At 49.9% G+C, this 140499-nt stretch overlaps 4 protein-coding genes across 16 annotated transcripts in view; 2 read left to right on the top strand and 2 right to left on the bottom strand.

Annotated features, from left to right (window-relative positions):
• Window positions 1-44711, top strand: part of AMBRA1 (autophagy and beclin 1 regulator 1) — a 126074-nt gene extending 81363 nt beyond the window's left edge. For 3 of the 4 annotated variants that reach the window (XM_068193563.1, XM_068193561.1, XM_068193562.1), the window contains exons 13-17: window positions 3649-3837; window positions 4272-4426; window positions 17746-17885; window positions 32753-32848; window positions 34402-34522. In XM_068193563.1, coding sequence (XP_068049664.1) covers window positions 3649-3837; window positions 4272-4426; window positions 17746-17885; window positions 32753-32846 — 578 coding nt within the window. In that variant the 3' untranslated portion in view covers window positions 32847-32848; window positions 34402-34522. Of the gene's footprint in view, window positions 1-3648; window positions 3838-4271; window positions 4427-17745; window positions 17886-32752; window positions 32849-34398; window positions 34593-43123 lie in introns of those variants that run through there. The other variant, XM_068193564.1, reaches the window with a different exon arrangement.
• Window positions 44712-60465: 15754 nt separating this feature from the next.
• On the top strand, window positions 60466-75878 carry CHRM4 (cholinergic receptor muscarinic 4). Its single transcript, XM_068193537.1, has 3 exons — window positions 60466-60621; window positions 73404-73445; window positions 73972-75878. Exons 1-3 carry the CDS (start codon window positions 60564-60566, stop codon window positions 75447-75449), a joined length of 1578 nt encoding a protein of 525 aa, XP_068049638.1. The 5' UTR covers window positions 60466-60563; the 3' UTR covers window positions 75450-75878.
• Window positions 75879-77109: 1231 nt separating this feature from the next.
• Window positions 77110-82373, bottom strand: MDK (midkine). Of its 2 annotated transcripts, none has more exons than XM_068193540.1 (5): window positions 82318-82373; window positions 78924-79007; window positions 78662-78823; window positions 78393-78554; window positions 77110-77994 (listed from the first exon to the last, which is right to left on the bottom strand). In XM_068193540.1, the coding sequence occupies exons 2-5, from the start codon at window positions 79000-79002 to the stop codon at window positions 77969-77971; spliced, it is 429 nt and encodes a 142-aa protein (XP_068049641.1). In that variant the 5' UTR covers window positions 79003-79007; window positions 82318-82373; the 3' UTR covers window positions 77110-77968. The 2 variants fall into 2 exon arrangements, with proteins under 2 accessions (XP_068049641.1, XP_068049640.1); XM_068193539.1 differs by lacking the exon at window positions 82318-82373 and adding an exon at window positions 80155-80175.
• Window positions 82374-85795: 3422 nt separating this feature from the next.
• On the bottom strand, window positions 85796-140207 carry DGKZ (diacylglycerol kinase zeta). Of its 9 annotated transcripts, XM_068193551.1 has the most exons (34): window positions 131904-132318; window positions 124502-124600; window positions 111626-112426; window positions 110704-110812; window positions 109911-110006; window positions 109118-109195; window positions 108737-108793; window positions 106555-106623; window positions 106073-106144; window positions 105646-105762; window positions 105483-105554; window positions 105144-105239; window positions 104791-104873; window positions 104542-104602; window positions 104042-104155; window positions 103509-103649; window positions 102919-102997; window positions 102577-102632; window positions 101459-101521; window positions 101139-101212; window positions 100919-101030; window positions 100405-100604; window positions 100008-100108; window positions 99804-99883; window positions 98681-98725; window positions 98346-98415; window positions 94074-94114; window positions 93299-93489; window positions 92789-92820; window positions 91992-92035; window positions 91504-91624; window positions 90936-90972; window positions 90556-90655; window positions 85796-88201 (listed from the first exon to the last, which is right to left on the bottom strand). In XM_068193551.1, the coding sequence occupies exons 1-34, from the start codon at window positions 132092-132094 to the stop codon at window positions 88085-88087; spliced, it is 3819 nt and encodes a 1272-aa protein (XP_068049652.1). In that variant the 5' UTR covers window positions 132095-132318; the 3' UTR covers window positions 85796-88084. The 9 variants fall into 9 exon arrangements, with proteins under 9 accessions (XP_068049652.1, XP_068049660.1, XP_068049653.1 ...); XM_068193559.1 differs by lacking the exons at window positions 111626-112426; window positions 131904-132318 and adding an exon at window positions 133188-133386; XM_068193552.1 differs by lacking the exon at window positions 98681-98725 and having other exon boundaries at window positions 131904-132316.
• Between the last annotated feature and the right edge of the window lie 292 nt (window positions 140208-140499).

The following is a 140499-nucleotide window of genomic DNA, read 5'->3' as shown; positions in this document are numbered from 1 at the left end:
GGATCTTAGCAAAAAAGGTGGAGAGAGACTTCTTGTTTGGGCAGATAATGATAGGTCAAGGGAGAATGATTTTAACTAAAAGAGGGAAGATTTAGGTTGGATATTAGGAGAAAATTCTTTGCTTTGAGGGTGGTAAGATACTGAAACAAGTTGCCCAGAGAAGCGGTGGATGTTCCATCCCTGGAAATGTTCAAGGCAATGTGTGATGGGACCCTGAGCAGCTTGATCTCATCAATTGTGTCCCTTCCCCTGGCAGAAGGGTTGAAACTATGTGATCTTAAAGGTCCCTTCCAACTCAAACTATCCTATGATTTCATGACACCCATACATGTGCTCTGAGGAAGAAACTCTGTGATCTTGTGACTTCTAATATTGAGCATCAAATCACAGTATTTAAGAATATTGAGAAGCCTTGGCTATCTCATGGAAAATGCAACCAGACCCCAGAGGTGCAGGACAAACTTTTGTATCTTGCAGAATAGGAATAAGAACGGTTCTTAGACCCCCAAAAAATGGACTGGACTATGTTTTGGTTTTTTTTTTCCCAATAATCAAAGGTTTTTTTCAGGGTTGGTGGTGGGGATATTTCATAGCTGTATCTTTAGCAAATGCTCTGCATGTGTGCTATGTTTATTTGCTGTTTGTTGTCATTTTGCTTGGCTCTCTTTTAAGTAAAGTCTTGTGGCTGTGAGAATCCCAATACTTACCTTTTTAGTGTATTCCCATTCCCCCACTTTTTTCTCCCAATTTTTTAGATCACTGCTGATTAGAGTACCACTACAAAGGAATTGATGAGAAAAGGACCCCTTATCCAAGTAGACCAGCTCCCTGCTGCCTAAGGGAAGCACGTACTGTAGTTCCTAAAATTCTGTCTTCTAATTGGTTAATTTCTTTGCTCCTTCCATGTCTATTGAAAAGACTGTTCTAGAACCTTGCTATTTTTGTTGAAATCTTTCAATCTCCAAACTTAAAATGCTTCTTTTACCCACTTACTTGGATAGTAGTCGGTTTTCAGTGTTATTTGTCGAAACCTGATGGTTTTTGGGCACTTAATTTCTTTAGTTTTTGAAAATACGGTATACAATTCTATTTCCTCCTCTCCCTTTTTTTGGGAGGGTTGGTGTTGGTGTTTTGTGTTTGTTTGAACATAAAATTCATGTTTCACTTTCCCCAGTCATTTTCTTTGCTGGACATCTTATAATTTAGGGTTTAATTGCTCTTGAACATGGCTGTCCCAAACTGTGCCCAGGGGGTCCTGCATGTGGTCTCAGCAAAAGGCTGTGTATCAGCACTGATATTTCTTCTGGAATTGTGCTTCCTAGTGCAGTTTAGGATTGCTGTCACTTTCACTGTTACAGTGGGTAATGCCTCAGTTTTTGCTACAATAACCAAAATTTATTCTCTCATGTTTTCAAGTTCCTGGGTGAAGCAGAAGTATATAAATGTCAACACAACCTAGAGCTCCTAGAGTATAAATAGGACTGGTTTTGGAACGAGTTACTCGGCAGGAATCCTCCCAGTTTGACTGGGATTACAATGGTACAACCTGTTGTCATGTATCCATTAGCTGGTTCATAGCAAATACTGCAGTTCTTGTGTTGATGCTCATCTTCTCTTGTGGTGACATAATAAATATTTAAATAAAGCCTAGTTGTTTTTTTTTAAGAGTGCATTTTAATTCTATCCCTTTTTTTTTAATTATGCGGTATAGTCTTTAATCTTAATTCTCTTGTCTTTCTGTTCAACTAGCTTCAGACTAAGCACTCAGGAATTTTGTCATCTTTTGAACCAACTATTCTTTAAGGGCCATGTATATTTCATGTACTGGTATTGCAGCCTTGATAGTGACTACAATTATTTACCTTTTTCTGTTCAGCAGCTTTCTGTTTATACTAGGCTGAAAATTACTGTTTTTAGCAGCTTCAAGGCTGAAAAATTGGTGGAATAGATTTAGGGTACAGGTGTAGGTGGTTTGGTACATAATGTAATTACATAGTCCGCTTTTAATCCTCATCTTCTTTTTTGTCAGAGTTTCCTAAATGGAACAGTAGATAGAAGTAGATACTCAGCCACAGAGGAAAGCAGTTCCCAGGAGAAAGGTCTTTGAGACCAGAAGAATTAAAGATGAGGTTCAGTGAATGCTTTAAATCAGCAATGCTGTATGAAAGGCAGTCCTGTCTGCTTCCCTGTCATGAGTACTTTTTGTGCTGCTGCAAGTATCTATGCAGCCATAGGGTGTACTGGCTTGGGAAGCTGTTCTGGTTAAAAAATTACCTAGACAACTCATAGCAGTTCCCTGATGCAGCTTCCTTCTACACAGGTGTTGGAAGTAAAGGGTAGGATTTGTTGAAGTATTGAGTTACACCCTTAATTTTATTTACAAGTTTAGACTTTCAGAAATATGCACAAAGCATTCTTGGTACTGTTATTTGTTAAACTAATAAGGAATCTAGACTAAGAAGTGCCTTCATAAACTTGCTTGCAATTGTAGCTGAACATATGAAGGCCTCTTCTGGGCTAGGCATAGTCTTGATGGTTTTTTCAGAAATGAGTTGAAGATCATTTCTGGACTGTAGAAATCGACAGTGTTCTACATAGTGCTGTAGCTTCAAACATGTGAGACGGGGTGTTCCATCTTCTAGCATGCAAACTTTCTATATTGTAAACATGGACCTTATTTCTATTATTTTTTAATATCTCTATACTCTTGAGTTTGAAAATACTAGAACCTGAAATTTCCCTATCCCAGAAATAGTGTATGCAGGTTCAGCTTCAAAACTCCTGAAAAACTGAAGCACATTTAGGTGAAGCTGGTAGAGTGGACATCACTCCAGCCACGTCTCAACAAGATGCCACTGAACTGTTGGTGTAGGTGGTGCTTAGAGGCCTTGGAACCTAATTGTACTAGAGCTTGTAGTCTTCATATGCAAGGTACAAAGGGGAAAACACTTGGATGAGGTCACCCAGCAACTTACCAGCAGGGATTAAAATAAAACTATTGTTTTGTGGATTGCTACTCACTAGTCTGCTGTACAATTACTTCACTGGTATGCATGAGTCTCAAATACTGGAGTAATTAAATGGAGGACTGGCTGGAGAAGTCTCTGCCCTTTCTCAATGACTTTATCCAAGATGAGTGTAGAAATCAGCTGTCAGAAATTAATGTCTTTATCTGCAGGGAGGAGTTTTTCACTCATCTCCTGTTTATTGGAGATGAGAGGAGCGGGAACTAAGCGCTCCATGAGAGAAGGGGAAATGAATTAAGGTGTACTGTTTCTAATGAGAATGCTGCTGGAGTTTGTCAGTGTCATGATTTGAGACTTGTTTAAACTGTGCTGTCCTTTGCAAAGGATGCTGTTATGCTTAACAAAGGGAGAGGTTTGATAGAGAGCAATTGCTATTATTTCTTGGCTGAAGGTTTCAGGAGGTGAGTAAATTTAATTTCCTGGGCTCGTTGCAGTGTCTTATCTCCGTTTTGGAACAAGTTATGCATTAATCAGGGTATTAACATTTCATAAACTTTTGGAGGAAGCTAAATGTCTTGAGTGCCTTTTGCATGTACTGTCCATTGTACAACATTAGGTTTAAATCTTATTGTATTCTGTTCAACCTTAGTACTATAATCACTATTCATTTCTTTCTTTGCAGCCTCTGTGAATGTGCTTGTTCAAAACTGCAAGATTTACAATGATGCTAGCTGTGATATCTCTGCTGATGGGCAGCTGCTGGCAGCCTTCATTCCCAGCAGTCAGAGAGGCTTCCCTGATGAAGGAATACTGGCTGTATATTCTCTGGCACCCCACAACTTGGGCGAGATGCTTTACACAAAGCGATTTGGTAAGCATACATCAGGAAGTCAGGGTGGGTGAGGGTGTGAGAACCTCAGAACTTCAGCTATCAGTAAGAAGTGCAATAGCTTGAGCATCAGTAATTGCAGCAACAGGAAACACTGAATTGGCCATCTAGCCAGCCACAGACAGTACTGCTGGGGAGAGGCTTGTGATATGGTCTGGACAAGTATGGTGCTGGTATGGTGGAGCTGCTAAAGAATAGTTTTTAATTTCTTAAAGGACTTCATTGTCTTAGGGACAGAACACCTGCAACAAAGAAATGTCTTATAAAATTTCTAATTTGTGCAGTTCTCTTTATTCTCTACCCCTTGTAAGAATGAGATTAATATGGCATACATTATGTGAATGAAAAAGCTGTGAGGATGAAACATGGAACAGGATGTCAACCCATGAGAGAAATAACCCCTCTTCTATTCATAGGACCTAATGCCATTTCTGTGAGCCTGTCTCCAATGGGCAGATATGTTATGGTGGGACTGGCTTCCCGACGTATCCTGTTGCACCCTACTACAGAACACATGGTTGCTCAAGTTTTCAGGCTGCAACAGCCCCATGGTGGAGAAACCTCTATGAGGGTGAGTATATGTGTATTCTGCTTGTGTGTGTTTGGCTCCAGCCTAGTAGCTAGTAACAAAGAGATAGCATGCTCCAGACCCACTGAATAATGAACACATGAAGGAATTTATGGCAGAGGTATGCAAACATGTCAGGAGAATGTAAATACAACAGAACTGTGAGACTTTTTCTCTTGTTTCAAATATGATGATGAACAAATACATTCCATGTAGTGTAATACATTCCTAGGGCTAGACATCATTCAGAGTACCTAGTAGGTATTTTGTACCTTTTCAGGTGATATGAGGCTGAGGCTTTTATGTAGGATTATTTTCTATCATTCCTAAAAGCAACTAACCTCTAGGACAGCAGCCACCAGCAGTTTCAGGAAGTGTAGGGACCAAACTTCGGATTGTACCTGCAAACTGAAATTGACTATGCTTTTCCCAAACAGGCTTTGCTGGCTATTTATAAGTTAGTTCTTAATGTATATGTAAGGATATTTTGGCACTGGAATTATCTTCATGTTCTGCTTTGTGTGGCAGCTAAACTATGATCCACTCTGACTCATTTAGTACATGAAGGAAAACCTTCATCTTTTCACTAACTGGGCAGAGTTGAGAACATGTGTGTCTTGCTTTCTTAATGAGTGAAGCACAACAGCTGTTTAGTGATAGTTCTAGGTAGTAAAAGCCATGTCCACTTCATAATGCACAAAGAGAGTTAAGGAGTCAGAAATAAGTAATTTCTAAAGCTGAAATTTGGGTTGGATTCAAGTTCTAGACCATGTATTCAGGTGACTTGTTTTAGGAGATGAAAACTAAATCTTCACAATTTTCACTTTGAGGGATAACTTTACCGTAGTGGAACTCATTCAATGAGAAATCTTTTTTCCCTGTTGTTTTCTTTTCTAAAATACTTTTCTTTTTTTCTTAAAGGCCTCTCAGATTATTATTACTTTTGGCCATACGCTGTTTTCACAGTGTACAAGGGTTGCAGTGAGGCATTTGTCTACTGACCTGACACTGGGGACAGACTTGTCCCTGGGAGAAATTGCTTGATTCACCTTTGGATTCTGTAGTTGCTTTTCAGACAGTTCATGATTCAGAGAGAGTCACTTTATCAGCTGATCTGAAACTCTTGTTTATTGTCATCATCTGCTCCTTATCATAAGGCAAGGGAAGATAAATTATGAAGGTATTCTTTGGTGCACCATTCAGCACTTTTTCAGACGTGGTTCTGAGCCACCATTCTGGTACAAGCCTCTCAAAGTAAGAGACAGAAATTAAAATGCATTTAAGAAAAAAAAGTACAATTTGGCTTACAGGTACAGTTGGTGAAAGCTGCATGGATATAAGATCACAAAGTACATGGATTCACCATCCTGTAAGATCATTTTAAAATTCTAGTTTGCCCTAGTACTGTTTCTTTTTCATCTATTTTAAGATCCTAGTGAAATGCATATTTTTTTTCTGCCAGAAACTGGAGTAGCCCTTCCCACAGTCTTTTTACCATATCATAAGTTAAGACAGAGAAGTCCTATTAGCGAAAATCACATGTCTTCCTCACATCTCTCCTTTACATTTGCTCTAAACTCCAGTTGCTATGGCTCTAGCCCTTGTCTTCTGGAGACATTTTTCTATAGCCAGCTAAATCAGCAAGCTCACTGTCTAAATGTTTCATTTATATTTTTTCATCTCCATGTCTTCAAATGCTTGTACCCCTGCTCTTAGTCACCATTTAGTGAAGTAATGCTTTGTATTCTTTAATCTTCTCTTGTAATTTAATCTTCCAACTTTCATTTTTTTTCTTTTGAACTCTCTCCAAAAAAACCTTATTTTCTTTTTCTTTTTTCTCTTTTTCTTTTTTTTCTTTTTTTTCCCCCTTCGTTCTCGGATGTGTTTAAATCTACATAATGTGATAAGCACAGTTTTACCAGAAGCCCACAGGGGGTAGTTTTTTTCCTTTTGGACAACAGCCTTTATTTATGCAGTCAGAAACCATTGAGGGGTGGGCTAGGTTTCAGGGGGGTTTGCTGTTTTAGTGCACTGAAAATTTTGTACCATTTTTTCCTACTCTTGCTTCTCAGACTTGCTCCACATCACTGGACTTCTGTCTTTCTCATCTGCTGTAGTTCTGGATTTTTTTTTATCTCCAGATGGATTGCATGTATTCTAAAGGTTGCTTTTTTCATCTTTCTTGCACATTTATTTATAGCTTCTAAAAACCTTTCCCCCACGTTTTCAAATCCATCCAGTCTAGCAGGATTTGCTAACTGTATTGCTGTTTTCCCCTATTCCAAATCATGTTTTAAGATGCTAAAAATATCTTATTTCTGACAGCTTTGGACTTGGAGCTTTATGCATATGTGACAGGGTCACAGCTAGATCTGTTTGAATTAATTTGGTTAAAGAACCTTCCTGTTGAGTGATGTTGGGTATTGTTTCAACATTTTGGTGTGCTGCTGGTTGTCTTTGTACAGTCCTTAGGACCAAGCTTAGAAAGCATACATGTGTCAATTGCGCTAATACTGCTCCTCTGTCTAGCTGTAAAAATTGGTGCATCCGCCACAGGTATTTCTTCTGCCTTGAGTTTTGCAGTAAGTCTCCTTCGTAAGTTTGTAATACTTTTCAAGACATGCAAAATGAAAATAGAGTTTTAAGTAGGAAACTTCATCGTATTCTTAGCACACTGTTCTTACCATGGCTGATATATTCATATTCAGTTGAGTAAAAATCTGTTTATAGCTTGGCCAGCATGCAGTACAAAAAGGTTTAGGAAACCTGGTGAAACTGTATTCTTTAATATCTAATTAAATATGCACCTTAGAATCAGAAAGCATTTTTGCTGCCTCTCTGCCAACAGCTTGTAATACAAAGCACTTGTTACTCAAACTCTTAATTAAAAGTGAGTCAGAGCCATGTTTGAAGCAATATTTTGTGGATATTTTAATTATACCCTACTCCAAAACTCCCAAAAGAAATGCTACATTACATTCTTTGAGATTTCTCATAAGTTGTTTGACAGTTCTTCCACCTTCCTGCCTGCCTGCCTTCTTGCCTGCCTTCTGCCCACCTCCCTGCCTCCCTCTTGGCTTTGGATTTGCAGTCAATGAACTGTAAGAGTAGGGCTTGGCAACATGGCCTCTGAGCCACTGCTGACCAGTGCAATGCAGTGATTATTTCTGATTCAGATTAACCCTTCTTCCACATCCTTAACTAGCAGTCAATGGAATGCAGATTTCTATTGCTTGGAGAGTTTTTTCCATCTTGCTGTTAAAATAGAGGTTTGAAGATGCAATTAATTAATTTTATTACTTTAATACATTTAATTGTACTAGAAAGCCTCTGGCTATTGATGTAATTTTCTGAGAACTACAGCAATTTTGGATGGTACTAAGGAGCACCTTGGTTGTACAAGTGTACATTGTCTGTATGCATCTTGCTGCTGGTATTTCAGAGAGATTGGGTAGAGTTCACAACAGGTCAGGCCTGTCATGATTTGACAGTTACGAATTTTGTTCAGAAATAAAGTCATGAATTATCATCAAATGTGGTAGTTGTGAGGTAGAAGTTTATGCTTTTTCTGCTCACCCCCTTCAGATTGTCCTGGTGAGCATTTCACATGGAAACCTGGCTTTGCTAAAGAGCAATTTTTAAACTTCAGTCTGAAACACAAAAGCTTTCTAGGAGTGTTGACTTTTAACAGGAGGGGTATGCATGAACATCAAGTGTTTGTTGCTTGTGTTCTTGGGGGATTTTTTTGCAAATCTCTGAATTTTATCTGTAGCTGGAGAGAACAAGGAAAGATTGCTTTTAGCAGATATTAGCTTGGGGGTGGTACAGATAGCAGTGATGCTGGGAATTGTTTGCAATTTGAGTTTCAGAGAGATAGAAAGCTTGGAGACAGGACTCCAAATGTGGAGTAAGGTTTTCTAGCCTGTTTTGAAAACATAGGTGGAATTTGTCTCTAAATGAAATGTCTGTTTTCAAGCTGTTTGGCTGAGGGTGATTTTTGAATTCCATGTACTTCCAAGCGTTTATGGACATTAAAGGACTTAGAGGAACATTAAATTAGAATCTTGTATGGAGCTGAAGGTCCTTAAAAACATGGGAAAAGTAAGGATCATATTGCACTGGATCTTTTAGCAGTAGGTACTAGTGTGAAAGGCAGCCAGAAGGTAGTTTTATTTCTAGCATTCACGAATGCTGATGCCCTTGCAATGTTTAATATTTTTCATTCTACCCAGAGGACGATAACTTGGAAATACCAGCAAAACATGATTACTGGAATCCAAATTAAAATAAAACCTTGAAAGTAGCTTTCAAGCTGAGGATACAAAAAGTGAGGTAGGTGATAGAAAAATTTGATTGACATGAAGCTGAAGAGCAAATCATATAATTTGAGGGGAAAAAGAGACCTCACCAGTCCCCATCTCAAATGCTGCACTTGCTTTGAATGTGGAAAAATTCAGGCTGTGGAGATCCAGAATTAGTTCTTGACAAGACTGCTGCTATTTGGGAAACATTCTGATTAAATGGTCGGTCAATAGCCTGGATGGAACAGAGTATTTGTACATTTCCATTGTAAACAGATGGAGAATTCCAAATACCACAGGAAGAAGGGCCTGAAACAGAAAGACTTGCAGAGTTTTAGCACAAATCCAAGCTTTTTTTGTTCTAGCATGTTAACTCTTAATGAGTACAATGCATAGTGAAAAGATGCACAGTTTTCCTGAGTGCTGTTGCATTCTGAGCTTCATGCAAGTGTTGGTAAAATGTATCCAGTGTGGTCTGCAAAGGTCACTCACTGACTCTCTGGGTGAGCTGTGCAAGCTCCTGCAGCCATAAGCAATCAAGCTTTAATCTTGAAAGCAAATACCCTGCACATGTGTTTCCCTGGGGCACAAGTTTATCAGAATCCTTGGTAATGTGAAAATAAAATTGGTTAGGAGACTATGAGGAGATGACTTATTGCAACACAATGCCTCCAGTGAAAGAGTTCATGTGAACTACCATATTTCTGAGAACAAGAATAGTGTACAAGAAAGTACCAGCCTCTTGCTGTGTTGTTGACTAATGTGTTGGTGTGGTCCCTTAGGTCTTCTTTTAAGAAAGATTTGACATCTTCAGGTCAAGAGGGTGATCATCTGATGGCTCCAATTAGAACTGCAAATAATATGTCCAATTACTGCCCAAAGAAATTTTTCACTCTTGACAGAAGTCAAACCACATAGATGTTTTTTAGCTTTTCAAAAGGCCATGCAAAGTCACAGACTGCAGGCACTTGTTGATACTAGGAAGAAGACATGGAAACAGAAGCTTTGTTTGACTGAAATGGGAAATCCCTCCTTTTAGTAGAGTGAAGCATAATTGTCTGGTTGAGACCTAGTAGTTTTTATATTCTGTGCATTGGCAGATTCTGTCAGATATCTTTAGGAAAACAGATCATATCCAAAACCCATGTTGGTAAACACTGCTTATGTAGGGTGTTGTAAAAAAGAGCTGTATTCAACATCACTGGAAAATGCAGCACAACCTTGGGGGTGCAGGTGACATGAAGATTTGCACAGATGTGCACATTTGACTATGGATGCAGAAAAATGCAGGAATAGTGTGTTGTAAGAGTTAGTCATATTGCTGTCTTAACCAATTCAGCTGTGTCTGCTTGAAGTCTCATAAGACAGAGCTTAGAGAAAACTAAAAACTCATTAGAATCCTTCATAAGATACTGTGTTAATATCTCATGTGATGGTTAAACATGGGAGCAATGTCTGTTTTAGCAAACTGGTGTGAAGAAAAGGCAAATGACATCTCTTCAGGATGTTTTTACTTAATGTGATGTGAAAATGAGAGCCAAGACATTTTGTTTAATATGAGGTCCAGTATTTGGAGAGCAGAGCTCTTGCAGTTCAGATAAGGCCTTGAGCCTGTTTGTCCCACAGTAACTACTGTTAGCTTTGGTGCAGTTTGGTACATAGTTTTAACTAGATTTAAGAAATTATGGCAAACATGGTTCCGCATCTGAGATTATTTATGTGCAGTCATCTTGCCCAAGTCATTTAGTTGGAAGGGAGCCAAAGTGAATTCTTACCAATTTCTATTGAACTGGGCATGGGATGAGAAGAAATTGCTGTTTGCTATTTTTATGAAATTTTTTTCAGTACTTCTTCCTACCATCTTCCTTGAATTAAATTTGAACCAACTCTTTCCTCTTGTATTTATACCTTCCAGACCTGTAGGCAGCTGGATGTCAGCCTCTTTTCACCTAGATGAGGGTGCATGTAGCTCTGTCATCAACACATTGTTGACATTTGATCATGTATGCCATTCTACTGAGGCTCAGCAGACTGAGAACAGAGCGGAATGGCAGCTGTGCGCAAATCCTTTGCTCTTGTCGTTGGATTTTTAACATATTGTAGATGTTGCTGTTACAGTCTCAGCATGACATTTAATGAGGAATTCACAGATACTGGTTTTGGTTTGCAGTCTGAGTTAAGGGCAAAAATGAAAAAGGTTGCCATTCCTTTTGCCAGAGAAATGACCGTATCTCTATTAGATTGATGCAGCCTTGAGAGCTTTTGGTGATTTTTGGAAGAGAGAGTAGCAGTGGGCTGCAGTCCTGTTTGTTTGTGCATCTGCACTGAATATACATACACGTGTCTCTGTCTTCTTTCACTCCAATCCCTTTGGCATTCCTGTTTCTCTCCTTTCATCTTTTCCAACCATCTGCATGTGCAAATGAAAGGATAATTGTTTTGTTCAACAATTTCTTGCTTACTCAACCCTAGGTTTCAGATCCCAGTTTGGACCAGTCCCCTAAGGGGGTTTTTGGAGCTATTACCTTGGTTTTACAGCCTTTGAAAGACAGATAGTAAAATAATGAGCCACTGCACTGCAAGTGTGTTATTTTCCTGAGTGAGAGCTTTGTTACCTAAGATGATCCATTTCTTCTTAAGACCTTGTTCCCATTAGTTAATTTTAAATGTAGTAGTTGCATGACAGACTTGTGAAATAAAGTGCCAAGCTGATAATGCGAAGAAATCACCTAAAGAAAGAAAGGATTAGGTGTGCTTTAATGAGACGTCTCTGAATTTGAAATATCAGAAATAAATTATGTAAGGAAGAACCAACAATCTTTTCTGTTTGCAGAAAGTTTTGCAGTCCATCCAACAGGATTTTTTGGTGCTGGCCTGTTTTAGGAATTGGAACAACTATCCACAGTTAAGGTTTCAGTTGTTGAAAATTAAGAGTTCTCATTTAATTTTCTGTGGCTCAGAAAACAAAGCTAGGATTTTCTGCATGGACAGCAGGTACAGAAAAAGGCAGAAAGAGGTTTGTTATATTGGTAAAGACTGAAGAAAAATTTTATATATAATCCTATTGCATCTGAGGAAGATAAATGGAGTTGAAAGAAATTTTATTTGTGCTGAGCAGTGCACGATAAAATCCATTTGAGGATAGGACTGACAAATCCGAAAAGATAAGTGCCTTATTTTTCACTTCTTCCATTTTAACGGAGGTCTATTGGGAAGATGTGTATGTTGTTAGCAGGAATCAGCTGTGGGGGAGGGGTTGAGCAGCGTAGACCAACCTGCCTAATAGGGAGAGACTGGGAGCAAGAAAGCAAATCTTTTCCCCCCATCTCATCATGGAAAATAGGTGCCTTTTTCTTTGTATCTGCATATAGGCACAGAGACTTCTTCCAAACAAAGGGAAGACTTGCTATGTTTCAAAATGCTGGTATACATTGTCTTATGAATAAATATATTGAGCAATCAGTCAGTTATCCCAAGGAGTGTTTGTTTTGCTTTGCTTTGCTCTGCTTTAGACAAGGTAGTCTTGAATTTTGCTGTAGAGAGTTCTGGAGTTTGTGACAGTGCAAGGCTTAAACCTAATTTTCATAATATTTTGTGAAATTCATTAATAGGCAGCAAAGTAAAAAATGTAAGCAAAAATACTGTGCTATTCATTAAGGAGATCAGGTTAGAATGTCTTTTTCTTATTATACTTCTGGGCCTTCAAAAAACACGAACTAATTGAATGCATAATACAAGTCAGTGATGCAGGCTTACTGGCCAAGGACATGGTGTATTCAGTGGAGTGGTAGATGCTATATAGAAACTTACCTGATACCTTGGTGTCAGAGGTAAGCTAGTTAAGATGTTGGCATTATAAAAATGTCAGGTAAGATATTTCAGTGGTAACACAGTATTAGGAGGAGGCAAAAAAAAAGATAATTAATTGATTTAAATGCTCTCTTGACAAAGTCCTTGCAATCAAAAAAAATGAAGTCAAACTTGCTCTGCTTATGCCTTCATGCTGTCAATGCATCTTATCTGCTGCTCTGGCAAATACAATTGGAGTTCATAATTTTCTGCATTTGTTTTAATGGTCTTTGAGTAGTTTCAGACTGTATGTAGGCCTTGCTTGGAGATGTACTTCCAGTGAACTTAATAGAGTGTTGTGGATTGGCTGTGATTTTAGGGCTACATCGGTAGTATAACCTGTACTCATATGAAAAGCACTTTGTTTACCAATACAAATTCTGCATCTATGGAGGTGAGAATTGGCTGCCGTTTACAGTTATACTCATCCAGCAGAGATAAATGGTCTTTTCTGAAGTTCTTTCTCGGCAACCCAGGAAACGGTGTATTTTACCAGTCCTTCAAGAGGTTTCTTTAGCATTTAACGCACCAGATATTTAGTTCCCTATGTGTTTTCTTTGTCTCTCAGCCTTTGGTGACAGTGTTAATTCAGTTGAAAATTAATAATTATGTTTTAGGCTTTTTTTGTGATTTGAAAACCCACCTGATCTGCTTCAGGGATGGCAGGATCTCCCCATGTAAAGGAGACAACAGCTGCACTCCCACCCCCCCCAGCAGTCCTTATCAAGGCTGATCTAATAGCCAGCTTACTGCTTAGCCTAAGCAAAGGTAATGGCTTGAAATTTATTGGCATCTCGAAGGCAGATCTAGTCGAGAGCAGAAGCGTCTCTATTGAATTAAAAAAATATAAAAAACAAGAGTTCCTGCTGAGTTTTCCTACCTGCTTGTGCCAAAACTTTCTCTTCTCCAGCTTCAAAACATGTTTGTTCTTTCTTGAGTGCCAGAAAGAAGAAAGGTCTCACCCTGCCAAACAAGTAGTGTTCAGCCTTCCCCTGCTTTTCATTGCTCTCCTTAGAGGTGGGAAGGCCTTGAGCAAAGAGGTGGCTGTGCAGATGATGCCATGCCTCTGCTTTGGCCAGGCACGGTGCTACTTGGATCAGGCGAGTGCAGCACCATGGCCATCTGGCAACAGGAATACAGACTTGGGGCAGCCTGCTGCTGCTTTGATGACTGACAGGATCCTGGTGATTGCTCTGTCCAGCATTTTAGTGTTGCCACATCCCAGAAATGGGGGGGAAAGGTGGAATTTGAAGAGTGTTATTAAAAAGCAGCAGCTTCCCTAGTACAGAATGGGAGGGGAAGACAGAAGGACTAGCTCAATAATGAGGATGTAGCAGAGACTTCTAGCAAAAAGTTTTCTTACCTCTCCAGGGCACGTATAAATTAGCTAACTCTATGTCTACGTATTGTACCCTGGGCCTGTCAGCTTGACATTGAGGAAGAGATCATTGAGAAAGATTCCTTGAGGCTGTTGATTGTCATGCAGCCTCTCCTGGCACTCTGCCATAAGTGAATACCTGAGTTAGTGGCTGTGACAGTAGTGACAAGTTGGAGGGGAAGCAGCAGCAGTGGGCTTGAGGTGGCCTTTGCACTCCAAATGCAGCTTATTCTCTGAACAATTTGAGGGCCTATTTTTTCCTTATCTTCAAGCCTTATAGCCCTGCTTTCTTTGAGCCGTCTTTTCTTGTGGCTATGAAGCAATGAAAGTAGCTTTAGAGAGTTCAGTGCATGATGTACATGCCCACTTCTGTTGAGAGAGGATGGAAAAGGCGCACCAAAGAGATAAGTCGTTGCTTCTAGTACAGTTTTTGGAAACAGAAAAGTGCAGACAAAAATTGCTCAACCAAATCCCCCACACTTCATGATTACAGGGATGTAAAATGGAAGCAATCAACTTGTTTCTTTAGTGAGTATTGCTTTCCCTCGGTATGAATTGCCTTTTGTGTGGAAGTTTTGCTACCAAGACAGGTTTGGTTTTTCTAGAGGAAGACTTTTTACCTTTCTGACATCCCCTGAACTCAAGGAGAAATGGATTCCTTGAAATGACTGCTGGAATCCCTGGTGCAATGTGGAGAGATCACCAGAGACAGAGTTTTCTACAAGCATAACTACAGGTCAAGCAACTGCTCTGTGTAGTTCAGGCTGGATTATGGGGCCCTAAAGGGAAGGAGTAGGACCTGCCATGTGTACTGAAATGATATTTATATGTCATTGTTTGCAATAATAGAACAGTTTGCTAAATTTGTGTTACCTGTTAGGGCTTAAGCTTCCATAGGTACGTTCTGAAGCTCACACTCCTCAGACTTCACAGTGTTTGTAGTTGAAGAAACATGCCATTCAAAACTATTTCAGAAAAGCTTCTGGACATAAAGGCAGCTGCCAAGTTTGTAAAATGCTGAATTGCCATGTCTAATGGTGTGACCATGTATTATTGAATTGGTAGTATAATGATACTAAGAGCAAGAGTTATGGGGAAGAGCATGGAAGCTTTCTGTGACTGCTGATGGTGATTATGGGCTGATAACATGTGGTGCAATATGGTATCTTGTAACTGAAAGTGCCACACTATTAAAAATAAGCTCTCTGGAAACTCTGAGAGTATGATGGGCACCTTTAAAGATATTGATCACTGCATTTTTACAACAGCGTTTCTAAACTGATTCCTATAGCCTTGGCCATCAACATGGCTGTTACACATGGCCTGCAATTAATCTGTGGACCAGCCCTAATGAAAAGAAACTCTTGAATTATCAACTTTATGCATTTGTATTGTTAATTTTAAGAGTTTGAGGGTTGGTAGTAATCATTTGACCTAGAAGCTGGAGAGTTGTATTTATGTAGGATTCCTGTAGTAACCTGAGTATTATTCCTAGAAGTTCAGATTTACAAAACCTGAACAATCCACAGCAAAGAAGTGTAGTCAGTCTGTGGTCTGTTTTCAGGCTGGCTACTTTGGTTGAAATATCTCAGTAACTTTTTATAAGATTTAGCAATCAAAACAAGAAGACAGAAAAAAAAATCCAAAAGGAATTAGCTGTGATCTATAGCAAATAAGGCTTTCTGGCAGAGTTCTGACCTTCTTTGAAGAGAAGGACCTGCTGATGTTAAAGGAACTTGAAATTTTTTTTCCACTCTGTGTATAGAGTAGGGGGTCTTGCTAATGGATGCAATTGCAACAGACAGTCTGTGTGACTGCATCAGATTGATTAGCTGGGTCCTGGTTACTGCTGCGAGTGGTGATTATGCCAGTACAGCTGCTTTCTCTTTTTATGTACTAATTACCACACGCACGGATGTCATCACCCTTAACACTGCATGGAGTTGTCCCATTAGCGTGGGAGTGGGAAGCAGCAGGGGAGGGGAGCTCTTCAGTGTGACAAGCTGTTTAGAATTGAATGGAGTGGAATGATGAAGCAACTATTCTGATGCAGAATTTTAAAGCTATCTTGTCTTTGAGATTCAGCCCTCAGCCAGCACTTGCAGGTTGTCAAAACCAGACTCATGTCCTTGGAGGAGCATTTTCCATGGGGTGCTGTTTACTGCAGAGCAGTCAAAGCAGTAAAGCTCAGCTGTAGCCCGCAAGTCTCCTGCCTTGGTGTGGCTGGTAATGGAGCGTGTGGGAGGTCAGCTTGACCTGTCAGTTGGGAGAGCTTGCTGCTAGCCCAGGAAGGTGGTGGCTTCCTGAGATGTGACAAAGCCATTCTCAGTAGAAGAGAAACTGACTGCTTCTGACTTGCCAAAGAAGGATATGATGGAAGATCCTTGCAGTCTTGAGAGATTCAGAATGCTTATTTTATGAATTTATGCTCCTGGTTCTGGCAGACCCTTCCCTTTCCCCTCCTTCCTCCTCTTCCTCCTCCAAATCCAATCTTCCCATCTGAGAGTGCACCCTAATATCCATGGTAGTAGGTGTTAACCATCATACAGCTGATTCCACCCCCTTCTATTTCTCCCCTTGCCCTTCCCTCCCTGCTGTCCCAGCAAGCAAGGCAGGGCAGAGGAACGGGACTGACATGACAGAGATGGGTAAGACATAGCTAAACCCCTAAAGACCTGTTCCTTCTGCCCAAATGCTGAGCTTCTCTGAATACACTAACTGCTGAGTGATAGCCAAGGCAAAGAGTGGCCAGCTTCTGCCATACAGAGAAATTCTTTTTTCTCTCAGAGGAGCAGTTAAATTTATTGTTGGTGATGGGAAATAACATAGCTATATTGTTTTGTTCTGACTTACTCTGTGTGCATATAGGATGTTCAGGATGAAGGTTCTGGGTACTAGCTATTGGAGGGCACATAGTTAAGTAATCCCTGACTCATGCTTCTCAAGTTAAATTGTCCAACAGACAAAGATACGCAGTGGGCAACAGAGCTATGGAGTAAAATCGCCCCAGTTTATGATAGCTGATGAGTACCATCCTAATGGCTTCTAACTATTTACTTCAAGTCACCTCAGCAGTGCAGTAGTGGTTGATGTGCATTCCCATCAACATTCATCCTGTTGTTCCAGCATAACATCATTCCCTTCCCTGCTTACTGGTTCACCACCATCCCCTTTTCTGTGGAGTATGGAGGAAAGGTTTTGTGATGGTTGGATGCGTGCCCACTAGAGAATGTAATGAAAACCTGTCTTTCACCTTGGATTTATCCCATTGAAAATCCAGATTCAAAGTCTGCTAGTGATGACAGTGCACTAGCTAAATTTCTGCAGAAATTATCTTAATGATTTGGTCTTGGTCTTGTAAATGCAGTCTTCAGTCCTACCCTTCTGAAGTCCTGATACTTTAATGGCCCAGTACACCGAAGCATCTTGTTCCTCTCTATTCTAGGTAGCCAAACTGATTCATTACTGCTTTTTTTATTTCCCATAAAAGCCTTTGCTTTTATGATTTCTCTGTGTCATATTTTTGGGCTGAATGGATTGTTGTCAGTATACCCAGTTCTGGTTTCTGGATGCTTCACAGCTGTGTGCCAGTCAGCCTATTAAAGATTTAAGGGCACATGTATGTACATTTCTAGCAGCTGCTTACTCTCACTGCTGATTAAGTGATTGCTTGCAATCCTTTAACGTGACATATCTCTGTGGCCATCTGTGCTGCTGCGGGGAAATTTGTTTGAGCCTCCTTGGCTCTCCTGCCTTGTATTGTCCTGTCAAGTAATCTTCTGTTATTGTTCCAGAGAGTTTTCAACGTTCTGTACCCAATGCCTGCTGACCAGAGGAGACATGTCAGCATAAACTCTGCTCGCTGGCTGCCTGAGCCGGGCCTGGGATTGGCATATGGCACCAACAAAGGGGACCTGGTGATTTGCCGACCAGAGTAAGTGCTTGCTTTACATGCAGACTCTACACACAGCTCTAAGTCCTTTAGCCATTCTGTTCTCGGGGTAGTGGGGATAACATGGCTTTTCTTGTGCTTGAGGGATCCAAAAACCCCAATACCTAATACTTCTTTTGGACTGCCACAATGTTTACCTGAGTCTCTTAAAATCAGTATTTGTTTTGCTGATGGTAAACTTTGGAGAGTGTTTGAAGTGTATCTCATTAGTTCATGTTATTTCCCATGTCCTACTAGGATTTCTGGATCCTTTATTTCCTATATGACTAGTGCAGTGTCTTTCAGCCTCTGTGGATTTATAGATTTCTAAAGGTTTACAGTGACAGGAAATTTGAGTTAGTAATATGCTTGCTTTCCTCGGCTTTTAAGGACATCTTGAAGACCATCAACCAGGTTAAAAGTTGCTGACCTAGAATTATCAAATACTTTTTACAGTATTCAAGCAAGAGTTTTTATGAACTTCAAAGATTTTTGTCATGATTATGAGCAAGCCAATGAATTATTTTGGTGTCCTCACTTAAAGTCCAGTAGTGTGACATGTACATTTCAGTTCTCTTTAATTTGTATAGAGCTGTGAAAGGTGTAACCGCCCCTTTGTGAGCTTACAATTCAACACAAGTTAGTTTAGATGTGGTCTGACACAGATGATCGCAGTGACACATACTGCTTTCAGTGTTCTTGGAGAGTGTCTGCGTCCTACTTTGTTGAAACCCTTCTTTCCATTGTGTTGTCCAAGTGTTCTTTTGGAACCATATTTCTTTTATTCTGCAGGGACACTTCAGGAGTTTCTCTGCTTCAGTTATTTCCTGGCAGTAAACTACCTTAGTATTCTTTTGGGTTGTGCTTCACATGTTGAAGTTCCATGGAACTTAAAAGCTGGCAGCTAGAAACTTACAGCACTGCTGGTGATCGTACCACATGCATGTGGACTCCCTCTGTTGTGCCATGACATCAGGCATGTGGTGCTTGAGGAGAGTCGTAATGTCAGTTTAGAATCACTAGCTGAAATCAGAATAAATATATACAATTGTGACAGTGACTAATTCAGCACAGCCTTCTGGTGAAGTCTGGGGTTGGAATTCAGATTGGACCAGTTTTGGTAGTACATAATGGCAGTGCTTTTCAAATAGCCCTCTTGTTCTCTTGCACATAATCTTTCATCAAGACCTTATTTATACATGAAGTTCAGTTCTATAAGATACTGTTACAGAATTAAGCTCTAATCACTCTCAGCGTAAGTGGCTTTCTTTAAGAACAGTTGCTGTATTTTCTAAGCAGAATTAGTCAAGAATAATGGCTCTTTTCTTGAACTTGAGAATATTCTAAGTTATTATCAGTATAGAAAAATGGTTAAGATTTAGTTTGCTGATTATGGTTCATGAGATGAACTTGGATGAGGACCCAGGGAAATGAAATCTCCCTGAGGGTGGATTCTTTGATTGAATGCTGCAGAGTCCAGCTTGATCTGGCTGTCCTGGCTCCACACACTCCACATTACATTTCCACTCCAGTGCTTGCAGTACCCCAAAGCTGAGTGGCATGTCTCTTCTTGGCACCTCACTAATTAAAGAGTCAATATGAACACTTTTATGGTATGTTATGAAAGCATAATGAGCCCTTCTGCAACATCCATGTACAACCTTCTTATCTCACCATATTAGTTATGCACTATTCCAACAAAAATAGGTGTTTTGTATGTGAACATGAAACAAAGTGGCTGTATTAGGTGGGAGATTTATTGGGGGGGTTGACAAAAATGTTTCAGCTGGTTTCCTGCTGGTGGATTGGAGTGATTGATGCTTCTGCTAATAATTGTAAACATCACATGGACTGGTGGGTTCTTTCTGGAGCTGGACACCTCTTGTGTTCTGTTCTCAACTGCACCATTTTATAGACCGACAACAGTCAAGAGTGACTTGTAAACCTCAGCATGAAGGTGTAGATACTCACTGAGCTGTATAATTTGCATTGAGGCACTAACATAAGAACACAAAGGTGAGTGAGGCTTTATCAGAGTAGAAGTGGCTTGCAGCTGTGGTGTCTGTTCCAGATCTACTTGACAGATCCTTAGAGAAAGGAAAAATCCTGACTTGTCGATGCCATCTCAATAGTTCCTGGCTTAATAAACTTGGTTTGAGATTGGTACATTTATTGGCTTTAACTTGAGAAGTGAGGGAGAAAATGAAAAATATTTGAGTGGTTTCCATACACAGTAATACAGTGGAAGAAAAATACTAAATGCAGGATTCAGCAATTGATAGAGTCCTATCAATTGGAGGATAGTCAAGCAAACAGCAGGAAAACACTGTTCTACTGAAATCTTCCCAGTGTTCTAATTTGGCAAAGAAAACTGTGGTCAGTAGCAAACAACAGAGATTATTATAATTCCCTGGGTCTTAATTCCCATATGCAATCAATGCATTTGAAACCAAGTACTACAGGAATCATATCAACAGATTGGAATAGCAGCTGTTCCTCAAGTAGAGGATTTAAATGAGTAGACTGGAAGTACAAGCTGACCAAAAAAAAAATTAAATTAAAAAAAAAAAGCCGAACTTGAAGCTCCATGGATGCTATGCAAGTAGCCCTCCCAGTGTTCAAAAGAAACACTGGTTATAAAATGGAAATGGCAAGGTCATATTATGTTGGCAGTCCATAATTGTAATCTCAATACACAAATTTATAGGGTATATTTTGCAGGTAAGTAAAATAAAAACCATGGAAAGTGGGATCAAATGCATTGTGATTTGCCTGAAGTGGAGTACAGTAGGTTGTGTACCTGTCCCTGAGAATTTTATGGTTTTATTTCTAATCAAATGGTCAGCCGAGGATTTGCTCTAAGTCTGATATATCTGTGGTTTAGTAAGACAGTTCCTATATTGGAACTACAATAAATCTGGTTAATTCTAAAGAATTACAACAAGAGCAGGTAAAGAATGGGTGAAGTCCTGGCTAAAGGAAAGAATACATTATTGACATCTGGACTCTGTCAAAAAAGAGATCATTTGGCTTCTTTAAAAAAACAGTTCTGGAACTGGTTGATTAATACTATTTACACTAATGGCTGGTAAGGGTGCACTGAATAAATTTGCTGAGGATGTGACATTAGCTTTGTCATTGCAGAGAAAAATCAAAGTATTGCAAAGGAACCAGATTGCTGTGAAAATAACTGGAGCTATAGAAATGAGAACTTAACAGTACGAAGTGCACTTAGTGACTAATTACACTGAGTTCAGTAGATAAAATGACGGAGGAGGAGAAAGACCTGAGGTTTTGGTTGATTGTAGGTGATTAAGCCATCAATACATGAGGCTGTAAGAAAAAATTTTGTTCTAGGATGAGATACAAGATGCTTAACAGCAGAGGTGGCAAAATATTAATATGGGTGTAGAATAAGCTAGATATATAAGATGGAATAGTTTGTAATTTGCCTTTTAACTTGCACAGTAGCATAGAGCACTTGATAGTGGGATCAGGGGAACATTTTATCTAAGAAAATCTGCAGTGTGGAGTCTTTATCAGGGCTAAAAAGGAAAGATAAGGAGGGGATTATATAGCCTTCCATAAACATCCAAGAAGCAAGAACTATTTAAATGTATATCACAGAATGGTCAAGGTTGAAAGGAACCATTGGAAGTCATCTAGTCCAACCTCTGGTCAAGCAGCATCCCTTAGAGCACATAACTCAGGATAGTGACCATATGGCTTTTTAATATCTCCAGGGAAGGAAACAGTGAAATCTCACTGAGCAACTTGTTCCAGTGCTCAGTCACCTGGACAGTAAAGAAGTCCTTCCTCTTGTTTTGGTGGAACTTTGTGTTCCAGTTTCTGCCCATTGCTTCTTGGCCTGTTGGTCAGCACTGTCAAGAAGAGCCTGGCTCCATTCTCTTGACACCCTCTCTTCAGTCCCCTAGTCATCTGTGTAGCCCTCCACTGGACCTGTTCCAGGAGCTCCATGTCTGTCTTATCCTGAGAAGTTCAGAGCTGGACACAATGGTCCTGAGATGGCCTCACCAGGGCTGGGTAAAGGGGCAGGGTCATGTCCCTTGCCCTGTCCAAGAGCTGTTAAAGCTGTTCCTAGTACACCCCAGGATTCCATTGGCCTTCTTGGCCACAAGGGCACTGCTGGCTCATGGACGGGTTGTTGGTCTATAAAATGGTTCAGCTGAGAACAGAACTGAATTTGTGCTCAATCCAAAAGTGTGGTATTGAAAGGCTCTGAGGCTGCTGTGTTTTCAAGGGTGGGCACCACTGAGCTAAATCAAGACACTAAATTGATAACAGTGATATTCAGTGGAAGAGCCTTGTCAGATTCAAACAGGAATCCCTTTAGGCATACCACATGAGGTAGTGTGCTCCATTTCTACTATGTACCACTCAACTGTGGCCTGGAGGTCTGTCACAGGAAGTGATACAGAAGTATGAATTCCCCCCACTCCTCTGTTGTCAGGCTGCACACTGACTTTTCTGCACGGCTGCTAGTACTTTTTTAGCCTCCCCAGGGATGTTTTTCCCTTGCTACGTTCTACCTGACATCCTTTGTAACTGTCACCAGTAATAATGTTCAGTAATGTTTTGTGCATCTTTCTTGACTCTGCATACTTCAAGGTTTGATTCAGATTCTGAATCTTTGGGTTTGCATCATGGAATGAAATCCTCGGTGTCTATCTTGTATGGTAGAAACACCTCTACTGAATTAAAAAGGAATTTGATTCTTAATGCTCACAACCTTTCCTATCCCAACAAGAGCTTTCCCCTTCAGAAACGTTCTTGGTGGGGCATCTCAAATATGGACTGTCTTGCAAAACAGAAACAGGACACTGAAAGTGGAGAGGAGCAGACTGCTTGCTGCCCTTTGCTGTCTTTGCTTGTGGATGACCACCATGGGAGAAAGACAGGGGATCCAAGTATCAATTTTTGTTTCATATTGAGTGTCCTCTCCCCTGTGCTCAGAAGCAGGTTCTGGAAGGGCTCAGTGCTCACGTGCTTTTGCAAATACAATTCCAGAAACCTCACTGTTCTGAGAAAACTTAAAGCTCTTGAAACACTTTGTCTAAGGCTAGCTTTTTACTGCAGGCATCCACAAGAGAGGAAGGATTTCTTCAGCAGTCAGAGCCTCTGGTAATGGAATTAATATACTCCTGAAGATGCATCTGGTTCAGAGGCAGCATTCCTTAGATTTCTCTCATTGGGAAGTAGGTGTGGAGAGTCTCAAACTGATTCAGTGCTATTTAGTGTGCATATTTTAATTCTTTGGGGTAAGATCTGTCTCTAACATTAAATTATTCCAGGAAAATTATCTTTATGATAAATCCCTATGCTTTGCAAGCGATCACTGCATTTATCTGTCTGTGCCAATCTTTTTTTTTCCTCTGAGAATAGCATATTCTCCCATACTGATGGGGACAATGTGTCTACATCTAGTTATCAGCATTGGTAAGGAGATGGTAATCTATGCAGCTGCCTGGCACATCATGTCTCCCTGCTGGCTGGCTCTGTTCCTCAGGCTCTGTAGCCTCCAGCCATGGTGCCCCCAGCAGCATAAACGACATCTTTTTCCTTTTAAGAATAGCTTCAGGAGGATGGAGTAAACAAGGAGACAGATGGAGGAACTGTCTTCCTTCATGTGAAACCAAGGGATGTTAGCAACCCTGCATAGGAAATGTTCTCACAACTGTTAGCTGGGGTAGCTGGAGATACTACTCATGTCTGAGTCCTCCCAGCAAATGGCCTTTTGAAAGGCAGCATCTGCAGGGGATCTTTAACAAGGAAATGAATGCGTGTCCTGGACTTCTGCTGCCTGTTAACCACAAGATACATTGAATTGTCTAAATGAGGATAAAAGATGCTCTTGATTTATTAAAGCACTGAAAAGGAGGAAAGATGGCCCATTTTGCACTATAGATGCATCCTGCAAGTGTACATTTGGATTTTGTCATTCTTGCATTTAAGAAAAAAACTAAATTAATTATTTCCGAATTCTGCAGGGAAGCCTAGGTAACCTCAGTGCCAAGAGGCTTGGTCATTGCAGTTGCAGAAATAGAGTGCTAACGTGGAGGCATGAAACAGTATTTTCATTCTGATACCATTTTTTATTCTTTTTTCCCTTTTTGTATGTGAATGGGATATCCAGGATGACTGATGGCATTAAGTGAAAGTTTGCCTCATAAAATTCCACTTAGTATGTCTATGATTCCTAAAGATAAATGTTGAAAGCTGCTTTAAGTTTTCAGTTATTAGCAAGTTAATTTCCTTCACCCAATTCTTCAAGATATACTGTAGAACTGGCTACTTAGTGACATTTCTTTTCTACCATGAGAAATGGAACTTGGTACAGAGCTCTCTGTTAAGAAACCATAGCCTGGTATTTACCAGTTTGTGTTCTGCATCACTGGTCATCCGCAGGTCCTAACTAGTTCTCAGTTTCAGTAGCACACTTTGTAAGAGCACAGCCACGTGCTGTACAACAGTTACCAAATGCTTCACTTACATCTATTCAGATCATACCTGCCACCTTTTCTTCCTGTACTTTTTTCTAATTCTGTCTTCAAAAGCAGTTAAATTTCATGCAAGCAATTATTTTACTAACTGCCTACTGCATGTGGCTCACTCTTTCATTGTTTCAATATATCTTCTTTTTTCTATTTGTTATATTACTCTCTTTAAGGATAAAAGTTACACTTAAGACAATAATAGTCAGTTTTAAGTATGGCTTTCTTTCTAACAGTGCTGCTAAGTTGACTTTTTTGCCCTTTTGTCATTTCCTCTTTTTTTTTTTTTTTTTTGGTAAGGTATTAAAAAACAGGTGCAAATGACTCAAAAAAGTTAACTTTAAAAAAAAAATTCTAAATGAGTGCAACTAGCTGCTATGTCTGGCATATTTCTTACTCCCTAATTACACAAGTACCCTTAGATATTTTAGAAGTGGAGACTTCAGAGAAGAGAGTTCAATATCTTGTCCACTTTGAAACATCATTGATTTTTGTCGTTAGCCTCACAAACGAATAGTCCTTTTTTCATTCTAATGCCATTTTCCTCATGTTTATTTTTAGAATGTCTTCCCTCTCTTGCAGCACAAGTTCTCTGGCTGTCTTATAAACTTTCTTTTCTCCATGGATCTATACTAGACTTTCCTTGTTCACTTGTTTACTTCCTTGGCTTTCCAATAAGATTTTCTTTAATTTTCTGGTTTTTAATCCATATTATTTGTGGAATTTTATTTGGTGTCCCTTATGCCTGTTTTTTTTCCAGCAGGATTCTGCTAATGAATCCAGGTAGCAAATAAAACAACCAATATTTTTTTTTTTCATTTTTTTGCCCTATTTTAAATCCGTCTGCAAATGGTCGTAACTTCATGTCTACAAACTGTGAGTAGTTGGAGTAATGATTGCAATTTGGCATTCTTGATGATTTTTTTTCTTTTTTTCTTTTTTTTGGAGGCAGTTCAGTTTCCCCTGTATGCTAAACAGAATACTTTTTAGTTGGATAATTTCAAAGCTGCTGAAGATTAAAAATATAAAACTTTGCTTGCTCTGTGGATCTCATTGAGACTTGAGCAAACCAAGATCTTGGTTCTGGAGCTTGGCAACTTTGTGTATGCACATTCCAATGTTCTATTAAAAATAAGCATTTGCTATGCTTGCTAATTTTAAGTATTTATTTTGACGTTGCTTTCTCCCATTATAGATGTATTTTCCTGGTTTAGTTTGCTGGCTCAATATCTACAAAACAAGCCTACTTCATCAATGTTAGCTTCTGCTAAAACAGTTATGAAAGTTCAAATATGACTTAAGAGTGACTGGCTCTCTTGTAGCAGTTTAAGATGTTTTAAGGCCTTAGAAGGCATAAACAATTTTTATTCCCCCAAAGACTCCTAACATCCTAAATTGTCTAAGCCACTGGAAGAGCTGATAGATCATAAACAGCCTGAGATATTCTGGGGGTTCAAAGCTTATTTGGAGTATAGTCTGCCTGTAATCACTTTAAACAACTAACAGGTCTTTAGATTTTTAGGGGACTTAATCAAGTTGTCCGTCTTTGGAGCTGCATGGATGATAATATCAAGCTGAACTGTGCTTTTTTGAAGACCTTTAAACTCTGTGTTCTGGAATCTGTTATTTATCTTCCAGAGGTGTCCCTACCTAGTACTTGGTATGGTTGGAGCTAGATAACAAAGGATACTGTGGCATACTAGCAAGATTTCGGGAGAAGAAAATCAGTGAAAATTCACAAAATTCTTCTTTGGTCTATTTCTGCCTTGTTTGTTCTAGGCTATTTTGCTTGGGTGCTGTGCTCTTTTTCTCATGAACATTATACAAGTTACAACATCCTATGTCACACTGTGTGTACATGACGGTAGTGTAAAAAATTTCTGAGAAAATTGCTTTTAAAAACTGTTCTGGTGTTTTGGCAGAAGAACGAAGGCTGTCTGAGAGGTACTTGCCTTGTCCTTATTCTCAACACAGGTTTTTCTGTTCAACCTTGCATTCCTTAAGGAATGCAGCACTCTCAACCTCAATATTTTTCTTGAGTCCCAAGATAATGAAACATCCACACTTTCATACTAAACTCTATTCTATCTGCTCTGTCATTGTATTGTGCTTAATTTCAATTTGTTACTTCCTGTTGAATGTGTTGGAAGACTGATTCTTAGTTGAGGACTTCTCCCGTGGAATATAAGAAAAATTCCTCTTAATGCTTTTTGGTTGTATGTCATCCACCTCAAATTATTTTATGAGTCTGCTTATCTTCTACATGCAATCTGTAGGTAGGTTGCAAATGCTGACTCCTGGAAGTCACTTAGTTTTTAGCTATAGTGGTCCTGTGGATCAGAAGAAACTATTCTGTTTGGGTTCTTCTTATTGTATTAATCTCTGTTTTCTTTCACCCCCTCTTCTTTCTCTCTGAAGTATCTACCAGCTTAGCTGACTGAGGACTCTCTTCCTTAGCTGAGATAGCAAAGTTTTGCTGAGGGAAGATGGCTGTTAGGGGTGTGCCTTCTGTCTAAATCTTATCCACTGGCCACAAGATCATGAACTGGATCACTGGACACTTAAGTGTCCACTGGTAGGCAGAATAAACTTGTATGTGTTTACATTGTTGAGACAGAAGAGCTGCTGAATTAGCTACTGGTGCCACCAGCTTTATAAGGCTGACCTCATACAAATGGTGTGAGTTTGAATACAGCATCTTCAAAAATCCCAGCATTTAACTTAGGACTGCGCAATCAAATGAACAGGATTAGTTGTCTTGCAAAGTGTTCCAAGCTGAGTTGGCACCCTCCCTGAAGCAGGCACACAGCTACTAGCTGCACCAAGCTACTTGCTACCCTGCTTCTGCAGCACCTTGGACAATTCAGGTAGGTATCAGGGTGTGTTTCTGCATGGTTGCTGGTTTTCACACAGGCAAAACCTGCAGGATTCTGGAAAATTAGTGGGTTGTATCAGTGTGAGGAGTAAAAATGAGTCTGCTCTTAGATTCATCATTCATCTCAATGTGATGGACAGGATGATGTCATGCATCATTTAAATAACTGTGGTTGTCAATCATAAACTGTAGATTTTGTGTTCCTTGAATTCCTATACTTGATCTTGTGCCCTTCTCCTGGCTAGTTGCACATGAGCTGGCACCAATGGAGCTGCCACCTCTTCTTGGTCAAAAGGAGTTACTGCCCTGCAGAATTACTCCAGAAATCCCCTTTGCTGGTTCCATACAGTTTGCACGGCAGCCAGTTTCACTTGGATTTGTCTCTGCACGTGGTTCATCGCCTGCACAGAAAGCTAAATATTTATGAAGTAGGGTGTTAGAAATTATTGTTTTCCCATCCAGGCAGCTGCTGGGAGTGCCAAACTTCGCCTTGTACTAACAATACCGTTGCCTAGCTAATCATGGGAGCTAGGGATGGGCTTGCTGAGCTAATCATCACCACACTGGCAGAAGAGATAATGAGCTGCTGACAAGGATGCATCTGGAATGTGGCCAGCATTGCATTGCATTGCATTGCACGAGATACTGTGTGCTGCTTCTTCCTTCCCAAACCAGGACAATAGATTCCTCTTCCTTAGCATAGTGTCACCTTGTTCTCTTGTAGCTCACTTTATTTCCTTTATACAGTCTGAATGGCTTAAGAATGACAAGTTTACACAAAGGAAAGAAAGCATGTCTTGGGAAATTCAAATCCTTTGTAAACTAATCTGGTTTTGTATTCTTGCATTTAGTGATCTTGAATGGACAGTATATTTGAGAAATCAGCTTTAAGGAGTATTTCCTTTTGTGGAGGAAGCAAACTTGGCAGCATGAAAATCAGATGCATTGCATGGCATCAGAAAGGCAGCTTCCTTTCTGTGTTGAGCTTGCCACAGTCTTCATTCTGGTAATGAGGTTGTGCTGATATTTTTGGATGGGATTGCAGGCAGCAGTGTTGTAATCAAAATTGAATTCATTACTATAGCAAACAAGTGGGCTGCTGTTGGGCCTTTCCATGTGGCAGGATTTGAAGGAGGAGAGCAGTGCATTTTCTCATTGGTACTGTCTTCAGATTTCACTTAAATCATCCCCTGATGATGTAAGTGAAAAGGTAGTAAGTGCTATTTATGCCTTCCTGGACATGCATACACCACTTGCAAATTATGGGTTGTTTTGTCTTGCTCTCATACTCCTGAGCTGTATTGTTATGGTAGAGTTGGGGAAATTTCACCTTAATCCCTTCTTCTCTTCTACTCCCAGTTTTGGATATTCCAGCTGGAGGGGGTTACCCAGATGTCTGAGTTTGTTTGTGCTGACCTGTGCTTTGTCAGTTTACCCTTCAGATACTGGTTAAGCAAATGCACTAAATTGTGTTTCAGCTCTCTTGTAATTTGTTAATGATGTTATCATTAATTCATAGTATTTGGCCCTAATTTCTTCCTGGAGACATAACTGAAGCTGTGTAGGTAATACCTCTGTGTAGAGGGAGAGGCCTGCTAAGTTGTTGACTCTTAGTACTTAACAGGCTCCACTCTGAATCCTTATTTGACTTTCAGCAAAGCCTGCAAGTCTGTGCCCTTCATCCTCTCCAAGCTCGTTAATAATGTGAGCTGGACACAAGCGTGAAGGAAAAGTCCATCTTAGAACAGATCCCTGCTGGGAAATCCAGGCTCTGAGCAGCTCCGCATATAACAAAGCTAATGGAAATTTCCAGGGAGGGCTTAGAGAGCCTAGTGACAGCCATAAAAGGGAAGAAAGTAAGAACTTGACTAAGTGGACTTCACTGTCCATGACTGACACAGTGTGGAGAATTGCAATTTTTCACTCTGAAGCCCTGGGCAACAAATGTCCTTTTTACTGCATCCACATCCAAGTGGCTCCATGCTACACAGAGCTTCTACCTTATGCCTTGAAAAATGTAAAATGCTTCTAGCATTTCTATGTCTAGAGTTTGATGAAGCAAAAGTTAAATGCTTACATTACCTGAAAAATATTCATTTCTCCAGTGTAAGCTCTGCTTCTTTGGAATGAATCGTCAGGCCTTGATTTGCAAATCTCCTGGGAAACGTACTGTGAAAGGCTGCTCATTTACAAAATTCAAGCAGTATTTTGCAATGGGAGCTAAAAAACCTTTAGGCTTTATGAAAAGGGAGATTGCACTATTTTAAATAGGTGTGGCTAAACCAGAGCAAGTTGTAAGCTTAACTGAAAATCTGATTTAAACCAAGATAGTTGTGGTTGTCACACGCATTTTGTTGTGTACTGAAGTTGGTCTAAGGTGTGATTATGTGATCACGTTTCTAATGCAAACATGATGTTAAAACTGGCATTTAGCCCTCACAATAGCAGTATTTCTTTGAAATTTTGATTCATTAAGAAGAGACATTATGATCTTCATATAAAAGGTATATACCAGTGCCCTCTGTTAAGTTCAGGTGCATGCTCTCCTCACTGTGTCTTGATGCAGTCTGAAACATCTCTTCTATAGGCTCAATCAATCGTCTAAGGGCTGGAAAACCTAATCAGGAGCAATCTTGATACTGATCTTAGGGCTGTAAAGAGACCAGTGTGGATTCTAGCTCAGAGATACACAGATGCATACAAAAGAGGACAGAGATGGTGCTGAGGGCCTTATGGCTTTTGCAAGAGGTAGAGATGGGAAAGGGTAAGTTGTGTAGCTGGCCAAAGGAAGAGACTGCTGAAAGGCAGCAGTGAAGATACTTGCTGCTGCAGGGAGTGCCAGCTGTTTTTTCTGAGCCACTTCTTCTGCCCAGCAGGGGCAAAAGAACATCCAAGGAATAAAGGTAAAACTGAACCAAACTAAAAAGCCAGGTTAAAGTGGTGCTGCGAATGTTGAACTCCTGTCGTGGCCAAGTGTAGTGACCTTGGCCTAAGCCTGTTTATCAGTGTTCCCAGAGTCAGCATCCAGAGCATTGGCACCATCTGCTACAGGTCCTCCTTCTAGGGAAGGAAGGCAAAGCCCTTGATTCTATGGCAATAAAGGAATAGCTAATAGGACCCTGGCAGTGAAGCTCAGCTGATAAATGACAGTGTTTAAAATCAGTATGAAAAGTTATGCATTAAATTGAATGCCTGTTGATTTAACCGTGTGCAAACTGACAGCATGAAGTTAGAGTGGACTTTGCTGTCCAACAACCCAACTGTACAGTAGTGAAACTCTGCAGAATAGGTAGGAGCATGGTCAGGAGCTTTTCATGGGTGTACTGCATGTCAGCTTGGTACCATGATGCTTTTGTAGAAGTGCAATTGATCCACTCAAAGAAGCATGTGTGCAGGAGCTGCATTTTCTGTATATTACAGGAACATAGTGTTTGGGGAAGAGAGGAAATGTGGTATTGTCAGCACCCATCTTGGCCTGGGGGTAGCTTTGTGGTCTTGTGGTTTCTTGTCTTGAGAGCTGGCAAAGGCAAGTAAGGCACACATTGGCAAGGAATACCAATCCTTTACATTGCTGTGGGGGACCATGCCTGTTCTGTGGGAAACATGAAGACGTGTGGAAGAAGAGAGAAAAGAGCACAGGTCAGCTTAGCTCTGTTGTGTAATAGCTGTAGATACCAAGCACATTAGACTTTTTATGGAAATTTTGACTACGAGGTCAGAAAGTCTCTCTTGCCTAGGGACTGTGCTGCTTCACAGACAGCAAAGTGTGACAGCTAATTCTCAGCCAGTATATTAGGCAGTGGATGGAGCAGCCAGGGGGACTGGCACAGTTTTAGTGACAAGTTACCATCTGTCAGTAAACTCAGAAACCTTTGTAAATCGGCATCTCACTGGCAGCTGCTTTATGGGTTATAATGTAGCGCAGGACTAGCTCAGCACAAGAAAATAAAAAAGCAATGGCTGGTTACTTCTTGTAGCCTCCATGTGTGATTTTGTTGACCTGATTTTGTTCATCTCTCACCCTGGGTCCTAACCTGGGGTGCTGTCATCCTGGCAGCCTAGCCCCAGGCCTTCCATACACACTGCTTTCCCATTGCAGCATGTCTGACCTGCAGCATCTTCTAAGCTGGGGTTCTTGCCAATTCTGCTGAGGCATCTCTTTACAGGGACAACAGTTTTTATATGTACATAAAACGTCTTGTTTGTGCCTGAGCCATAACCAACTACCAATTATTTTCTGTGAATCCTTTCTTCAGATTATAGGACTGCCCCTAGTTCTGAGCCTGTCTGCAGGGTGATGGAAATCCAGCTCTTCAGACACAGTTCCCTTGTGTCTACACAGGTCTTATTTTGTTGGTTTTGGGTTTTTCCCCCCTACTTGCCTTGCTGTGACCACTGCACAGCACTGCTAACTCTCCACCCAGCACCATCAGGAGTGTGCAGTCCAGCAACCATGTGGTGGTACACAGCACCATTTCAAAACTCTTAGACAGCTCATATGAGCTGTCAGCATGGTGTGGCAAAACACTCCAGGAAGTGCCTTCCATGCTAATGCAGCCCAGAGTGCTTCTGAAGGTGGAACACAGCAGTAGGTGGGGGATCTCTATGCTGACTTGGACTGCATAGTGAGTGCCTGTCCTGTGACATTTCTGTATGGCACAGAGTAAGCTGGATTCGCTCTCACCCTCTTCTTGGTGGGATGTGTACTTGCAGCATTATAGTGGTTTCATTTCTGTGATTGCCTGTTGTCTTCAGCAGTGGTTGGTAACCTTGTCTGTTCCTGTAAGTAGTAAGCCCTGACTTGGTGTATCTTTTGGGGAAATGCTGTGTGGGAGGTTTCCAGAGCATTGGTGGTTCCGTTATACTTAGTGGCATTAGATGTAAAATTCAAATTTGGACTTATCAGACATGCATGCTATTGATGTAATATAAGCTCTTGTGTGGAAACTTGTTAAAATGTCCTCTACATCTGTCCTTGCCCCACAGTGATTGTCAGTGAGAGGGATGTATAAAGATTATTTATAGGTAGAATGAGAATAATTTGCAAAGAAATTAAATGTTGAATAAGGGCAGTATCTTACTGACCATTACCTAGTGTAGGAAATGCTTGCAGACACCACAGGGAGAATTGACCTTTCCATTCCAATTCTTTGTTTAGTTACTTGGAGTTAGGGTAACAGGATTTTATGCACACAATTGCATGTCTTCATTTCCTGAAAATCTCTCTGCTCCTGTTGCTGTGTCTTGGTGTTAATACTGAATTGAAATGAATGGAATATTCCAGGGTAATTGGTAATACAGCACTCTGTTTGCAAGGTGGTTTATGGTGATGAGCCCTTTTAATGAAAACGTGAACTGAGCTAGATCTGCAGTATCTGTAGGGCAGGAATCAACACTATTCTTCATGTTGTGGGGGTGTAATGTGTGCTGGCTTGAACAGTGTCCTGTCATGCTAATATTTTTTCCTTCTTTGGCATTTTAAGGGCCTTAAACTCTGGAGTTGAGTACCACTGGGACCAGCTGAATGAGAATGTCTTCACTGTGCATTCCAGCAGCAGGAGTGAGCGGCCTGGGTGAGTCTCCTGGGTGTCGGGTTAGAGAGACCTGACCCTTTCTGCTGTTTTTGTTAGCTCTGACATCACTTCTTTGTTCCCTTACCACTGGCAGCTTTAAATAAGCAGTTTTCTCCCCCTTTGGCATTGCCTGATTGGGTCACCTGGCCTTCTTCCAGCAAGTGACATTCATTGCCCAAGAGTGCCAGTGCTAGTAAAGTACATGTGTCATTCAGGGCCCCAGTAACAGCTGTGGGAGGAACATGTGGGGCTCGATGCATCAAAAACACCATGTAAAGCAAATGGCCTTTGGAAGGTAACTAAAGAACAGGGGAGTTGGCAGAGAAAAGGGCAAATACATGCTGACCTGGTGATTGATTTTCATCTTTTTAATTGCTCATCTTGGGACAGTTGTTTCTCAGTAATAAACTCTAAAAATAAAGCTAAATCCCTTGATGTCCCCATTGGCTGTTTGTCTGTCTAGTGATGCCCATGTTGTTCTGAACACAAGGGTGATGCTACAGTCCATTGCTTCTTGCCATAGTGACAAGTATTTCTCTGTAAGCCAGCTGTTCTCAGCAAGAGGGTGATAGTTGTGTTTCTGAGTTGTGAGCTTCAGCATACCAAGGAAGTTGTGAGCTTGTTTACAGGGCAAATGTCTGGGCTGTCCTACAGCCTTGGTCTGATTGTGGGTGAAAAATAAGCAGCAGAGATTCTTTACTCTGCTGTATGAGTGGAGATTCTTTACTCTGCTGTATGAGTGGATATTGCCACTACTTAAGTTTTTGACAGTACATACTCAGTCTGGTATAATGGCAGCTTGAAGACAGAAATACTGGTCCAGAATGAACTAGCTCAAGAGAGAGCAAAAAAAGTGTAGCAGGTTTCAAAGCCTTATGAAGAAAAGGTTGTAAATGAGGCAGTCTTTCCTTGATTGTCTTTACTATTCCCAGCACTTAGGGGTCAGTTTAGAAAAGAGCATCGTGGCATTGTCAAGATTCAGCTGTAGCATCATACACTTCAGCTGCTCGAGTCTGAGAAGCTAATGAGCCTTGAGGTGGTTCCTGTTGTTTGCTTTTGAGAACACAGGGTTTCCCTTGTCTGACTGGAATGGGCAGAAATGCCTGCTAGAGTGCATTCATGTGCGACGCTGACAAACCAGGAAGTCCAGAGCAGGGAAAGGATACAAGCCACATCCATGGGAGTTAAAACTGCCCTGCTGTGCAGAAGGTTTTGTGTGTGTTTGTGCTTCTGCACTGCACTTTGTGCTGCCTCCTCAACTCCAAGACGGTTGTTCTGCAGGCTTAATGATGCTGCAGGGATATCTCTCTGTGCCTGTAGGACACGCTGCTTCTCTGGAAGGGTGAGTGGACTCTAAGAATCCATTGGCTTGAAACTCAAGAGACCACTGTGTGTAAATAAGTGCAGGTCACAATTCCTTTCATCCCCATCCTCATAGTGGCAAGCAGGTGCCTAGTTGGAGTGGAGGCAAGAAGAGCTTCACGTTCCTTTTTCAGTCTTACTTGGGCATGTTGTCTCCAGTGATCCTGGTTTTACTTGTTTTTCTCTCTTTTCAGAACCAGCAGAGCTACATGGAGGACAGACAGGGACATGGGCCTGATGAATGCCATAGGCCTACAACCCCGAAATCCCCCCACCTCTGTGACATCACAGGGTACCCAGACCTTGGCTCCTCAGCTGCAGAATGCCGAGACTCAGACAGAGAGGGAGGTACAAGAGCAGGAATCCGCCTCTGCGGGGACTGGTGAAGGTAGGAGACCAATCAGTGGTTTATCTGACAGAGTTTACCTGGTGATTTAGGAGTTTCCACATATGTTCCACATTCTGTCAGTGCATTTGGATACTCCTTTTATCTCTTCAACAAATATTTCTCCAGCCTAATTTGCCTGTAGCCAGGCATAGGTGATCAGGAGAGTGAATCTCTGGCCATATGAATAGAAAAGTTGTCTTTTTCACATGCTTTGAGGAAGGAAATGTCATTCTTCTCCTGATCATTGTGTCTTTGTAGAATCAACTGTACTGCCTTCATTCCTCACACATCTCCTGATCTCCTAACCATCAGTAAGGCTGCAAGCTGCAGAGTTATCCTTTCTGCCTCTGTGTTAGAGTTCAGATTGATCCTCCCAACTTATTCAAAAGGTCTGCAGGCTTCACAAGCTGAACATTTTGATACAAAATAAAATACTGTAAATCACTTCTCACAAAACAGCTTTGATGATTCTGTTTAGTTTGATTGATGAGGTACGTGATGAGTGCCCAGTTCAGCTATACAAAAATGTCTCTAGTGATTAGCAGTCCGGGAAAACTTACCAACATGTAAGGAGCCGGAAGCAGCTACTGTGCAATTCCTGTACAAAGTCACTAATCTGTTGAAAACATTGATTCATCCAAGCTTCTTGTCTCATACTGTAACATTGTGCTTTCATTCAGCTCTGAAGGCTTGGCTAGGTAGGGGTTGGACAGTATATACACAGGAAAGACAAGAGAAAATCAAGGAGACAGTTTTGAAGTTGTTGGTTCATGATAAACCTCCTTGGCTTTGGGAAGCAGCCCACAACATGCCTGTGTGTGCCTTTATGCCTACTTGTTCTCTGTCATTCTGAAAGTTACATTTTGGTATGTGACTCTTCCACAGTTTCTGCTGTGTAGTATCCAGCATGTGTGATATGGCTTTCTGTTTCTCTGATCTCAGCTCTTCTGTACAAAGTTAAGTGGGAAAGTCCTGCCCACTGGGGTTTCCGTCTGCTTATCTCAGCAGAGCTGAGATTAACCTCTCTGGAAGGTTAGTGCAGTTGGTGGTGTGTGAATAAGACTGGAACGCAGACTATCTGGACAAATGTTGAACTCATGGGAACTGGTTCTTCCACTGACTGTGGTGCACAGACTGAGAACATGATAGAGCGCGGGACCTCCTTGCATCAAGGTCACGATGGCTGATGCTGCAGGCTTTTGGAGTCAGTTAAACCAGGAGAGTTCTCCAACACTGCTTCTCTCTCCTGCTGTTCTGCAATCATCTGACAGTTTCTTTATCTTGTTCTTTCCAACTTTTCAATTTCCAGATCTAGATCATGAGTTTTAACTAGGCTGTTAATGAGATGGGGAAAGGGTTGTTCTTTACCAGTACCTTGGCAGGATATCTCTACAAAGAAGAAAAACATGTAACATTTGGAATAAAAGGAGTGTAAATAACAAGCCTAGGACAGGTACTTCTCTTCATCTGTCTTTCTTGCTTGGAAGATCATCAGCAAGTTCCACATGTGGTGCAATTTCCATCTCAGACATTGACTTACCACATGTCCCCTTGCAAATGGCCACACCTGCAAAATGGGCAGTGACTCCTGCAGCTATATCAGGGCCTGTAGAACAAAGGAGTTACTGCAGTTTAAACACATGCATCAGAGATGAGCCAAGACCTTTTACCCTGTTGTTGGTCAGTTCCTATGCCAGTTGCATCCTCACTGGAAATTCCTCTGTAAGGGCTCAAGAGTAACTTGAAACAGGGAACTGTGAAGACTATAATGGTCAGGAGGATGAAGGATCAAAAAAATCTAGTAACACATGATAGAAGAATAGTACAAAGACCTGACATGAAGCAGAGAGACAAATTTTCTTCTGCTTTTACCAGCACTGTAGGCAGTTAGCCAGGTACTTGTGGCAGCGGTAGTCTGGCTCATCTAAGTCTTTGTGCTTCACATTACACATGAGTATTACTGGCTGCTTGTGATGGTAAGCCAGCCATTTTCCTAGCATTACCAACTCTGGTGATGCACATCCAGTGTGTTCCAGCAGGCAAGACTAGGTGCTGTGGTGCTTTCCTGATGGCTAATTTGCCCACTGTATCTATTGTAACTCTGCCTGTTAGAAGGGAAACTGTTTCCTAATAGCATGATCTAGATGCCAGGGGCAAAAAGAAAAAAAAAAGTGAGAAATGTGCTACCAGTAACTTGGAGTGTGACCCAAGGAAATTATTATTCATCTACTAAATGGGAATAAATCTTCCCATAGTAAAGCACATCAGGGGCTGTGGAGATTAATTAGTGTTTTGTATGGGGCTTTGAAGATGGAAATCACTATGTAAAGGCTTAGCAGCATTATCAGCAGCAGAATGGATAAATCAAGTGTGAGTCTGAGTAATGTAAAGGAAAGTGGTTTAGTTATCACCCTGCCACGAGGGGTGAAAAAGCCCCAACCAACCAACCGAAAAACCCCCTTGTATGTTAAAAAAAAAAGAAGAAAAAAAAAGAAAAGAAAAGGCTAATGCTACCCTGAGAATGGGTTTCTGTCCTCTGTCCTGTCAGCCCTGCTGTTGTGGGGAATTCTGGCTCAGGGCATTTCTTGCAGGTATGTGCTTACTGTACAAAAAAAGAAGACTGTATGCAGAATTGCATCAGAAATCTAATTAAGTTCTGTGAGGGTATAAATAGTTTTCTTTTCTCATGCAAAGCTCTGCAGGGACTTTGCTGCTCTGATTATCTTTCTACCTCCTTTGGAGGAATGAGTATATGATGACTTTATTAGAAGTGAATCCCTCTAATGTCTGAATCTTCCTGTTTTGCAGCAGTTAATAGCAGACTTGTGTACTCTGCTCCCGTGCCACACATAAAGGAAAGGTAGCTAGAGTTGAGAGAAAACTAGGAGAGGTACCAAGAAATGCTTAAAAGGGTGTTTGAGCTGTCTCTTGCATTCTTTTAAGCTGACAGACATAGTGGAAATAGTGATAGAGTTGTAACTTTGAGGCACCCTTAATTAGAAACAATCTGTTGGGCGTTGTTTTCCTTGCAAATAGACAGCCATGATGGGAGTGGGATCTGTATTCAGCTGGTAGATTGAATCTCACTTACAATCCAGCAAAAGCTTCTAATGAGATTTAGTGGCCCAAAGTTTTAACCTTTAGAAATTGTAACTCCTGGTCCAGACTGGGTCAGGCTGTGGCTGCCACTTGTTCAGGCTGTTGGATCTTTGGAGTACAGTGCAAGGGGCAGTAACAACAAATAACTGAAAAGCAATTGTCATCTGATTTCCTACCATCTGCATTGTCTTTTGGGCTTAAAATTCACGTAACTAGCTCAGTGCTTGTTGTGCAAGTAGGCACACGTTATGAGTTACTGAAATTGTAGCCATCAGAATATTTGCTGTCACTGGATTGCTACTTTGCCAGTCTTTGGGGGGGCAACATGTACTGTCATGCCATAAACAGTTTTTAACTTGTTGTGTTGAAGTGTTTATCACCAACCAGTATAAATTTCCCTTAGTTCCAACTGCTTTCAGAGGTTGCAGCAGATACATTTGAGAGGGAAGAAGGTTATAAAATGAAGGCTTGGGTTTGTGAGATTCAGTCTGTTCAAACTATTGGTAGTGAAAAGACAGCACATGCAAGCAAAACTTTCCTGATACAAGCAAAGCATCTTGAGGATGTCTGAGGAGCACTTAGAAGCAATCAGTGTGCCTGCATGTGATGTAACTTATTTAATCTGAGACATTAGGAACACGTGTGGAGGGGCTGCTTGGGCAGGAATACTTGGTCCCCTGCCGAGCCTCATGAATACTAACAAGAGGAAACATGTTGTTTTATGTTAGCTGAACACATTCTTGCAATGCTGTTGTCAGATGTGATGTGACTTTTGGGCAGTTAGCGTGGAAATGGGAACTGGGACACCGGGGATCAGCTTCCAGATCTGCCTCTCATTCTCCAAGTAGGAACGTGGGTAGATCCCTTAGCCTTTCATCTGCCCGTCCATCTGTAAAATCTGCGTCATATGTCCTATAGAACTGCAAATTTTGGTTTCTCTTTAAAATCCTCTGAAAACCACTACCTAAAAAATAGACTTAGGTTCTAGAAGTATGTACTATGCAAGCCTTTACAGCGTAATCTACTCCAAGTACTTGGGTCTCTTGGGATTAAATTATGTGGGCTACTTTTAAACTCTCATTACAAAAGTAAGTTTCACTCATATGAATAGCCAAGGTAAGATATTACTAAGAAAATTCTTACAAGTTAAAGCAGTTGTATTTTTTGCGAGTTCCGTGGAGTTGTTTGGATTAACTACCTCAGAAAGGAAGTGTGAACATGTTTCTGGGCTTGGTTGGAAGGAAAAGTAACTATTGGGGCATTTTAGGGAGATATAATTATTCATAGCTAGTTATACTGTGGTGTGCCCCTCCCTTTGCTATTCTTATGCAAGGGGTGAATTAATGTAAAAATGCTGATATTTTTATCTTTGAGCATCTGAATTAGTGGGGCAGCTACACACCTCAGAGATATTATTTCATGTTCTCTGAAGACTTAGATATCTCTGCAGTGCTTACTGTTAGTTCTAATTTTGAAGCTTTGTTTGCAAACATGGTTCCTAACTACTGCTGGTTTTAGAAAGAGCAATGTTGAAAACAGAAGAAAATTCAAGAGCAATGTCAGTATATTGCACAGATACAGGGGAGTCTGATCTCATCCTTGCTTCTGTGGACTTTGCATTTCATCATGAGTGTGCCATCCATGCTCAGAGATAAACAAGTTGTACTCCTTATAAGTACTTCAGAGTCTAGTTCATTTAGAAGTGGAAATACCCTGCCTTACGCCCAGCTCCATCAAAAGTTTGCAAGATGTTTTGCCTGTGTCAAATTCTCATCTTGCTGGAGTAGAATAGAGGACTTTTAAAAACAGATGCATTAGCTAGGGAATATTTAGTTAAACGTTTGAGACAGCTACATTGACAGAAATCCTCTGGTCTTTGGGATAATTGCCCTCAAGAGTAATGTTTTGTTCTGTATTTGGAATAGACGGGAGTTTGGACCTCTGGAAAGGTCACTTTGGTTACAGTAAAAAAACATTAGTAGGAGCACAGCACTGCAGCAAGCTGAAATGTGTGGTTTACAGCATTGCTGTTGTTTTGGGTAAGTGCCTGTGTGCCCACCCTGAACCTTCACCAAATGGAAGTCAGCTTATTTCACTTGCTCTGAATACTAATGTAGTCTGCATTGGCAGCCTGGTGAAAGAATATGTGTGGGAGTCACCAGGCAGTAGAAACGGGCTGTATGTGAATCTGTGCTGTAGCTCAGCTCAAGGCAAATGGCACAGCAAGCTTTGCTCTGAACTAGTCAGTCAAAGTCATTGTTGAAACCTGAGAGGAAAAGGCGAGGACAGTCCCTAAAGCAGAGATGTTTGATGGCTGCTTTAATGGTGAGGCTCACTTCTGGCTCTTGATGAACTGGGAATTTCCAACATTGCTGTGTCTCTGGGATTTGAAGGCTCACACCGTGCTGATTCCTGCTGTGGCATCAGCCCTTGCCTGTCTTCTGAGCAAGCGGATGCCTCAATTGGAAATTCAGCCGTGGCATATGGTAATTTAGGGGCAGGGAAGAGCAAGGGGTGCTGTGGTGAAGCACATGTTTGTAATGCTGAAGAGCATTGGCTGGCTGGGAGTCCTTGCTGTTTTGCTGTTCCAGTGCTTCTGTACTGGACTCATTTATAATAAGTGATCTATCAAGGGCACGGTACCTGCTGTTTCAGGAGTTGTGTAGATAGGCCTGTCTGGCATGTCTCTAGACCAGTTTGCAAATCTTGGCTTTCTTAAGCTTCCTCTCCAGCCTGGCCAGATGGTTGGTAATGAAGTACAACTATGCCCTCAGAAGGAAGTGATGACTGAATCCAAAACCATGCTTCTCAAACCTTCCACTTAGTTGTGCTCATGATTAATGTTTCAATATCCCTTAGCATGCATGTTTTTCACACTGGAGTTTTCCAGTATAATAGCTGCCTCTGTCCTCAGTCTTTGTACTGGTCAGCCAAGTTCCTAGTTCATGCATCAGCCACATACTAATTAATACATCAGCCACATCCTGAATAGGATTTCTCTGCTAGAGTTGTGGGTCAGGCTCTGTCCAGGGGGTATTCTTACTCACTCCTCTTAGGCTGTGCTGCAGATTGTCGTGTGGTTACAGGTGTCTCTGTGGCCCCACTGATGCTCTAATCAAGGGGCTAGGTATAGTGCATATAGCAGGTTTACTGCGCTCGTAGCAAGAACCTACTTAGACTACTGGTGAGATGTAAATTTGCTCTTAATGTCCATAGTATTTCTGCAGGAGGGCAATATGTCAGCAGGCTTACTTGAGGATGAAATTAACTGTGTTCTGTGGTGGGGGATGCTGGCAGTGCTTGATGCAAGTACCACTGAGCCCATGAGAAAAGGGAATAAGGTGTCACTGACTGCATGACGTCTCTCGAGTGGCATGGTGTGAACTTTGCTGAGTATCTTAGTTCTCGTGTTGGATACATGATCATCCAATCATTTAGGTTGGAGAACACCTCCAAGATCATCAAGTCCAACCTTTGACCGAACACTACTGTATAACTGAACTATAGCACTAATTGCCATGATCAGTCATTTCTTGAATAGTTCCAGGAATTGTGACTCCACCACTTCCCTAGGCAGTTAAAACGAGTAACCGCCATCTCAGTGAAAAAAATTATTCCTAATGTCCACCCTGAACCTCCCCTGGTGCATCTTGAGGCCAATTTCCTCTTATCCTGTTGCTGGTTAACTGGGAGAAGACATTGGCTGCACCTCCCTTCAGGTAGTTGTAGGGAGTGATAAGGTTTCCCCTGAGCCTGCTTTTCTCCAGGCTAAACAACCCCAGCTCCTTCAGTTGCTCTTCTTATGAGTTGTGCTTCAGATTCTTCACCAGCATCATTGCCCTTCTCTGGATGTGCTCCAGTACCTCAATGACCTTTCTTCTGAGGGGTCCAAAACTGGGCATGGAGTTCAAGGCATGGCCTCACTAGTGCTGAGTACAGGGAGACAGTCACTGCCCTGGTCCTGCTGGCCACACTGTTGCTGATACAGGCCATCATGCCACTGGCCTTCTTGGCCACCTGGGCACAGACTGGATCATGCTCAGCCACTGTTGACCAGCACCCCCAGGTCCTTTTCTGCTGGGCAGCTTTCCAGCCCCCCTTCCCCCAGCCTGTAGTGCCACCTGGGACTGTTGTGACTCAAGGGCATCTTGTTGAACCTCATGCAATTGGTCTTTGCCCTTGACCCAGCCTGTCCAGATCCCTCCTCAGACCCTTTCTACCTTCCAGCATATTAACACTCCCAACCAACTTACTGTGAACTTACTGAGGGTGCACTAGAATCCCCTCATCCAAATCATGGATAAAGATATTAAACTCCACAGCCCCAAGTGTTTTTGTTTTCCTAGTCAGTGTGGCATTTTGGTTATTATTGTGTTTTAACTCCTCCCTACATCTAGCCTTGTTGACATTTGTGTTCATTTCCTTGGTGCCAGGAGAGCTCACAGCTTTCTCCTCAAATCAGCACTGTGATAGCTTCATAGAGGTAGGAGTGAGATTTATTTCTTTAATAAGAATCAGCAAGATCCCACTGTGGAATGTTTCTAGCAGTTTATTATTACAGATTGTTCTCCCCAAATGCTCCGGATAGGGTTTGTAACAAAAGGAGCATGTTGAGAAACTGAACTGGGATGAACTTCCCTGTCATGGTGATTTAATCTCCTACATGGACAATACTTCGGTGAGATTTTGTTCTCCTGAAGTAATCTTGAGCAACCAAGGTATCTGACGATGGTTCTCTCAGAGCTCACTACAGTCTGACTATAAAGGGAAGCCTCAGAGATAAGAGTAGACAAAGACTGTAGGTCTTGAGATGTTTTTTTGTATTCCTCGAAAGATTCCAGTCAAGGGGAGCAGGAGCCTACACACTTGATCAAAGCTAATGTGGAAGGCCGTGTTGTGTAGCTGCTGTCTGCTGTTGGCCAGCTTCTTTTGTCCTCCCTAGATTGACACTGGGGACATTGGCAGTGTGCCATCTGCCTACTTCTCAAACAGGTGAAGTAGGAAAAGCCATGGGGTTCTTTAACACCATGGTGAAATGTTTGGTTTATTGCAGTGCAAACTGAGGTTTCTCTTCTGTCTCCATGGGGCTGGCAGGATTGTCTCTACAGCTGTGATAAAGCATCCTGCCTCTTTGACTACTACTTTTTCCCACATCTTTATGGCTAGATAAGAGCTGCTTTTCTAAGGCTTGGACATGCAAGTCTGTGAGGGTTACCTGTGGAAGTGACCAAGATTTTTTTGACAGAATTTGGTGCATTTGTCTGACACTTAACCAAGTGGAAAGTTATGGGAATAAAATACTGGACTCTGTCTGGAATAGAACCTATCTTCTGTCCCAGCACATGCACACTGCATGATGCAACTACTCAGCATGCTTTATTTTGTGTCGTAGTTTGCCTTGTGCACCAGAGTTGCCTCTGCTTTCTTTGCAGGTGAAGGTCCAGAATATGGGGCCAGTGGGGAGGATGCCCTGAGTAGGATTCAAAGGCTGATGGCAGAAGGTGGCATGACTGCCGTAGTTCAGCGGGAGCAGAGCACCACCATGGCATCCATGGGCGGCTTTGGCAACAACATCATTGTGAGCCACCGGATCCACCGCAGCTCTCAGACTGGCACAGAGCCCACTGGAGCTGAGGGCACGTCAGCACAGCAGTCCACCTCTCAGCAGCTGGGCACAGAGCTGGAGGGACGGATCCTGTCAGAGTCTGTGCAGCTGCCGGAGCGTGGCCTGAGCCTGCGGACAGCCCCTAGTGGGAGTGAAGGACAAAGCGCTGGTGACCTGGATCTGCCAGAGCAGGCCCAGTCCTCCATGGACACCGAGGGACCAACTGAATACAGTGACCTAACTAACAATAACCATCTTCCTGACAGTACCAACTTCTGTAGTAATGACAGCACCAGTGGGGAGTCGCGGAACAGGTAGAGGTTGAGTTGTGTGTTGGTGCTACCCTTGTACTGCTCAGCAGAGACCTGTACCTCACAGCTGGCCAGGAGCTGGAAGAGCAGGGATGGGTGGCTCTAACAGGATGCTGGTGGTTCAGAGGGCTTCTCTATCCTGGGTGATGGGGGAAGGGATAAGAATTGCAAGGGAAGCCATGGGGAAGAAAGCATACTTAATGTCCAGCATTCCCACTACTGAAGAGTTAACAGGAATACAAACCACACTTGCTGCACATCAGCCAAATTTTGAAGCCCCATGGCATCCCCTGAGCTAAGCCCTGCAACTTGGTGTGTCATCCTTTGTAAAGCCCTTTTCCTTTCCTTTTTCCTGCCCTTTTATACCCATGGAGCTGATCACTAGAGTGAAGAAAGGGAAGGGGGCCTGCAGCATTCTTCTGGAGACAGGCAGTACTGGGCAAACCCAGGCGTGATGCTCCAGCTCTGTTGCTGGAGTGGAGGAGTCTTCCAGGCCACAGTCCCTCTCCATAGTACAGCACTGCTCCCCCAGAGTGTGGTGTTCTGAGACCAATCCTGCCTATGCTGTGGTCTTTCCTGGGAAGAACTGGGCTTCACCAGAACATGCATGGCTCAGGATATGATCACAGGTGGAATCTTTCCTTTTTAGAGTTAGTTTAGAACTTGGCAGGAACCGAAGCAAAGATGCCGTATGGATGGGTAGAGGGACAAGGGCTACTGCTCTCTAGTCAGGATGCAGTTCACACAAGGATGTTCTAAGCTGTGCCAATATTAACATGAATGAGCCACCCCAGTGGTTTCATGGTGCCAGGATTGAGCTGCACCTCCTTGACAGGGGGCAGGAAGTCTCTTTTCAGCTCCAGGCCAGGGTGTGAGGTATGGATCTGTGATGTAAGGTGTTGCATGTGAAATCTTGACCTTGTACATGTAGTTTCTAGTGGAGAAGTCAAGGCTCTGATACTTTGTTTTTAGTCTCAAATGTGATTTTCCTTTTCGTTTGTAACTCTCCATCCCTAGCAGGCTTACGGAGGAAGTACGGGGAGAGTGCGAGTGCTAACGAGGGAAACACCAAAGATCAATGTCATTAAAATATGACAAACCCTTGCTTGACCTCCTGTCTTCATTTGTGTGATGTTTGTCTCTGTCTTTGGCCTTGGGGATAGATACTTCCATCTCAGAAGCTCTAGGCAGCATACAAATGTCAGATGATGACCACCCCCTTCCCCGGAGGAAAGCAGACTCAGCCTGTGAGTTGAAAGTCCAAAACTGGGAAACAAGGAGGTGCATTTGAGAGTCTTGCTTGCAAATCGCATTTTAACCAGTCTGGAGATGAGCAGGCACCTCTGCATTTCCCATCATTCAAGCACTGCAGTAAGGAGAGAGAAGAACATTTCACCTATCCTGCATAAAAAGGTATGTAGAGGCGCAGCACTGAACATCTTGGGCAAGCAGAGAGTGATCTGTCTTGCTGACCCCTTGATGCAGAAGAGGCTTGCAGTATCTGGCTGTTCTGGATAGAGGAATGCACACTCCTCTGTTACCACTGTGGTGTGAGGGATGTTTCCAGTGCTGTCTGAGCACCTGCCAGCAGCTGCTGTGCTCCTGCCCAGCTCCTCTAGATTCTGTGCTGCTAAGACATTACAATAAATAAGTCTGTCATTAGGCAGCACTCAAGCTCCCAGTCAGAAGAGTCTGTTAGAGAACATTAAGCAAATCTTCCCTTAAATCACAGCCTGGAGATGAACCTTAAATCAAATCAGCTGCTGCCAGGCCTCATTGCTGAGTGTTAATGAGGCTCTAAAACCTGCCCCAAGCCAACCACATCCCTGATCTGACAGGAGAGCAGCCTGATAAATGGGATTCCCTTGTGTGGCAAGGAAGATTTCATGCATCCCTGTATTGCCTTAGAGTGGAGGGGCCTGAGGATGTGCTGGCAGTTGGGAGCCAAAAGAGCTATGTCTCAGATGGACAGACAAGGCAGTGCAGGTCTAGACAGAGCTGTTTATTGCTCTGCTTGAAAACAAACTAAAACAGAACCTGGAAAAAAAACTGCTTCAGCTCAGCCTGACATCACTTCTTCCCTCTCCCTGCATGATTCCTAGAAGAATCTTGAGGCCCATTCTTGGTAGATGTGTTGCAGAGAATTTATAGATAACCATTTTCAGAATGAGCCAGGCTATCTACAGAAAAATTTCCATCTCAGTTGAAGAAATCTTCTGGGCTGCCTCACTCTGGTGTTGGCAGGTTCTCAAAGCCTGGCGTGCACTGTTGCTGGGCGCTCTGGCCAGGCTGCTGTGCAGAGGCCTGAAGCCTTCTCTGATGATGGCTTCCCCTCGGTCCAGACCTGCCCCCACTGGAGACTGTGGCAGAACAGGGGGTGAGCTCCAGTGGGAGCCAGAGCAAACCACAGCTGCTGTCTTTGCCATTGACATGGGACATCTCTGAAGCTCTAAAGCACTTTTCCATTCAAGACTTGAAGGGGATGTTTTTCCTCATCAGGTAAGAGTGGAGGCCTGGTCAGAGCAGGCAGCTTTGTAGCTCTGGGCAAAAGGCTGCTAACAGCTGAGGCTGACTGCAGCCTGTGTTCCTACAGGCTTTAAGCAGGAGCGGTGGGCACGGTGGGTGTGGACAGGCTTAATCTTCTAGTGCTTTGTAGATGACCTGCTGTTGCTACACAACTGAGCAGGTGCCCTCAGTGGTGATGGGGTTATGTGTACAGAGAGCACTGTTTGTCTTTGGAGTTTCAGACCTAGGAAAGCTCAGATTATCCCTGCCTGAGACCTGATGGAACTATGTGGGTAAATGGGTGAGAAGAGGAGGGGACAGAAGGGAAAATTGAGCCCACTTATGCAATGGGCTCACCACAACCAGCCCAATGCAGTTTATCTATTATACCTCCCATGCTTCTTGTGGGACAAAACTCTTTATCTGCTTTGGACTACCCTGCTCCAGCCCAGCAGTTTTCCTCAGTTGTTTCAGGCAGGTCTGATCTAATCCTCAAGCAACACCCCTGAATCTGCATGGTGACTTGAGGCCTGGAGCCCTGCGTAGAACAGCAGGCAGTGGGATTGCCCACACCGGGGACAGCACCACAGCAGCTCAGGGCTCCTTCCCCAAGCCTTGCAATTTTACCTGCTCACTGCGGTGTGACAATGCAGCGCTGAGGCAAATGGCAGTGCCAGGAGCAACATGGAAATTCAACAAGAGCAGGAAACCAAACCAGAGCTATGCGTACTTGCTGGCCCAATTTAGGAGGCAAAGTGAGAGCTTTGCTGCGTAGGAGCAGGAAATAATCTTTAAAAAGTGAAAGCTTTTCTCAGCCATGGACTGTCAGGAGCCTTTAAATGTGCTAACAAAATCCTGGGGAAAGGAGAAATACAGTGCAGAGAATTTTATTTAGCTTTCAAAAGGCTCTTTTGATAAAGTCCCTCACAAGAGGCTATTAAATAAATTTAGACACCTCAAGGGTGAGGGGTAGAGTCCTCCTGGAGATAGAAGGTGTGGGAATTGGAGTCAAAAGTAAGAGCCATTTCTTGGCATGAAATGAGGTTAATGGTGGGTTGGTTGGGTTCAGTAGGAGCCAGTGTTCTCTAAAAGCCCTAATGAGCTGAAAGAGGAGGGGAACAGCTGATGGTACAAGATTATTTCGGTTAGCTAGGAAGGGAGAATGTGCCAGAAACCTGGGGCAGTGGGAGGAGGGTAGTGGTTGAAGCTTCCATGCTGGAAGGAGACTTTTTGTATGAATCCTTCACAGATGGAAACCTGCATGGGTGCTGCTGTAGCCAGTGAATGCTCTGGCATTCCTGGGCCTGGGACCATACCAGAGGGTGAGCACTGCCTGGAGGAAGACCTGGGATCCCAGAGAAGGTTGCTGAAGCCCTGGCAGGTGGTACAGTGGAGTGGTGATACCTGCTTGTTCCTGTAAGTCCTGGGTTTTCTAGCCTCACTCCTTGGCTTATCTATTGCTCCATCTCCAAGTGCTTCTATTTGACCCCCGCCAGAAGGGCCACCCCACATGTGGCTGCTGTGGGGTGACCTTGTAACTGGGTGGTGCTGGAACCCCAGCTGTATGTGACCACCAGGAGATGTGCTGGGCAGGAAGGAGAGGCAGGGACCTGGTCACGGCTGGGTGCATGGAGAGACTGTTCCATTATTACTGATGCCAAAGCCAAGCCCCATAACTGGTTCCTCCAGGTGCTGCCCAGGCTCTGGCTAGGGAGCAGTTGCCCTCTTTGCTCAGTCCTAATCTGTCAGAGAAGTTATTCAACAGGAAAAGGCAAATTAATTCAAGTGTGCGGCATGTGAGCCATCCACCAGTAACTGGGATCTCGGTGTGCAGTGCATAGATGTCATGCCATTGCCACTTCTGCCCTCAGCACAGGAGGGAGCTGGAAGGCAAAGCAGTCTTTCCAGCTGCCACTCACTACCAGCCAATTAATGCCCGTGTCCTTCTCCCCTCATCCCCAGGAGCAGAGGCCTCTCCCCCCTCCCTGCCTGGCTCCTGCCGAGGTAACAGGCGGGAAGCCCATACAGCCCCTCCATGCATTCCGCCGAGCACGAGGATTTGTTTTCCCCACAGCATCTCGAGCAGAAGTGCCTCTCATCTGCTCCCAGTGAGCTCCCTCGGCTCCTCTTTGTTTTGCCTTTCAAGCAGTTGTTGATGGCATGTGGCACCGGTAGGAGCTGGCAGGGATCAAGCTGTCTTCCCCGGGATGCTGGCCCTGAGCATCAGCTCTTTCTGCCAGGAGCCAGCATCCCAGAGAGGACACTGTGAGGCTTCCCCTTTGCCTCTCGTCTGAAAATCAATATGCTGCTGCTTGGTCTCCAAGCATCCACCTTCTGTGCCAGGGTCTTGCCTGCTAATGGAGGCCAGCCTCCTTCAGCTCAGTGGTGCCACAGGGGAGGCACTAGGGGTCCCATGCAAGCAGGAAGACAGGCAAACTGTGAGCAGTGGGAGATGTGAGCACAGCAGGGAGCAAATGCCACCACTGGAAAAAGCAGCCAGTCTCCAGGAGGATCTGTTGCTGAAACTGGACCACTGTGTAGGTGGAGAGTTGCAGCTGGTCTCTGCCACCCCACTGAGCCTTCACTTCAGCTGTGGCTGGCCAGCCAGTGAGCTTCAGGCGGGCACATGGATTTTGGCAGCTGCTGAGGTTTGCCTTTCTGTCCTTGCATTCTGCCCTGCTTCCTTGCATTCTGCCCTGCTTCAGCTTGGCTGGTGGAGTTGGTCTTTGGAGTCCCTGTTCTTTTCAAGCTCAGGAAACACCCAAAGCTCCCTGGCCTTTCACCCTTACCCTCTGAGCTTCGTAGCTCTTCAGCTAGGAGCTCTTCAGCTTCACAGAGGCTGGGGTAAATAGCAGGCACTGCAAAAATATGAGATGTGGCAATTTAGGCTTGATTCTTTCTAATTCTTAGGCTCATCTTCATAGCCTTTTCCTGGAGTTTAATGCTGGACCCCTGATACCATCACAGCTATTAAAGCTTGTCCCTCAATCCCCAGTTCAATAATACAGTAATAGTCTGATAGGATCAGGAGCTGGCTCTGATGGCAGATGGACTCCAGTCCCTTCTCCAGCACAGCGTGGGGCACGGCCACCCCACTGCAGGGAAACTTTAATTTGCAGATTATCTGTTTTCACTGCAGACATTGGGGATGGGGGGATGAGTAAGTGGTGCTTGCTGGCTGCTGGCCAGGCACTGCTGAGAGCCCTTTGCTGGCTGGTACCCAAGCCCAGCTTCTCTCGTTCCCCTGGGTCCTTGTCAAACTCCCCCAGGCTGTTGTGGCTGTGGCTCTGCTCTTTCCCTGGGGGGCATTACCTCTGGGTTTGCTTGTCCAGCCAGACAGGGCCCCACCCAGGGGTCCACGCTTGGGCGGGGGCCATGAACTCCTTCCCCCTCCAGCCTCTGGCAAAATTAGAAAAGGCTCAGAGGGGCTAATGAAGACTGGCTGCCAGTGGGGAGGCTGATACTAAAACGATTGAGTGCTACAGCAGTACAGAGGGTTGTACTTATCTGCCTGCTCACTGCAAAAGTTCCCATGGAAAGCCTGCCAACAGCCCTCTGTTGATCACCTACATCAAAGGAAATGCTAATTAAAACAATTATTTAGGGAGGGACTGAGGCTGGTCCTGCTGCATTGCTGAGGGAGGGGACAAGCACAGCTATTAAACAGCAGCTTTAGGGCTCTGGTATCTAGTGTGACTGGCAAGGAGAAGTGATAACTGAGAAGGACAAGGTTTTTTCATGCATAGGGAGCACCTGGGCCATGGGTCCCAGTCAAGGAGGACAAGAGCTGAGCATGCAAAAGCAGCAGTAACCCAGCACAAGATGCTGCCCTGCACCCAACCTTTCCCACCCACAATGTGGGAGTAAAGATCTTGTTCCACGAACTCTTTATTTCGGTGTCACGCAAGCTCTGCTGGCTCTTGGTAGGGGGGTTGGGGCTGCTCCCCGCAGAGCTGCAGCCCCAGGCTGAGTGCTTGGCAGCTCGGGGTGCAGTGACCCAGGAGAAGCCCTGGAGATGGGTTTGCTCCGAAGGTGTTGAGGATGGCTAAGCCCAGCATTGCTTTTTTGATGAGGTCTCAGATTTGGTTGACAAAGGTAGCTGTGTTGGCATAATATGCTTAGGCTCCTGTAAGGTATTTGACATAATACTTCCTGACAGCCGGATCGGAAATCAGCCCTATGCAGCGCTCTGTGGGTTTAAAGCAGCTAAGTGCAAGGCCGTATGTGTGGGGAGGCAGAATGTAGGTCGCAGCAGTGAGACAGGGCTGCACGGCACCAGCAGCCAGGCGAAGGTCAGGGCACCCACAGCACCACATAGGGCCTGTCCTGCAGAGGGACTGAGCTCATTCCCTACTAGTTACTTTGGAAATTAAACTTGAGAAATTGCTCAGCTAAAACCCCACCAGGACTCCAAGGTGCCACAAAAGAGCCAGCTCGGAGATGGAGCCAGCTCAGCAGTCAAAAAACCACCAGTGAGCAGAATTCTCATCTGGGTCCCACGTGCTGCTCCCTGCTCCGTGCTTTCAGTTTCTGCAGGGTTCAGCAGGATGAGACACCACCTTTATCCTAGGTTTCTTCAGGCTCCTGTCCCCTGTTTCCTTCCCTGCCCTTTGGCTCTTACCCCTGCCTAGGTGGTTTTCTCTAGCAACTATCTCCTGCATTTTTTTCCTCCCCGTCTGGAGCATTATTTATCTTATGCTCATTAGTAAGCATGGGCTTTCCTTCCTAGGAGCACTGCTTCCTACAAAGTTAATGGGACTAATGGGGTGTTCTTGATGCTTGCCAGGATTCAGATCCATCCACAGGGACACCCCAGGGTGGTATAGATGTGTGGGCTCTGGTGGACAAGAGCACATCCAGGCTGTGAGTGCCCATGTCATGCTCACACCACCATGGGGGTCACTTGTTGGTCATTTGAAGCTCTGCCTTTGGGCAGACCCACCCTGCATGGAACTCCTCGGTGCTGCCAGCCCCAGCCCCACTGCCTGCACAAATGTTAGTTTAAGGAACAGTGAACAGCCCCGAAACTGCTAAGGTTCCTCCCACCTCGAGCAGCCCTTGCTCTGTCTTCATCAAGGCTGTTTAAGGCTGTCCAGATGGCCTAATGTACCTCATCAAAGTACAATTTGTATCGCAGTGCGCTGCTATTTGAAGCATGCCAGCTTGGGGCTGGCAGTAACACTTTGGCCAGTGACACATCTGCCTCAATTCACTGGGGAGGTGATGGATGGAGGGACTGTGATCTGTAGCCCAGTGTGGGAAGGCTGGCCCAGCTGAGGGACCAGGGGGGGCTTTTGCATGGCACCTGTGGGCTGGTTCTGGTTGGGTCTCCCTGAGGCATTGGCAGATAGTGCTGTATGGATGGTTGGAGATGCAACAGGTCCCATCCTTTGGGAACAGCTGGAAAAGCCCTTTGAGCCTGGCAGGAGCATGGGGTTTATCGCTCCAGCTGCCCTCACCCCACTTGCAGCCCCACTGGTTTAGTGCAAACCCTTTGCGGCCCCAAAAGGTTGTTCCTTCCTGCTGGCATCTTCACCTATTTGGAGGAAATTTATTAAGCACTGCTTTGCTTTGCTTGCACTCTCTGGACAGGCTCTGCGTGCTGCAAGGGTTTTCATGCAGCTTTCCTCACAAGGCTGATGAGCTCCTGCTCCACAGCTAAGATGGGAGAGGTCTTGACTTCTATGCCAGGGATGCTGCAAGGTTTCCAGGCCAGGTCTCAGGCTTGAACAGGTGAAAAAAGTAAATTTTCATTACATAGTCTTACCTTTCAAACAAATAAGACCACAGCTGCTTACTTTCCTCTTTTGAAATACTATCACTACAATAATTCTTCTTTAAATTACAGTCATACAACCTATTTAGGGTCAGACACTCAAATGTGTATGAATTAATTCAGCTCATCAGAGTTGTGGTATTCCTGAGAAGAAAATTCGCCCTCAAAATGTATTGCTCTCACTCAGCTCTGAAAATGAATATAGATTTTCCCCACTTCACAGTAGCAAGAAGAGATCCTAGGTTTTTCATTGTGCTATGGGAATGCCTGCCATCCCGCTTCCCAGCAGTATCGGGGGATGCTGGCACACCACAAGAGCTGGGGGGAGAGCAGTGCTGCTGTGAGCAACTACCCAGGTGGGTGCATGAAGAGAGACTGGAGGAGTTGGATAAGGGTGGTTCAACCAAGGAGCTGCATGGACCAGCATCTGGAAAAGGTACAGCCAGAGCATGGGGAAGAAAGGAGTGCTGTGAAATGGGGTCTGAAGATCCCCCCTCTCCTGTGGTGACCTCAGCCAGTTCCCCACTGAGGGACAGTGGCTGGAAACACTGCATCTCCCGCGAGGCAGTTGGAAGCACTTGCTTTCTGGAGGTGTTGACAGCTCCTCTCCTCACATTCCAGGTTTCAAGGCTGCATACCCAATCCCCTCTTGGAAGGGGCTCTGGTCCCTGACTGCATCTGACTGGGCTCTGATTCTGCCTGGCTGCCTAGACTCATCCCCATCTGCAGCTCCATCCTCCAGCCGAATCACCCAGGGGCTGGAAATTACCTCCCATCACAGGCTCATTTTCATTAATAAAAACTCCAGGCTGGGCTGGGATTTTTATTTGTTTTGCTGATGTGATTACCTACCTCCCACCTGTGGCTCCCCCAGGCCCAGCCCAATGGAGAGGGGGATGCTTCATGTGGGTGAATAGGCTCTCGGGGGCACCTTTGCTCTATGTCATGCCCAAAATATCCCAAAGCTCCAAATCCCTGCCCCAGACAGCTCTTCAGCCCAGACTACTCTAGCAGCTGGGAGGGGAAGCTGCAGCCCCTACTCCAGCTGCTGAGGAGTTGCAGTGCTGCATCGGAGCATCCCCCTGCCTCAGGTGAGCGTCTCAGAGCCAGGTCTCCAGGAAGAAGCACTTTGCTGCCTGCCTGGCCAGGCTTGCCAGCCAAATTGCTGGCTGGGGGCTGGCATAGCACCTGTGCCACGGTGGAGCACAGCAGGCCTGGCCGTGGGGAAGACAGGAAGGCTCTGTGTGTGCATGTGTGTATACACCTGTGTGCGTGTGCGAGGGAGCACCCACAGAGCAGACAAGCGCTGCAGCATGGAAGGATGGAGGGACAGAGCTGGGCTAGCAGCCTCCTGCCTTCTTCCTCTTGTGCTCTCTGCCCTGAGGCCTTATTTAAATTAATGATAAAATTACCGTGAATTAAGGGGAGGGATCAGTGCCAAAACAGGCTGCTCGTTTCCAACTTGCCTGCATCGTCCAGTTTTTTTCTGTGTGCCCCCTCCCCTTTTCCTGAGGCGCTCTTCCTCTCTCTGAGATTGGTTGGAGGGATGGTGACCTGCCTGGCTGGACACTGGATCCCTTTTCCCTCAGTGTGACCTTGCTCTCTTTGACTTTTGAGTCCTGTTGAGGGGGCTTGTGCCTCCACCTTCCCCAGGCTCCCCAGCTCTGGGGTGAGTGGTCCTGGGGCTGTGCCTTGCAGGCAGCCCAGGCCCCAGCACTCCCTGCTCTGCAGCCGCCTCCTGCTCGCCTCCCAATTCCCTGGCAGACGCAGTAGTGAGATTATCGTAATGATGTCCGACAAGGCAGTATCAGGAATTATGCTGATAAATCTAAACAGACAGCTTACAAAAAACCCAACAAAAACAAAACAACCACAACTGAACCCAGGCTTGTAATTTAATACAGGGTTATTAGCCTGGCCATCAGAGAACAGAGCTCTTGCATCCTGCAGCCTCGAGCCTCCTCTGTCCCTGGCTCTGCCTTGAGATATGACCTCTTGCCATAACAAAATACTTTTAGCCATGTTTTTGGCTTGGCTTTGGGTGGTGAAGTCTCCTTGATGAGTGCTGGGGCTGGGTGTGGGGGTACAGACCTGTGGAGTGAATGCAAATCCCCAATGGCAGCAGGCTGCCTTCATCCCTGCAGTGCATGGCAGTTTGCTACCCGTGGCCAACCCACGGTGGGCTCTTCTGCCCAGGGTGAATTTCAGTGGGCAGAGGCTGGGAAAAAGGGGTGAGAGGAAGGACAGCCTCCTGTGTGAGAGGTGTCAGTGCTGGGGGGCTGCCCAACAACACACTTGATGCCCACAGGGTGAAGACTAGTGACCCACGGCCTTGTACCTTTCCCCGCACTGGGGCTAGGTCCCTGTCTGGCACAGGCTGATGCAGGGCAGGGGCAGCATCTTTCTTGGGAAAGCAAGGATCTGCTTCATTCTAGCTGTACTAAATGCTTTCTTGACACAGGAACTGCTGTCTGTTTTCCACCTGCTGTGGATTTTGCACACTTGCTGTGTTCTTCGTGGTTTCTTTCCCTGTGAAGGACGCTGTAGGTAGCATTAACTTTAGTGAGGCATCTATGTGAGGTAAATGTGCCCGTGGGGAGCACAAACTCTGTCCATGTGAGGATTAGAGCTGAGCTGCCTGAAGTGAGATGCACACACATAGAGCTCTTTGTCCCCCAGCAGTGCCAGCGATTACCTCAAACCAAGGGAAATGCTCTTTTTTAAAAGATACATTTAAAGCAGGGAGTGCATTTATTAGACTGCATGTGCTTTAGAAGGCAGGCTCTGCCAAGCTGCTCGCTGAAGCAAATCTGATGGCAGGGCGATTGTGCTGCAGGGCTGCTGGCTCTCTGCCCCTGCAGTGGAGAATCCTGGGGGGCTGCAGGGAAGCCCCCAGAGAGGCTTGGGTTTGCCTCGGCGCCCCAGTGCAGGGAGGATGGCAAGGCCACGGGAGGCTGGGCAGAGTGGTTCAGTGCCCATGTGGGACTGGGGCTTGTCTCCTCATTTGGGATGAGTTTCTCCTCCAGGATTGGCTACATGTGCCAAAGGTGGTCTTGGCTCCATGGAGGTTTGCCAGGTTTAGGGGCTCCAACACCTGCAGTGCAGGGATCAGCATTTCCTGTGGACATCTTCTCCTGTACCTCTGCAACACTGGCACATCCTGCAGAACCCAGTGGAAAGGCTCTGCCTGGATCACCTGAGCTGGAAGGTGTCAGGAGGGCAGCTGACCCCAAAAGCCTTCGGAGGGCAGGCGGCAGCAAGCGGGCTCTGGCACTGGCCACAGGGCTGCTGGGGACACCGTGCCATGCCATGAGGAAGCCTGGGCTCACACTGCCAGCAACGCAACTGCTGCGTGAGTAAGCATGCTGGGTTAGTGAATTCATGAATTAATGAAGTAGTGAATTGGAAAATTAACTAATTAGACTAATCTGTTAAAGGTGCTTTTTCCCTGATGGCCGGGCAGCAAGCTGTGTGGGACAGTGCCTGGGAGAAGGCTCTAAGGAGCTCATGATGACCACAGACAGGCTCAGAGTTCCCACCCACTGCCTGGCTCCATAGGCCAGACCCAGCCCCTGGGCACAGCAGTCACAGGGAAGATGTGCTCTCTTCTGTGTCATGTGAGAAATGGCAGGAGAACAGCACAAGCTTACATTCCTCTTCTTTTTTCCCTATTTTTTTTTGTTTTATTTTTCTGTTTTTAATTTTTTTTTGATAATAGGTATAAAAGAAGTGATTCAGAAACACTTTCCCCCTTCCATTACCCAGAAAACAAGTAAGAGTGCAAGAGTGAGGACTGCAACGAAACAATTACATTGAAGTATTTGAAGTCGTGCCTATACGGCAAATGTGACAAAAATGAGTGCAACCTTAAAATAGCAGCAGCAATCTTTTAAAACACAAAAAGCAGATGCTTATTGACTGAAGAGATTGCAGCGCACCAGGCTTGGGTGCAGGCTGCTGTGTTTAACTCTCTCCAGAGGTGCCGCATCAGGCACAGGCTGCAGCTGCCCTCCTGCTTTACGATGAGCTCAGGCGCCCGGCAGTGCCCAACAGGCAGCTTTCCAAGGGTAGCATCAGGTGACAGAAGTGTGTTTCACCTGCCATATCCCCTCGCTTGATTTAAGGCACTGATTTGCAGCCAGGCTGAGAGCACAGCTGTTTGGTGCTCCCCTGGCATTTCAAGGATGCTCATGGGCCTATGGACTGGTGTGAATTGCATGCCTGTGGACCAGCCAGGCATGGCGGGATGGCTTTCTGTATTAGTCACTGTTCTTTCATACTCACCTGGTTTCCCTGCATGGGCCAGAGTGTCTATAACTTGCTTTCCTGGCTGTGCCCTGCCACGGACTGCAGGGTGAGTGGGGGCCTCTGGTGCCACCATCACCCCAGCCACTGGGCCTACACCTGCTCCATGGCTAAACATAGTCACTCCCTCCCTGGGGCTGTGGCTCTGGCATCCTTCCCTGGTGCTAAAAATGACATTTTTCCAAATAATGAAAGAATCTTTCATTACCTTGTTTCTGCAAGCAACCTGGGAGGCTGGGAATCAGCTGAGCACTAACTGCTGTGCTTAATGCGGCTTCCGCATTGGTATTTTTTCCCTCAGTCTCCAGTTAAGGCATGCCATGAGGCATGAGAAAATGTGGCTCTGGATGACTACTGGGGGTCTGGCTGAGGCAGCAGTGCATGGCTGGGTGCCTTCAGTCACCTTCTCTCTCAGGAAGGCTGCAGCAAACCTGCTTCTCCTTGGCCCTGCAAGTCCTCCTGCCCTATTCCCCAGTGTGACTTCATCCCAGCATGGTCTGGGATCTGGCTCACCTTACACCCATGAGTGACTGTACTCCTGCAAGAACTCATGTCTGGGGTTGTTTGTTCCTGATGTGCCCTGAGGACAGCTGGAATGAGGGGAAAGGGCTGTTCCTCTGGGGATTGTAGTGATGGGGAAGAGGAGGACTTGTGCACAGATGATCCTGTACCTCCTCAATGGAGAGAACAGGTGTGGGAGGGTCCAGGCAAAATGTGGCCTGAAAGCAGTATTTATTTTAGACCTTTTAAACAGTTCTAAGCCCTTTACAAATGTGCCATCCCATGCCCTAAGGCAAATTATTAGGATAGAGGCAAGTAACTACAAGGTGCTGTCCCTTCTTCCATTTCCCACAGGGATGACGCTGCCACAGGGGAAAGATCCATGTCCCTCATGGCTGTGTTTCACCCAGCAGCACACACAGGGCAAAAGCCCACCCACAGGTGGCATCACCCTGTTGCCTGCAGCCCTGGGCATGGGCAGGGAGTCTGAGTTACTGCCCTGGCATTTAGACAGCTCTGTTCTGCTCTGCCAGGCAATGCCAGATCCACTCCAGTGAGTGAAGGGTGTCTCCTTGCTTGGCCAAGAGCAGGTAGAGCAGCTGCCTCTGCTCCCTTCGGGACACTTCACTCCTCTCACCAGCTGCGGAGCGGAGCCTTCACACCCGTCTCCTGTGGCAGTGATGGTCCAGAGACCTGAGCCTTTCTCACTGTCGCCAGCTGCTTTTTCTCTCTCTGACTCTCCCCTTCTGAGTTGGGTTTATTTTGGTTTTGAGCTGATAGATGGATTAGCATTTATCACCAGGCTGACTACCAGAGGGCTATTAAAAGTGATTTGCAATGTAAATACTTTTGTCAGCAAGCACATTATTCTTTAGACTAAGGTTGACTTTTGTGAATATTAAAGCCTTGTAGATGGGTTCAGCAAGTTTGTAGGAGTACATCTGTCAGAGGGAGGGGGACTGGCTGCCTGCATTGTGCTGGGGAAGCAATGTGCATCCACCGGAGGGCAAAGGGATCTGGTGCTAGAGGGAAGTGGAGCATGAAAGCATCTCCTGTGCACTTGCTCAGTGGGGTAACCACTCTGCCTCAGGATGGCTATGGATGAGAGCTGTCACAAGCCAAGGTGGAGTATCAAGGTGGTCACTTGCCATCGGTTTCTGTATATCCCCCACTTCAGAGGCAGAGGTGAGAGGAGTGGCTTTGTCCGTTTCTAGGTGTTTATGGTGTTTTGGTGCAAGGGCAATTTTTGAGATGGAGGAGTGTGATGGATCATTGCCAACTGATAATGGAAGACTAACTAATGCTGATTAGAGATCAGGCACAGCACAGCACGGCTGAAAAGAAAAGACAAAGAAGCCATTCCAAAAGGGATGGAAGCAGAGTGATGCAAAAAAGCAGATGTGCAGTTGCATGAAAAATAGACAGCTCCAGGAGTATCCCAGATCCCTACAAGGTGACAGATGCTGGATTTACTGGCTGTTTACTCCCCCAGGCCAAGCTGGGTCAGTCCAGCAGGAGTCTTGGACTGTCACAGGTCTTAATCCCAAAAGAGAGTAAGGTAGGCCCTTCATTTGCTTGGGCCATTGGCTATGAAGTCAAGTCAGCCCGTGGCTTCTTCCATGAGAAAACCACAAGTCCCTCCTGTCCCACCTCACAGCCTGTCACAATGTACGTGGGCAGGGGAAGGGTTGGAGCTGAGGTCTGGTTCTGGAGTGGATTAACTGTTGCTCATGACCAGTGCTGACATGGCCCAGGAAGGAATGTGATGTCACTTTGGTGCAGCAAGAGAGGCTGGTGAAATTCACTGGCAGACCACGAAAAGGGAATGTGTGAATACGTCAAGCTAAAAGAAGCAAGTGCTGCCTTTCATTGGAATATGTATAGTGAGTCCAGGCTTTCAGAAATTCTACTTCTGACTAATGAGTGCATATAGCTAAGCTAAGAGTTAGAAGTTGGGAAGTTTTGTATTCAGTTTGCTTACACATTTTTATCTCCATGACTGATCAGCTTGGGAAGAAGACATCTCACTGTTCATTACAGTCTTTTGTCCTTCTATGGGGATTTGTAGTTTGAAACAAGAGTCCAATCAAATAACCCAACTCCAGCACAATCAAATTGTCTTTAAAGCAGATATTTTGTCAGTCTGATGAGTTCTCACAGAGCATGACAAAGGTTTATTTACATTAATTTTTTTAGGAGGAAATAAGGAGGAGGAGAGAGTGGTATTTATTTGAGGTCAGGACTTTGGACAAGTCAAGAGACTCCAAATAACTGGCTGGAGTCTTTGATGGGTTTTGGTCAGTGACTGCAAAAAAGGGTGCAGGCAGATGTTAAGCTGAAAAGAGCCAGCAAAGCCTCATTGCACTCAGTGCAATTGCGTGGCTCCACACCAGCCAATATTTGGAAAGCTTTGTCTTCTTTCTTCTCAAAGAAGGCAGGAAGGAAAACAAATACCAATTGACTGAACTCACTAAAGAAATTCCAGAATGTAGCCTATGGTGATCAAAATAATGGTGGTGCATCTGCCTCTCTGCGGTGGAAGGGGCCTCTTGGTGTGCAAAGGCAGCAGCAGATGCGAGTGCCAAAGGGCTTTAACCTTTCCAAGGAGCAGAGATGCACCTGGAATGGGAGACGTGTCATCAGAGAAATTTGTCTGAATTACCTTAACAATGTTCTCTCTGCTGGAATTCAGAAATGTGTCTCCATTTGCAGGGAGAAGATACCAGTTTGCAGGATCTAGGGGAAAGAGAGGTCCAGTCTGTGAACTGGACACATCTTTAGAGGAGACATTGACTTAAAATACCATGCTTTTGTTAAGTGCTATCTCCCAGAATCAGAGAGGTACAAAAAGAGGGTGAGGGGGTGAAGGAGTGGATGGCAAGAACCCATCTGCTGCTGTAATCGCTTCAAAGGAGGGTAACGGTGAGGCATTTATTTGTTTATGTGTGTCTATGCATATGTATGTGAGAGCCGAGCAGATGGGAAAATGATACCCATGTGTGTCTGTGAGACAGCACAAGTGAGAGGCAGAGGGTGGGTAAGGGACTTGCTCCAGGTATAAAGAGGAGGGAAGGGGAAAGGTGTACAGGAAAGGGAACACTTACCCCCCACTGCCCCCCTCTTCCCCTTTGTTTCTTCTTTGACACTTTCTCATTACCAAAAGCCAGACCTGGGGGACAGTCGGGCAGCTGGTTGTGGAACTGCCTGATGAGGTGGTTGTTCTGTATGAGCACCGCAGTTCCGAGTGTTAGTGACAGCCCAGCAGAGTTTTTTGGGGACTGGGGAAGGCGTCGAGGCCTCCCTTTGCCCAGGCCGTGAGGGGGCCCGCTCTGCGCCTCCCTGCTCCCCGCTCTCCCCCGCCGTGGGACGCCGGTGCTCCCGGCGCTGCCGGCTGCAGCGGATCGGGACTGATCCCCGCCGGGGGTGCCGGGGGCTGCAGCAGGGGCCGGAGCCCGGCGCGGGGAGCGGGCGCTCCCGGGAGCGCTGTCCGGGGTGCTGCAAGAGCGCTCCCGCACATCTGGCCGGCGGGGACGGGAGGCCACAACTGAGACGGGGGGAACGGCGGCGTGGGGGATTGGCAGCGGCTCCTGACGTCGTGAGCCCCCCTCCTCGCCGCCCCCGCCCCGGTGCGTTTTCGTGGCGGCGAGGGGGGCGCACATCTGGGGGCGACACATCTGGGGGCGACGCATCTGGGAGCGGGGGAGGGCGGGGGCGGGGGGAGGAGGACAGGGCCGAGCCGGCAGCGCCGGGCCCTCCCCTCTCCCCGCCCCTCCGCCGCGCGCGGCGCCGCCGGGACCGGGAGCCGGGACCGGAGCCGGGAGCCGGCCGGGCCATGCCAGCCGGAGCCCCCGCGGGCGCGGCGCGGCACCATGGCCGCTGAGAACCGCTCGGCGTCGGGCGGCGGCGCGCCCTGGGCTGGGCTGCCCGGTGAGTCGCTGCTCGGGGCTCCGTGTGCGCGGGGCGGGGGACGCAGGGCATCCCCCGCAGGGTCCGGCGGGGGGTGTCAGCATGGCTTTAGGGTGCATGGGGAGGGGGCTCCGCACCCCCGGGGGATGTGGCACGCGGTCGCCCCAGGAATGGGGGAGGTGTCTCTGCCAACTTTCCCACATTCCTGCGTCTCTCCGGGAACGCCGGGGTGCCCCGCGGGTCGGGACCCTCGCACTGGTTCGTTGCCCCGGAATGTCTGGAGCCTTGCAGCCCTGACAGGGCACCGGGCAGATGTCCGGCACCCCCTTTCCCTGCTCCTATCCAAACCAACACCGTTCCCGGGATCCGTCGCCCGAGGAACCTCGGGTCCCTCTTGTCACCCAGGAAACAGCCTTGTCAGCACCCTGAGTAGGGAATACGAGCAGCCTGCGGCTCCAGGGGCAGGCACCCCCCAGGAGGAAACCCAGGATGAGGGCTATTTGCTCCCCTGGTGCCTTCTCTTGGAAGGAGACATTCCTGGACAGGAAACTACCTGCACGCTTTCTTTGCTTCCCCCACTATTCCAACAAGAGCAACAGGGAGAGAATCCCCTATCTTTTGGTTACTTTGTCACCATACTGGGCAAACCCCTCTGGCGCTTGTGGCTTGTGGCCAGGACGTGACTAGGCAGAAGTTTGCCCCCTCTTCACAGAGCCCCTTGATGGGTTGGGCAATGCAAGGGAGACAGATCTTGCCCACTCACTCCCTCAGTGTGGATCTCATCTTCCCTTTAGCCCTTTCTGGCCCTGTTGCACCCTTTCTGCTGGTAATGACAGAGCTGCCCCGTGCTCTCTGTTGGCACATCGTGGACAAGAGTTGGGCAGCCACACCCTTCTTTCTTTCCAAAATAATGACATTGGCTCCAAATCAGGGAACAATTCTTATCATTTTTCTTAAATAAAAGGAGAGCACTGGCTTCTGTCTGACCTCTTTTCAACCCCTCTGATTGTGCTGTGGATGGATTTTTCTAGCTGGTCTTTGGAAAGCCTAAGGCTAGGGAGATACTTCCCAACCTGAGGAGCAGCTGGTGTTCCCCTGTGCCCTGGTGGTAGATGGGCTCTGCTTGGGCATTTGGAGGCTCCCTGCTTTGTCACAACTGCCTTGAGTGACCTCCAAAAGTGGTTTGACTTCTGCCACGACTTGCAGAGTGAACAGAGGGGCTGGAAGGGTTGCTACCAATGCAGTTGGGTGGCTTCTTGATGCAGGCACTGTCTATCAAAATACTCAGGTGACAGGATCCCAGAGCCCAGGCTTTCAGTGAAACAGCACCAGAGACAATGCTCACGTTGAAATCACAGGTGACACCAACATGCTTTCACTGTCTCTACTGCTGGGCACCACCTCCTGCTTCCCTAACTCCTGTGATCTGAGCGCCTGCTGCTGCTCTCCAGCCTGGACTAGGCCCCCACGAGACATCCAGAAAAGAGCAGGGCATCCAGTGGAGATCCTGATCAGCGACCCATCCCTAGCTCACCCTTCAGCCGGGATGGCAGCCAGTGGTGAGAGCCTGGGGTGTGGAAGGTGGAGATGGGAGCAGGGGTGCAGTGGTGGGCAGCAGCCCTGGTTCCTGCAGGAGCCAAGCCAACATGTCCTTGCTTAGAGTGGCAGCCAGTTTCCAGGGCTGCTGGATGGAGCGGCAGCGGCCCTGCTGAGTGGGCAGAGTAAAGCTGGCGGGAGAAGGAGAAGGGCTACCGGTAAAAGTGGTTTGTTTATTCACACGAGGGGCATACCCGTGTCAGCAGGTCAGTCTGTTTTCTTTCATAGAAGAGAGATGAACTGAAATGATTAATTAATGCTGTGATCCAATTACGCCGAGTTAGCAGAAGGAGCATGGTTTTTCTCTTTTAACGGTCCCACAAGCACCCCATTGATGGCAGGTTTTGTCATGGTTGGGGTTTTGTTGTTTTGTTCTTTAAAATTAAAATTACAAATATCTCCGCAGAAGAAAAAAAAAAAAAGAAAAAGAAAAAAGACAAAAACAGGGAATAAACATAGTGAGACCAGGAGGAGCAGCTGGTGCAAAGCAGTCCCTAGCACACCTTTGTGTTGATCCCTTCTCTGCCCTGCTGAGCTCTGACCAGCAGCATCCACAGAGGCGAAGAGGTTTGGTGAGCGCCCAGCCGAGATGCAGCTCTGCAAAGGCAGCGGGGAGATCAATTGTGAGAGGAGAGGGAGATGGAGGCTGTTTGCTAGGGGCTGCTGCTTTCTGCACAAACACAGATCCCCTTTCTACATGGACAGACATGCAGCAACTGTTTCTTGTGAGCAAGCTGACCCCTTCTCCTTGGCATCCTAAGTCAGGGCTTTGATGGGCATCTTCTGGAGAAGCAGGCATTGTCCTCGAGCCAGTTGCTGCTCAGTCTGATACGGGTATATACCCTCATTGCTCTCCAGTAATACAAGAGAGGAGGTTTGCTTTGCATTTCAGCATCCATTCTGGGCTGGCTCTAAAACTGCTTGTTTAAAATACATGTTTTGGGGGCATACGAGAGTGCAGGACCTGACACAGCAAGGAAACGGGAGTTTTGGACCAGATCATTCCCAGGTACTTCCTCTCCTCTCTTCATTCCCATCCCAGCATCCTCTGCTGACTGCTCTTTAGCCTGCCCAAGCACCAGCACCCACCATGAGTGTGCCAGGTATCAGTGGTTGCAGTGAGGCTCCACACCCAGGTAGTGTTGAAGCCTCTTCAAGCTGGTGACTGGAACCATGCCAAATACATCCTTCTTCTAAGGGATTTGTGTGACCAGTCAGAAAGCAGACACCAGTTTTTAGGAAGACTCATGCGCTTTCCTGCCCAGGGCCCTGGCAGATCGGGAGGTGAGGGCCTGAATGTGTGGCTGATGTCCAACTCACAGCCAAGTGGAGGAGTGTGCCAGCCCTGGCTGTCCTCAGGAGCACAAGCCATCATGACATCCTTTTAAGCCTCTAGGCATGTCACAGTCTTGCTGCATCCAGACCCTTGAACACGCCGAGGTGGACACTTGCCCTGTATTCAGACAAATTCATTTACTGGAGCTTCAAGGAGTTAGGCAATTCCTAGACAGATTAATCTGGGGCAAGTGTTTCCTGGTCAGGCTGGCCCATGATTCCAGTATTTTGCTGGTGTATGAACACAGGGCAAGGTGTCTCATATATGGATCCTCCCCATGATGCTTAGAGACAGAGTTTTAGCAGGAGACACACAACCAGTCCCTGTTCCCCCAGCTAGAGACACCTGGGTGTCCTCACTCCTTGTGCCTGTTGGCAGCCATCCCACCTTCCCTGTTGATTGATGCACTGGTCCTCTTGGGACTTGACTCTGTGCCAGGACAACATCATTTGACCTATCGTCAGGCCCTGAGTCCCCTGGCACTGTGAACATTGCAAATGAGTCTCTGCTGGAGATGCTCCCCAGCCCCACCCCTTGCGTGCAGGGCACAGCTGCTCACACCTTTGCCCCGGGGCTGCTCTCAGGACCCTCCAGAGATGCCTTCAGCCCTGAGGCTGTACCGCATGGAGGAGGAACTCCAACAAAGGCTCAGTTTATACCTTGTATCCTGCAAGTTTGCAGAGAAAATTAACATCACCAGACTGTCCAAGCCTGCAAATGCAATGGCTGTAGGCACAGTGCTTTGTCCCTCGGACAATCCCTGAAACTGCTTCTGGAGGTCCTGCAAATCAGAGCTGTGTGAGTGACAGTGGCTCTTCTGCATTGCTGTGACCCTGTCCCCATCTCGCCTTTATGTCCTGTGCAATGTGTGCCCCATTCCCACTCGGTGCATGAGGCAGTGGCAGAGATGCCTGGTTCCCTTCCCACCTCCTGCCCCAGCGTTAGGCAGGTTGAGGTGTGTGGCTGCAGAGGAACCTCTCCCACCTGTTCCAGTGACTCAGAGAGAGCTGGAGAGGGACATGGGGAAGCACAGGGCTGTTTACTTGTCTTCAAGAGCCTTGAAGAGGAGTTACATCCCAGGTCAGTTGGTGAAGGAGGGGCAGCAGCTAAGAATTTTGTCCTTTAAAGGCAGAACTCAGTGCAAACCATGGAGCTCCTTGAGCTCAGCAGGCTTGGCCTGAGCTATCGGTGTGTTACTGAGCTATTGAGGGTGGCTGTGCTCTTCCAGCCAAGAAAGCCAGGCAGAGAAGCAGCCCCTCAAGTACCACAACTGCTTTTAAATCTAACATATTGTATAGCACCTTGCAGCTTGGCAGAGGAGGCAGTGGGGGCTGACACCAGGAGCCTGAGCTGGAATTGTCTGGAAGTGAAATGCCATCAGCAGGATTAAGGCTCCTGGTGAATTTGGTTGCATTGGCCAGTTAAGTGGTTAATGTCTTCAGCCTCTTTAAGTAGAATTAGATTGATTTGTCTGTGGGAAACTCAGCTGCAGTTGTGCAACACTGAGGTCTGAAAACATGAGTCTGCAAACACGATGTCCTGGGTCCCTGCATCCACTCCAGGTCACAGAGCAGCTCTCCAGAGGCCTCCATGGCACCGTGCTTCACTGACCCCTCACTTGCAGACCCTCCCAGTGTCGGTGTCAGCTCCCAAGTCCCAGGCAGAGCGGCAGGCTGGCTCTGCTGAAGAGGGATTAAGGTCCTTGAGGGATCTTTGCATGACTGAGATGGGAAAGAGTACCCGGCATCTCGCCATCTCTAGTGCCTCTGGGGTAGTTTGGATCCCTCCTCTGCTGACAGTTACATCATGTGCAGTCCCAGATAAGGCCAAAAAAGCACAAGCATGTGTACAGAGAGGAGTGGAGAGCAATGAAACCCTTCTGGCATCTGCCTTTGCCTGAAAACGGGCATGAATTACCTGGCCTTGGGCCTGCCTTTCTGCAGCACTTAGGAGCAGTGTCTAGCATGGTGGTCTCTATGCTTCTTGCAGAGCTCAGATCAAGGCCCATAAGTGATGCTCAACTCATGAAACCCTCTGCTACTATGTGCAGTCCCTGTCAATGAGGTGACTAAAACCCCTGCCCTGTGCTGTGGGCTGCTGCCTGAAGCATTAGGGTGGGGTGAGCAGCACTGCATCCCTGACCGTCTGAGCTGCATCCCCACCCTACGGCTCATGGGACCCTTGGAGGACAAAAAGGGTGAGTGTAGAGTGCTGCAGGTCTCTGCATGGGGGCCAGCCCCTTCCTCATTCAGTACCAGCACGACAGGCTGGGGATCACCATCCTGCACTGAGACAGGTGACTCCAGGCAGAGCTGGGCTGCCTGAGCTAGAGAACTGCAGCCCACAGAGGTTTCCAGCTCCAGCACGGCTCCCACGCTGCCCAGCAAGGAGCTGGTGGGAGCCTCCAGAGAAGGCAGCAGGGAGATTTGCAGGCAATGTCTCTCTATGAGGTCTCTCCTTCTCAGAAGATTTTCTTACGACTTTTCTGTAGAGGAGATAAGTAATGTCTCCCTGGCAGACCAAGACTATTCCCACCTCCTTTCTCTCCATGCCTCCCCTTCTCTGTTGTAGGGACTTCCTACCTGCTCTCCTCCCCTGGCACCCTGACCCCCACATTTTTCATTCTGCCTGTCCATGCCCTAGGCTCTCCTGCCCACCTTCTGCCACAGCTCCTCTTCTTCACTCTATCCCTTTGCTCAGGCAAAAACTCCAAATCCTCTGGCAGGTCTTGTAGCCAAATGGGGTCTAGTATTTTCAGTTTCCTTTTTCATTAGCACCCCAAAGATTCCCATCTGCTATCTGCCCCCAGGACTAGGGCTCTCACATACACATCCATCCAGCAGGGTTCTTGCTCCTACCTGATTTTCTGCCCTTGGCTCAGGGCATCAGCTCTTTTCTCTCATCCATTGCTTAGCTGGCTCATTTGTCCTCTCAAAGCCCTGAAGAGCTTCACACTGCTCCGTGGGGCAAGGGGCTCTTGTTTCCATTGCAAGGTCTTTAAAATTTCCGATGAGCACCTTACTGTTTGCTCCCTGCGGTGTCTCAGCTCTGGGATGAGTTACAGAGAAACATGTCCCCCTGCCAGAGCAGCACTGCATCTCTGACTGCCCAAGCTGCATTTCCACCTACAGTTCATGGGACCATGGGGACAAAGCGGGTGAGTGCAGGGTGTTGCAGGCCTCTGCATGGGGCCAGCCCCTGCCTTATTCAGCACTGGCCCTGGCACCTGGGACAGGCCTAGGGGACAGATCCCCCATGTGGATGGTAGGGACCTGGCACAGGCACCTCTGGCTGTGGGGGCTGTGGCAGGGTGAGGGGGTTTCCCTGCAGCTGACTTCCCAAAAAGAGACAAGTCCTTCCCCCTTGCCATGCCCAGGCAAGGCCTGTCCCTGGGGCAAGGGGAATTGCTCTTCTAAGCAAACAGCTCTGAGGTGTTGCAGCACTTGCCCCTCCAGCTCTCAGTCCCTCCTCCACCATTCTCTCTCCCACAGGCCTCTAACCAGGTCCTGGCCACTAACCTCTGCCTGAGAAGAGCCCAGCTAATCCAGGCAGTCACTTGTTGCTGCAATCCTGTCTCACTCCCTTCCTTCCTCTCTGCTGGCTGGTCCCAGAGCCCTCCCCGGCAGTGGGACCTGTAGCTGCAGCAGGGTTATTTCTGCTGTGCTGCCTTGAAACAGCTGGCTTCTGTTAAAGCTTCAGCCCAGGCATATAAAAGAACATGAGCATCTCTCTGAGGCAGAGAGCATTAATGCAGTGCCAGGGGAGAAGTGTGGCTCCAGCCCAGGCTCAGCTGGAAACCCAGCACCTTCCTAGCTCAGTGACGTGGCCTGAGCTCTGCCAACAGCAGGGAGCTGCAGCCCTGGGGCGGCCGAGGCAGAGGGCACTGAAGGGAGGGCACTGTGTCCCCCTCGTCCTGCTGTGATACCGCCGTGGTGAGCCTTCTCCCCTCGGGATGCTACCATTGGAGCCAGCGCAGGCGTGGGAGCTGCTGGGGAGTCACCAGTGCCTGGGAGCTGCAGACTGGGCACAGCAGGGTAAGGCTGGATTTGGCTTGCGTGGCATTTGCCATGCACACTTGCTAGTAGCATTCCACTGATAGGTTATTTATTTGGCCTAATAATTGGGTGACAGGAGATTAATTAATTGTCAGAGTGACCAGTGTGATGGTAGGCTATTTATAGGAGTGACCTTTCAATTACTTTTTAAAAAACACTTTCTCACTGGCTTGCTTCTTGTCTGGTGATGCTGTGGATAAATGGCATGCGGCCTCTTACAACCTGCAAAGGGCACATTAGGGATACAGGCAAGTGCTGGGGGCACAGGCTAGTACGAGCAAGTTTGGGCAGGGAGTGCAACTCTGGCTGCTGTGAGATGCTGGTGAGCCTGCTGGGCTGGGCTCTACCTGCAGGAGCTGCTCAACAGCCCCGGCTCCACCGGCGAGCACTTCCCACAGCCGGGTGCAAGCCACCTTGGGTGCGGCGCCTCGGCTTCACTCTGACAGCCGGCATTAACCACATACTTCCAGGCAGCAGCAAAGACAGGGAGGCTCCTGGCTTGCTTGGGGGGGAGGTGGGCTTACCCACCTACAACACTTCCTTCTGGCTCTGAACACAGCAAATTTTACAAACCTGATGAGCAAACATGTCAGGCACAGGGGGGTTCCCTGGCCTCCTCGCCTTCCCCTGAAAGCTGGCTGCTCCTGTGCCACTGAGCTTACTGCTTCTCCAGTGGCTCCAGGAAAACCTATCAGAAGTTCTTAACTTGCGGGATAGAGGAAATTGCTTTGCTTCATGAGGACTAGTTGAATAGCAGAGGAAGAAAGAAGAATAAATTATTCAATGGAAAAACCAAATGCCCAGAACCACCCCATATGTTACTGATGAAACAATTCCTGTTCCACAATGTCTCAGATCTCCTCTGGAGTAGGATAAGGACTTCAGGGATCCATTGACCAGAGGGGTGAAAGCACAGCCACTAGCTGGAGCTTGGAGGGCAGGAGGAGACCTGCCATTTTAATGCAACAGATCCTGTTGGCCCCTCATCTCCTTTCTGTTTTTCTGGTTGTTTATTGCCTTCATCATTCCAGTGCAGAGGCACGGAAACAGACCAACACCAACGCTCCCCCTGCCAGACACGGGGCCTGCCCTCCGTCTTCTCTCGTATGTTGTATTTCTAAGATGCCTGTTCCCAGTATCTAGGAATTCTGTTTTCACACTCTGAGGGGTGTGAATCTGTCAACCAGAACAACCCTTCACTAGCTGTAAAATGGTGCTGTGATTCAGGAACTAATTAACAGTTATTAGATAATGCAATTAGTGCCACAAACTGCCACCCTACCCTAAGTATACCTTCCCTTTGTGAGCGTGAGCCATAAATGTCTAGTGTCTTCTGTTCCCTCTTTTTTCTCTCTCCTCTCCTCCTTGTGGTCATGGCTGCACAAACTGCCCAGCCCCACATCACACCAGCAGTCTGACCTGACAGGATTAATCCCGTCAGGGATTTTACCCTCTCTGCACTTTTAGGAAGGCCAAGGCAGTAGGGCTGGCCTGGCTCTTCCCAAATGGGACACCAAAGGTGATGTGCCCAGCCTTTGGCACCCAGACAGAGCAGGAGGTGATGTGTGCCTTCTCCTGGAATGTGCCTGTGGTGGAGGGGGCCACCTTCCTTCCCTCCTGGAGACAGGCAGCACCCAGAGCCCCACAGGATCCATTCAGCCAGGAGCTGACAGCCACAGCCCCTCCATCCTGTCCCTGGGCTCGAGGTCACTTTCAGTTGTGCTGTTGCTCCAAACCCATGCAGGGCTAAAGCCCATTTCCTCTGGGAGCAGCTCATGCTCATAGGTGTCTGCTAAAGCACAGCTTTCTCTGATTCCTCTCCTTCCCCTGTGAACATCTTCGTCCCCAGACTGGTGTGCGAGTGTGGGGCTTGCTTTATGATGGGGTTCCTTGCAGAGCTCTGCTCGTTCCCAGAGGCAGAATGTCACTTCAACCGCATGTTGACCAGACATGGCTTTGCCCCACTTGCACCTGCTCCCTGGGTATCCCCAGCGCTGAGGATGATGCTGGGATCAGGGCAGTATCAAAACAGGAAAGGAGATGGCTGGTGATGACATGTGGGACAGGGGCTGTGGAGCAGAGGGAGGCTGTGCAGTACAGACAGAAGAGGAGGGGAACATTGGGGCAGGAGGGCTGCTTGCTCCAGGAGCTCATCCCACAGCTTGAGGTGCCACCATCACATGGGTGTGTGTAAATACCAACCTCTCCCATAGCCTTTGCTGTGCCAGTGCAGAGGGTGGCCAGCTCCTTCCACATAAGGAGCAGCAGGGGCGGGAGGGAGCTAAACCCTCCATGCCACGTGAGCTGAGTGCTCAGCAGGTGCTCAGTCACGAACTGCAGCCGATGGAACACCTACCTCCAGCTACTGCAGATTCTTGGGTACAGGATGGTCACCAGCAGTGCATGACAGGGCTTTCTCCTCTCCTACCTGGCAAGAGGCTGCGAGGCAGTTTGTAGGAGCTGACAGGCTGGGAAGGCTTGCTGGTAAGGCACATGAGGTGCAGCAAGGAAATAGCAGGAGTTTTCTGCTGTGGTCTCGGGTGTCACCATGCGACAGAGCACTGGCTTTGCTCTTGCTCTGGAGTTGAATCCTCACACAAGAGAGGTCACACCCATGATTGCTGGCAGCAGTGGAGACCCTGCTGTGCCCACTGCCCGCAGTAGTTGGTCCCCACCCAAATTACAATTTTCTCTGTTTGGATCTGTGGCTGTGTGGGAAGGGAAAGGTATTTCCCTTGATGACACGATTGGTGGCCACTGCAGCAGCCACAGAAACACTTGGACTGGAGGATGCTATCAGTAAAGAGTTGGAGTCTCCCAATAGCTTCGATGGAGAGGACAAAACCAGCTGTAAATCACTGCCAAAAGTCTGAGGGAATTTGCTGTATCTGGTGGGTGCAAGCAGGTGTGGGAGAGCACCCACTGAGAAAGAATAGTTGTGTGCAGGCTGAAAAGCCAATTGGTGTCGCAGGTAAGGGTGTCAGCCCTAGGAACCCTTCTGAAGTGTTCTCTCAGCTTTGTCTAGTCTATGTCTCCTCCCTGTCTGTGGTGTCATCATGAAAGTAGGGTGCAAAAGGGAATGGAGACAGAGAGTGTGATGTAGGATGAGGGCTGTGAGGGGAGGGAGAGAAGAAATGCACTCCTGCAGGTGCAGGGAGCAAGCATTGGGCACTGGAGTACATAGGGAAGGCATTTAGTGGAGAGACACCAAGTCCTGGAGAGGTCCCTTGGTGTCTGGTGTCTTGGTGTCACAGCATTGGGAACAGTGATGTGGCTGGCATGAGGATGGAGAGGGTGTCACACTGCTGGGTTTGGTGCAGCTCCACAGCTCTCCTGTGGGCTCTCTCCATCTTTGGACACATGATGGGGATGCAGACAGAGATTTGTGACTGCCTGAGGGCTGTGCCCTCACCCAGGCCCTTCCCACACAGCCTGAATGTTCTCCATCTCAAAGGCAGAGATCTATCCCTAGTGCCCATTCAGTTATGATGCATGGCTTGGTCAGCTGCACAGACCTACCAAATTTGTAGTGTCCTTGGCCTTCTCCCAGCTTCAGACTGAGCTGCTTCCTCTGCTCAGGAAGGCAAAGGCAGTGCTGAGCAGTCCCAGTGAGCTCAGAGAGGGTGTCGGGGGCAGAAGAGAGAGACAGGGGAATGGAGAGTAGAAGATGGGGAAAGAAGGGACACCCAGTGGGCTGGGGTGTGGCAGAGAATAGCCAGGGGATCTGAGGCAAGGGTGAGCAGTGTACACAGCTGCCAGCTCACACGTGTTGCTCTGTCTGTGTTGTATGTTATCTTCACATCTTTAAGCATTTTCAGTCCTCCTCCTTCCCTCAAACAGGGGATTACTTTATTTTTTGCTATTAGGTGAAGGCTTATTTTCACAGTGTTTAAGCCCTCCACCTTGAGACGGCAGTTGCCTCTGCCTCCTCACACCAGTTTGCAGCATGACCTCTGGGTGGCATCCAAAGGCTCGTGTGTGCGGCTGCCGCAGCCTTTTCTCCCGGTTTTGGGACACGTACAGAACAGTTTGGGGTTGAGATGGACTTTTCTAACTTTGGGTAACTAAAAACACAAGCCTTTGTCAAGGCTGATAATTAATTAGACACGCTTAGAAGAGGATGCCAGTTCATGAACAAAAGTGAGAAAACTGAAACCCACATTTTAGCAGAGACAATGGAAAGGTTTCTTTTCAAGACTTTCAAATTCTTCTTGGAAGAGCTGGGGTAGATGTCTGCATGATTGCTAGCTTGTCTGATCAGTTTGATTAGCTGTTACAAGAATGACAGTTAAATCTTCCCATCTCACCAAAGTGAAGAAATTAAAACTCATTTCAATTGTACTGAAACCAACCCCCAAACTGCCATGATTATATATTTCTAAGCCATTTAATACACTTATCACCTCTTCTCACATCCCTGGCTGGGTGCCCAGGAAGGATGGCAGCAGAAACCTTTTTCCCTCTCCTTTGATGCATCCCTTGTGCTTGGAGCTGGGTGCAAAGCTCCAAGCCTGGGCAATGCTACCAGGCTTTCTCACCCCATCCATATCTGGCATGTAGCATCTACCAAAGGGCACTGCTTTCTTTTAAAAGCCTTTTGTCTTCACAGACATGCTTAGAGGATAATGATAGAGAGGTATTTCTTTGTCCCTCACCCACTTTTCCTTGCACCTATAAGAGGAGCTCCACCACTATCACAGCTGTATCCTTGCTAATGCAGAAGCTGCCTAAATAGCTACATCAGACTCTGGCTTTAGCATTTCAGCAGCCACATTTCCATTAAATTACACCTGTATCTCTTTAGAAAGTGCTTATATTAAAAACTTGGCTATTTGCTGATGGCAGACCTCTCCTACCCTCACCACAAATGAAGGACAAGGGCATTTCTTTTCAGATACTTAAAGTAGACAAACTGATCTCAAAGCCTGACAGACCTTCCTCGGAAGAGGTGCCTGTTAATGGCACATTTATACATGCAGCAAAATCAGCTTCGGGAGTCCCAGGCATTTGGAGCCATCACCCAAGCCAGAGACACACTGTGCTGAGCACTCCCACTGTGGGGACATGCGCTGACTGCTGCTGGTTTCCTGGCAGCAGCTCCCTTGGGGCTGAACCCCTGCCCTGGGCACCAGGAGGAGCTGCTGGAGGGGCTGCCCTTGATGGTCTGGCAGGGTTGGGATTCCCCCAGAGGCCAGGGTGAGACTGGTGAAGGCCCAGCATGTTTTGGAGGCCTGGATGGTGTGGGAGAGGCAGGTTCAATGGGAAGCTCTTCTGTCCTATCCAACTTCCTCAGTGCCTTTGCTTTTCCTTTGCTTTCCAGGAAATTCCCTTTCATGTTAATACAGCACTTCTCATCTATTGATTTTTTTTTTTAAGGTCCATTCTACTCTTACCTTGGGTGATTAACCACAGGCATCTTGGTTTGGATGAAGGCAGTAATTGTCTCTGTAATTCTCATCACTTTTCATAAATAATTCTATGTATCCTGCTGAGGTGTCTGACTCCACACTGTACATCTCCTGGCCTGGGTGGCTGCAGCTGCACTGTGATGTGGGACTGGGGAAAAGAGTCATCACTTCCCAGCATCACTGACTGATGGCACTTGTGCAGCTCCCTCCCTTTCCTGAGCCTGCTGCACTGTGCACTGCGCCATGCCAAACTACCCCTCTTCAGCCTTTCTTGGCTTTTCAGCACCTGTATCTCAGCAGCGTCACCCTTTGGTCAGGGCCACCTCTGCTGGACAAGCTGGTGCCCTCAGTAAGATGTTGTGGGATGCACGCAAGCTGTGGTGTAACTTGCTGTTTTCCTTCTCCCAGATTTCATCTTCCAGAAGGAGCTATTTGCTGTGAGAGACACAGGTGAGCTGAGTGGAACACAGCACGGGTTTTGTGGGTTAGGCCCCTCTTGGGGAGTGCTTTGAGGAGGTCAGTGGGACATGCCTGGGGCATACCATAAACCTGCTCTTGTCCCTGGGCCAGAGCACTGGTTTCACGCTGTGCTGTTCTGGCAGTGAGTGCTGTATGTGCATCCCCCCTGGGCTCTGCAGTCCTCTTTCCCCCAGCCTTTTGGCCTCCCTGTGTGCCTCTCTGGGCCACACGAGGTTGTGTTCCCACTGGGATATGCAAAGAAGGGACCATCACACCCTGGACATGGGACTGTCCTAGCCCCATTCCTGCTTCTCTCCTTGCAACTCCTCTACTGCTAAATAGGGACACAAAAAAATGCCTCCAACGGACTCCTGGAGTGGGAGAGAGAAGTCCAGGAATGCCGGGAGATTTTTGAGCACTAGCCAACAGCAGTGGTGGCCTGGGAAACTGAGGAAATGCTGCCAGGATAGGCTGGCAGGTCTGATCTGCTCCCTTTCTGTCCTTGCTCTCCTTGCAGATCCCATGCACAACCTCTCTGCTCAGCCCTGGCAGGCAAAGATGGCCAACCTGACCTATGACAACTTCACCCTGGGCAACCACTCTGAGGTGGCCGTGCAGCCTCCCACCAACTACAAGACAGTGGAGCTGGTTTTCATTGCTACTGTCACCGGCTCACTCAGTCTTGTCACCGTGGTGGGGAACATCCTGGTGATGCTCTCCATCAAGGTGAACCGCCAGCTCCAGACTGTCAACAACTATTTCCTCTTCAGCCTGGCCTGCGCAGACCTCATCATCGGGGTCTTCTCCATGAACCTCTACACGGTCTACATCATCAAAGGCTATTGGCCACTGGGGGCCGTGGTGTGCGACCTGTGGCTGGCTCTGGACTATGTGGTGAGCAATGCCTCTGTCATGAACCTGCTCATCATCAGCTTTGACCGGTACTTCTGTGTCACCAAGCCCCTGACGTACCCGGCCAGGAGGACCACCAAGATGGCAGGGCTAATGATCGCGGCCGCATGGATATTGTCCTTCATTCTCTGGGCCCCTGCCATCTTGTTCTGGCAGTTCATTGTGGGCAAGAGGACAGTCCCCGAGAGGGAATGCTACATCCAGTTCCTCTCCAACCCTGCGGTGACATTTGGCACAGCCATTGCTGCTTTTTACCTGCCCGTGGTCATCATGACAGTGCTGTACATCCACATCTCCCTGGCCAGCAGAAGCAGGGTAAGGAGGCACAAGCCTGAGAGCAGGAAAGAGAGGAAAGCCAAGTCCCTCAGATTCCTCAAGGGCCCCATGGTCAAACAGAACAACAATAATTCTCCCAAGAGGGCCGTGGAGGTGAAGGAGGAGGTGAGGAATGGGAAGGTGGATGACCAGCCATCTGCACAGACAGAGGCCACTGGCCATCAGGAGGAGAAGGAGACATCCAATGAGTCCAGCACCGTCAGCATGACCCAGACCACAAAAGACAAGCCCACAGCAGAAGTCTTGCCAGCAGGGCAAGGACAGAGTCCAGCCAACCCCCGGGTGAACCCAACTTCCAAGTGGTCCAAGATTAAGATTGTCACCAAGCAGACTGGGACCGAATGTGTCACTGCCATTGAGATTGTCCCAGCTAAGTCAGGTGCCTCTAACCACAACTCCCTGGCCAACAGCCGCCCAGTCAATGTTGCCAGGAAGTTTGCCAGCATCGCCAGGAGCCAAGTACGGAAGAAGCGCCAGATGGCTGCCCGAGAGAAGAAAGTCACCCGAACCATATTTGCCATCTTGCTGGCCTTCATACTCACATGGACTCCCTACAACGTGATGGTCCTCATTAACACCTTCTGTGAGACCTGCGTGCCCGAAACAGTGTGGTCCATCGGCTACTGGCTCTGCTATGTCAACAGCACCATCAACCCAGCCTGCTATGCCCTCTGCAATGCCACTTTCAAGAAAACCTTCAAGCACCTTCTCATGTGCCAGTACAGGAACATTGGCACAGCCAGATAAACTCAGGGACCACTTCAGTAACCTTATGGAAACCCTTCCCTTTGCCTCCTTTGCCAGCGGGGGTTCTTCTGCTCCCCACTCACAACAGTGCAGACTGTGCAGTGATTGCAGAGGATGCCCTTCATCCAACGCTGACAAAAATCCAAGGCATTTCTGAGCTGCAGGTCCTTCCAGTCACCCTGGGCCTGGGGACTAGCTCAAGGAGCCACCGGGAAAGCCAGAGGCAAGAGGAGATGTGGTCACCAGGAGCCCTTCCCAGCTCCATGCTCTTGAGATTGGCCAAATGGCATCAGTGTTTCTCCTAAGACTGGATGTACCTTTTTCCCCAGCTGACCATCTCCAAGGCATCAGATCTTGTCTGCATGCAGATGGGCTAATGCTGGATGCTTTCCATTGGCTTATAAAGCATTTATTACCCAAGAAATGAAACCAGGGTCAAACATTTGCTAGACATCTTGGACCAGGCTGGCTCAGGCAGGCTAATGGGGAGTCCTGCTGGCCCAGCCAGGTCCCCTGTGAAGGCAGTCAAGACTGGACCCTAACAGATGTGGCAAGATGCTTCCTTTCCCTTGAGAGTGCCCTCAGACATCCTCACCCAGGGTGCTGGGGCAGAATTTTTCCCTGTGCTCTGGCTCTGCTCTCCCCTTCACATCCTTTCTGCCCTCAGACAGCAATTTGCTGGAAAGACAGACAGATAAACAAGCATTTCACCCCCAGTGAAACCCAGTTGCCTCTGACAACGATGGAAACTAAAACTGCAAAGAATAGTCCTGGTGTGGTGCAGGACTTCGCTCCACAGCCCTGGGGGAATGGGGCCCCTGAGTAGTGGGCAGCAGTGACTGTGAAAATAACTGTCCTTGGGAGGGACAGGGGGGACCCGGGGGTCTCAGAAGAGGATAGGAAGAGGGTCTGTAATGTGGCCAAGGTGCCCTGTGTCTCATCTGGGCCATGAGCAGGTTCCCGCTCTCCCCACAGTGGGTGTGGGAGGCCTGATGCATGGCTCTGGAGGCAGGAGAGGATGACGTTGGCCTTCAGCCCTGCTCCTGCCCTGCGTGCAGGGGGCTCCTCCAGGGAGGCCGAAGGAGCCAGTTGCTGAGCTTTGTAAGTGGCTGTAATGCTGCCACGGGTGTTGCGGCAGAGCCCTCAGCATGCGGGCTTCAGCCTCCTCCCAGTCCAGCCGTGTGTGCAGCCCAGAGCACCCTGGGGCTGCTCCCCACCTCCTCCAAAGCCAGGTGCAAGCCTTGGTGGACGCAGCCAGGTGCAGGCCAGGGATGGAATGGGGCCACTCTAGCACTGGCAATCTCTGTGTCCGTATGTCCTTCCTGTCCTCATGCCAGGGTGCAACCTGCAGAAAGGCTGCCCCAATGCAGATGGGAACCCCTCCGTCACTGCCTTTAGGGGTACCCAAAATGCCTGGTGGGTTTCTGGGTATTTTTAAATGGTTACAATTGCAGCCCAACACACCCCAAGACAAATAAAGACCTTGGACCAGGAAACTAATGTCCATGGTGTGAAGAATGAATGAGTCATCACCTCAGTGGCTCCTTCCCTGCTTCCCAGTGTCACCCATTGGTGACATTTCCTGCAGCCCATCCCTTCTGCCAAGAGTAAGGGAGGGGCAACCTGAAGCGTTGTTGCAAAGAGGCTCTGAGATCTGGTGCTTTGTCCAGGACCACGTGCATGTGGCACCCAGGCCACCGCTGCCAGCTGCATGGTAACTTCACTGTTGGTGCCACTGGGGTCAGGAAAACTGGGGTTTGCTGGGGTTTCCAGCACAGCGGCACCTTGTGGGGACAACAGGGGAGTTCTGATATATTTTTTAAAAAATATTTTTATTGGAAAAGAAAAAGAAAAATTCCAAAAGGAGAGCTCCCACCCAGCACTGGTGTTGGCATGGCAAAGGCAGAGGGGCTGCAGCCCCAGCATGGACACACATGGTGAGAAGTGACAGAGAGGAGACACAGCTGCTTCTCAGGGTGATCCGCTGTATTTTCCTCAACTGCTGCAGGTAAGTTATGCCCCAGCCAAAGGGATGCTGAAATAAATCCCCTGAGGTGACAGCAGTCCTTGAGTGAGAAGCTTCAGTGATGGGGTTACTCAGGCATTCAACACCCAGCCCTTCCCTCTGGCACTAGTAACTGGAGGAGCAAGGAGGCTCCTGGGCTTGCAAAAGGATGTGCTAAAGGCAACTCATTTGTCCTGGAGGTTGGAAAAATGTGTGTTCCATCCCAGCTCTCTGAGTATATCCCAGTGAACCCCAATACCAGCTCAGAGGAGGTGAGCAGGATGCACTGGTAGTGCCCATGAGGCAGCAAGGAAGGAGGCAGCCTATCCTGCAGGGTGGGTGGGTTTGCTCTCTACAACACTAATGATTAAAACAAGGCATCTCAGTGAAAGAGGAGGTCATGGAAAGTATTAAGGAGAGGAGGAGGAAGACTGTAGTGTGGGCCAGCTGCAGCTGGACATCCAGTCCTGTAGGCACCATGTTGAGGGCCCGATGAGGATGCTGGTTTCCTGCTCTAGTCCTTCCCCTTGCCCTTCTTTGCTGCATTCAAGAAGCACAGGAGACAAGAGTTAGTGCATCTGCTAGCAGCTCACAGTCCCCCAGACACTGCTGTGGTAGAAAAGTAGCCAGCATGGCTGGCTGAGCACGGTGCAGTGGCTGCATCCCTGCAGGCAGCCTCCCGCCATGCCAAACCATGTTTTGCACCAGTCCTAGTGAGGAGAGCAGGGAATCCCCATCTCACCAAAGATGGTAGTGGTTTGTGGGGGGACCAGAGTTTTTCCTAGTAGCACCTGCATCCCACCTAGCCGGAAAGAGCATCCTATAAAATCCCCTACACTACCAGCAAAGCCAACCCCAACAGGCCAAGGTACCTCTGAAAAATCCCTGGCCAGGGTTGCAACAGGACCCTTCTGGGGAAACGAGTGTTAGGAACTGACCTTTGGACTTCGACTTGATCTTGGAGGAGCAGGGCTTGGTCACATAGACAGTCTCCTCACATTGGGCATTGTACAGGGCTTTCTTCAGGATGCCGGAGCGAGTCTTCAGGCCTGTCTGAGCACTACAGCCTCCCCAGCTCTCAAACTTGTACTTGCAGTCGGCTGGGTGAGAGGGGAGAGGCATCAGAACTAACCAGGACCTGGCAGGACATTAGCCCCCGTCACCCAGCACACAGTGGTCCCCAACCACCCTACCTCCATGTACCCACCTCCAAATTTCTTTTTCCAGTTGCAAGGGATCTTGCACTTGAGCTTCTTACTCTCATCACTGCAAGTTCCCTCACGGTAGCCTAGGCCACAGTCCTTACTGTTGGGAACACAGGGTCCCCAGCGCCAGTCCTCGCACTTGGAGCCATCCTTCTTTGCCTTTTCTGTGCAGAAAAGTGGAGTGGGTGCTCTCTGCAGGGACAGGGGAGCATGCCCCACTCTGCCCCCTGCTCCACAATCCCCCTGCCCCAGGCTGCCCCTTACCTTTCTTGTTCTTGCCAGCCTCGGCGGTGGCAGCCACCAGGATCAGTGCCAGGAGGAGGAAGAGACTCCGAACCTGCATCCTGTCTTGTGGAGGAAGGAGAGAGTTAGGTGGGTTGGAGGTTGGGGTGCAATGTGGTTTTGAGGAGGGGCACGGTGGGCTGTGGGCAGCCTGTGTGGGAGTAAGACAGCAGCTGCCTCCATTGCACACACCCACCTACGTGTGTGTGTACACCCCTGTGCCCTGCTTGTTGCCACCCAGTAGAATATGTTCACTAATTGCACCAGGAAGGTTAATTGTGTACCTCAACAGCTGCCTCCTACCAGGGAGCTGCAGGGCTGACAGATTGTTCCCACCCCTGCAGCCCCCCCATTACCCTGTATATGGTCCAGATCCTCTCCATGGGGAACCCCACAGCCCACACTGCATCTGGGGAAGGTCCTACAGTTGCCAGCCCTTACCCCCATATTTCTCTTGGATCCTTTATCCATGACCCAGCAGGCTGCTGCCCCATACCAAAGAGCCCTGGGGCCAGGGAACACAGCTCACATAGTACCTTACTCCAGTTCCAGAGGATGCCAGGGAAAAGGAAAAAAGCCCAGGAAAAGAAACCTGCTTCCATGAGAGGTCTGAAAGTTTTATCAGTGGATTAAACACCAAAAAAAGCATCCACAATGTGGGAGCTCATTGGAGGGATGGAGCCTGCTGCCCCCACCACCCATGCATGCAGGGGGTGTGCAGGTGTGCACACACCTGGGAGTAGGTTTGTGACAAGGATGCACACACGTAAAGGTTCAGTGCTGGGGATCGTGCCCTGTCCCCCTGCCCCGATGGCCTTCAACCATGGCTCCTCTCTGGCTGCCACCACGAGACTCTGTGGGATGTTGCTGCCAACACTGGGGTCCTAGATCCTGCTCTCAGTGGGAACAGGAGTGCAGGCATGAAGAGCCAACGTTTCAAATCTGGAGACCCCGTCCCTTTTCCCCCAAAGCCTTTTAAGATGCCACCCATATCTGTGTGGCAGCAGCCATCCAGAAAATACATGGCACCTGACCTGACTCTGTGATGGGCTTTGCAGAATTGGGCTGTAGAGGACAGGATGAAACCACAGGCCCCAGGGCACATCAACGAAGGGAAGAGCCTGGGGTCAGCATTTGCTCCCTCCCCTGGGCTCCCCAGGCAGCATGCCAGAGAGAGCAGCATCCCACATTATTCAGGCTCCAGTGCACTCACCTTTCATGCATCTGCTACCAAGCTGCCAGCTTCACTCTGCATTGAACTGTCACAGGGAATTACACAGACCATGAGATCTGCCTTCCCCCTCACCTAACCCGGCTGGGAACCATCCTACCAAGCAGAGCACGGCTCAGCTCTGCTTCTGCCCATCTGCCTTCAAAGAGGACAAGGGCTCAGCCAAGATGGGCTGGTTACAGATGACAAGGCTGGAGCTGAGCTGACTTACAAGACATGGCTGTCCCACTTTCTGCAGCTGCTCTTATGGGGTAGCACCTCTGACATCCACATTATTCACACCATCTCCCTGGTTTCAGGTCTTCTGCTAAATTCTCCCATCCTTTGCTGCAGGGCATTTCCCTGTGCTCTTTGCACCTACCTCCCAGCCCAGCACCTTCTGCTCAGGCCCTTCTGACATGGTCTTCAAGCCCCCAGGGCAGACAGGCCCAGCTCACTGTGCTCACCCCTGCCTCACCTCCAGGCACAGACTCCCTCTGCCATGGGTGCAGTGGGGCCCTGCCCATGTATACACAGGGATGCTAGAAGGATACCCTCTGAGGGGATGACCAGCTACAGCCCCAGGGACTCCTGAATTTGCTCCCAGGCTCAGCCCAGCATATCGCATTCCCCAGGCAAAGATCTGCAGGGACCTTCAGTCATGGCTCATCCTAAAGCATTCATAAGGAAAAGGGAGTGCAGTTTCCCAACTGGTTTTCCAAACAGCCAGGCAAACAAGAGTTCTTCCTGGCTGGGCTGACTCCTCAGGCATGCCCGCACCACCCCACTCCTCCTGCATCCCTGTGGGGCCCTGGCTTCTCTCCTCCTCATATGCTGCCTGGCTCTCACATAACATCAGTCCCTGTTCTCTCTTCCCCCTCCTCTAGCTGCTCTGGGTTTTTATGATCTAGGATTAGCTCTAAAAAGAAAAATAAAATCACCTGGTGAAGCTGAAGCTCTAAAAAGAAATATCACCTGGTGAAGCTGAAGCAGAGCTCAAATACCCGCTATTGCAATGGGAAGGCTTGAACCTCTCTCCGGACACCATTCCGGGACAGGTAGTGCCACCGACTTCTCCTAATGTGGCCCACACACCTTCCGCAGCTCCTGATCCCTCAATGCTGTCCCCATGCGCTCCCGGGAACGGAGCAGCGGCTGGGCTGGCACCCCCCTCACAGCCCCTTTTCCAGTAGTGGGACCTCTCGGTTCAGCTTTGCTCGGCTCAAATTGCAGCTGGCTCTGGCAGTGGTGGGCGCAGGACTGCTGTCCTCCTTCTGCGGGCTGAGCTGCTTCTCAGCCTCCGGGCAGGCAGCCCGGCACTCGAGGAGCCAGCCCAGAGCTCGGGAAGCCCGTGGCCTGGAGGACAAGCACCGCCACAGCAGGAGGTTTCCTGCTGCCTGGAAAGGGGACACCGAGCATGTGCCCGTGAGCCAAGGCGTTGGCACGGCCAGGAGGCTTTCCTAGAGGTGCTGAGGGAAGTAGGGGGGTTGTGGGGCTTTCCAGCAGGCGGCCTCACCTTCCCCTCGCAGGGACGAGAAGGTGCTCCAAGGGAAAAGGGTTCTGCCCCTGCACTGAGGGTAGAGGGGAGCAGGCAGCGCCCTTCCACACCTCTGCCCTCTGCTCCCTCCTCTGGGTAGATGCTGTGCCGTGAGCCCCGTAGAGCCTTTCCCTCGCCCTCCGGAGAGGCGGGCGGTGGTCGAGTCCCACTCCGGGGCAGGTCCCCGGGCTCCGATCGGAAGATCCCCACCAGCTGAGTTCTCCCCGAACCAATGTGGGGTGCTTCCCCAGAGGAATGGGGGGTAGGATACCGGGCCACTGCCTCAACCCATCTGCTCTCCAGGAGCCCTGATTCCCTACCAAACTCCATCCTTCTGCATCTCCAGACTCTTCCCTGGCTCGTCTCAGGCGATCCTGTACCGGGGGGCGGGGGGGGGGCACCGCCCCCAGTCCTCCGGCTCCAGGCTCCAATCGCCCTTTTCTGCAGGTCCTCCCCAGCCAGAGCCTATCCCCCATCCCGGCAAAGCCCCATCCCGCTCCGGGGAGCCCTCAGCCTGGATGACTGCCGCCTCCTCGGGGAGATGATGAGCGGTCGCCGCTCGCTTCGCCTGGGGCACCCATCTCGGTGGGGGCCCGACCCCGAGAGCTGTGGGCGGGGGCCGCACTCACCTGCGGAGCGGAGCGGAGCGGAGCGGAGCTGCTGCCTTTGTGTGGCGGCCGCGTGCGGAGCCCCGCGCGGCGCACAGCGGCCCCTGACGTCGGGCTCGGCTGGCAGCAAAAAGGTGGGTTTTTAGCCCAAAACTTATCGCAAGCTCCTCCTCTGCCCCCCGGCAGGCACAAAGGCAGGGCGGCGGAGGGGCGGCCCGGGGGCAGGCTGGCCCCTCGGCCGGTGGGGCGGGAGCAGCGCGGGCCGGCGGCGTCGTCGTCGTCGTCCTCGGCCGGGGGTGAGCTGGGCCCGGACACGGCCCCTGTCCCTTGTCCTCTCTCATCTTCCTGCTGTGCTCTCCAACCCGTACCCGCGGTGCGGTACCAGGGAAGCTGTGCGGGTTCAGCTGTCCATGCGCCCCAACATCAACGAGTGGCAAAAGGGTGCACAGCTGAAAAGCGAGGCAGCGTCTCCCCTGAGGGCTGCTGCTCTGAGTTCCGATGGAAGCTGGCCCCGGGGGCACCTCCGGGCCTCGGTGGAGTAGAGGGAACCATCCTGTGTCTCCAGCTCCGTGGATGCCTCCTCCATCAAGGCCACTGGCATCAATGGACGGACCTTTCATGATCCCTGCCCTTTTCACCCTTCTCTGCTTGCTCTGCCCCTCGTGGGAAGTTGGCAGGAAAGGGGCACTTGCTCAGCACCCAGAGCAGCACATCACTTACATTTACATGCTGTCCCAAGCGTCTCCCCAGTTCCATCCCTTGTGACCCGCCTGCCTGCCCCCGCCTGCCCGCCCCCAGCTCAGCCATGCTGCAGCCCTTCTCCTTGGGCCAAGCAGTGGTATCCGACTGCTGGTGGGGGATGTAAAGGACTTTGCAGATGTGACTGCTCCTTTCCCCCATCCACCACCTTTTCTTGGGAGGTGAGCAAGGCAGCAGCAAAGCCAATTCCCTTTTGGAGTCAGCAGCCAGAAAGGAGAGTGTCATGCAAGAAAAATGGGGCTCTGGTAGGGAATGGAGCCATTTCTCCACCTCTTATCCTGGAAGAAGTCTGCTGAGAGCAGGGCTGCCACAGGTGGGGTTGCAGGGTGGGGCTGTTTTTTATGAGCTGCTTTGAAACCAGGAATCACTTTCCAAGAGATTGCCACATTTAATTGCCAGTCTGCCAGCAGTTTCCTAAACATCTGCAGAGGTTTTGAGGAGAGCTGGTAAATGTGGGAACATATCATCTCCCCTTCCTGCTGCACACACAGCGACAGGTACTGCTCTGTGTGGTGAGGGGTCTGGAGATGCCAGGCTGTATGTTTGAGCCCAGCATGCAGAAATGGATCCTGAGAGCTGGGCAGGTAGTAAAGCCAGTAACCTCCCTCCATTGTTTGGCCTTTAAACTCAAGCTGCAGAAAGCTGCTGAAACAAACTTCAGTGTAAAAGAGGAGAAGGACCTAGGTGTACATCAGGTTTGCACGTCTGAATCACGAGACTGTGATGAGCAAACCAGGGCCTATAGAACTGTTAAAGAACTAGGTGTGGAGCAAGCACTGCTACTTCTCTTCAGCTGTTTCTGGCCAGGAGCTGAAGATCTCGCTGGAGTCCCCAGGGCACAGCAGCATAAGGTATGATGAAACCCTGTGTGCTAGCTGTGTGAAAGAGCAGAGATGCATTGGTGCACATCACTCTCAGCAGTGGCTGTGCTTGGTCCCTTTGGGCTCTTTCTGAGGGACATGGGGGAAATGGCTCCTTCCCCAGCTCAAATAAGCAGCAAAAGGCTGTGATTGCAGAAAGAGGCCTCATACTGAGGAAGGGAGGAAAAAAGAGGGAGCATGACCAACCCAGGTGCATTTCCCTGCAATTGGTTAACTTGAGCTTTTTACCTCTAAAAATGTCACAAGCTAATTCATGGCATGTCAGCTCTGCATTTTCCATCTCTGGTCAAAGCCTGGTCCTTGGGGAACTGGTAGTGAATGTTGTTGCAGTGTCAGTGCAGGGACACAGCCATGCATGGGAGAGGAATGACCTTATCCTTGTTGAGGTGTGTGCCAGGTAATCATTAACAGGGCCAACTGCTGTCACCTCAGCTCTGCTTGGCTGGGGCTGGGCTTGCATTGCTTTCTCCAGCCTGCACACATGCACCTGGTGCCTACACCCCAGGTGTGCTTCCATCCCACAGGAGGGCAGACAGACCTTGGAACCTCCAGCACCTGACTGAAAAGGAGAAAGAGGGGATGGAGAGAAAAGAGAGGAGAGAAAGGCAGGACTCTGCCCCAAAGGTACACTGCCCCTCTTCCAACACTCCTCATCAGAGTGATCACATAGCGGGACTGCTTTTCTTCCCCACTGTCTATTTGACACTGGGGCGGCTGGAAGACTCAATTGCCATGGTTACTGACAGCCTCCCTGCTGAGATGTGGGCCAAGCGCCAGCATGCCGGGGTCTGGGCACTGAAGCAGAGCGGCCCCCTCCTCCCAGTTGCACATACACCTGGTCCCTGGGGAGGCCAGGACAATTTGGTGTGCCTTACACCTGCTACAGATCCTCACTGCTAGCTCTGGGCAGGAGCTGAAGTTTGAAGACCATGAAAGAGAGGCACAGTGGGGGTGGAAGGGACAAAGCAGGCAGGGAAGGAGGCTGCTTCTCTGGGCAGAGAAGGGCTGGCAGGAGCACTAGGCAGGCTGCCAAACTGCTCCTAGAAATACGAGTCTGAGTATAGCTCCTCATCACCACTGGCTCTATCACCAGCATGCCATCCGCCACTGCAATTACCTCCTTTTTCAAAGAAAACTCCAACAGGATAGAAGTGTGTTGGCCACAGTCATCCTTATGAGTCTGAGGCTGGAAGCAGAAGTGTCACTAATCCTCTGCTTTTGTAATCAGAGAGTGGTCCTTCCACCAGAGTGGCAGAGATAATTCCTGCTCAGTGCTCAGCACTGGAGGCAGAAGCCCAAGACTCCCTTCTGGAGCTGGAAATGAAAAGGAAGAGCCTCTGGCAGGCTTATCTCCAGCAGAGCAGCATGGCTGGGGACAGCTCACCACAAAAAAAGGCCAACAAATGTTTTGAAACTGGAGGCTGGATGCTGCTCTAGTATCCACTGACAGCTGTGGCAGCTGCTGGGGCTGCTGCCTTTGCCCCAAGGAGGAATAGCAGGCTGCTGACTCACGCTTCCAAGGCCTTCTGGATCACTTGGGAAGGCAGTGCACTTTCTCCCTTTCCCACATTACACTGAGCATTATGATGCAGAATGGAGAAGGTCCCTCAGGACAAAGACCCCATATCTAGCAACAGTCTCAGAAGGATGCTGTGCTAGGAATTGGACAAGGACGTTGGCCAGCAGGGAAAGGAAGTGAACAAGGATGTTGGCCAGCAGGGAACTCCCAAAAATACTGCCAAGTTTGGATGGGGCAGAGGCCTTGGAATCCAACCTTGTTGTCTGCACAACCTTGTTGTGCAGGGCATCCATTGTGCCGTGCCCACTGCAATCTTGCGGATGCAGCAGGAGACAGGAACTAAAACATCAATCTCTTTATTTCAATGGCAAGAAACAACATCCAAACAGTCAAAGTTGAAAAGCAATGGGAACACAGGCTCGTGCCAGGCCTGGGGCCGGCTGGAGCCAGCACCCTCACATAGTTACAAAAATACAATCCTACAACAGTGTCTAAGAAACACAGACCCAGGTATTGCACAGAACCCCTGCCCTCAGGGGGCAGGGTAACCAACACCTCCTCCTTCTTCACCAAAGTATAAGCAGGCTTGGAATTGCACAGCAACTCAGCTCACAGGTGCACGGAGGGGCCAGGCAGGGAGGGGGACAGTGTGTCTCTCAACTACCTGTACAAAAACTATAAGGGAGAAAGGGGAAAGCTGAGGCTTTAAATGCCTCTGGGCCAAGTTGGGCATCCCATCTGGGGCAGCAGTGGTATGGACCTCTGAGAAGATGACAGTGCTGTGTCTATCAGTGGCCTGCCTGCAGTGCTGATGAGAACTCCAGGCACTTCTGGAGTGTCCTAGATGTCAAAGCATTAGTACACTATCATTATTATTTGCCAATACTGACACTGGTCCCTGGGCACCCTGCACTGCCCTGCATCTCTGTTCCCTAGTACAGCATCCCCCATCCTTCAAGGAAACCCTGCCCCTGGGCAAAAAGTCTGAAGGGTATTCTGGTTCCCTGCAGTATCCTCATACCCTTTTATTGGTAGTAGGAGGGATTCAAACGGTGCCACCCAGCACTACCCAGTGGGCACAGCTGCATGTGAGTGCAGAGGGACTGCACAGACCACACAAGGCAGCAGTAGTATCCTCTCCTAGAGCCAAGATATGAACAGCAATCCCCTTCACAACCACTGCCCACCCAAAAGTGCCAAGCAGGTCTGCTAGGCTCAGAGCCATCAGCTTTCCTCCTCTGTGGGCACCTCCTGGTCTCAGCGACTCAGTTCTGCAAAAGCCTTGCTTGATGCTCTGCAAAAGGCCTGGCTTGATATCTTGGCATCAAGTGCTCACAGCATCAAGAGGGGAGATGGATTGTGGTGCCTCATGCCCCAAGGCAGGTGGATGGTGAAATTCCATTGCACTGCAGGCATGACTCAGGGCTAGGAACCCTGATGGTTGCTGGGAATCCAAATCCCTCTTTCTACTAAAACTGGAGAGGGTGAGTTCTTGGTCTGCCTAAGTGGGTTGTGTCTCAGCTGGGTGAGCTTCCTGCAAAACCCCGTGCCCAATTTGGGGAATAGCGGGTGTCAGCCTGAGAGGATGCACGTTGCCAGGTTGGGGGGCAGGAGGGGATCCCTGAGAGCAGCACTGACCCCAGCACTGCCCGTCCAGCCCCGTGCAAAGTCTAGCATTGGAGGGGAAACTGAAGCAAGGAGGGCAGCTGAATCTAAGTCAGCATTTGGGAAATATAACAGGTGTCACTGCTGCCACTGCACCAGTTGAGTGCAGCTCTCCGCCATCCTGCAGTGGGGTCACAAAGAAACGCTCAGCAGAGTGGATGTGCAAACTGTTCCACCCAGCCCCATGGAGAGAAGTGTGGTGGGAGGGTTTGGTAGCCTTCCTCCATGGCATCCCAGCCCTGAGTCAGACTGCTGATTGAGTACTAAAGGCCCATCACGAGAGCACCTGCTGCCCTACTTCCAGCTGCACCAGACCCAGATGCTCTGAGGAAAGGCTGGATGCACAAGTGACTTCCCTCCTGCTGCAGAAGGCTCTGGGTAGGGCAACACAGAGACCTGGTGCAGCTCCAGGAGGGAGAAGAAGGCAGGGCCAGTAAGTTGTGGTGCTTTCTTTGGAACAGTCTGCAACTCATAGCCTCTGCAGTCTGTCCATGCAGCCTGTGCCTCCCACCGCTGTGCCAGACAGGAGAGGAGGAACAGGACACAAACCTAGCCAAACACCTAAAAGAGGGCCACTGTCAGCAGAGAGAGGGGCTCAGCAATGATATCCCACAAGGATTATAGGTAGGAGCCTGTGGAGGGGGCACTGGCATTGCTCCCATGAACAAGGGTGACTGGGGGCTTCAGCCTGACCTGCTCCAGCATGGCTGGGGCCCACCTAGGGCAGGGAATGTGGTGAATGAGAGGATAAGGGGTGGACACACAAAGAATCAGGCTTCAAGTCTGAAATATCCATTGTCCTCATAAACATGGTTCCAGCCCAGCCTGGGGCAGAGCTCTTCTGTATCCATCTCCAGGGACCAGGATGGCCTCTGGGGAGGGTTGGGCCAGATACAGCTCTGCCAGTTGGCATTGTACTCTTCTCATCCTGCATGAGCTGGCTCGGGCTAAGGCACACCAAGCACTACACAGCTGTCTCTTGGTCCTCCCGCTGGATCATCTGGTAGTGCTGTCGGTTCTCGAGGTAGGCAGCTAAGTCGGGGTCATTGGCTTTCTCAGCACGGTGCTTCGGGGTGTCTCCCTGTGCAGGGGAGGCAAGAAGTCAAGAGCACCGAATGCTGCCTAAACGCTGCTTTGGCACCCAAAGGTGCCCCCATTTCCCCATGTGGCTAGGTCCAGCAGAGCCTGCAGCCAAATCCCAAGTCAGGCGGAAGCCAAATGCCCATTTGCTCACTATGGGATCAAAGTATGCTCCTGAGGAGCCTGACTACTGCAGGCATGGGAGCTGTCATCAGCTCCAGGCATGGGCTAGGACATGACTGACCCACCCTGGGCAACACAAGGCACCCAAGAAAAGACAAAGGCTGGTCCCCCTGACCTGCTCGTCCCCTGTGCTGGGGAGGCAGGCGGGAAAGGGTGAGGAATGAGGGGTATGTCTGGGGAATGCTCAAGCATACCAACCCCCCTTCCTTCTCACAGCCTGGCTAGCACTCCAGCTCCCAGAGGAGGATCACATTTCACCAGCTTATTGCAGCCATCTGGATTGTGTCCACTAATGAACTCCTGCACTCCATAAAAAGCAAATCTGTTAACAGCTCCCAGCTCTGCCTCCTCTCCCCCTTCCCTCCCCCTGCTCCTTGCTCCACCTCTCCAAGTGCTCAAGCTCTGCTGTGCCACTAAGAATGGCCACAGAAACCTGGCTCTGCCGTTGCCATTGAAAACCAGCCCTGGAAGGGATACCCGTCCTGCTCGGCTCATCCCCTGGTGCACAGCAGGGCATAGGCAGCTCCAGCAGTGTGCCGGGGCCTCCAGAGCAGCCCGCAGCTATATTTCTCCATCAGGAGCAATGGTCAGACATGCAGAGTCCTCCACTGGGCCTGGATGTGGCTGTGCACAAAAGCCCATCCGTGTGTGGCTGCAGAGAGGTATCATGCAGCAAGAAATCTCCTTGGGATGTGCACCCCGTAACTGGGCACACCTCGTGGTCCTGCACAAAATCCCCAGCAGCCACACCATCAGAGGACAGAGACCACTGTGCTTTGGTGCTGGCTCTCCTTGATGGCCTCCTCCCCACATCCCCTGAATGCAATCACTCATTCAACAGAGGAGGAATTAAGCTTCTTTCCTGTTCCCTTGCAGAAGCCCCTCTGCATCACTGCCTGCCTGCAGCCTGAAACCGGAGCTGCCAGGGCCTCCCTGCCCGGCTGGGCTGAGGCACTGCAACTGATAAGGCTCAGCCTCCCTCACCACTGCAGGGAGCGGGATCAGTCTGCTCCAAACCCGTGCTACAGGTCTGCCGCTGGGGTTTCTAATGAGGTGGATCCTGCCTGTGCAGGCAGGCTGTGACCCGGAGCCCCTGAGAGGTCAGTGCAGCAGCACAGCGGGGTCCCCAGGCAGCCACAAACCCGACATGCGACATGCTTTTGCACAGGCACGTGCAAACCCATTCCCTGGGGCAGCCGCATGCCTGAGCAAGGCTCCCTTTTGTGCTGGCAGGCGGGGGGCTGTCCCTCTCCTCCAGGCAAATGAGGGGGCTGGGGACAGAGAAGGGCCATGCCTCTTGCCTCTGCCAGCTGAGTCTCCATTCAGGCCAGCCCCACTCTGGGCACTGTGCAAAGCCTAAGCCTTAGACAGGACCAAGGAAGAGAGATGGGGAGCCAGAGATTATCTGTACTGCGTTCTCCTGGCAGCTGCCTAACAGGAATGTGCATTGTCTAAATTGAACCCCAAGCTCCACCACCACCAGCACCCCTCAACTGGACTCCTAACGGGTGTTCCAGACCCACAGATTGCACCTTCTTTGCTTGTTCTACATCACCTCTGCTACAGCCCATCACTACAAGCCTCCACCAGAGACATCTGACCACATCCTCTCTGCCATATGCCAGCCCTGGGAACCTCCTGTACCAAAATATGGCCCCAGTCCTTCCCCTTTTGCATCTGTTCTGCCAGGGCTGGCACAATTCCCTGACACCAAGGCACAGCATAATTAACTCAGCATGTGAGAGGAAGTGCTGCCACTGCTTGGCTCCTGCTCCCCGCAGGCCAGCTTCACCCGACAAGAGGAGCTCCCAGATCCCCCATCATGACTGCCAGTGGGGGAGAGCGGGGGCGTCCTGCAGCTGGGAGGGAGCTTTCAGGGAGAATGTCCTTGCTCTGACCCCTGAGGGTGGGAAGGGGGAGACAGGGATGAGACATTCCAGCCCCTTGCTTCTAATTTAATAAAACAACCAGGAGAGAAGCACCACGAGAAGAGGGATTTAACCCCTCTGTAGCTGGCCTCTACTGGGCAAGCATGGGTACTCCATGTCAGCTCCTCTCTGACTGGCAAACACCTCACCCAAGGCACCCCTGCTCTGCTCTCCTGCTGGTTCTGCTCCTTGCCAGCCCTCTGGTCACCCCAGAAAGTCCCACTGCCACCGTTCCCACTGTCACCTGCAGGTCTGTCTTCATGAGCGAGGCCCCAGCCTCCACGATGTAGTGGCAGATAGTGCGCTGGCGTAAGGCTGCAGCCTGGTGCAAGCTGGTTTCACCGCTGAGGAGGAGAAAGCAGGAGATGTGAGATGTCCCCCTGAACAGGGACAATCAGCACATGCAGGTGGCAGCAAGGGACAGCAATTCAGCGGCAGCAGGAGCTGATTGTAAGTTGTGTGTTTGTCCAGGCAGAGGAGGGGATGCTACTCAGGGGCAGTCTGTCCAAAATTGACTGGGAATCATGGCTGGCAATTAGAACAAAGGCAGCTGAAGTGCCCCTATAACTGGTCACTTCACAGAGGGTCTGGTCAACAGGTAATGCAAGTCAGGCAGCAACTTACTTCTCCTCCTCTGTGGCATCAAGGATTTCTGAAGGAGCTGTGGAAAGAAAGAGTGCAGGTGAGTGAGACCTGGCTCTGGGGCAGAGACAGACCTGCCTACTCACTGGTCACAGTCTGCATCATTCCATAGGGGCTGCTATTTTCATGCTGCCTGCAAAAGTCCTAGCTCCAGAAACTCAGGTCAGCAATGGCATCTGAGTCCAGATGATCCCAGGAAAGAAGAACTGCTTGTGGACTCACTACAGAGAAATAGCTAAATAAAAATAAAGCTGTCTGTATTTCAGTGGGAACTGCCAAAAACAACAGGTCAGCTGCCCTGAAGACAGAAGCAAGACACTGAGAAATGTTTCCCAGAGACATACTGATCCCTGCTAGGATGCAGCCATAGCCATGAGGACACCCCAGTACTGGCAGACAGGTGCCAGGAAAAGCCCATACACCAGAAGGATGACACAGCAAACCTAGAGGGAAGGGATCTAAGCCCAGGAGCACTCCCTCTGAGCAGAGGGTTAATTTTTTTTGGCTGCCAGGCTCCTTTGCTAAGAGTGGTACTCTGACTCCAGCTCACCATTCTCGATGATGTATTTGACGATGTCCTTGCTTCCTGATTTGACAGCATGGTGGAGGACGGTCTGGCCCGAGGAATCTCGCACCATCAGGTCTCTTCCAGCTCGGTGCAGCTCTTGGAACTACAGGATTGTCAGATTGCTCAGGATGAGTTGCATTTTCCAGTTCTAAGCCCAGCATTATGTGCTTGGAATGTCTGACAGGTTGTGTGGATACTTGGTGCTGGTGAGGAGCTTTGTCCAGCTCAGCCATGTTACCAAGTCACTTCCCTTCCCCTCCCTTCCCTTAGTGTCTCCCAGGAGACGAACCAGGGCTCCTTACCAGAAGCCTGCCTGGTTTCTAGCCACCACTCCTGAAGGAAGGCCCTTGACAGTGCTGCTCCAGGGCAATTGGGGAGCATGGCTGGCAGGGCTTCCCTTAGCCCAAGGGGCACACCAGCCCAGGAGCCAGCCTTGGCTGCTCATTGCAGCAGGCTGCTGGAGCACCTACCTTGCTGAAGTTGCCATTCTTGGCAGCTTCTATCAGAAGGTCATCTGCAAAGAGAGACGTGTCAGGGTCAGAAAAGTCAATCTGGAACACTGCTTATCTAATCCTGGAGACAAGAGCTGGGCATCAGAGGTGTGGAGCAGGAGCACAAGCTCCTCCAGGGATTAACCCCTCGGTCAGACTGCATTTACATGGCTTCTCCATCTTCAGGAATGCAAGGAACAAGCCAGAGAAAGGAAAGAGACACCATATAGCTAGGGGTGCAGCCAGATCTCAGCCGTAGAGAGGTGCAGGGGGAGTAGTATCTGCCCTTGGGCAGGATAACTTGTGATGAAAATGGGGAGCAGGTCTCCTGAGCATCAGCCAGCAGCCAAGATGCCTCTCACCAATTACTCACTCACACCTCCAGGCTCCAACCAAGCTTCAGGAAACTCTTTCCATTTGTTCAGCTTGGTGAGGCCCCTGATCTAGAGCTCCCACCTCCCTAGGGAGAGGCAGAGACAGCCTCCCAACCCAGTCCACAACGCTCAGCTCTGCAGGTGGGGGATTAACCCCTTGCCACATCATTTCCCACATGTTGGAGCTGGGAAGGCGCCTGGCTGGGCCACTCCACAAATCACTGTCAGGTCTCTTGTGCTCTCCTCTGGGTCACCTGCCTGCACGGCTCCATGTTTCAGAACACATGGAACAACAGGGCTCCTCCCTGCTCACCAGGGAAAGGATAGGCCAAAAAAACCCATGGCAGGAAAACAAGAGTACAACCTGAGAGGGAGTATGACCAGGGATAGGACTCCACTCACCTTTATGTGGGAGGCAGCACTCAGGCTCAGTGCTGGAAGGGAAGAAGAGAAAGTGTAACTAACCGTGCCAGTCCTGGCCCTAATGGGCATGCCACCATTAGAGGGATGGAGAAACCTGACTGTAGCAATCCTTCTTCCCTGATCTGGGCTCTTCCCCATCTCCACTCCCAGTTCTACTGCTGCTCCTGGCACCATTGCTCATCCATACTCATCACTGGCCTTAGTTTGGCTGAAAGACACCCTTGTCCTCTCCCCCATGGGCCAGGTGCTGGAGCTTGACCCCATGGCTGAGCCACCTGGTGATGCCCCATTACTTAGGGCAGCACTGGGAGAGGAACAGGGAAAACAGGATGGCATCTCATCCCTTGGTCTTACTCAACACTGAATTCCTGCTTACTTCCAGGGAGCTCCCCTGTAATATGGCCCAGGGATCAATGCTGTGAAGCCAACCCTAGCTCTCCCATCACTGCCCATTCTTCCTGAGGCCCAGCACCCACATTTCAGACTCACCTGGGGGCAGGAGAGGAGGGTGGAGAGGAGGAACAGGAAGGAAATGCAAAATGGTGTCCAGGGGATGTGGCAGATGAGTCCACAAGGTCAGGCATGGCAGGAGAAGTGCTTACAGTCTGAGTGACCACTAGCTCTGGGTCCAGCACATAGAGCTCATCCTGAGAGATCTCTGTCACATAGTTGAGGTGTTCCTGAAAGACACAAGTCAGGACATGCTTCCTCAGAAGCAAGACCTACTTCTGCAAAACTACATCCCCTCATATCCCAGTGGGTGGGTTTGTGGCCCACCCATTTGCACAGCAGAGCAATGGTGGCTTGAACAGTGTTGTGCCTTTGCATCTCCTTGGTCTTTTCAGGCTTCCTATCTCCTGCTGCCTTAGCAACCTTGTAAACTTTATCTCCACGTCCCCTTCCCCAGATCATTAGGGAAAGTATCTAATACTGGTGAAGATGATCCCAGCTGGCGGGTCCCCTGGCCAGTCTTCCTATGTTTGCAATTCCTTACCCACTGCACTGGAGAGCCCTGCAGGCAGCTTTCAACCCAAGGTTCTGTGCTACCACCCAGGTTTCTTCCCTTTTCTCTAGAAACCTGGATGTGCTGAGCCTGGTCCTGGGCCAGGCTTGTCATGCCATCCCTTTGAGGGATGCCAAAGGCCAGGGTAGTGGTATGAGACCTGTATGGCCCTAAGGCCATGCCTGCCTGTTGGCCTGCATGCAGGTGGGACACCCAAGCACCTTCTCGGGAGATGATGGTGCGGGATGAGGCTGCACTCACCTGTGCGCGGTCTATCCTGTAGAACCGATCAGCCGTGGTTGCTGTAAGACAGGAACAGAACGAGATGGGCTGATCCTTGGTGTGAGACAAGGAGATGGCCTCTTCCCAACATGAGTGACAGTGAGCTATCCAGCCACTTCATGGCTTGCACAGAGGGTACAGCAAAGCAAACAGCAGCCCCTGACCAGGAGCACACCACTTCCCTTCATGCATCTGCTGGTGTCTTCACCCTAGAGTCAGCCCCTTAGGTCTACACACCACCACATCCCCATGAAACATGCTTTGCTTACTACCTCCTCCTCAATGACTCCTGGCAGGGAGCCACAGGTAAGGCAAGAACACAACTAGCTGATGCCATGGCCTGTCTGGAGGCTTTCAGGTGCTCCAGCATTATCCCAAGCAGATGAAGCTCAGGGCTATGCAGTGCACATCTCAGCATTCACTTATACCAGGCGAGGAACTGCTGTGATTAACATGGTGCACCTTGTTGAACAGTTCTCAGAAATTGGGCCACTACAGGAGGCTGGGAGAAGAGAGCGCTCAGCCTCCTGCTGACTTGACTAAGGACCTTCATGAGGCCACTCAGAGCATGTCACTGCCAGGCACAACAGAGCATGCCACCACCAGCTGTAGATTCAAGTCCCTGTCTCCTAGGATGGCAGGAGAGCTTCAAATCAGCCTCCAGCCTGTCTGAGTGCATCCCTCTTCCTTAGAGAAGAGATCACCACAGAGACAGAGGAGCTCCAACAGAGCAAGTGGCTATACTGGAGCCAGACACACACAGCCATCACCTCCAGGGGAGCAGAGAGGGGTTACAGATTTAGGGCATCACCAAGGGAGACCAGGACAGGTAAGAGTACAGTGCCAGGACAGCTGGATTCCTGTGCAGGGCAGCATTTCCCCAATATCCTGACAGGCTGCTGGTGCCAGTCCAGGAGAGGTTGCTGCAATGGGATCCTCACAGACCCAAGGAAGTCTCTCTGCAAACAGAGTGGGGATGTGCTAGAGCAGGTGATAGGAGTGAAGGAGCCATGTTTATCCTGGATATTTGCATCCAGGAAGCTATTGTTCAAGGCCTATAATTCAGCCACCTGAATGAACCTGTGCTGTACTGAGTGAGACTCTAGTCTCTTTCCTGACACATTTTCCTGAGCCCAGAACCTGCTGCTGGAGAAGGGAAAGTGGCCCTGGTACAGCAATCCTGGTAGTGACACCTAGGAGCAGCAGCACCAGCAACACCATACACAGGGCTGGAACCTTGAAGGGAGAAGTTGCACCCTCTCTGCCTAGCATGAGGCTTCCCAGGCCTGCTTTGCAACCCACGGCTGTGCTCTGCTGTGGTCCACACGCTGCTTGCTGGGATATCAGAGAGATGAAATGCTACCAATGGGCATTTCACTCAGCCAGCTTCCAGGAACAGAGGGAGGTTCTTGGTCAGAGAAGGCAAAGGGAGAAGAGAAAGCAACTTTCAGGCAGGGGAGAAGCAGCAGCTGGAGCCCAGCAGGGAGGCTGCTCTCCCATAACACTGCTATGCTCATGGTGAGCCCAAGCGTGCTGGAGCAGGGGGGCCCCCTGCCTGCCCAACACAGGAGAGCATCCCCAGCAGTCCCACAGTGACAAACGCACGCCACCAAGCTGCCTTCAGCTCCAGGGGCAAGAGAACCACAGACTCCCCTTGCTCCACTCCGGGTCAGCAGTCAGACGCGCAGCCTGGGGGAAAGCACTGCTGTGCTCAGCCCCAAAGACCCAAACATCCGTGAGTCCCAAGCCTCATGGTTCCCTGTTGCTTGTCACTGAATGTCTGTTCTCTCACACCCAAATTCACAGAATCACAGAATGATCGAAAAAAATTGCTTAGGCTGGAAAAGACCCTTAAGGTCATTTGAGTCCAACTATTAAACCAACTCTGCCAAGTCCACCACTAAAGCACATCTACAGATCTTTTAAGTATCTTTAGGGATGGGGACTCATCCATTTCCCTGGGCAGCCTGTTCCAATGCTTGATCCCCCTTTCAGTGGGAAAAAAAGCCTCCCTGATGCAACTTGAGGTCATTCATTTCCCTTCATCCTCTTGCTTGTTACTTGGGAGAAGAGACCAACACAATTTGACACAACCTTCTTCCAAGTAGTTGTAGAGAGTGATAAGGTCTCCCCTCAGCCTCCTTTTCTCCAGGCTAACCAACCCCAGCTTCCTCAGCTACACCTCCTAAGATTTGTGCTCTAGACCCTTCACCAGCTCCATTGCCCTTCTCTGCACATGCTCCAGTACCTCGATGTCTTTCTTGCAGTGAGGGGCCCAAAGGATGCAGGATTCCTGGTGTGGCCTCCCCAGGGCCAAGTACAGGGAGACAATCACTGCCCTGGTCCTGCTGGCTACGCTTTTCTTGATCCAGGCCAGGAGGCCATTGGCCTTCTTGGCCATCTGGACACTGTCAGAGACTGAAATCGTTCATGACTCAAACAATGGTATAAAGTTTTACTCATTATAACGATATAAAAACTGTATAAAGAAGCTACAACCAAAGAAGCCTCCCTGAAGATACCTGACTGGGACTTCAAACTGCTGAAACTAAATAAAGGGAAAACCCATTCTTCAATCATCTCATACAAGCAAGTAAATAAGGACAAGAATGTGAGCCAAACCCAGCAGTCATGCTAAGAATCATCTTTGGTTTGCTTTGGGGTGGGGGAGGCCGTAGCCCACAGACAAATTTGCTAGGAGCAGGTTTGCACAGATTTCCCACCCCAACTGAGGTGGGGGGAAAAAGTTTTGGTGTGTTGTAACCTCTGCTTACAGGCTGTGAACACATCCTCCCTTGCACAAACTGGCTATGGAACCCCCAACCCTGGGAAGGCCACATCCACAGGACATTCATGTGAAGGGCAGCTGAGGGGGTGCACTAATCCATCAAAGGCCTCCTGAGGTCCACTCGTAGTCATTCCTGAGGCCTTGCACCACAGGACTGCATGTAATGCAACAAATGTGGAAGAGACAATGGCAAACTCGCCCCCTACCCCAGGAAGGTACTTGGATTTTCCTACCTGGCCTGAGCGTATATCAACCCATCAGATTCTATTCTTTTCGGGGGGACCTTCACCACCAAGAAGACCAGCTGGAGAGGATCAATGGAGCATCAGTGGGATCCATGGAGTGGTGATAATTTCCTTATTCTGTCCCTGTTACTCTCTGTCCCTCCCACCTATTTTCTATTTGTTTCTCTCTCTCTCATATTTACTGTCAAATAAAACCCATACTATTGTCACTGACATATGGTCTCATTTGCACCTTAATTTGGGCAGGCACATTCCTAAGAACCTTAGTAATCGGATCCTGACAGACACACACACACTGAATCATGTTCAGCTGCTGTTGACAAGTACCTCCAGGTCCTTTTCTGCTGGGCAGCTTTCCAGCCCCCCTTCCTCCAGACTGCAGCACTGCACGGGGTGGTTATAACCCAAGGGCAGGACATTTACTTTTTTGAACCTCATGCAATTGGCCTTGGCCCATGATCCAGCCTGTCCAGATCCCTCTGCAGAGCCATCCTGCCCTCCAACAGATCAACACTCCCAGTCAACTTGTCTGCAAGTGACTGAGGTGTGCTTGATCTCATCCAGACTGAGAAGGACAATAAACAGGACCAGGCCCGATACTGAGCCCTGGGGATGACCACTGGTGACTGGCTATCAGCTGGATGTAACTCCAGGCACCACCATTCTCTGGGCCTGGCCATCCAGCTGGTTTTCTATCCAGTGAACAGTGAACTCAGGTGAGCCATGAGCAGCCAGTTTCCCCAGTGCAGGTGGACAACATCCACAGCTTTTCACTCATCCACTGAGCAGGTCATCTCAACATAGGAAGAGATCAGCTTGGTCTTCTTCCTTGCCTGTCCCCTTTGAAGAGTTTAGAGCCATCCATTGCAGCATCCCAGTTGTGTGACTTGTCCCACCATGTCTCTGTGATGGCAACTATGTCATAGTTTTCTTGCTCTGCCATATCTTTTGGCTCCTCATGTTTGTAGCCCATGCTGCATGCATTGGTCAATGCACTTCAGTTGGGCTACTGATTCCTTCACTTTTTTGGGCATAGGAGCTGTAATTCCTATGTCCTAATTCTCAGGTGCTTCTGTGGTTTCTAAGGCATTGATAACCCTTGGATCTTTGCAGCCATGTGGATCTCCATCCCCTACCTTCACTGAGCTGGCAGACCAGAGCACATTGCTCACACATCATCAAACCCAGTCAACACTCCTAGGGGAGGGTGATACTCACAGTCCAGAAAGCACCACTTGGGTGACAGCTTCTGGAATGACAGTGTCTTCGGCTTGGCTCCATCTCCCTCCTGCACAATAAAAGAGAAGATAAAGATGTAGCTTATGGCCTCTGCATCTCTCTTCAGAGCATTGCTCCTGCTTCGGGAGGTCCATGCAGACATAGAGGACCACAGGCACTTGGATGAAATTGAACACAGGCACAGCACACTGCAACAGGGAGCACTGTGGGACAGTCTGGAGCTGACTGTAGAGCAGTGTCACAAGATGACCCCATGAGACTGGCAGAGTGGACATGACAGATGGGCCCAGAGGACAGAGAGAGGCCATACACACCTGAAAGAGCAGGCGCTCTAAAGCAGAGGGCTGTGCAGGGAAATCCTGCAGAAAGGCAAGGTGTCCTGTTACAGCCTGTGTCTGGGCAGCCCCCCAGTCCCTTTCTCATCCCGTTGGAGTTGCTTGATGTGCTGCCATATCTGGCTTTACACACTGTCTGGCCAAGGTACCTGGTCCTTGCCTGGCTTTAAGGTTGGAGCACAGAGCTTGCCCAAGGAGTGAGAAGAGGTAAACTATGAGGTAACCAAGAAACACCAGCCACACTGCACAGTTTTAAAGGTGCAGGAGATTGCAGGGGCATCCATCTACCACACTGACACAGCAGAAGAGCATTACCCTGCAACCCAGGAGCTGCTAGCCATGTGCCTGCCTGTGTGTCCTCACCAGTGCCTGGGCACAAAGTGGGCAGGGGACACTCATACACAGCAGGCACAGCAAGAGGCAGATGCCAGTGTGCCAGCCCAGGCAAGCAGCTCTGCAACCCAGCTCTGAGGGACTCTACACATACACTGGATGGGATTCCCACAGGCACAAGAGCCAGCTAACAGCAGACTAAGAAAGATCCCTTCAATCTTCTGTGCAACAATCAGATTGAGCAGTGCAGCACCAGGAGCCACACTATGGGCTTAGAAGGCATTGTTCACCAGGAGCAAGAGTAATGCAGTCTGTGTACAGGTCACAGACACGTGCTAATACATTGGCAAGGACACAAAATTAGTGCTTGCAAATGAGAAGAGTGGGAGAGATATAAACTTAATCCAGGCACCCGGAGAAGGCAGAGCTGTGACAGGAAACCCAGAGTCTGTGGATGGTTGAATGGTTATAGGGCCCCACAGGATGTGTGCTGGCTTTTTATACTACCCTGTAGTTTTTCAGCGTCACTTTACTTTTTAGGCTTGGAGAACAGTCAGAAGAGTAATGCTGAAAAAGAAGTTGCCAGACAGTAGGGAGCAGCAACGCATCCAGCTTGGGACCCAGCCTCCACCACATGGTAAAGGCAAACCATGACCTCTTAGCATGACCCAAAGCAAGAGTGTGTGTGGTGGTGTGTGCAGGTCAAGGTGGCTTAGAAATCCTTTCCCTGAGTCCCTTCATCCTCAGTATTCAGCTATGACAGACTCACCTCCTGCAGCTTCTCAATCTGGGTCCGGCACAACTCCAGGTCACTGTCTCCTGGAACCACGATGATCCCCAGTGGCACAGCTGCAGGACAGGGCACAGGCTCAACTCAGAGAGCAGCCCATGCCGCATTCCCAACACCTCACACAGTTTAGCTACAGGCTTTGCCAGTCTTGGGGACTGCAGTTCCCACCCCCTGGTCACTCACAGGCTTCCTTGAGCTTTTCCTTGTCATAGTTCAGAGCCTCATAGTCACGCATGCTGATTCGGCTCACCCGGATCCGCAGCCGTTCAGGCACTGGCTGCTGGCTGTTTGCAGGGAGCAAGGAAAAAGGAAGACATCAGAAAGTGACACCGTGCTTTCTCCTTATTCCCCTAATCCCTCCAAAACAGGCAAGAGTATTGTATAGACTGGGGTGGGGAGCTTGGCACCAGCAGCTTCTCCAGCATCAGGGCCTGGCCTTACTTCTATGACCTGATCCCTTCCCAGACCTTACCCAAGAAAGGACTGAAATGCCTCTGTCAGTCGCAGATCAGTCCCGTCCCTTTCCCTGCCAACCATCCTTCCTTGGAGAGGAGGCGGCAGATCAATCTGAGGAACCTACTCATTGAGCAGAGGCATGGAGTTGCGCCGCTTGGTCTTCTGCACCATGTTGGCTTGGTTGCGCAGAGAGATGTGGATGCAGGAAGCTGCCAGCTTGCAGGGCTCTCCATCTACCTGCATGGGGATGGCCTTCGATGTGGTGAGAACCACCTGCCGGCACTGACAGAGCCGCTCCCCATGGCCACCGACTTGCAAGGCAGCCTGTGAAAGGGTCCAGAGAGAGAGCAGAACATGGACTGAGATGTGGATGAGGGGAACATCCATTGTCATCTGGATGTTACAAGTGAACCAAGTTCTGAGGGTCTCAGGTTTGATTTCAGTGAGAAGGGACTCACAGAGACCAGGGCATGACAGCAGCACCTCACCTAAATCTTAGAGAGCAGACACTGTCATATAGGTCAGCATCACAACTCCTCCAGAGAGGACCTGTGGAGCTGTGGGCTGGCTGACACCTGGTCAATGGGACCATTCACTCTCCTGGTTGCTACCTACAACTGGCAACAGCACTGACTCACCAGCGATGTCATGGTGAAGCCAATAACTTCAATGCAGCCATCATCATGGCGCTGAGGCTCGAAGTCATGGTGCTCCCCAGGGTTGCCCCAGGGCATGGTGCCTGCACAGTACCTGTGAAAGGACAACAAGAAATGCCTGGACTGACACCCCAAACCCAGGCAGGGATCTACAGCACAGGTGTGAAAAGCCCAGCATATGAAGACAGGTCCTGGTGCTCACCTTGGGATGTTAAGGAAGACCAGGCACTGGGGCTTCAGGTCCTGAATCTTGGAGGTCAAGTCCGTCCCATCACACTAGAGACAACACAGGGATATTCAGGCTGCCGTAAGGGGGAGCCTGGTCCATCCTACCCACTTAGGAAGAAATGGCCTCCCTCCTCTGCTCCCTACAGTGAATGTTCTCCAAGTCAGGGGAAACTGATGCTCCCAGGAAGCTCCCCATCCACTCCCCAACCTTGACATACTCAGTGTACCAAGGGACATTCCTCACACCTCCCCAGCTCACCCCATCCCTGTACCAGAGCACCCCAGCACACTCACAACCAGCCTGACATGCTTCGCCAAGTCTTTGGAGCTCCCGGTGAGGAAGTCAGAGAAGGCCGTCTGCCAAGGTAAAAGACAGAGTTAGTGCCCAGGTGTTCACCAGAATGGGCAGCCAGGAAGTCTGCCACTGACCTGCAACTCAGCCTGCCACTGACCTGCCACAGACCTCAGCTGCTCAAACCTGCAAGCCCCCTTTTCATCCATTGCCAGAAGTCCTCTTCTCCTCCAAAACAACCTGATCAATTCCTCTTGCTATTTTGCCTACCAAAAACCTTGAGGCACCTTCAGTAACATGCTCTAGTATTCCCTTGCCAGCCCAGTCCTGACTTTAGAGAAGAGCTGGCAAGATGAGTCTCCTCCAGTGAGAATCAAGTAACAAGAGACAAATTCAGTCTCAAGCTGTAGTGAAGTACCACAAAACAGCTGAAGTGACCCCATCTAGAGATTCCAGGAGGCACAGCATGGGTCCCCTTTGGGTTTAACTGTGCAGACAGCAAAAGAGACACAAGCAGGACAGATGTGAGATGACACAGAGCAGCACTCGGCCTTTAGTACTGCTCAAATACCAGTCACCAGACACATGGCTAGAATGTATATTGAGGATGGAGAGGCAGAGAAACAAAGATGATACTGAGACACAAAGCTCTAGAGGTGAGACACAGGAGGCTGGTGTAATTAGCCAGGAAGACGTAACTGGTCTAAGGTATATAATAAAAGACCAAAGTAGTGTGCAGACTATGGAAAGGCTTCCTTTTCCTCTGCAGGAGGGACAGTCTGTCTTCCCACAGCTCCAGGGAGGTCCTGCCTGGGTGACCACCCGTGAGCTTGAGATCAAGAACAATAGTGGCAGGAGATCAATACAGCAACTGTACTGCCGGCCAAGTTGTACTGCCAGCAGCACTCACAGCCAAAGGGGAGCTGTGACTCCCAGAGCTGCAGCACTTCTCCAGCAACTTTCCAGCTTAGGGCTGGGGGCTTAGCTTGGGTGCATGTGAAGGTCCATGTAGCTTAAATAGGTGAGTTTAGGGTGCAGACAGGAGGCAGGTCCATGACTCTGCTGCAGTTCACATTAAGGCTGCTATGACAGCAGGCTCAGATATCCCCCACACACTCACCCCAGCATAGAACATTTTATTCCGAAACCGGCTGTTGAACTTCTCTGGGTTGGCCTCTAGGGAAAGGAGAAAAAAGTCCAGGTCACTGGCCTACACATGGAAATTTTTCACTTGCCAGTTCTCCTCAGACACAGCCCTCCAGCCAGCCTCAGCCAGGGGTCTGCCCCCAGCTTTTTTCCTGTGCAGCACCCCTCTTCCCCCTCTGCAGCTTGGACTTGCTGCTCATGTTTCACCTCCAGCTCTGCCCTTGAAGCAATTTTCTTGTTCACTTTCCTGAGGAACCCACAAACAAGAACAGGCCCATCCCACAGACCCTGACCAAGTCCTGCCACCGCCCTGTACCTCGGGATTCATGGAACTCCAGCGTCACCCGTGCGTCAAAGCCAAGGCTGAAGTAGTTATTAAAGACATCCAAAGGGAGCTGAAATGGAAAGGAGGAATAAGGATGAGGCTGCCAGCATGTGCCCATAGCACAGATGAGGTCAGCTTACAGCAGAGCCACCACTACAGTGCTCATGAGGCTGAGAGACCCTGCCTGCCTTTTCCCTAGGAAAACACAGAGGTCACCAGCCTGAGATGAGGGATTAGTTCCTGGCTCCTAGGGGTAAGAGAAATGGTCCAAGAAGACACACTCTGCTCTCTGAGGTTTCTGTAATCACCCATGTTTCTGTTAAAGAAAACAGTCTCACAGAAGACTGGGCTTATACCTGTTGCAAGTTGTGGTTAAAAAACTTTGGTAGGCATTTAGTTATGAACTCTACATACACTCTTGCTGTGGCTCAGAGCCATGAACAGAATGGTGGAATTGGAGAAATGAGAGGGAAACACCAACCCAGGAATGTTAGCCCCAGGTGCTGGGACTGCCTAAGCCAGTGGCAGAAGACAGAATGCAGACCTCTAGCCCAGGGAACAGACATGAAGAGGTGTCTCACCTTGTCAGCAGCTGCCTCATCCTTTTCCTCAGGGTTTGTGTCAGGGTTTGGCTCCACATGGAGGTTCCAGCGATCGAGCTGCACTATGTTCCCGTCTTCTACATGCGATAGGATCTTGGACAGAGGCTCATCTGTGTAACCCTGGTGAAGAGAAGGACTTGATGAGTCTCATGCCTGCCTCCCACAGAGATACCTCAGACAGCAGGCTTTGGTAAGGCATCTCAGAGTAAAAGATGCAGAAGAGATCAACTCTACTCAAATGCACAACAAAATGGGACTTGAAATTTAAAACAATACATCTTCCTTTAAAAAATTTTCCAAAATTTGAAAAGGCAATTGCTTTTGTATAATTTAATGCAGAACCATTCAAATGTCAGAAGAACAGCAACATCCCAATTGCACTTATTTCTTGGTCTATATTTACAGGAAGCTGAAACACGAGCCCATGCAAATCTCCAACCATGTGTCTGAAACAAGGATTGAAGCACTCAGTCCTGCTCTGTCAGCAGTGGGTTCTTATGCCCATCACTCACCCCACCCCAGTTCAGTGTTCTGGCCAAGTCATTCCCTGTCCCCAAAGGTAGGATGGCCACAGGAGGAGGTGGGTTGATGCGTAACTGGTCCAGAATTGAGAGTATCCAGCCCACCTGCTCAAGCAAGAGAGTGCAAAGAAACCATTAGTTATCTCAGGGACCAGCAGGCAGGCAGAGGTGACTCGGAGCACTAGTGATGGCAGAGGGGCAGAGATGGAGTATCCTTAGCCACAGCTGAGGCTATTCACAGTCTTTAATGCTCTAATCAGGTGCTGCAGGAGATACCCGTAACCCCAGTGATGACACTGGCCCTCAAAAGGGCTACAAATCCAGACATGTTACAGACTAGCACTCCCTGGAACAGTGCATGAGGGGACCCACACCATCTGTACCAGCTGTAGCGTGGACGCAGAGTGCACAGTTTGCCCTGTTCTGGATTACAAGGAGGGCTGCTGTGCCTGGCAAAGGGGCACTATGGAATGGAGGGGCTGGAGACTCACCGTGCCGTCTCCCCCGCACGCCAGGATCCGGAGATTGTGGACTTTGCGGTACAGCTCCAGCCTGTGGGGAACAGGGAGGTTGAGGAGGGGAGAGTTACTGAAGGTGTTACACAGCAGCTGCCTCACAGAGCCCTTGGCATTCACAAAGCCACGTCCATGTCTCCCTCTATGAGCTGGGGGAAGAGCTCTCGGGAGGAATCCTGGGACACGGATGGGGGAGAGAAAGGTGCTGCTGCCATCAGTACTCACGCCTCCTTGGGTCCACCCTGGCTGAGGTCGAAAACTTGCCGTGGGTTGAGATACCACATGAAGGATTGGATGATCTTGGCTCCCTATGGGGAGAAGAAAGACTTCAGGTAATATCAAGTTCCCAGTGGACAGCAGAAGGAAGCATCTGGTCCTGCCTGGGGACAGGCTAAGACAACACCATTCTGGAGGGAACACAGGCAAAGCCTGGCCGAGGTAGGAACCGCTGGGCAGCAAACTGGCATTGTGGTCTCTTGTGCAGCTGAAACATCACCAAAACTATGATCAGAGCTCAGCACTCGAATGGCAATGCCCTCACAGAGATGTCTTTTTAGACACACCAGACAAGGCCATACCTGATTCCCACCGCTCTTGGGGTTCACAAACACCAGCAAAGGCTTCATGAGAGGAGCTGGCATGGGCTTGATGACAAAGGGTTTCCACCTTCCTTCCTGAAAGAGATACCATAGATCCTTCAACAAAGCTAGGGAAATGCAAACTGCCACATCCAGCTGAGCCCTAATGTCATGCAGGTCAGAAGCAGGGGGACGAAAACACCCCAGCCACCCCAGCTCAACCTCCTTAACGTCAGTACAGACCCAGAACAGCCCACTTTTATTCCCAGCCTTGCTCCTCACTATTCAGTCCCTCTGCCCTTCCAAGACAAGGTCATTCCCAGTCCCCTCTTATCTTACCTCAGCCCCCTTTTTGCTGGATTTCCTCTTGAATGATGTCCTCTTCTTCTTCTTACTAGATTTCAGTGGATTCTAGAGAGAAAGGAACAAACACGAAAACTCTGTGAGGAGCCACTGGGCAAGTGGGAACTGTGAAAGAGCCCCAAGAGTTGAAGTGACTTACCTGGGGCCGCCGGACCCGCAGAATCCAGGTGGGAGGAACGACGACAGCAGCGTGAGCCCCTAGTGAGCAGGGCTCTTCAATGTGTTGCAGCATGAAACATGATACTTTGCTGTGATACTGGCCAAGGAGAAGACAGAGAGAAAACTCAGCTGCTCAGTTTGCTGAGCACAGCCACCATCTCCTCCTCTCAGGTCCCCCATGCCAATGCAGGGAGTGCTGGATGAAACCATGCAGGCATTTTGTAACGGGATGGCGATGAAGAGAAAGTCTCTCAAAGGAGCGTGCATAGATCATAGTACACCTTCTCCCAGCAGGGGGAGCTGTTAAGGGCAGGCTGCAGAGCAGCAGCTTGGGGAGCCCCAGCAGAAAGCAGAGGTCATTAGTGCAGAACCGACTGGTAAGGCACAAAGGGGGGGGCTCTGCTCACCGCTTGTTTGCACCAGGAACAGCTGATGGCTACAATCTCTTTGCTGTGGAAGGCAAACTTCTGCTGAAAACCCTATGGAAGAAAGGATAAGAGGCTTAGGGAGTTCCCTGCAGTTCCCTACCATCCAACAGTAAGAGACATTAACAAAGAGCATTGCCTGCAGGTGGAGCCCTCCAGATCCTGTCAGACAGTCCCAACCACAACAACAGCACCAGGGAGGCCACTGTGCTCTGTAGGGGTGCCCTTATTGCTCAAGGAAAGCATGTCAGGAAGACAATTTCTTTCAGGATTAGTTGGGCCCAGGGGAAGAACTGCTGTATGTGGGAAGTGCTTATATAGTGCTTCACTGAGAAAAGCAGGGGACGTGTCTTGGTTTTGCTGCTAAACAGGAATGGTGGGATGTCCCTGGTTCCCAGCCTTGTGTGTGTCTCTGGCTTGACCTTAGGTTTTCCTTCAGAAAAATGCCCAAGATGCCCTCTCACCTTGCCACACTGCCGGCATTTCCCTTCCTGCCGCCTCCGGTGCACCCAGTGATGTCGGACAACAATGGGCTATATGGAAAAGAAAAAAAGAAAATTGAAATAATAATAAAAAAAAAAAGAAGTGAAGGGCCCAGTGCATGAGGGAACACAGGAACTGGCAGAAGAAATGGACACAGGCCAGCCAACCTCTGCTCTTGCAGCAAAACCACTACTCCTAGGCACCAGCCCCGCACCCGCTGAGAGAAGGCAAAGCCAAAGAATCAGGGGGCAAGAGGCCAAATTAAGATGCTCCAAGAAAAGGGAATTAAAACCAGAAGAAATAGGAAGGAGGACAGGGAAACTGAAGACTGAGAATCACACAAAGCAGATCCAATGGAGAGTGGGCAAGAAGTAGCACATCTCTGTCCTTTAACATCTCTGCCTAGATGCCCCTAGTGCCAGGTGAAAATTGTGCTGGTGGAAGGCGTGAAAATCCCTGGAGAGACACAGTTTGTGCCCACAGGAAGAAGATGGAAGTGCTTGCAGCTAAGCAGTGAACCTCCTCACTTCACATCCCTCAAGAAGAGTGGCAGCCCCAAAGCACTCCACACCCACTTCCCCCTGCTCTTTCCCCAGGCCGATCCTGAGCCTGCTTCAGTTCCAGCATGGGCAGCAAGGCTGCTTGCCAGCACCTCTGCTCTGCCTGCAGGCTCACAGTGGGTTCAGGGCTGGGACTTGCAGAAATGATTGTGAGGGAGTCAGAAGTTTTGTAATGAAGTATCACTTGTCCTAAATCCCATCCTATTCTTCCAGACCTGGACTGGGAATGGCACTGCAGATAGAGTAGCGAAAAGAGAAAGGGAGTGCGAGTTCACAGGCTGGCATGACAGGGCCCAACATCCTGCTCCTGACAGCTTTTGGGATCATGATGATGACAGGCAGAAACTGGCAGGAGGTTGGGTCAGCTCCAGTGTTGCCTCCTCCGAGTGCAGCACACGGGAGGGGACAAAAAGTTTTGTTGGCTTTAGTGGGTATTAATCCAGTAGGAGCAGAAGGAGGGCTATGCCTTGAGCTCAGCTCTGGGTCCAAGCAGGCACATCTAGGGAAAGGGCTGACCCTGAAGGGGATCCCTGGCACCACAAAGGCCAGAAGAGCACCTTTTTAGGGAAACAGGAAGGAAGAGGCCTTGGAGGAACTGAGAAACATTAGAAAGACAGGATGAAGAAGCAGAATTTGTGAGAAAAAGAAAAAGCAAGAAAGGGGAGGGAGAAAAGATTTATAGAGGTTGGAGAGAAGAAAAATAGAGACGGACGATTGAGCAGAGGAAGCTAGCTGTTAGCAGAGCCCAAAAGGTAAGTGAAGCACAAATAAGAGAGCTAGACTAAGAGCAATATGTGCAGGAGGCACAGAAAGAAAAACAGAGCAAGAAAGGAAGGTTTAAAGTGATGCTGAAAGCTTCCCTTTATGTCATGCCGGCATTTCAAAGTAGGCAGCCCTGTGTTTGAATATTGTTCCTCAGCTAGGTCTGCTGTGCCAGCACAAACACAGTGTGCTGGGGGCAGCTCTGTTACCAAAATGGCCCATGACTGAGCCACCCACACCCACTCCAGAGCACTGCACAGGCTACACTGGCTCCACAGGCTGGAGGGTGAAGCATGAAGGCTGATAGCTGCTTCCACCAGTGCAGGTCAGCAGACAGGTTCCAGGCCACTGCTTACACCCAGTACATTACAACATGGGCTGAAGGGGTCTGATACCACTACTGTGGGCAACTTCCACTGCCACCTGTGGCACCTAGGTCAGGGCTGAGTGATAAAGCCAGACATGAGCCCATACTGCTTCCTTCCAAATTGCAGGAGACTTGGGGACCTGCCACTGCCTCATCTGTGTGCCTGAGGTCCCAAAAAAAGGGGCAAAGTTTCTCCCAAAAAACACTGTCTGTAGGTTTCTCCCATGCAGATTCAGAACATGCAAACCATTGGATGCTCTGCATCTGCTGCCTGCAAACTCCTCACTCTTCACACCCAGTCTGTGCTGCTGCCTTGCAAAGAAACATCCCTTTTATGGCACCACCCCCTTGGAGCAGGAAGGAACATGATGTCTCCACTTGGATGGGCAATATGCTGGCAGCATCTGGTGTCTTTACCACCAAACTGGAAATGGGAGATGCAGATGTGGGCAGCGTCCAAGGCACATCTCTCACCTCCCGTATGTTCCGGGATCCTGACTCCCTGAAGGAAGGCTTGCAGCGGAAATTTATCTGTAGGAAGAACACACGAGAGGAACGAGTAAAACCATCGTACCTGAAGGAAATCTACTGGAATTTACTGCACTACAGTAAGGTTCAGAACCTCTGGAGTTGTTTGGTACTTGCCACAAAACCCTCATATGTCTTGGCTACTGAACAAAATGGGGCCTGGGGTAGCAATCACGTCACTAGATCCTCATTTTGGTACTGTCTCCTCAGAAGACCCCTTTCTGCAATAACACATTGCAGTTCCCCAATCTTCTTGTACTTCACTGCCCAAGAAAAGGCTGCTACAGTTTTGCAAGCTGCAGGGAGGGCTTAACAGACTCTACTCACTTTCTCCAGCTGTTCGATGCAGGGTGTATGCACTACGATCTTGCAGGCTGCACATTTGCGCCTGGAGAGAGGTTTTTGCTGAAGGGTAAGAAAAGGGGAGAAAAAATATATATGTGAATGAAAATATGTAGTGTTCAGAGCCTGGCAAGCTTAGCTTCCCATCATACCTCCTTCTTATGTATTGGGATACAGAACAAGCCCTATTGTAAAGTAAGATACAACCTAGACTTCTTATCTAGTGAAGGGGTCTAAGCATGTGCCTATAGCAGATGTTCTCAAGCCTGGGACTGATCTGGGAGGTACTTTCCCTACTATCCTATCCTGCAGTCCTTGTCCTTTTCTGACACTTACTGAAAGCACCATGGAAGCTGGTCTGGGAGGCACCTGCAGGATGGCAGGCAGAGGGTGGCATCAGTGCTCCGTGTCCTACACCATGAGCAGGACTGAGCCTGCAAACTGAGAAGGAGGACTGCAGGGGCAGGAGGCAACAGGCCTGGGTCTCCACAGCTCACTTTTCTCCTCTATTGAAAGGTCTTGGATTCAGATTTTCTTTCCAAGGGTGTGGAATACCAACAGCCTCTCTCTGGAACCCTCCAGGCAAGTGGCAGCCCTGCATCAGGTTCCCATTGCAAACTGAGAACCAGCATTGGCAGAAACTGGGGCCTGGGCCCTTCGGTGTGCAGAGGCAGGAGGGACACAGCAGCAGTGCGGTCTCTGCGGTCTCCCCACAAGATGACAGCACAGCCAGGTTTGTGGCCATTGCTGCCAAGGCAGGTGCCCCCAGGTGACTCACCAGAAGCTTTGCCATGCAGTTCTGGTCCCCAACGTAGCAGAAGTCCCCAGAGACATTGGTCTCAAACCAGATATGCTCCCCATAGACTGCAGCCTCCTGAAAGACACAAGACAACACAAGCTCTGAGAGAACCCCCATAGAGGCACCTGAGTGCCTAAAATGCTTTGTGCAAGGGATAAGATGCTGGACAATGCTGGGGGTGGGAGGCTGGAGCTAGGTGGACGCCAGGAGACAAGATGCACACAACAGCCACGGACATCTGGAGAGAGGAAACCTCACAAAGCTGCTGCCATGGCCACCTGTTGTAAACAAGAGGGCCCCAGGAAACCAACTCCAAGACCACTTGTAATGTCCTGCACAGGGGAGCTGCTTTCATCACCCCGAGAGGAGGCTTCAGGGCAAACTCAGTGCAGGGGACACTCCTGAACCAGCTCCTCTTCTACAACCTGAACATGCAGCTTAAAACCTGTGGGGCATTGCCTGTGAAGGAGTAGGGGCTTACTCCTGTTGCTTGGCCCCAGCCAACAGATCTTGGCTGTCAGAAGCAGAAAAGCTGGGAGTGGAGCAGTTATGCCATCCCTCCAGGAACCACCTGTGCCTCCACAGCCTTTCTCTTGCAGCATCAAGTAGTGCTGCCAGGAGCACAGATGCTGGCACCAGCTGGTAGCAATGGAAGAGGCCATAAAAGTGTCAAAGCCAGTCACCTGGGAAGCCTCAACCCAGGGAAGAGCCTGCTGTTTCTTGGCCAAGAGCCCATTCCATGCAATGCCCAGCAAAACACAGTACAACTTACGCTCCAATCCACAGTGCTGCGTATCTGCCTCTCCGAGTCGCTCCTCATGGCTAGTGCTGGGTTTGGCTGGGCTACCATGTGTTGGAGACTGGATTTGGCAATAGCTTTCCTGGAAGACAAAGGAGGGCTGGCTATTAAATATATGTGCAAAGCACAACCTGCTTCTAGGATGCAACATGAGGCTGGAGCAGAAAAGCCTCCTCAGGACCAAGGGACTCGAAATGAGGTGAAATTCCATCCCAGCTGGCTAAGAAGTACCTGTTTCTGTGAGATAGTCCTGTGGGATGAAGAGGTACTGGCCGGGTTGCTGACAGCTCAGCCAGACAGCCTGTAGCCAATAAAAGGGACAGCCTGGGCCTGCTGGGTTAATGCCCTCAGGGATAAGAGCTCCATTGTAAAACACCCTGGGAGTCAACCGAGCTTCAAGCTTTGAGCTTTGCTTCGAGCTTTGGTGGTGGGACTGCCTTTGCAGGGACAATCTAGAGCTCCTGTCCAACAGTCTCCCTGCATCTCTCAGGCACCTCAGAGCCTGGGCTGTTTCCAGGGACGAGTACAACTGGCCAGAATAAAAGCAGCTGTTTGCCTGGGGCTAGTGAGCTCCTCCCAAATGTGCTAGGGTGGAGGAAAGGAGCAGGAAATCCAGCTAACAGGAGAAAGGTGCATCTCCAGCCAGTAACCAGGCCTACAACATTCCTCTGGTCCCAACCTGGCAGGAGAGGACACCCACAAGCCCCAGGAACTGCACCAAGAGCATCAGTGGCAGTGCTGGCCCGAGTGGAAGATGCCAGCACTGCAAGACACTGATGGTAGCCAGGGCCAACAGCACTGAGTCTCTTCCCTCCTTCCCCACCAAACCTGGGTCTGCACTCCCCCTCTCCCCTCCCCAGGGCATTGCCTGCTTGCACACTGCCACCATACATACAGCAGCCGGGGGCTCCAGCCGTCCGGGGTGGTGTGGCAGGTGGGCTGCGGTCCCAAACCCTTGACGAGGGTGGCAGAGGGGCACCTGGTTCCAGCTATTCCTGCACAGTGCTGGGCCAGCAGCTGTGGGTGGCCAGAGGGGAGCAGCCCAGGTTGAGGGGCATCGCTGGAGCGCCGGCGCTGGCTGAGGCGGCGGTAGCGGCCTGGCAGGCCGTAGGCAGCCCGGCCGTACAGGGCCTCGGTGGGCAGGCGGTGGGAGGAGGTGCGCCGCAGGCAGCGGGGGCCCCGCGACAGCAGCCCTGCCTGGAGCGGCCGCAGCTGGGGCAGCATGGCCAGCCACGTGTCCTCAGCACAATGCTCATGCCGGCCCTGCTCAGCCCCTGCTGCGGTGCCACCATCCTCTGGAGACTCGGATGTGGAGCTGTCAGTGCAGTGAGCCCTGTCCCCTTCCTCTCCCGTGGAAACGAGGCTGGCCCGGAGGAAACTGGGACCCAGCAGCTGGGCATCAATGGCTTGTGCCTGGCCTCCGCACTTCTTCTGCACGGCAAACCTGGGGCTGAGGCAGGGCGGTGTGGTGCTGGAGCGGCGACGCGTGCCGGGACGCCGGACCAGGCCCAGGCAGGAGAGGGATGCCGCTGGGGTGCCTGAGCCACGGCGGCACTGGGCCAGCGAGGTGGAGGGCAGCCCCACCTGGGAGCGACGCCTGGCCTTGCCCGTGGGCACAGCCACCACGCTGGTGCGCCGCAGCCCCTTCCGCCCAAAGTGCCGCCTAAAAAAGGTTTCCATTGCATCCGGATGGTGGCTGTTAACACAGAGACCAGGAATTCAGTAGGCTCCCCTATAAGTCCCAGACCATGCTGTGGCTGTCAGGGTAAGGGGACAGTGGGAAGCAAGGGATAGAAGGCTGAAGCAGGGAGTGGGAGACATGGCAATGCTACCTGAGGTGTGTGGTAGTGTTGCTCCCCACAGCTTTACTGCCCCACGAGTCTCACAGCTCAGCCCAGAGGGCTGCAATGGCAGGGCAGGTGTTACCACCTAGCGAGGACCCTCTGCATTCCCTGCACTCCACTAAACAGAACCCCTGTGTACCCTGAGGTGCCGATCAGCCCTTGCACCTCCATTACCCCTACCACTCTCCTGATGCTGATCCACCTGGTTTCCACACAGGAACCACTCTGGCTAGGTACCAGTCCTACCAAATTTGTAGCAAATTGAAATTAAGCCCTTTGTGAGTGCTACAGAAGAAAATCAACAAGGCCAGTAAAACCAGGGCAGGAAAATTTGGTAGAAAAGGTCTGGGAGAGCTGGAAGCTGGGAGAGACTGGAGCAGGGCAGAGGAGAGCTAGGAAGATCATCCCATCCCTCCTGAGCAAAACATCCCTCATGGGAGAAAGAGCTTTATGGAAAGCTCATGCTTTCCCTGCCCAGCTCTCAAAGCTTGACGGGCTGCCTGGACATTGCAGCAGTCTGTTGAAAGCCACAGGTGGAAGGTGCTGCAACACTTTCAGTGGCAGTGGCTCAGCATGCAAAGGCCTGAGTGGAAGGAGCTGAGTCTGGCTAGCTCCAGTGCTCACCTCCTCCAGAGACAGTACTTCATTTCCCACCCTCCAGCTGCCACCCCTCTTCAGCTGCTAGAGGATTTATTCAATGCCAACTTTAAAAATCCCACCAAAACCCAGTTTGGTAGAAGCAAACCTCTTCAATTGCTCCCAAGGCAGGGGACTCAATCATGGCAACCTGCAAGCACACACAAGCAACCACCACTATCACTCTCAAGGATTTCCATGCTGTGCTAGGCATCTCCTCTATCCACCACGACAGCATGGGCATGCTGCTCACCATGCAGACTGACATCTCCTCCCCTTCTATCTTCCTCTCTTCCCATACTCTTTTACATTCTTATGTGTCAGCAATATCAGAGAACATTCAGGAGATCACTCTGACCCAAACTTCCAGGGACCCAAGGCCCACACAAACAGGTGAATTTATCAGAAGCTTCTTCCCTTTTTATTTGCAAAATGCATGTAAGATGGGACATAGGTTTTATCTTCTGGACAAAATGGAGTTTTTGATAGTGCTTGTAGCACAAGCAGCCCATTGGGTTGTACCTCTTTTGAACAGACAAGTACCAAGGTGAGTTTGTATTTTTGGAAAAGACAAGCTTGGTTTGGTCTCCTCCACCCTTGCAGACAAGGAAGCCAGCTCTTCAGTTTCTATAGGCTTATCACCACCCCTATACTCAGTATTGTAGGGGAAGGAGGGAGGGAGGGAGGGAGGGAGGGAGACAGAAGGAAGGAAGGTAATGGCCTCCAGAGAGCAGCATCGGGTCAGCAAAAGCCTGGCTGAACTGAAAGCAAAGCCAAAGCATCACCTCCTCAGAAATACTCCTCAGACGTATTTCTCAAGTCCTACCACTGCAAGCAATGCAGGCAGGTACTTGGTCACCAGAAGGTTTAATCCACCCAAGGCCCATGCAGCTTTGCAGAGGGCATCAGCATTTTGCTGACGACCCTGCTTCCAGCCTGTTTCCCAACACTGCAGTGCTCCATTCATGTACCCTCTCCATACTATCTGCAGGATGATGCACAGTAAACAGCATAGAATCAGAAAGTCTAAAGTTCCCCTGTACAATTGGAGGCCATTTCTTCTTGTTCTATCACTTGTTACCTGGGAGAAGAGACTGACCCCACACCTTGCTACAACCTCCTCTCAAGTAGTTATAGAGCTCAATAAAGTCTCCCACGAGCCTCCAGCTTCCTCAGCCATTCCTCCTAAGACTCGTTCTATAGACCCTTCACCAGCTGTACTGTCCTTTGGATGTGCTCCAGCACCTCAGTGACAGGAGGAGGGCCCAAAACTGGATGCAGCACTTGAGGTGTGGCCTTACCAGCGCTGAGTACTGGGAAACAGTCACTTTCCAGTCAGTTTCCAGTCACTTTCCAGTCCTGCTGGCCACCCTATTACCGACACAGGCCAGGATGCTGTTGGCTTTCGTGGCCACTTGGCACACTCTGGGTCATGTTCAATGGCTGCCAGTAAGCATCATCACCAACAGGTATTAAAAACTGTCTGAACAAATAAAACATATTAAAAACCACAAGTGAGAACACGGGATGTGGCACACTGCAACAGACCCTTTTTGGCCAGCTTTAGCTCCTGGGGGAGACATACTGACCAAAGGCACCTCAAATGAGCTGAATGGCTGTTCCCTCCTACCCCAGATATTCCACCAGCACAAAGCTTCTCCACCGCTTACTGTGTTGCTGCTGTGGGCAGGAAGATCTCTTAACACAGCTTCCTTCCTTTTTGCACCAGTCTCGTGAGGAAATCTGCTAGAACAACCTTGGTTTGACATTTATGTTTGAGCACTAGCTGACTGCGGACCTTTTTACCCTCAGGGCTGTCTGTAAATGGCACACGGAATCAAGCTCTGACCACCAGTGGTGAAGGTTATTACAAGATTGCCATCTGACAGCCCATGACAGCAGCATGTGGCAGCTCAGATATGCTGGGTGTACATATCCCTACCTCTTGCATCTCACTTCCAACCTGAGCTCCAAATGGTGTATTGCAGGTGTGAGAGCTGCTGCTGGTGGAGCAGATGGATGAACTACTGGGGCTGCCCATGGTTGATATGCATTAGCAAAGCTGTGTGCAGAGCAGCTGGGGAACCATGCAATAGGCAGAGAGGAGCCTGAAAAAAGCTAAGCCTTGGAAGCCCCAGGCTTAAAACCAGCACATTTCTGGCATCTCCATTGTTTATCACTGAGAAAAGATGGAGAGGAGCCAGCACCTGTGGCTGCTCTGTAGACCACATTACTCGGCTCAGTTAGGTAAGGAGGCTGGATCAAGGCAGCTTGGCATTTGCAGGGTGCAAAGTACTGCTGCATGTACTGGGATATCAACTCTACTTATGAGCAGATACGCACTATCATTTCAATCTCCTTCTGTGACTAAGGAAGGAGACAGCAGCTCTGGTCTGCTCATGATCTGCAATCAGAGCTCTTGAAAGGTGGGATGTTTTTTACTACCAGACTCCTCAAAGCATCCTACACAGCCTGCCCAGCCTCAGTGCAGAGATGCTGCTGAAGCAGGAACATGTCCCATCAAGATCTAAACAACCTTGGAAAGCACAGCAGGGATCAAAGAGGAAAAACTTGCATCTTGTAACTACAGGGGACATAGAGCTTGTGAATCAGCTGTTATGGAGACATCTCTCCAGATATCCAGCAGCTATCCCTCATTTGGTGATGGCGGTTCCAAAACCAGACAGGCTGAACATGCAGTGTCCCCCATGACATAATCTTTGCCCACATCACAAAGAGAATCTGGATATTCAGCTCCACTATTCTGCTTTGCTTCACTAGCCTTGAGCAAACTCCCATGTACCATACTTAACACGCTCTCTGTGATAGGCAGGGGGATCCTGTGCCATACACCCTCTTGGCCCTTCCTCCACATTATTATTCCCTTTGTCCCTCCAGCAGCCTGGTCTATTCCTGACAGTGCCCAGAAGCAAGAGAGATCTCAGGTTACCTTATACAGTGACAAATCTGGCACCCTTCTCCTGGCACCAAAGGAGGCAAGAGGACCCTACTGCAGGATGTTGCTGGTACTAAATGCACAAGCCTTGAGCCACAGAGAAATCTGGACATAATAACACCATTAGCTTCTCCTGACCTTTCAGCAAACCTCCAATTAGTCAACTGGAAAACATTTTTTCCAACCATGGGACTACCAGGGAAACAAGTCCGAGAGCTTTGCCCTGTTCCATGACGAGGACCTGTCCTGATGGCAGCCGGCTGTATTCCTGCATTCTGGCTAGCTGTGGGTGCTGTGGAGCTGCTGTGGCACTAGAGCTGGCAGAGTGTAAGCAGGAGCCCACTTCAGTTTACAAGTTGTCTTCTCCTGGCAAAGACATTTGACTCGTACAGACCAGCCACAAGGAAAGTGTGTTATTAATAGCCACTCCTGTGTGACAGCAAGATCTCCTGGGCTTCTGCCTCCCTGCCTCCTCCCTGCCACGGCACTGGAGGGACTGAGGGACCTAGGAGCCCATCCAGAGAGCTGCTGCTCATTCCTACCCCGCTGGCACACCACTGACTGCCTTCAGCCTCTGTTTCCATCACAAGCTTGCACAATCCACAATGCCCTTTCAGTGCTCTGATATTCAATCTTCCCATGTACGTTACTGTCCTTACACCACCCCTGCTGAGATCCTGTCCCTCTCTCCTGTTCTGCTCCCCACACATCGTCACCGACCCCTCCTCTCCCTGGGGCTCCCCAGCCAGGCTTCTCTGACCTTACAAGGGCAACCTGCACAGATGAGGTCTGCTGAGGAAGGTGCCCCCATGCCAGATGGGGAAGGGAAAATGCTGGTCAAGATGTGGTGCAGCCCTCAGGCTTTGGTTGCAGTGAGGTGTGCAGTGATCAGCAAGTTCCCATACTGTGCATTTTGTTTCTACTCAGAATTTCCATTCCAGCTGTCATGTCTCCTACCATCACACAAATAAAACAGAGTCAGGAGCTCCCCCACACTGGGTCCAGTATGAGCAAGGAGATGGGGCTCCCCCCAGCACAGGGGCAGGGAGGCTCCATCCAAACCACAAGCCTTTCAAAGCACCATGAGGAGTGAGCTATGGGCTATGCTCATCTATTTTAGGATTCATACATTTGACCTACTGCAACAAGTGCCACCACCTGTATGGGCCACTTCCAGGCTTCTGAGCTGCAGGAGCATGGTATTCCCAAAGCAAGGACAAACACATCCTCAGTTGCACTGTCACCCTGCAGAGGAGGGGATTACTGCTGCAACCATAAGGTTGCTCCTCCAAGCTGCAGAAGCCAGTTTCTGATCCTAGCAGGGTACTCAGAGGGCAACACATCTCAGCTTATCTCTCAGTGACTCCTGGGTCTGATCAAGATGAATTCAGACCTCTCTGCTAGTGAGAAAGCAAGGCGAGTGCTTAGAAACCAGCTGGTGGTCAGATGCATGCAGCTGCAGAGGACCTCCTTCCCACGCCTGTGGTCGCTGAGGTCCCTGCACGTGCTGCATAGAGGTCCCTGTCAGGCACGGACATGAGAGGAAGGCACCCCTGGCAGTATCTAAGTATGTTTGCCAACTTGCTCAGAAGACGGTCAGTGTCACTGTGCACTCTGGGTGGCCAGCCAGGAGGTCCCAGGACAGCACTGCTTCACAAGGGACAGGCAGCTATGTCAGTGTAGACTCTCTGTATCCATCTTGTACCCGGCTGAACAAGAGCACAACTCACAGCTAGTCAGGAGCTGGGAACACCACAGGGAGGAGATACAACTTCTAAGATGCTTTCTTCAAATGAGCAAGTCAGGGTGACAGATGCAACACCAAGGACCGACAGCTGCCTTGGGGGACGATTGTAGCAAGGCAAAGAAATGAAACACCACAATTTGACAGTTTGTCACAGTAGGCTTCTCCAAGTGGCAGAGCCAGGTGGAAGGACACTGCCTAGCCATGCCTCAAACAAAACAAGGCAAAAGCCATCCCACCTTCATATCTGGCCCTCCACAAGAAAATGCTCATATTTGGTTTTCTGGGAAGAACAGGGGCTGGGAGCAGAAGGGACTGAGACTTTTTATACAGTTCCTAGCACTTTCCCAACACCCTTCTCGCAGCAGCTCCATCCCACCTCAACCCAAGCTCTGCATGATGCCATGGTGCCATTTCCTTTTTCACCACCTTCTCAGGGGAAACGTGAGATCTGTTTTAAGGCACATCTTCCAGAGTAGCTCAGATCCTCCACAGAGACTTCATAAAGTGAAGAGTTTGCCAGCCCTAACATTCAGAGTAATGTTCCCATTACAACAAAGTGATTTCCTTCCCAAAATCCATGGAAGACTGTGTTTTATCTTAATTTAAACCAAAACCATCTCCTTGGAGCCTCCTGGGCTGACTCTGGGCATTTATATCCCTTGACAACTTTCCACCATCATAATGTTATGAAGTTTATATGCCACTACAGTAAATAATCTGCCTCCCGGCAATCAAGAAACCTGACAGCACCGATGTAAACAATCTGTTGCTGCATTTGGCTGAGGAGCTGAACAGCAAGACTGACAGCCTTGAACCATGAATTAACCAGGGCTGAAACGCAGAGAGTGAGCCACCACCGTCACCCATGGTCCTGGGGCTGAGGCTGAGCAGGGGTCGGGGGAGAGGCTAGCCACACAGTTTCTATTTTGGTCCCATCAGCAGGACCAGCGATGCAGGCTGGGAAGAAGTTGGAGAGTTTCTTCTCTCTCTCTCTGAGCTTCCTTTCCAGAGTGACATGCATGAAGCCAAGCAGCGGGGGCCTCAGCCAGGGTGTTCTGGTGGTTTAAGTACTCAGACCGTGGTTTCTTTTGCAGATTCCTATTATCACACCCAGTGGTGGTCTCCTCATTCAGTATACACAGCTCTGTTCCTCACAAGGAGGGACGCACTATTTAAAGGGTAGCCAGTCCCACAGCCCAGCTGTTGGATCCAAACTCCCAGAGCAGACCCAGAGTTTTTCCCCAGCACATAAGGACAAAATCCTGGCACAGAAATTACTACCGGCCACAGTGCTGCCCCAGACAGGGCGATACACAGTGTATGCCCAGGGCAGCAGCTCCAGGGAGGAGGCGATCAACCTTGCGTAAAAACAAAGCTACAGTGTGGCAGATACAGAACACAGGCAGTGGTTCCCAGGGCTAGTAAGTCTCTGCACCTCCCAAAGCAAAATCAAGAAAACCTCAGGCACTCCACAACATGCACTGATCACTGATCAGAAAGATGGGACTCCCATGCCTCCCTCCAGCCCATAGCAGGGATCAGGAAGGGCATCCCACTGTTTCTGGCATAAGCAAGGAATCACCGTGCCACCAGCACCAGAGGATATGCCAGAACTCCACAAATCTGTCTTGCTTTCCTAAGCTATCCCAAAGCAAAGTGACTGAGGACTAAGGGTCCTGGCAAGGTGCAGGCTAGCTCCCTGTCCTCTGCTACCTGCAGATTTCCTGCTGCCACCCCCATGCCACATGGACTGGCAGGACGCAAGCAGCAGAATGGGTGGCTGGAAATACACCACTGGCAGGGCAACCCCACAGAAACAGCAGCCAGGCATCACTGAGTGCCACGGAGGCTGTGTTTTGCAGACCCCTTGCCTGAGCCCTGGGGACTGCTGTGGATCGGCTTGCTCCAGGCTCTGGAAGCAAACAGTACTCGACAGAAGCAAAATTGAGGGGTCTTGGGGATGACTCTGGGGTCTTCTCCCCCTGCCCTTCACAGTGGTCTGAAACCAAATGCCGTACCTACAAACTAAGGGCTGTCTCTCCCCCCAGGTCCGCTCCCATCCCCCATCCAGCACAAACAAAAGCAGCAAGCGTGAGGGGTAGGGATGAGCAGGACAAGGAAAGGGGAGATAGTGGGAAAAAGCCGCCGTGACCTGATCTGGAGCGGTCCAGGGGTCCTGCAGGTGCCGAGCGGGTGGCAGTGGCCGCGCCGCAGCAACGGGCCAGCCCTCCCCTACTAAGTCCTAGTTTGGAGAGAGTGCTTGGCTTCTCCCTCCGCTCCTCCCCATACTGCTCTCGTTAAAATAGCCAACTGCACTTCCTCTCCGAGCAGCCCTGAGGCCGGCTCGCCCCCAGCCGCAGGCGCATGCACCACCGCGGGCCCGGAAAGAGAGGGGTCCCCACGGCGCCAGCTGCTCTCCAAACACTCACTACAGCTCGGGGATGGCGCAGCTTCCCTGGCAGCGGCAGCAGGAGGACACGGGGAGAACGCGCCGAAGTGGCGATTCTCTCCTGCCTCCTTGGAACTTGGATAAAGGGGTTTGCGTGGCTGATGAGAGTCAAGCCGCCAGCCACGGAGAGCCTGTTTTCATGCGCAGGAGGTAACTTTTTTCTGAATTAGGCTTTAGTCCAGGCAGGCTCCACAGATGTCTCAGGAGCTCTGTGTCTTCCCTCATCGTGAAAACCCTCCATGGGACCTCTCATAGCCAGGCTGGGGACTTCCCCGTCATGCTTCACCACTATCCGGGTTCCCCAGCTGCCTCTAGGGATCTGCTCCCAGCCAAACACAACCCATCTCCCTTTTGGGCCACAAAACCCGTCTCTTCTTTGGTTTTTGCAGAGATGAAGGGAAGGTCACGCCAAGGGCCAGCTCACTCTACACCAGCTATTGTTATTTCAGTCATTTACCCAGGCGATGAGAGCCGTAGTGAGTCAGTGCGGATGGCTGCAGCTGAGATCTCATCCTCTCACACCCTGCCCCCTCCTGCCTGCCCCTTCCCCTTGCCTACATGTCATGGCTAAAATTAGACAGCTCTTCTCCTCTGTGTGTAGGAATGTGTCTGTGTTTGGACGGTGCCCAATGCTCCTTGGGGCCTGAAGCGGGACTACAGTAACACAATCATAACAAAATGTCACAGAGGCAGCAGCCAGTGTGGCAAAGGCAGCCAGCTGCCTTGCTCAATGGGTGTCTTGAAAGCTGTTCACAGGAAACCATTCCCCAGAGGTAGCCAGCCCCAAAGGCTGAGCTACCACCATTGCTGTCATCTCCAGCATGGCAGAAAGAGCAAGTGGCCTTTGAGAATCAGTGGGAGAGAGGGGTGGGGAGGACACATGAGCAAACCCATCCATTGCCAAAGCTGCTGAGGATTTCGTTCAGCCCTTTTCTCACAACACCAGAGAGGAAAGGGAGCTGGAGATACCCAGGGCAGGCAGGAGGTGCTCACCTCGGTCAGTCCTCTTCCCCCTCAAAACTGCCAGCTGATGAAGGATGGAAGGTTCTGTCTCCTTCCCTACACAGGGTATCTACACATCCTTCAGAATTCCCTTCCCACTCACTACCAGGAAAGAGCCAGCTGCCACTAGCGGTCAAGCAGGTCCCAGCACCATCACAGCCCCAGGGCAGCTATGCTGCCAGCTGCAGAAGGGCATCTAGGAACAGGCCCCAGTCCATCATTGTTAAGACTCACTTACTGGGACTGACAGGATGTTTTATTAAAGAGAAAATTAAAAATGTGCTGCAACTAGTCAATCATTCAAAGCAAAGTAGACTGATAAGAGATATGTGTGGTTCCTCGCCAGCCCCACCTCCAGCCAAGGAAGCTTAGCACAGAATCACAGAATGATTTGAATTCGAAGAGACCTTAAAGGGCATCTCATTGCAACCCCACTACCATAGTCAGGAACACCTTCCACTAGACTAGGTAGCTCAGAGTCCCATCCAACCTGGCCTTGAACAATTCCAGAGAGGGTTCAAGCTTCCAGCTTGTCTCCAACTGCCCCATGCCCACCCTGCTCTTCTTGTCTCCCATGGTCTATGCATAGCAGAGACTCCTGCTGATACCACTTGCTGCTCCTCACAGTCACCACAATCCTATCTCCTTTCTGGGCTGGCAGGACCTGGACAGACAAATGAAAACAGCCATATTTTCCAAAGGAAACACCATGGAAGGGTGAGCACAGTGGATTCCAGGTGGCCCCAAAATCCCTTCCAAGTCAATCTGACCACCAAGAGACCAGGGCACTAATTCTCCAAGTCCCTGGAGGAAGCAGGAGCAGGAAGCCTAAGAGCCCTCTCCTCAAGTTCAGTCACGCAAACCTTGCTGCCATTCTTCTCCTACTTCCGCGACTTAGTAAGCCCTCAGCCTGTTAACATGCAGACAGGTGAATGGGTTGTGATGGAGACCAGAGGCTCCCAATGCTGCTGTCACAGGTTTCAGTCTGCTGTGTTCAAGCAGAAACCACTGCTCCAGGCCAAGAAGCTCCCCAGGACCACGCAGCCCTGAGCAAGACTTTCCATGTGAGGAGATCCTGGTCCCACGCACCTGAAACCACATCACAAGTGGCAGCCCCTGCAGTTGTCTGCAAGGGGGAGAACTGCTCAGCATCCCTGAGAAACCCAGTCCCCAGTGATCTTTCTACACCACAAAGCCTGAGACAGGAAAGACACCTCCCAAGCCTTCATCATGACCCTGTGACTAAGCAAAGCACATGCTGACATGCCACACAAGTGACATTTGTTAACTGTGACCCTGTTACTGATATAATGTCTAACCTTTGGTTTCACTTTTTCACCTCGTGGCAGCAAGCAACTAAGTCTTCTTCTCCCACACCTCACATCAAAATTGAAGTAACTCCTTTTAACAATGTTAAAGCTATTATTTCTTGGATTTGCTGAATGTCAGCTTGTCCCACTGCAAATGGGAGGGCAGGAGGAAAAGTTGGGGTTTTTTTCTCCTCCACCCTTTTTGTTCTAAATGCCCTCAGCATATCTGGTCTTATGTGCTTCCTTTTCTTCTTTCATCTTAACATCCCCACATCTGCCAGAATCACTGATGGGCTTTTTTCTCCCATCATTCTTCAGAGAGGGGAAGAAGCAATGCCCACGCAGAGAGCAAACCACTGTCCCCCTTCCTGGAATGGACTAGCACTTCAGCACAGACCAGTAACACAGGGCTGCCTTGCTCTGCTTCCCGAGTTTCTCAGCTCCTCCTCTCATGCCCACAGAGACACTGGGTGCTCCAGAGACTTGCGGTGTGGGAGGAGTGACCCAGACTCCAGGTGCAGAAGTTGGGTGGGTGCCATTATGAGGCTCTGTGTGGTACCAGGACACGCAAGCCTGTGTAGCGGGGAGTTGTCTGACAGCTGCCTTGGCTGGAGGCTTGCCTCTGAGCATCAGCCAGCCCATGGCAGCAGCTGACCAGTTTAAGCCATCAAGCTCACCAGCCACTTCAGCCACAGCAGCATAAAAAAAGCTCTATGCAGATGCTTTGCCAATCCCTTTCTTGCAGAAGGGAGGAAAGCAAAACTAGGAGCAATGAGTCAAGGCCAGCAACCCTGCAGAAGGGACATGTCACAACACCCAGCTGAAGTCAGCTGCAGGGAAAGGAGTTGCACAGTAGAGCACCAGAGCTCCGAAGAGCGACCATGCCCTCTGGTGTTCAATGCACAGCTCTTTGGACCTCTCCAAAACCCATTCACCTCCCCTCTGAAGAGAACTAACGGCCTCTTGCTCCCAACACCTCCAACCACAGGACTCCCAAGCAGCCCTGGGACAAGATTTTTGTGTCTACAACATCAGACAAACAAGAGACTGAGTGGCAAACTCAGTAAGGCCCAGGATGCTATGCAGAGAAACTGTGTAGCAGAAGCCAGGAAGAGCAGTAAGGGTCTTCCACTGCGGCACTCACACACGTGCAGCCAAATCCTGGCCAGGCTGATGTGCTGCTCTACAAAGACCAAGGTATAGGGAGCCCAGGAATGGAACCCAGGACTTGTCCTTACCTCCACATCTCCTCAGGAGCCCTTGTGAATGAGGTAATGGCTAGCCCCAACACCATGGGCTAGCCTAGGAACTGGCTCCCACACAGCAACTACATCCCAGCAATGGTGATTTTCTCCCAGGCCCTGTTTTTCCACCATTTCAGGCAGTCATAGCCTTACTGAACTTCAGACTGCTTCAGCTAAATTTTATTATTTATTATTATTTAATTTAGTCATTTAGCTAAACCACCCTCAGTGCTGTCACCTTAGGTCTTCCAAGCATTCAGCATGCACTGGGTCTAGGTGCTCATGTCCACACTGGCTGGGACATAGAGGAGGAAGAGCTCAACTGACCTTCAATCCAAACTCCAGCAAAACAGAAGCTGCCATGTTAGTCGATCAAAGTCCAGTAGCAAGCTACCTCTAGAACAAAGTTAGTGACACAGGCATGAGGCAAGCAGCCTGGCTTTCGGTGGCCTTGGTTAGTACAGACACAAGATGGTGAAGTGGGGTGAGACGTGGGTGGGAGGGAGGAGAGCTTTTGAAAAGAAACATTGCAGCAGCTGCTGGGACCGCACAGCCTGTGCAAGCCAATAAAAATACCACATACGTATACACCGCTGGCCGGTGCTTTATCCTCCTGGATCCCCATCGGCCGGGCTGGCTGCCCTGGAGACAAGGGAAGACACCTTTGTGGGGCAGGTGGAGTCTAGGGACACAAAGAGAGTGGTCAGCAAGCCATGAACACGCCTGGCTGCTCAGCACACAGCACTATCCTTCCCCGCCCCAGTGCCATCTCTTCACCACATGCTCTCCCCTTGCCTTGGCACTTGCAGATCCCAGGGGCTCCAACGGCACCTGTGCCACCACCCATGCTGTCAGCCATGGAGGTCAATGCAGGCAACACGCCCATGAAGCTGGAGTCAGCAACACTGTTTTTCCCTAAAGAGCCAGTCAGCAATCATGAAGCACCACACTCCTACATCTGGGATACTAACCCAGCCCACTTCAGACCCAGCCAACTGCCCACCTCCAGCCCAACCCAGCCAGCTGCAAGAGGGCACACAACTCAGAGACCAGTGCCAGGCTGGCACAGAAAGAGAGCCCCACTTCCCTTCATCATTCCCTGTGCTGGCCTGGTTCCTGGCTGCCTTCTTTCACCTCGACTGCTGGGTCGAGGCATGGATTTCAATTTCAAATAAATCATGAAGGCACTCTCCATGCCTTGCACAGAGGAGCATTGTTTGGGCAGGGCAGAGCAGTTCACCTGTTCCAAACTCTCTGGCCCTTGTGCATAGGCACCAACCCTTAGGAGCCCTGACTACCACCAGTCAGGGGCTGGATAGCAAAGCTCTTGGTGACCCAGTGCAGATGGGAAGTGTCCTTCTTGGGATCCCTCTGACACTCACCTCCACCACATCTGCTTCCTCACTCATCCAAACAACAAGAAAACTCGTGGGCGAGTAACGTTGTTTGAGCCCAGGTGGGGAATCCTCACCAGTAGCCTCTGCTGGAAAATCTCCTGGCCCCATGCTGACCTGCAACCCTGCTGAACTGGGGAGCAGGATACCTCCCTCCATGCATCCTGGCAGCTCTCACAGAACAGGAGCCCTGTAGCTTCATAATCCTGCCATCTGCCAGCCTCACATGGGTACAAAATCTCTGCAGAGAATCCCACTCCATCCCCTGCCACACTTCAGCAGTGGCAGCTGCCATGTGCTAGCTGCCAGAGTGCCCTACGTGATGTCCTCTTCTGTGGTGACCTTGAGCTTGGACAGTAAGAGGCTTAGCCCTGGATCTGCCAGAGCCAGGGTAGCAAGGCAGGATGATGTACAGATAAATCAGACCGAGTGGGAACTTTCACACAGGGGATGGCATGTGGCCATCTGCATTGCTCCCTGCTCCCTCTCTGAGATGGCTACAGGCCACAGCCAGTGGCTGGGAGCTCAGGAGGGGGCTCCAAGCCATCTTACATACTTCTACCCCATGATTCTCTATCCTCATCTCATTGGGGAGTCCTGCCCTAGAGTGGAGGTGGGGCCCTCCACAGCCAGTGGTGAGCAGGCAGCAAGGAGTCCCATTGCTCTCTGGCTCTGGATCCACACCTGGGCTGACAACGGCAAGCAAGGGACAGGCTGTTTGGCACACACATTTCCTTGTCTTGGAAGCCACACACGTTTGGCTTGGAAGCCAAGCTGCACAAGGGGAAAACCTTCTGCAAGAAGGCTCTATGTTAGTTGCCCTGACTTCCTGGGCCAGCCAGCTGGGACACATGACTTTCTTCAAAGCCATAGCATGTGCTGGAGCCAGGGCTGCTCCAGTCCTGCAAGGAGACGAGATGCTGCTGGGAAGCAGGGAAGGGAAGACAGGGTGAGCAGAGCTGGGAAAAGGGCAAACACTAAGCTCTTGCCTATTGGTGCTGGGTGGGATTTTCACACCCTGGCTGGGTGCCCCCATGTGCGGCTGGGACTAGAGCCTGCCACAAGCTGGCATCCTGCAACAACATCAGGGAACCAGCAACAGCCCATGAAACACACCAAAGGAATCACCCACCAACACGGAACACATGGAGGAGAGGGCAGCAGCCAGAGGATGGGACTACCTCCAGCCAGACCTCCTTCTGCTCCCAGAGTGGGGCTTTCCCACCAGTGCCATGTACCTGCCACCCTGCACACACAGCTTGGACAGCATCCTGCAATCCCCCCAGAGACATGTCTCCAGTTCTCACAGCTGGGCAGGGCTTCTCTGAGATGAGGCATGCTTAGCTTATTTCCCCAGGCCCTGAACCACTGGGAAGGGCTGATAGCCATCACCTGAGCAAAGCTCAGCCAGGCTATTTCCAGCCACGGAAGCAATGGTCACAGGTAGAAACTACACAGCACAAACTGCCCGGCAGCCAGGGCTGAGACAGGAGGCCCATTAACTCCTCCTGTCTGGGACAGCCTGGAGTAGGAAGAGATTTTCTCAGCTCCTCATCCTGGCACAATAAGGAAGAACTTCCCCTGGGGGCAGAGTTCACAGTTAAGTACAGAATTAGCACCCTAAGGCATCAACCCCTAAACTGCAGGCAGGAGGAGAACAGCACTGGGTCTAACACATACATCTGGTGTGGACAGGACTTCATTCCTGCTGGGCACTGGCCTGGCCAGCACAGCCTCACTGCTTGCCTTGGCAGAGCTTCACCCTCCACCTGGCATCCTGATAGGGAGAAGAAACCTCCCAACTCCCAAACACAGACTACAGCTGCTGCTGGATCAGCAGGTTGCAACAGAAACACAGAGTATATACTTTTGTATTACTGGAGAGCTGGCCTAGGGAAAGCTCTTGAACTCAGCATTGCAAAGACAGAGCCACTTATCCCCAGAGCTTGGTGCCAGCTTAAGAACCAGCAGGACAGGTTTCCCCTATTTCCACATCTAGCCTGTGTTGCCAAGCCATATCTGCACCAGTCTCTACCTCCAAAAGTCTCCAGCAGAAGCCATTCACCTCCTGCAAGTACCCCATCTCTTTCAAAAAAGATTGTTTGTGGGCCCAAGGGTCAAGGAGTCTTAGCCTGCAGCCCTCACTCTACTCTTGAACTCAGTATCTCAAAGTCAGCACCGGTTTAAAAGAACCAGCAAGCAAGCAAATGCATGGCTGAGAGATAACTCAGGAGCTTCAACTCACAGAGTCACCTGGGAAAAAGAAAACAGGGCTTCACTAAGAGCAGAGCTGCAAGTTAAATTTAGAGGATTTGCCAAGTCTCAGGGGAGATTGCCTGCTCCCCGGGCACTGCAGGATGATGAGTGAAGGAAATCCTACACTGTGTCTCCCACCACCTGCCAGAGCTCAGGTTGCCCTTCATGAGAGCATCGCCCCCATCGAAGAGGGCTGGCCTCCCCTTACGAGCACCTCTTTAGTCCCCAAGAGAACTCTCAAAATCTATCAGCTCTCAAACTCTCCCTGCTTGCACCACCCACAGTTTTGCCTCTCCCCTCTCAACACTGTATCCTTGCAAAGACCTGTGTCCACTCCCAGCGCCTCTCTTCCTATTGTTTTTGTTAAAAGGAGGAAAGCAGTCAATCATCCTCCCTCCTTTCAGCCCCTTGAGGAGATTACACTGTTTCCTGGAAAGGATGCTCCAACTCCTAAAAAGATTAGTGGAAGGTATCCCTGCCCATGGTGGGGGGGTTGGAACTGGATGATCTTTAAAATCCCTTCCAACCTAAACCATTCTATGATGCTATAATTAAAGGTCCTGACACCTTCTCTGAGCAGGCACATATCACTGTAGCAGCCCCTGCTATGATCTTGGAGAGCTACCAGTGGGTGCTTGGGACTGGAGAGACAAGGCAAGTGGCAGGTAGGGTCCACACCACGGAGGACCTCAGCCTCTGGAAGCAGTCAGGCCCCCCATGCTGATCCTTCCCTGACCTATCTCACAGCCCCACTTTGAGCTGGCAGCTGTCCCAGCCTGGCTCCGCTGTGAGGCTGCATTGGCTGCCAACAGGTACAGCTACTCAGCATGCCCAGTGCTTTATTTTTCCTCCATTGCAAAAAAAAGTCCCTGAGCAGAGATCCCAGAGCAAACTCAGCAGTGGAAACAACTCTCTCGGCACATCCCATCTGCCCTGCAAACAAGCCCAAGTGTCACTGCAGGGGACAGCTGGGGATTCCCACAGGTGACACTGGCCCAGGCCCAGCCAAACTACCCAGCCATCACCTCTGAGCAGGATGGGGAGCAGAGGCTGGAGGGTTTCAGAGCTAGAGGCATACAAAATCTGCATGTATGGAGAAGTATAGGAAGATGATTGCTTAACAGCCAGCTGGCAGCAAGGTGCTTTGTGAAAAAGCTTGTCCCAAGGGAAACACTGCTCTCAGCCTGCCAGCCTGCAGAGCACAAACTTCACGCTCCTCCCTACCATCTGGTCTTCCCCCAGGGCACCTAGGGCTTACCCCACTGCACAGCCTCTCTACTGCACCTGCACAGAGGAAAGTGGGTGCAAGGGCCAGCAGCTTCGAGGGCATCCCCCACACAGCAGGAATGGGGAAGGCTGGGCTGCTGTCCCAGTGGCACATCATTCTCAGATTTCACATAGGTGTAAGCATCAAGCTGCAAGAAAGACAGTGACAAGTGACGACCCAGAAAGATGTAGGCGGGTGCTCGGCTCAGTTTCTTGAATGCCGTTTACCCACAGGCTGTGCCACCCACAAACCTTTCCTGGGGCAGTGGCAGGCACCCCCGGGCTCACCTGCAGGCTCCAGCACAAGACCTGCCAAAGGGTCACAGCCAAAAACTTGGTCTCATGCTCTGCTGGACTGCCATCTGCCAACTGCCCCACTGGTGGCTACGGACCCTGCTTATGCTATCAGCCCCTGCTTATGCTATCACAATAGCCATTACACATATTTCCTTTGAAGTGGGATTTGTTACAGAAGCTCTGAAGCCCATAGGGAAGATCCATTTCACTGGCAACCCACTTCACTGGCACGGGGCAAGCAAGAAAGAGGCATTGTCCCCAGCATTTACACTCCTTCCCCAATTCCTCCCTGGAAAGGGTAAACTGCAGTTCACTCATAGCACAAGAAACAGGGCACCTAGAAAGGCAATTTAATCCTAACCACTTCTTATCTGATCAGCCCCAATCTCTTTATCAGCCCAATTAAAAGAATTACCCATCCACAGCCTGGATGCCTGTATTGTGCACTTGTCTCTGTCAGCTCTAGAGCCAATTACTCCACCCTCCTGTAAGGCAATTATAAGGTACAGAAATAAGCCTGCTTGCAAAACACGGGACTAACGTATCATACCACCAGAGGCCAGAGCTTGGGGGCTCACCTTTCTGTTGCTTCAAATCCCCTGAGGGCTCGCCTGCCCTGGGGACAGGACAGGCTTTATTGCCACTTTGCAGACCCCTGCCTCCCTTGGCCATGCCTCGAAGTGTTGCTACAGGCAGAGTCCAGCACAGGGTGTCCACCTCAGGAAACCTCTCTCCTTGAAGCCAGGATGCTCCAGAGATCCACTCATGCCAGTGAGCAAATTCCTCCCAGTTACCTAAGCTTCCTCTAGACCTGTTTCCTAGCCACATATGGCTCTGGGTAAAGCTCAGAATAGAAGTGGGTACAAATTTCCTCACTGATGGCTGTTGGAAAGCATTTGGTGGGTAGGGGCTGGCTATACTTATTGACAAAAGGAAGTGTAGCACAGCCTTCTCTCGTAATTCCCTCAGAGGAGGTGAAGAAATTTCATGCCATCCTCTGCTCCAATACTCAGGTGGGCATGAATTCAGTGGCGTACAGCCAATTATCCTGCATGACTTCCTATCGAGTTTACCTCCCACTGGTGTGTGTGGGAGCCCCTTCAGTCTCAGAGGTCCATGGGAATCTCTCCTCACTACCCTGCAGCTCTGGGTCACCCTGAGCCAGGAGGAACTGGGTCCCTTCATCAGCAGTAGAAGGGCAAGAATGCACTAAACAACCCTGTGGTCATTTCCAGCTGTCTTGGGGGGCCTACTGGCCCCCTCCAGCTCCTCCTGCCATCCCACTTTGCCTCTCCCCACGTGTCCACACTGCGAAAGGTTGTTCACATGTGGAGAATTTCTCCTTGGCTCTGATCTATATTGCAGTAACAGCAGCCTGAAGCCCCAGGACTCGGAGATGCCACACAGTATTTGGAACAGGCAAGATACTGCCAGGAGCTCAAGGCAGCCATTGCTGACAGCTCTGAAAACAGAGCAGAGAACATTGCTCTGTGGTGACCTTGCAAGCCATCCACTCCCAGGTCCGGCTTGGATGCGGAGGTTGAAATTGGAGCCTTTCCTCTCCATTCAACACGTGTGATACCACTCTGGTGGCACTGCATCCTGCTTCAACTGCTCCCATATACCAGAAATACCCGTGAGATGTAGAAAGTTTGTCACAGGGCCACCAAAATGGCTAGGGGTAAGAGTTATCAAGTACAAGGAAAGTATGAGATAATGGGGGTGGTTTGGCCTGCAGACAAGTTTGAGGGGGAACATTATTACTATCTCCAGCAAACTGATGGGAAAGTACAGAGGAGACTGGGTCAGATGCTGCCCAGACATACACAGTGACAACCTGAGAGAGACCAGGCACAGGCTGCAACAACGGAAACTTAATTGCTATTAGAAGAAAAAAATTCCCGAGTAGCTGAAGCATGGGAGTGGGTGTCCATGGAAGCTGTGCTCTCCACACCCTGGCAACATTCAAAACTCAACATCAGTAGCCTGATCAAATTCGACCCTGCTTTGAGACAGCAGCGTGGACCAGGTGATCTCCACAGGGTCCTTCAGACCTCAGTTATTTAGTGTTTTCAAAGACCTCCAGATAGCAGAGGTACCAGGCACTGATACTTCGAGGTACTTCGCTTACACGGTCCAAAACCTCAGGAGGTCAACAGAGAGGGTAAGGGAGGCACAAGGAGCCCAGCTGGCTCTGGGACAGACACTTGAGAAGCCAGGATCCCAGCCGGCAGCACGGAACGAGCACAGCCATCCCCCGGCGTGGCAGGACTGCCAGTGTCGCAGACGAAGCACGGGACGGGCGTGCGGGGATGGAGACAGGCAGTTCTGGGCGGGTGGAAGCGAATCCCCAGGAGACGAGGCTCTGATTCCACGGGGACGACAAGGCGCGCAGCGAGGGCAATACTCCCTAACTTCCCATCACTCGTGCCAAGAGCTTGAAAGGAGGGAAAAGCAAACTCACCCCGCTCCATCCTCACACCCTGTCCCGCATGCCCCTGCGGCTGCGCTCAGTCGGGGCCAGCCAACCCCTCGACCGGGCCTGGTGAGGCGGCTGCTGACGGCCCGGCGGCGGGAGGCTCTTTGGGAGCCGGTGCTCCGCCGCCTCCGTTCCGGATGCTCCAGCCGCCTACAGCCAGCCCTCGCCCTGGAGCCTAGCGCCCTCAGGCCCCGCTCCGCCGCCAGGTGCCGGGGCGGCGGCGCAGGCACCACCCGGAGCTCGCCTGCCCGGCGGGATCCGCCGTCCCGCCGCCCGCCCCGCCCGGTGCTCACCTGCGCCCGAAGAGCTTGAGGCCAGTGAAGCGCTTGTTGCTGTGGCGGCGGCCCAGCGGAGGCGGCGGCGGCGACCCCCACTCGGGCTCGACGCTGCCTGACGCCCCGGAGGAGTCGGCTGTGGCGGCGGCGGTGTCGGAGGAGGCGGCGGAGGGCGAACCGCCGGACGGCGGGGGCCGAGCCGCCTGCATAGCCGAGCTCAGGGCTCGGCGCCGCCGCCACCGCGGTTCCGAGCCAGAGGAGAGCACCGGGGGCGGACGGGGGGCGCGGCCGGTTCGGGCTCCCGCCCCACCGGGGCCACGGGCAGGCGGGCAGGAAGTGCGGCCGCTCACCGGTGGCACCGGCGGCCGCGCCGCCAGCGCCGCCTGCCGAGCACGGAGATCGGGGCTGGCGGCGGAGCCCGTCCCGTGGCCCCGCGCCCGGCGCCGTTGCCTCAGGAAGCCGCGTGTCAGCCCCGCCGCCGCCCCGCGCTCGGAAGAGGTTCGGCGGCAGAAGCGGAGCCTCCCCCTGCCTCCGCCTCCGCCTCCCATTGTTCACCGCCGGACGGAGAGGACGGAGCCAACAGTCCTGCCGCCGCCGCCACCGCCCTCTCCGGGGACCGGGAGCCACCGCCGGCCTTGTCGCCGAGGCCAGCACCGAGGCTCTTACCCAGCCCGGCGAGCGCCTGCCCCGCTTCTCCCTGAACCCAGCGACATCGTTGGCTCAGCAGGCAGCGGCAGGGGCAGGGGCTGGTCTGCTCGCCATGGCTGCCAGTCCAAGCAAAGAGCATCTCTCCCAGCCCTCCTTTGCATGGAAAATGTGCCGGCCGCAATGGCATCTTCCCCGCTTCCCAAGGATGTGGAGCCAGGCTGAAAGCCGGGGCTGCGGGGGCTGCCAGGACAGGGCCCTGGCTGCCCGCTGCACGGTGCTCCTGCCGACCCTTAACACCCTGGGTCAGGTCCCACTGGCAGACTCAAACACCAGCTGTTTCCAGGAGGGCTGGTGGGGATGGGGACACACTTGCCAGTTTCCCTGAAACTGACAACTCAGGCAACGCCGGGCTGGCCCGCTGTGCTCACAGGCTTGGCGTCAAAAGCGCTAGCGCGGCCCTCTGACATCCTGGCTGGGAGGTTGTGCTGCGCAAGCCCAGGCACTAAGAGAAGAGGAGGGGATTGCGGGCAAGGCGCTGGGCAAGCACAGGAAGCCTTTTCCCCAGCCCCCAAATCATGGGCTGTCAGCACTCGCCACAGCACCTGAACCCCCCAACAATAAGAGGAAGGCAGCAGAGCCCAGCTCGGTGGGTACCTTATATCTACGTCCCCCGGAGGGCTCTGGGGAACGTCCCAGGAGCGATGCCGCCACATCTGCCGCAGCATGAGCTGATGCGCTCAGCCAGCCCGGGGTTCACTCTCGCTCTTCCTCCCCCAGCAGCCGCTTTCCGGAGTCATCCCGAGGGCAGGTCCCTGGCAGTGCTCCGCCGCCCGGCCGGGGCCCCGGCTTTGTTTGCACCCTTCACCTGGTTCCTCTCTCTGCACTTCCTGGAAGTGTGAGGGCGGCTGTCATTGCAGCCGGCTGCGCGGCCTTCTTCCCACGCCGCTGGCCACCTCCTCTGCCGGGTCGTCTCCAGTGGAGCCTCGTGCGCACCCTCAGCAAGCAGGAGCACGTCCTGGCACGCTGGGCTGCGCGCCGAGGAGCTTCACCTCCCTTGCTGGGTGGTTCTTTGAATGCCCCCAGACTTGAGACAGCCCCCTCTCCCAAAGCTGCCCCAGCACCGCCATGCGCACCCAAGGCCATGGCAATGGGGTTGTCCTGCTGCCACCCACCCTGGGCCATGCACGTCCTTACCCTGCAGGGCACCACAGCACTCACAACTCCTGGGTGTGTATGTCCTCCCTGTGTGGCAGGTCTGAAAACAACCTCCAGCATCTGCTCAATCTGCACTGGAGCTCACTGAAAAAACGCTTTGGTAAACCAGGAATGGGCAGTGTGAAAAGTAGAAGCATGTAGGAGGCTCCCAGCTAGCCTCCAAAGAATGGAGAAACAGCCTGACATTCATCATCCATCCCCCAGTCTGGGGCGGCACAGCCTGAGCCTGCAGGCTCGGCCTGTCCCCACCTCCAAAAACCCCAGCTCTTCACAACCAGATGCTACTTGGTGTGCTCTGGCTCCAGGAAGTCTTTAGATCACCAAGAGGGTCTGTGGTCAGCTTCTATGGGCCAGAGAAAAGCAAGCAAGCAAAGCTGGTCCTGGCAGCCTACACAGATGGCATTTCTAAAGGGGCACATGGTCTTGCTTTAAACTCCATCATCAAAAGGAAAAAAAAAAAAAAAAATTGACAGACCTTGATCTCACCAGGCAAGCTCTGAAACTGAACACAACCCCCTGCATTAATTACTGTGCAGAGAGAGGAAAAGGCAGGTCCTGGATGCCTAACTCCAGCTCATGTATCAGGGAGGGGAGAGTTTTGTTATTGCAGAAAGGTTTCATCATCCCTCCTGCTTTGCATGCCGTGATGGGTTAGTTGCATTTTCTCCCTGCCTGCAGACATTTATCTTTCATGTTTCATGCTCTGTCTCATGGTGTTGATCTCTAGTCTTACCCAGGAGCATCAGGAGTATTGGGGCTTGGCGGGGCTGTTGAAGTAACACACCCTGCCCTGGGTCCTTCACCATCCTCTGTGTGCTGTGTCCATGTGTCCTTTCACAGTTCTGTCCCTTGGGCTTGGTGCAAAACTGTGGAGGAACCCCTGGAAATCCCATTCCTTGCTGTTCTTGGTCGGGAGACCCAGAGGAGACAGACTCTGCTGCACAGGCTTCTCTGTAGGCAGCACAGGAGATGGATGAGGATCACTATACTGGATGTTACTGTGAATTGGCACCCTTGTCTACATGCAAGGTACCCTTCAGCACCCTGGTACTGAAAGGATTAAGCTGCTTACTTCAGCCAAACTCAGCGGGATACCTGCCTGTGGGATTCATTGTGAACAGGGATCAGATAAGGGAGGGAGTGGTCAGGGGAAGAGATGGCTCTTGGTTCAGGGATCCCAGCACTCCCCACCCAGCAGTGTTTGGATCTGGCATTGCCCCTAATCCTGGTTAGTGCCCCTAACAACCTCCCTGCTGGCCTACTTGGAGAGTCCCACCCCATGGTCCCCGGGCATGCCTACACCACATGCAAGGCTGAGGCTGTGGTTGTGGGGACAAACAGGGGAGGGAGGCTGTGTTCTGCTGCCTCAGAGAGATGACCTGGCTTGCTTGATGTGGAAAAACCACAGTAGGAGGAAGGGCAGGAGCATCCCTTCTGGCAGCAGCAGGGTCTTGGGTCAGTTTAAACCAGGGAGTGGGTCTGGTTTAAGATGAGGCTTGGGGCTGAATTATGCCGTCCCTCCCTGGCATGCTGCAGGTATGTCTCTACATAGCCAGGCTATACCCACAAACTCAGTGTTTCTCCAAAATTGCTTCTTTGGACGTTTCTCTCTCTTGTTACACACAGTCCCATACCCAGTTCACCACTGCCTTGCATGTGGGAACATCCCGAATGAGAGCCAGATGAGAGTGAACACACACCAGCACGGTGCTCCAAGCACAGCGTGATGCCAACTCCAAACCCATCTGACCCCTGTGCCATGCACTACATCCTGTGTCTGACAGTGGGGCCCAGCAGAACTTGTCCCTGGTTCTGAAAAGAGTCGTGGCAGGGGATAGTGCGATGCTTGTCACCCCTGACCAAAGTCTGTGAGGAGCCACCTGCTCATTTCTAGCACTTCCCTTTGGCTGTGCCACCCATCTCCTCTCCCCTGCTGCACAGAGGGATGCGGAGACAGATGCCTCTGTCAGAGTGGAGCAGGCTTGGCTTGCTGGAAACGAATGGGAATTTGATTATGCTGCTCTGCAGAGCAGGGCTAACACGATTAAAAGGCCAGCAGGCAGGACTTGAAGGAAAGAGATCGCCTCTCTGTCTCCTTCTCCATGCTGACAGTGGAGGCTCTCCTTTCCTTCTTCCTCAGCCCCTGCACTGCCCAGGCTGCCCTGAGACTTCACAAACATCAGAGTCCAGATCTGAAGGCAAAAGGAAGAGAAGACAACAGAGAGTTGCAACCATCTTCCCCTGGGCCACACAGGGCTCCTACCTCCCTCTCTTCAGCAGCTCCTGCCAGCTCTCCCCTCTGGCCTGCCTGCTCTATGACCAAGCTCCCTGGCTATTTACATTACAAAGCAGCCCCCTCTGCTCCACTCTGCGGGTTATATTTAGCTCCCTGGCACAGAACAGCCTGTGAGTTGCATTAGCTGCATCCTATCTGCCAGCCGGGGACCACACTGAACAGCCGAGGTGCCTCACATCTCCCTAGCGGGGACGGGAGCTGGCTGGGGGGGCACAGAGGGACACAGGGCCCCCTCTTCCTGCTGCCAGAGATGGCTGTGTGAAGCCCTCTGGTGTGTGGGCTGGTCTGGGCACTACCTCTGAACGTGACCGAGAGCCGAAGTGTAGGAGTCTGACACCTGGCACGGAATGGAGCCTGCAGAGAGCTCGTACAGGAGCTTTTATGTGCTTGTGGTTTCCTTTCCGGGTAAACACCCCTCCGGGCTGGGTTGCTGGGAGCAGTGGCAGTGACAAAGGCTACTGCTGCAAGCATCACACTGAAAGCAATGATGAAATTGAGAGGGAGCCCACAGCTGCTCAGGAGAGGTTTCAGGGTGCTGCTGTGACCTGCCACCACCTGTCCCAGACCTCTCTGGCTCCAGGTCGGCTTTCCCTACAGCAAGGTTCTGCTGGCCTCTAGCTTGCCCTATTGCCACTGGATCTACCCCACTCTGGGAGCTAGAGATGATCCTGCCTCACCACAAAACCTTGGTTGAGACACTCAAGGCAAGCAGGAGCTGACTTTGGACTCCCCTTGGCCGAAGTAACTGGTATGGGGGATTGAGGCACACAACTCTGGTGTTTGCTCTAGGTTTGCTGTGGTGACAGAGGGCATTGGGTCCTTCTGGCATTGCAGAGGCACCTCCCTACTGGGCAAATTGTCCCAGAATGTGCAAATCTGGTTCACAAGCCAGCATCATTAATAAGTTTGGCACGAAACTGCTACTCAAAGCCCTAAATATAACCTGAGTGCTGAGCTCTCTTCCACCCGCCCAAGGCACCTCCATACACCGTGGCAGCTATTTATGGAAGGAACTTTATTTCCATGGGATTAATATCATTTCTGCTCATTTCAAAAGCTTTATATAGCAGCTTATGCCACCTGCCCCTCGTGATGACTAATGGGTCCCAGCAGGAGCAGGTAGGTTGGCAGCAAGGGGACTGGGGCCTCCAACCTTCAGCTGACATTGAGGATAACTGTGATGCCCACAGCCCACGGAGAAGGTCCTCCAAACTCTGTACCAGGATTCAGTAAGTGTCTCCAGAGCTAAATAGCACAGCAAGAGGATTTCTGTCAGTCCCCTAGGACTTGCCATGCTGCAGGAGGGGCACATGATGGAAGGTTAGCCCACCTCTGGGTAACAGCTCCATCACCACCTGACCTGCCTGAAGAAGCAGCCAGACCCAAAACTACATGGGCGTCACAGGACAGAACAAGCAGATTTCCACTCCCAGACACGTCGTCTCCCATTTCTCCTTCCCCTTGCTTGACCGTCCAAAACACAGGGTGGAGGAATCAGCTCATCCCAAGCACCATTTCTTCCTTTGCTGCTGGCCTGCAGGTTGCTGCGGCATTCCCTCCAACCTCTCAGAATCCTCCCTTCTGCAAAGCCTGCACTGGATAGGGCAAAGTCCCTTGCAAAGAGACCCCTTGTGAGGGTTGTGTGGAACAGAGGGTCTGGGTAAGGCCAGCACAGGCTGAAGCATGTCAACTGAGCCACCTGCTGGGGGTGACTGGGGCAGGATGGGCAGGGTGTATAAAATCCCAGCAACCTTGGGTAATTCTGAAACAAATTCAGGCTGAAAATTTAGGTTGCAATATGGTCCCTTCCTGCCCTGGGGAGGCTGGAAAATTGCAGCTGCCTAATCTGTTCACAAAATGCACTGTGCACTACTGGAGAAGACAGCTAAGAGGAGAAAATCCTGCTCTGCTTGGCACAGTAATTCCTCATCCTGTGTGCCATCAGGGCAGAGACCCTCCCAGTTCTGTCTGGTGCCTCAGTGAACAGCCCTGGGTACAGAATGAGGACCAGGAGGGCTGCGAGTTGCCCCAGCTTGTGGCAAGGCTTAGGGACACTGGGTACCTGAGGAGGTCTCGGCCACCCTGGCTTTTGCTTGCCACCCACCACACAAATAACAAGTGCTGGGGATGAGTCAGCTTCGAGGCCCCTCCTGCTCTGCAGGCACTAATAAGTTTTCCCATTAGTTCCCATTACTGCAGTATTAGAGAGCAATTTGCTCACAGCTTGCACTGAAGCCCTTGCAAGGGGGGAAAAAGGGCTGCTGTATATGTGGGAGTGCAGATGGGGGGCGGGGGGAGGAAGGTGTGACCAACAGCTCCTGTCCAAAATCTTCCCCCCTGGCAGAGGTCTGCACCCCAGTGTCCCCAAGGCCCAGACCAGAGGCAGGACAGATCATGCAGCCTCTGTCTGCCATGGCAGTGGGCATGGTACCAAGATCCTCCATGTCAGTTTTCCATCCGCTTGTAAACTATGTGGCACTTGCTGAGCATGGCATGACATGTTGACATGGAGCTCAGAAAGATGCAGACATCTCTGTGCCAAGCCAGCTCTGGAGAATGGTAAGCAGGCAGATCCTCCTCTCAGTCCCAGACTCTCACAGCACTCCAGGGTCAGTCCTACATGCTCTGGGCATTTGCAGGGTCAAAGGATTTCTCCTCACACCTGAGAGCCATTCTGCAAAGATGGGGAGTAGTAAATCATAGAAGGGCTTAAACATCCTTCTAGCAAAAGAAAGGACAGGGTGGTACACCAGACCTTTGTTGTGAGAAGAATAGAGCTGAAGTCTTGGAGATACTGACCCAGGCAGGATTTTGGACATTATGTTTGGAGTTGGGAACAGAAGCTCACCTGTGTATCACCAGGCAGTGGCTCCCATAACCCCCGTGAGAGCTATGAGAACCACTCTTCATCTCTGCCAGCTTTGCTTGGTGATAGCAGGGGTGGCTAAGCACAGGAGTTGCTGCAGAAGAGTCACACCAAAAGCCAGGACAGATCTCTTGCTGCAAGGTACCCTCAGAAGGCCCAGACCACTGCCTAGGAGGCATCACAGCCCCAGGATGGGAAGGGGGAGTTGGGTAGAAGGAAAATAAAGGGGTCTGCAAAGGTGATAATGAGACTGCCACTGCAGAGGGGGCTGTTGCACGTGATGGGAGGAACTGGACTAACTGGTTGCCTTGTCTCTGTGCTGAGATGGTTTCTGGTGGGAATGTGCTGGTGGTCGGTGGAAAGATCCAACCCTGACCCCATGGGAGGGAGATGCCTCAGGGACAGGCCACTCCAGTGCCCCAGCGCAGCCCTGACACTTGGGGACCCAGGTGTTCCTACCTGTAGGAGACCTGCTTTCTGATGGCCAAGTGCAGGAACTGCTCCTCCACCTCCGCCACGGCCACTGCCCCTCTCATCTCCTCCCAAGCTGGATCCATGCTGCGGGGGCCCAAGCGTTGTGCTCGCCCAGTGCTCTCTGTATCTGCTGCTCCCCGGAGGCTTGCTGTGGCTCCCCTGGCCACCTCACCATCACTCCTGGCAGGGGAGAAGTCTCTCCAGCTCCCGGGACCTTCAGCCATGCTGGAGTGAGGTGTCTCTCTAGGCGAGGAGTCCCACTCTTCCCCCAGAACTTCTTGGGCAGCCTGGTCTTGTCCCACAGCGTCCCACAGTACTGCTCTGCTTCGCCTCCCCAGGGTCGTGGGACAATCCCAGCAAGGCTTAACTCCCTGAGGGAGCACAAGCACGAGAAAAAACAGTGTCCAACTTTTTGCAGTGGTATTTATTGGCCTCTTGATAGCAGCCTGAATAGCTCAGATGCAGCAGCTCAGCCTCCTGCCGTCTCTACTGCCCTGCCACTCTGAAGCGGAGGAACATCTGACACACACCCGGAGATGTTGGTGCTGCTCTTCGGAGGTGCTGGCACTATGAGAGCAGAGGGGAGGGAGTGGGGAAAACAGCATTCACTGAAGAAGCACAGTCCAGGGATAGCGATGCTTGCAAGTGAGCGAAAAAGAGCTTGGATTGCCTTCTGCGAGGTCCCTCTGGAGCTAGGCACATCCGTCACTGTCCCCGGCAGCAGCAGCTGAGCGGGAGCAGCATGGAAAGGTAGGCAGCGAGCAAAGTGCCTGTGCACAAAGCCTGGAGCTGCTCTCAAAAGACAAAGCAGAAAGTGAGCATGAGTGTGTGCTGTGTGCGGGGAGGGGGCTGCGGGGAGCTGCACCCAGCAGGCAGCCTGGTGTCACCTTAGAGACACTCGAAACTGGCACTTAACTCTTCAGAGTCTGGGAAGGCAGAGGAGGGTGGCAACTCAGCTGCCCCTCTCTGCCCTCAGTCCAGCTGGCACCTGCCCGCCTGCAAGGGCTGCTCAGGGAGCTGGGTCTCAGCCACTTGTCTTAACCAGACCTGCTTTCAGGTGAAGTCAGGTAGCCTGGAAAACTGCATGACAGCAGCAGCCCCAGCAAAGCAAAGTA

The sequence above is a fragment of the Anomalospiza imberbis genome, chromosome 6, assembly GCF_031753505.1.
Source record: "Anomalospiza imberbis isolate Cuckoo-Finch-1a 21T00152 chromosome 6, ASM3175350v1, whole genome shotgun sequence".
Classification (NCBI taxonomy): Eukaryota; Metazoa; Chordata; class Aves; order Passeriformes; family Viduidae; genus Anomalospiza; species Anomalospiza imberbis.
The sequence above is the reverse complement of the archived record's forward strand: the minus strand, read 5'-3'. Positions and strand labels throughout refer to the sequence as shown.

Coding starts and splice junctions, on each gene's coding strand:
- CHRM4 (XM_068193537.1), top strand. CDS start 60,564: ATGGCCGCTGAGAACCGCTCGGCGTCGGGCGGCGGCGCGCCCTGGGCT. Junction 60,622..73,403: donor GCCCTGGGCTGGGCTGCCCG/GTGAGTCGCTGC, acceptor TCCTTCTCCCAG/ATTTCATCTTCCAGAAGGAG. Junction 73,446..73,971: donor ATTTGCTGTGAGAGACACAG/GTGAGCTGAGTG, acceptor CTCTCCTTGCAG/ATCCCATGCACAACCTCTCT.
- MDK (XM_068193539.1), bottom strand. Junction 78,824..78,923: donor GGCTGGCAAGAACAAGAAAG/GTAAGGGGCAGC, acceptor TTTTCTGCACAG/AAAAGGCAAAGAAGGATGGC. Junction 78,555..78,661: donor CTGGAAAAAGAAATTTGGAG/GTGGGTACATGG, acceptor CCTCTCACCCAG/CCGACTGCAAGTACAAGTTT.
- DGKZ (XM_068193551.1), bottom strand. CDS start 132,094: ATGCAGGCGGCTCGGCCCCCGCCGTCCGGCGGTTCGCCCTCCGCCGCC. Junction 124,601..131,903: donor CTCAAGCTCTTCGGGCGCAG/GTGAGCACCGGG, acceptor TTGTGTCCCTAG/ACTCCACCTGCCCCACAAAG. Junction 112,427..124,501: donor CACCGGCCAGCGGTGTATAC/GTATGTGGTATT, acceptor CTGTGTTAACAG/CCACCATCCGGATGCAATGG.